This window comes from Oenanthe melanoleuca, chromosome 5 (assembly GCF_029582105.1).
Source record: "Oenanthe melanoleuca isolate GR-GAL-2019-014 chromosome 5, OMel1.0, whole genome shotgun sequence".
NCBI lineage: Eukaryota > Metazoa > Chordata > Aves > Passeriformes > Muscicapidae > Oenanthe > Oenanthe melanoleuca.
This window is the reverse complement of record NC_079339.1, coordinates 58,391,370-58,530,927: the sequence shown is the minus strand read 5'-3', so window position 1 is coordinate 58,530,927 and position 139,558 is coordinate 58,391,370. Positions and strand designations below refer to the sequence as shown.

The following is a 139,558-nucleotide window of genomic DNA, read 5'->3' as shown; positions in this document are numbered from 1 at the left end:
CACACTGGCTTTAGCCTTATCCACCAGCCTGGAGCCACTGCCATCCCCTGCAGTGCACTGGGTCCTGCAGCATCTCCTTTGGGATCAGCCTGTCCCAGCCCAGCCACAAATGGAGGCTCAGGATGAGCTGCTGGAGCCAAATCCCTGCTGGGCACTTCAATTCCTTCGGAGTTTCTTCCCAACATCCAGTTAAATCCACCTTCCTTTGGCTTAAGGATCCCCCTTGTGCTGTCACTCCAGGCCCTGCCCAAAGTCCCTCTCCAGGTGTCTTAAAGCTCCTCCAAGAGAGAAAATCCAACATTTTGGGGCTTGTTTCTTCAGCTTTACCCAATGTGCTGGTGGCCTTCTCCAAACCTCTGTATTCCTGCCATTTATCCTCTGCCTGGCTCAAACCATTCTGGAGAGCATCCTGCAGTCCCACAGAGTGACAGGATACAGGGAATGGGTTCCCATTACCAGAGGGCAGGGTTAGGTGGGATGTTGGGAAGGAATTCCTGGGAAGCTGTGGCTGCCCCTGGATCCCTGGAAGTGCTCCAGGATGGGTTGGATGGAGCTTGGGGCAGCCTGGGAGAGTGGAAGGTGTCCCTGTCCATGGCAGGGGTGGGATGGGATGGGATGGGATGGGATGGGATGGGATGGGATGGGATGGGATGGGATGGGATGGGATGGGATGGGATGGGATGGGATGGAATGGGATGGGATAATGGGAGGGATAATGGGATGGGATAATGGGATGGGATGGGATGGAATGGGATGGGATTTAAGGTCCTTTCCAACCCAAACCACTCTGGGATCCTGTGATTTGTGAGGCAGCACAGTGAAACGTGCAGGTAAAGAGAGAAATGGGAAGCATTTCTTCCGTGTGCCAATAAATCCCTGGGAGACAGATCCACCTGCTGGATCCAAGAGCACTGAGTGCTGTTGGCTTGGCTCCCTGACAGGATGCTCCAGAGCAAAGCCAGCCTGAAGATGAAAGGTTCAGTCAGTGACTGCACAGATGTCTCGGACATCCGAGAGGGATCATCCAGGCTGGGCCTTTGGAACTTCCCAGTGACAACTGGAGAGGGGAGATCATCTTTCCTCTCCCCCCCAGGGCCTGGTTTAGTCAGGGATGACACTTGTGCATCCTCAGAGCTGTAAATCTCCCTAATGTGGAGTTTTGAAGTGCATGGTGTGGGATAAGTGAATCCAAGGAAATTATTCTGGTTTAATCCCCAGCCCGGTTGTTATCCTGTGGGAGATAAATGGGAATGGCAACGAGCTTGTCCTAACAGGGGAGTCTTGATCAAGGCTTCAGCATGTGCTCTGCATTCACAGAGTTCCATGTCTGCTTTTCCTCCCTTAATCACCTCATTGTATTGGATTTTCCACATGAAGAGTCCCTTTTTTATCAGCTCCTCCTCCAAGATACGGAGTTAGTTATCTCCCATTTATTTATTTATTTATTTATTTATTTATTTATTTATTTCAGCACCACGGGCTCTCAGCCCTTCCGTGGAGCTGCTCCCCTCCACGGGAGGCTGGAAGGAGAAGATTCCAGAGGCTGTGACTCATCTGTGCTGCTCTGCTTTGCCGAGAGCAGCAGCAAAATCCCCGGAGCTGGGATTGCTCCCGTGCAGTCAGGAAGGAGCTGAGTGTGGCTGCATGGTGAATTATTGATAAGGGAATAATAGCAGCTGGAGATAATCTCTCCCACGGAATACAGGGAATAAATCTTCTCTGCTGTAGGGGGAGTTAAGTGTTTCAGTGAGCAGGATGGGAATAATGGTGGCAGGAGGTTTTGCTTGCAGCACTGCAGGGAGGGGGTTTGGCTCTGAGGGGAGGGGAGGGTTCACCCACTCGTGATTTGGGAACTTCTGCTTAGCTGAGAGCTGTGGGTCTTCCAGGAGCAACAGGTCCTGGAAACTGGGAATCAAACAGTATCAAACTGGCATCCCAGGGCCTGCCAGGGCAGGGGGAGAGCAGTGGATCACATCAGCTGCACGGGAACCTTGGTGCAGTGAATGGGGTAACTGCACCTCATTAGTGCCCTGTCTTCATTTTCTTCTGCCTTCACTCAGAGTCAGGATTAGAAACACAAAGGAGATGAATTTCTCGTGTTTGGACTCGGTTGTTTATTAAATCTTATCTAAAGTACAGAGAGTTCTGTAACACTTCCAGCCACCAGCTAAAAGTGAGAAAATGGAGCAGAATTGAGCTGGTTACAAGGTTCTTTTAAAGCTAAACAGTCCAATAGAGAGCTAACACCTTTATTATTTTTCCTTTTAACTCAATAACCAAACCTCTATGACCTGCAGTGCAGCACTAACTGTCCAACCAAAAATTACAACCTTAAATCATGAAGAGGAAGGAAGAAGGCAGAAAGAGACAACTCCCAAGAACTTCCATCTTGTCCCGTAACTTACTATATTCTAAAAACCCCAAATTCTCCAGGGGGTCAGTGTCAGAAAGCACAGAAAGCTCAAAACTCCCAGGCTTCTGGGTTCCTATATTCTAAAAACCCCAAATATATATACCATATATATACCATATATATATATATACTATTTATTTATTTATATACACATATATACTATATTCTAAAATGTATTATATACTTACATTAATATATAATATATAATTAATATATAATATATAATATATAATATATAATATTTAATATATAATATATAATATATAATATATTATATATAATATATAATATATAATAAATATGTAATATGTAATATATAATATGTAATATGTAATATTTATATTATATATTTATTTACATAATATTTATATATTTTATATATATATATACACTATATTCTAAAACATATTATATACTAGATACTATTATATACTACATTCTAAAACCCCAAATTCTTCTGGGGGTCAGTGTCAGAAAGTACAGAAAGCTCAAAACTCCCAGGCTTCTTATTTCATATATTCTAAAACCCTCAAAAAAAAAAAAAAAAAAAAAAATATATATATATACATTATATTCTAAAATATATAGCATACTTATATATTTTTAGATAATATATATAATATATATTATATAAAATATATATTTATTGATATAATATTTCTATATAGTATATATAAATTATATTTTATAAATTTATATATACTATATTCTAAAATATATTATATATTATATACTATTTTTTAAACCCCCAAATATATATATATATATATATAAAAATAAATTTATTATATTTTAAAATATAGTATATACTAATACTGTTTTGTCCTGACAGCACCTCCTGCTTATCCTTTTACACCAGGCTGAGCTCTCCATCCATTGCCTGTGCTGAGGGCACTGGGGGTGGCTCAGGATGCACAGCTGGGACACCTGGGCAGTGTTGGGTTATTTACAGTCAAATACTCCAAACTGAAGCCTTCAGTGGCAGCCCCCCAGAGTGTGTGACCCCCTTCAGGAGGGTTGCAGGGGAGTGGTGTCCTGGGTTACAATGGAAAGATGTGCCCAAAAGTCTGTATCCTATCACCATCTGTTAAACCAGGTGGGGCAGAGATTCCTTGTGGGAGATATCCTCTGTTAATGGGCAATCTGTTAAAAAACAGCTGGGCAATCATCTTTATCTTCCCACAGCCCATCCTCCCTCCAGGAGATATCTCCTGTTCATGGCCAGTGAGTCCCAGGGCATGACTGATAAAATTCCATCATCCCACTGGGAGATGCTCCAGCCAGGGGAGGAGCCAAGCCTTTCCTACCCAGATAAAAACTGAGATTTGGAACACCAGAGCAGCCTTTTCCCACTGGTTTTCAGAGTACCAGAGCTACCAGACCCTTCTACAGGATCACCAGTTCAACATCTGGACTGCTACCACCACTCTGACTAGTGGGGTGTCAGGTTGTGTTCTGACTGTCAGTGCTTTTCTTTTGTACTACTGCATGTATTTTATTTTTCTATTTTTTTCCTTATTAACTTGTATTTCTGACTTGGAGTCTCTCACTGGTTTTGCTTTCAAACCAGTGCACAAGGTGGGGCTGCAGTGATCCCTCAGAGGCTGGAAACCCAGCAGCCAGGCTGTGCTGTGCCCTGCAGCTCCCCGTGGAGATGGGGAGGTGGATGCAGCCTCCTCAGATCACAGCCTCTGCTTTCTTCATGCTGAACATGAGGAGCACAACCCTGAGGCTGGGGGGATGAACAGCCCTGAGTTTTGGGGGATGAACAACCCTGAGTTTGGGGGGATGAACAGCCCTGAGTTTGGGGGGATGAACAGCCCTGAGTTTGGGGGGATGAACAACCCTGAGGCTGGGGGGATGAACAGCCCTGAGGTTGGGGGGATGAACAGTCCTGAGTTTGGGGGATGAACAGCCCTGAGGCTGAGGGGATGAACAGTCCTGAGTTTGGGGGATGAACAGCCCTGAGGTTGGGGGGGATGAACAACCCTGAGGTTGGGGGGATGAACAACCCTGAGTTTGGGGGATGATCCCTGTGCTGCAGAGCACATGGCCGAGCAGCACAGCTCTGCAAACACCACCAGGTACAAGTCACATCCTGGGGACAGATGGTGCTGTCACCACCGGGCTCTGCCCAGCCTTGCCTGACCCCTGTGCTTTCACACTCCTCTGCACACCCATCATCCCCTCGAGGCATTTCTCGTTTCCTTTATGGGTGTGGTGGCATTTCCCCCTCTCCTCACCATGCTCAGTGAACCACTCCGGGTGAAAAACTTACCAACACCAGTGGATGCTCCTCCATTATTTAATTTGGAAGCAAAACCATCACCCTGCACTGCAGGGATGTCCCTCAGCAGCACAGCTCTGCTCTGGCTGCCCCAGCCCCACACACCTGGATTCCTAACACCTCCAAAAGCCACTCAGTGGAGTGGACACTCAGAGGGTCAGTGGACACTCAGAGGGTCAGTGGACACCTCTTCCACCTTCTGGGATGAGCAGAGTTCCCATTTCAGCTGAATCCTGGTGAGATGAGCCCTGGCAGACACAGACCAAAGGGCTGTCATGTCCCATGGGAGGGGACAGGGGACAATCCCCCCTGCCCATTTCTTGTGGGGCTGGGACATTGCCAAACATATCCCTCTGCCATGGAAGAGCAGTGCCAGGAATTCTGCCCTGGGAGGGTGGGGAAGCCCTGGAATAGAATTCCCAGAGGAGCTGTGGCTGCCCCAAATCCCTGGAATTGTTCCAGGCCAGTTGGATTTGGCTTGAAACAACCTGGGATAGTGGAAGGTGTCTCTGCCTGGCAGGAGGTGGAACAAGGTGATTTTTAAGATCCCTTCCAACCCAAAGCATTCCATGATTCCTGCTGCAGACCTTCAGCACTGGGGCCCTGTGCTTTCTGAGGAAGTTTCCCAGTCCTAGGGATGTCATTTCAGGGGCTGTGGTTTGGCTGAGCCACATCTGGACTGTATTTCTGGGAATCTATAGAGCTGAGCTCTGTGTTCTCACTCAATTACAGTGGGACACTTGTCAGCAATTTCTTGTTTTTATTTCCTGAGTCTTTCCAAACTTGGTTGCTTAAAAAAAAAAAAAATAGGCAGCAGGAAAAAAAAAAAAACCAACCCAACCAAACAACAAAAACCCCAAAGCACATGACATGGGTTGGAAGTGCACCAGGAATGGAATTTTTCTGGGCAGGAATGACTCCATCTCTGCTGTGTGCAGGGAGAAGAAGCTGCTCAGGGAGCTCCTTAATGAGCCTGGAATTCCATGGTGGTTTGGATTGGAAGGGACCTTAAAAATCATCTCATTCCATCTTCCAAGAGACCAGGTGCCTCCAATCCCCATCCAACATTTCCAGGGATGTTTAAGAGGCACAGTTCCCTCGATAATTAATTTTGGTCAGCCCTGAGGTGATCAAGCTGTTGGATTTGACGGCTGTGACAGGTCCCTTCCTGCTGTGGATCAGAGATGCTCAGTGCTCTGTTTTGGGCACCTTCAGACCCTCCTGAGCCAAAGTAACCCCAGAGTGATCAAAATCACCCTGATCCCTGCATCCCCCTTCTGCTGTGGGCCCTGCAGCTGGAACAATCCCAAAATGAAGGACTTCTTCCAGTAATTGCTGCCTGAAAACACATAATTAATTCTGATAGATTGAGATGGGAACTTTAAATTGATTTAATGGCAGGTGGAAAAGAAGAATGCCCAAGGGTTGCCAATTCCTGCAGTTTCACTTCCCTGATATATGTAGGAGCTTTGGAATAATCACATTTGTCATCAGCACTGTCAGTGCTAATACATTAAACCAGACTAGTGCTGAATTGCTTTATTTTAAAATTTATTTTATTTATTGGACCAAAGCGATCATATTTGCAAATTTCCTTGTTTTGGGAAGGAAGTGGAGAATCAGGGAATCACTGAGGCTGGAAAAGACCTCGAAGACCATTGAGTCCATGAGGAACCAGCAGGTTGTCAACCTCTGTCTCTTATCTCATCATCAGCTTTTCCCACAAGAGTTCTGCTCGTAGGAGTGGCATTAACAGATCCTGTGGATGTCAGAGCAGAGATGTTGGATCCCAGAAATCTGGGATTTTGAGCTTTTTGTGCTTTCTGGCACTGACCCCTAGGAGAACACAGATTTTGAGGCTTCCAAATTTGGGTGATGGAGTTAAAATCACAGGTGTGTAGTTCAATAAAAGTGTGTGATTTCACATGGTGAAGGGTTTTAAATTTGAGGTTTTTACAGCATAGTAATAAATATGGGACAAGATGGAGAACTTGGGGTGGTGTCTCAGTGTTCATGTTCCTTCTTCTTCATGGTTTCAGGCAGTTTCTGGTTGGGCAGTCATTGTCACACTGAGGGTCATGGGAATTTAGTAATTGATTAAAACTAAAGTAATACAGGTGTTAATTCTCTATTGGACTGTTTAGTTTGTAGCATTTTGCTCACTTTTAGCTGGTGGCTGGAAGTGTTGTAGAACTTTCTGTACTTTAGGTCAGATTTAATAAACAACCAAGCCCAAACACAAGAACATCCATTTCCTTTGTGTGTTTTTTAACTGTGGCTCTGAGTGAAGGCAGAAGAGACTGAGACAAACCACTGATGAAGTGGTGCAAAACTCCCACCAGTGTTACACAGGGATTGTCCATGCTGGGCCCTGATTCCCCCCAAATTCCACACCACTGGAACAAGCACTGCAGAGTCACAGAGCCTGGCTCTTCACAGCTCATTTCCCTGCTCCTGGATCCAGCCCCGTTTATCAATGGAAGATCAGCATCACTTGGCTCCAGCAAGGAGGAAATTCCTCCTGGCCCCGAATCCTTGGCAGCTTCCAGCCCCCCTCCCATGGCTTGGCTTCCCTGCAGCCCCTCCCTCACTGGGCAGATGGTGCTGGAGCCAAAACATTTCTGTTCCCTGACTCCCAGCGCTTTTCCCAGGCCCTGGCATAAACATTCCTCCTGCTGAACCCTCCTGGGTGTCCCTTCTGTGAGAGGGAATGTTCCCAGTGCAGACCTGGATCCATGATCCTGCTCCTCAGGAGAGCAGGGAACCTGTCCTGTGATGTGACAGAAATGTGAATTCTGTCCCATCTGTTAACCCAGCTGGGGCAGTGCCCCTGATCTCCTGGCACACATTATCTGCTCATGGGCCATCTTTAAACCAGCTGGGCAATCATCTTTATCTTCCCACAGCCCATCCTCCCTCCAGGAGATATCTCCTGTTAATGGTCAGTGAGTCCAGGGCATGACTGATAAAATTCCATCATCCCACTGGGAGATGCTCCAGCCAGGGGAGGAGCCAAGCCTTTCCTACCCAGATAAAAACTGACATTTGGGACACCAAGGCACCTTCTTTCCACTGGATTCCAGAGGAAAGCCAGACCTTTGCACATCATCCCTGGAGCTTCAGAGGAAACTGCACCTTCTCCAGGAGCACTGCTCCAGCTGAACCACATCTGCCCCTGCAGGAGGATGCAGCCACCATTGAATGGGACTGTGCCAACACCCTGACTGACTGACGGGTGTCAGCTTGGATTCTGACTCTGGCAGGGCTGGGATTGTTCTGTGTAATACTGCATTTCTATTTTAATGTTCCTAGTAAAGAACTGTTATTCCTAATTCCCATATCATAGCCTGAGAGCCCCTTAATTTCAAAATTATAATAATTTGGAGGGAGGGGGTTTACATTCTCCATTTCAAAGAGAATCTGCCTTTATTGACAGACACCTGTCCTTCACACCAGGATAGAACCCAAAATCTTTCCCAGCCCCTCTGAGCAGGTGCTGGGAGCATTTGGGAAGGCAGGTGAGAGCAGACCTTGCTGGGAAGGAAACTGCTGCTGGAACAACATCCAGGAATTTCCCTCCAGGTGATGCCACTTGGGCTGGTCAAAGCCAGTGGAATTGTTTAGTCTGGAGAAAAGGAGGCTCAGGGGGGTCCTGAGCTCCTGGACACGAGGGAGGAGCAAGGTCAGCTCTGCTCCCAGGGACAGGACAAGAGGAAAAATTCTTAAGCTACACCAGGGAAGGTTGAGATTGAATACTGGGAAAAATTTTATCCTGGAAAGGGTTGTCCAGCCCTGGCACAGTGGAGGGATTTCAAAGCCCTGTGGGTGTGGCACTTGGGGACAGGTTCAGAGGTGGCCTTGGCAGTGCTGGGGGATGGTTGGACTCAACCACCTTCAAGTGCTTTCCCGACCTAAACAATTCCATAATTCCATAAGAATCTGCTCTCCCTTTCTTCTTGGGACAGCTACAAATCAGCCCATCCCCACCTCATTCCCAATTTTTTTGTGTTCCTTGGAGCACCATCATCTTGTTTCTCCTTTCCTCTTCATGACCAGCTCATCACTGCTCCTTTTTGGGTGAAACCCCATCTCATCTCCCTTGGTTTGTCACATCCTCACCCTTGAGGGAGCTGGCACTTCCACCCTCCTCTCACCTCCTTAGAGCTCACCCCTTGTACTTCATCTCCCAAATTCATTGGTCCTGTCTCAGCTGCTCACTCGTTCTTGCAATAATTCTCTTCAGGGCTGAGGAAGCAGCACTTGGTGGGATCTTTTCTCACTGGACACCTTCATCAGTGAATCCAAAGAGTGCTGCCAGGTGGAGCTCCTGGAGCTTGCCTTTATCCAGAAGGTTTTCCTGCAAGACTCTGAGCCCCCAGCCAAACTCTCCAGCATCCCATGGGATCCTCAGGGGGGCTGGAGGTTGATCTAAGAAAAGCTTTCCCAGCCTTGCACATCCTCTGCAGCACCTGCATCCCCATGGAGGTGAATTCCTGGTGGGAATGTGTAGGATGAAGCTCTGATGGTGTCACTGCTTTGCACCCAACTGGCTGAACGCTCCAAGTTGTGTTTGTCCCTCTCACTGATGCTCAGTTTTGCCCATTTGAGACTCTCAGAGTCTTGGAGCTGCTCAGAATTGCAAATTTCCCTCTGAGTCCTGATCCTGGGATCTGAGTCACTGCATAATCCAGGGCCCCAGGGCTGAGGGGTTCAAATGCAGCCCAGGAGAGTCAGGGAGTGATGGAATGGGGAGAGGAATCCACATCTGGGAGTGTGACACCTGCTGGGAGCTGGCAGACCATGGCCATGAGCTGGGCTGATGCACCACAGGCTCCCTGGGCTCCTGCAAAGGGCAGGGAATTGTTGGGATGGGCCCAGGAGAGGCCACAGAGCTGTTCCAGGGCTGGAGCCAGGCTGGGAGAGCTGGGAATGTTCTCCCAGAGGAGAAGGATCCAGGGAGAGCTCAGAGGCCCTTGCAGAGCCTGAAGGGGCTCCAGGAGAGCTGGAGAGGGACTGGGGACAAGGGATGGAGGGACAGACACAGGGAATGGGACACTGCCAGAGGGCAGGGATGGATGGAAGGAATTCCCAGATTTGCTGTGGCTGCCCCTGGATCCCTGGCAGTGCCCAAGGCCAGGCTGGACACTGGGGTTGGACACCCTGGCACAGTGGGAGGTGTCCCTGGGGTGGCACTGGGTGGGGTTTAAGGTCCCTGCCAGCCCCGTGTCACCCCCAGGACAGCTCAGGTGTGGGAGGGAAGAACTCTGGCCCTGTAAATCTCCTCCCTTCACAGACAGAGTCACCTTGGAGCTGGCACAAGCAGCAGCCAGGCTGGAAATCACTGCTCACGGGGGGTTTGGGCTGGTCCCACGTTCTGGAGAGCCAGAGCAGCCCCAGATGGCAACATTCCAGCTGCTCCCTGTGTGCATTCCCAGGATTTACAGGGATCAGAGGCTGGGTAAGGAGCTGGAAGGAGTCACCAGATAATAAACTGGGGGGGCTGCAGCTCTGGGGGGTTTGGGGTGTCCTACATGGAAACCAGGCATGGCTTTGCTGGAGGAGCTTTGCTCCCAGGGAGCCAAGAGAGATGGAAATATGACTTGGAAAAAAATAGGGGGAGAAAAGAACAATCTGGGCAATGAAGAGATCATAAAAATAATGGATATTATTCTGCTGCCTCCTTATCCTCCCAAATGTGGGGTGGGAAGGAAAGAGGAGTCCATGGTAAGGGCAGGAGCACAGGGGGGCAGATCCTACTCCAGGCTCCTGAGGGATTCCTGCAGCTGCTCCCAAAATGAACCATGAAGGTGATTTGGGCTCATGCTGCAGTTTTCAGTGATTTCAGAGATATTGTCAGGATATTTCAGTGAGATTTGCCCAGGAGCTGCAGGGCTGGCAGTGCTCCCCCCACCAACCCCTGCAGGGAGGGCTGGGGGTCACTTCAAACCCTCCTTGATTTCCATCTGCTTTTCCTGTGAAGCCCAGCCAGGAGAGCAGACACAAGCTGCAAACAAGACACAGCAAGTCTCACAGCAGAGCCCTGAAAATTCCCTGATCCCTATCAGGACAGGAATTCTGGAGCAGAGCAGGGCTGCACTGGGTCAGGGTGACACAACTGTGCAATTATAGAATGTGGGATATCCTCACCTGGAAGGGACCCACAGGGATCACCCAGAGCAGCTCCTGGCCCTGCCCAGACCCCAACAATCCCACCCTGGGCATCCCTGGTGTCCTGGCAGCCTCGGGGATGTCACCATTCCCTGGAGGAAGAACCTTTCCCATTGGAGTGGTGAGAGCCTCTCCTGGGTGCTGAGATGCTCTGCTGGAGCAAAAGTTGTCCTGGCTTTGGGAGGAGAAGGAATGTGGGGGATTTCCATGGTGTTGAGAAAGCCCAGAGGAGGCAGAGCTGGAATCTCATCTGAGGCTTTGCTTTTTTCCCCCCTCTGATTTTGTTTTTTGTTTATCTGCAGCATCAAATTCTGCCCTTATCTCTTGTTTGTTCCCCTGTCTCCAAGGCTCTGAGAGCACCAGAGGAGGCAGAAGCAGCCTGGGGTGGGATCAGGGGGCCTTTGGCTCATCCTGGGATGGGGAGCCCTCAGAACCCAGCCAGGGGGATGTGTCTGTGTGCTGGGTGTCCTTTCTGAAGTGTTCAATAAAATTCACAAACCCACCAAGATCAATCCCTGTGCCAGCTTGGCTCATCAATACTTCAGTGCTCCTCTCCTCTGGTCTCTTTGAAGGGATTATTTTCATATGCAGCAGCTCCTCAGAGGTGGATAATGAGGGGTCAGGAGGATGCTTTGTGTGCTCAGAATGTGTCTGCAGCTCCTCACTCCCTCCTGCTGGGGCTGCCAGAACATTCCCCAGCTCCTGCATTCCTGGGGTGCATCCTGACCTCGGGCTGTGTCCTCTGTGGGACTGGGGCAAAGCCAAGCTCTGAGCACAACAAATCTGTCCCAGGGCTGTGGGGACAGAGGAGACCCCAAATTACCTCTGCTTAGGTGACAATCCCATAATTCAATGGGTGAACTTCCCCATTTCATCCCAAAATTCCATCTGTGGGATGATGTTTTGGCTGTGGGGACAGAGGAGACCCCAAATTGCTCTCCTTAGGGAACAATCCCATTATTCAATGAATGAACCTTCCCATTTTATCCCAAAATTTTGGCTGTGGATGTTTGTGTTGATGTTTTTAGAAACCTCCTCTGTTGAGAAGTCCCTCATCCTCCCTCCATGGAGGATTTGTCCATCCTGAGCAGCCCTGCAGGACACCACACAGAGCAAGCAGAGCCCTGATGGATTTTGGGATGGGCTCATGGCAGGGAGGGCTCTGGAGAGCTGGGGCTGCTGGAATGCTGGGTGTGGGCTCCAGGGGCTGGGATGGAGCCACAGACCTCACAGTTCTGTTTTCCTTCTTTCCCTGATGAGGAGGAGGGCTGGCCCTTGGGTTTGTTTGTCTTTCTCATCCTTGTTTGCAAACTCGTTTGCTGTGATGACAGCTCTGCTGGGCTCCAAAGGACAGGTTTGCACCACTGCAGAAGGAGATTCAATGGGGCAGGAGGGAGCCCTCTGCTATTTCCAATATTTTTCTCTCACAGATGTGCTCTCTCTAGCCTTACCTGCTCACCACAGAGGGGCTGGAGCAGAAAATCTCCGTGGAGATATTCCAGGAGCTGGGGCAGCATTTCCAGTGGAGCCAGGCTGGGAGAGCTGGGGGTGCTGGAGAGGAGAAGGATCCAGGGAGAGCTCAGAGCCCCTGAAGGGCTCCAGGAGGGCTGGGGAGGGACCCTCCATCAGGAACTGTCATTACAAGACAAGTGGGAATGGGTTTAAACTGGAAGATGGGAAATTGAGCTTGGATATATGGAAGAATTCCTGGTGAGCTCTGGCACAGGGTGCCCAGAGCAGCTGTGGCTGCCCCTGATCCCTGGCAGTGCCCAAGGCCAGGCTGGGCATGGAGCTGAGGTGTCCCTGCCATGGGATGGGATTTAAGGTCCCTTCCAACCCAAACCATTCCTGATTCTGTGATCTTGTGGAAGTGGTGATGTCACTGCTGGGCTGTAATTTGGGAAGAGCTCACTGGGAGCTGCTCCAGGTGTCCCAGTGCTGGGGTGTGGGAGGCACAGGAGCTGGGACCAGAGCCACAGCTGTGCCAAACCTTCCTGACCAGATGTGGGTTTTGATAAAGGAACTGGGAGATCCTTGCTCCACCTCCAGGGAGAGTGTGCAATTCATTAAGTGCTTATTAATCCCTCATTACATCCCAAGCCCGAGCCAGTGTGAGGGAGGATTCACTCCACGTGGCTCAGCCTCAGCTCCGAGGGTGTCACACCTTGATGTGCAGGAGGGTTTGGAAGGCTCTGCCTCCCAGAGGGGTGTTCCTGCTCCAGGGCATCCCTCACTGTCCTTGAGGAGATTCCTGCCCTTTCACTGTGCCAGACAGGATGGGAGGGATCCCAGAACACCATCCCACATCCTCAGCTGTTGTGCCATTATTCCCAGCTGACTCTGGACAGGGGCAGTGGGGACAGCTGCAGGTGACACCAAACCATGGCCACCACAGCCTCAGCAAACACAAACCCCTCAGTGCCACTGCTAACCCTGGTTGGGCTTTTCTTTCCCTCCAAAGAGGGCTCCAATACAATAGTAAAGCACATAAATACTTGCAATACAAGTAAAGTCAATAAATAACATCCTCAAGGGATGCTGGGCAGGATGCTCCAGTTTTTGAAGGGTCCACGAGCCAGGAGCAGAGAATTAATTGCACAAATCATGAAGCAGTTTGGTTCCTCAGAGCAAATTAGGCTCAGCCAGAGATTCCTTTCCCAAATCACTTGTGCAGGGCTGTGAGTGAGCACTGGGGGTACCCCAAGCACATTTTGGGGGGTGGTTTGGAGGTCACACCTCTGGGTGTGTTTATTCCAGCATGGACCAGGGGCTGGTGGCCCTGTGGGTGAGACCCTGTGGAGATGTTTTTGGGATGGTTCTGCAGGGCTGTGCAAGCCAGAGGAGAACCCGGGAGGGGCTGAGGGGTGGAGCAGGGACAGGCAGAGCCGGCTCGGCCGCTTCCCACGCCCAGACACAGATTCTGGGCTCCTCGCTGCTTTCCTGCTCCTCCTGCTGCCCTGGGGTTCAGCTGCTGTGTTTTTCAGAGTCTCTGCTGCCTGGTGTGTGACTCTCAAACTTCATTTTAGGTGTTGGTGAGTTCTGTTCACAGGGTGGTTGGACAAAACAATTCCTTTCTAGCTGGAGAATCAAGGACACCCAGAACCCAAAAATCAGAAATAGCAGCAAGAGAAAGGGGGCAAGGCAGGGGCTGAGACTTCATAGCCTGGGGCTGTGGTTGGGTAATTAACCCCAATATGTAGATGAACCAAAACTTATAAAACTATAAAAATTCATGACCAGGATCCATCTTGGATCCATCCTGGGTGTAGCCCCATCCAGGCTCTTGCACTGCCCAAGGTGCATCCTTTTAAAGCCCTTCAATAAACAACAAATCCCTTTTTTTTCCATTTAGCTCTGCCTAGTCTCTGCTCCAGATCAGCCTTTTGAGTCTGGCCACAGAATCTGCCTGGGTTTGGGTTTGGGATCAGCAGGATGCACCTGATGAGCTTTGCCTGCCCTGCTGGATCCCCCATCCCACAGCTGGGGTGCAGACGAGCCCCTCCTGCCCCACCCCAGCACCCCTGGGATCTCTGGGGTCATTCCCAGCTTGGTGGGGGTTTACAGCTCCCCTCTCTGCTCCCCTCTCCCTCCTCCTCACTCTGCCCAGTTTAAAGACAAAACATGGACAGCCCTGTCCCTCCTTCTGAGTCCTTTGTGCCTGCCCAAAGGGACAGAGAGAGGTGGCACTGCCACACCCAGGATGCTGGAGGCAGTGGCATCACAGCCCTGGACTGATCCACAGGCAGTGGAGGGTGTCTCTCCTGGCAGGGAATCATGGCCAACACAGCTTTTCCCAGCCTCAGCCTCTCTCCCTCCACGTGGACAGAATCAGTTCGTTTTCTTCCAAAAAGGACAAAAAAAAAAAAAAAAAAAAAAAGAAGGCAAAGCAAACACCTCAGTTTTTGTTCAGGGAGACAAGGGCTGCAGCCTGCTCAGATGGAATTTATTTTGTGCTCAGTAATTCAATCCATTCGGGCTCAGGATGTGGCCAGGAGAGTTGAGCCAAAAAATGCAAGTTTAAAGCAACTAAATTTTATGCTGTGTGTACAGTGGAGTTTGGGGTTGGCTGAGACAAGCAGTTTCTGTGGGTTTTTTTGGGTTTTTTTTTGCAATTCCTGTTGTAGCAACGAACTCCTTGTGGCTGGAGAGGGGCAGGAGGGGGACAGGGACAGCTGGGAGGGGGGACAGGGCTTGTCACAGGATGATTGATTCTGGCCCAGCTGAGTGACAGCTCAGAGAACATCCCTGTGGAAAGGCCTGGGTGTTCCCCAGTCCATTCCCCAGCACCCAAATGCCTCCAGTGCCCTGCAGATCCTCTGGAATGTGGCTGCTGAGCTGTGCTTTCCCCCACTGGGCTGTCCCTCTCCCTGCTATCAACATTTTTCAGCTGGAAAAGCTGAGCAATGCTGAGCTGTGGCCCAGCAGCTGTGCTGCAGATGTGGGAGAAGCCAGGCTGCAGCATCTGTGTGTGTGTCCCTGTCCCCTGCAGCCCTGTCTGCCCTCTGCACATCCCTGAGTGCAGCCCAGCCTTCACTCTGCACCTCTCAGTCCTCCACCAAGCTGCAGAGCCACTCTGCCATTCCAAATTGTGAAATAAATCCAGACAACACCCCGGGGCTCTCAGGAATAACTCCTTGCTTTCCCCTGGACCATGGGATTATTTTTTCAGCTGGCTCAGACCAGCCCTGCTCATCCCTCAGCCGTGATTTTGGCAGGAAAATCTTGGTGTGGGAGCTCCTGGTGGGAGCATCAGGGCTTGGGCAAAGCAAACCTCTGCAGGGAGGTTTTCCTGTAAAATGGCAGGGAAAAAAAAAAAAAAAAAAAAAAAAAAAAAAGTGGCACTTTTGTGTTCAGGGATCATTCCCACAAAAGTGATGTTTTTTTCAGGAAGCTCTTCCTTCCTTCCTTCTTCCTTCACCCGCTCTTCCTTCCTTCCTTCTTCCTTCACCCGCTCTTCCTTCCTTCCTTCTTCCTTCACCCGCTCTTCCTTCCTTCCTTCCTTCCTTCACCCGCTCTTCCTTCCTTCCTTCCTTCCTTCCTTCCTTCCTTCCTTCCTTTCCTTCCTTCCATTGATTAAATTAATCCTGGAATCATTTAGGTTGGAAAAACCCTTTAATTTTCCCAGCAGTTCCTCTTCATCCTCCTCCTCCTCTGTCTCTTCCAGCAGAGACTGGAGATGCTCTCCTGAGCTTCCTGGGATCTCCTGGACCTGCAGGAGAGCTGTGCCCTCCTGGGAGATTTCACCCACCCACATCACCCCGAGGGTGTCCACACCAGTGACAGGACACCAGGGAGGTGACACTGGGGACTTCTGGAGGCCACCAGCACTTTTGGGACACACCCACAGCAGGGCTGCAGTCACTTGTGGACCCCCAGAGGTGCTGATGAACAGATCTCCACAGGCTGGCCCATCAGCTGTTAACACATTAATTAAAAGAAGAAAAAGGAGTTGGTCCCATGAAGCTCCCCATCTGTTTTAATCACCACTGGAGCTCACAGAAAGCTTTGTACACACTGTAATTGCAGAATTAAAACGAGATGTTGGGAGGTGGCTGGGGAGGGAACAGCAGCCCTTGCTGCTGCTCTGCTGGTGCTGAAGAGCATTGTAATTAGAGAGGAACATTTAAAAACCCCTTTTTGGGCTGAGCTGAGCACTGCCCAGCCCCAGCTGAGTACTGAGATCCTCCCAGGGCTGTTTGTGCCACCTCCACCCCGAGCAGAAGCAGCAGCAGCATCAAACCCCACTTTGCTGATGGCTGGGATGAAAATTTGTGCTGCTCCACAAAAAAAAAAATCTGAATTTCCAGCCCGAATCAGCACCTGGGTGCTGCTACCACCCAACCTCTCCTGCCTTGTGCCCATCTCAGCAGAGCCAAGGGAGGTGGTTTGGAGCTCCCAAACCAGGCTCACCCAAAGGGATCACACCCAAAACCCAGCTGGCTGTTCCTGGGCATGGTGCTCGTGACAGAAGTTTTAAAAATCAAAATATTAGTCTGAAGAAGAGAAAACAACAAGCATAACAAACTTCCTGTGAAGCAGTGGGAATTCTTCACATTTTTTTTGAGGGGGAGGTTGTCTGTGGGTTGAGGTTTTTATTTTTTTTTTTTTTTAATTCTTGTGCTCTTGAACTGATATTCTCATGTCTTGTTTTTCCCAGCTTGCTGCTTTTCCATGTTTTCTGTATGAATCTTTGGATTCATACTTTGATTTTTCTCGATGTTAAACTTCAAATCAGTGTTGAGAAAACACGGTGAGGTCACTGAAAACTGGAAAAAAAAAAAAAAAATCCTTCTGGTTCAAAGCCCTCCTGGGACAAACTCTGACCAGGAGGAGATCCAAAACACAACTGTTCCCGGGGAAAACATGACTGGAAAACACTGGGATGGAATCAGAGCAGAGTTCTGCAGCCAGAACCTCCCAAATTTAAATGTCAGCTCAGAGACTCATGGATAACATGCAGGGGTCTTGTGGAGCCAAGGTAAACTCGGGATAACCTCCCTGGTACCACCTCCTCCTTGGCCTCCTGAGGGATGGTTTCTGTCACATCCCATCTCCCAGGGGCTGTGCTTTGCTGTAAAGCAATTTTCCTGGCAGGGAAGGATGATTCCATCAAAACTGAGGGGTTTTGTAGGAGAGTGGCTGACCCTCCTCACAAGGGCATGTTCTGAATTTCCTTTAGGGACAAACTTCCCTCCCCATGACAAGCCAGGCTCAGATTTTCATCCCAGTTGCTCTTTGGAGTTTTGTTCCCTGGCAGATTCCAGGGTGTTTTTGAAATGAGTTTGCAAACATGGAGTGCACTCCCAGCAATCCTGGCAGGCAGCAGCTCCAAACATCCCACAGCAACCCAAGGCATGGAGAAAAACTCTCCACCTGCAGCAGTTCATCTGTGGGCTCCTCACAGAGCAAATCTTCTTTTGCAAGGTGCTTTCCTCTGCTTTTTCCTCTCCCAGAGTTTTTTTTTTTTTCCCAGATAAAATGCTGAAGTTGGTTGTTCAGCTCTGCCAAAAAAAAAAAAAAAACAAAAAACAAAAAACCAAAAAACAAACAAAACAACAAAAAAAACAACAAACCCCCCCCCCCCTCAAAAAAAAACCAAACAAAAAAAAAACCCCAAAAAATGGAGAAGGGAATGGTTACAGATCCCTGTGCATGTGGCACTTGGGGTGGCTTTAAAAGCTTTTAAGGTCTGAAGACCATAGAGGACTTTTCCAGCCTTAACTCCTTCAAATTCCATCAAGGATCCCCAGCAGGAGATGCTGGGATTTCTATCCACACAAAATCGTGGAAAACATCACAAATTAAAGCAATGAAATGGGGCCATGGCAGCAATTGGGGAATTGGAGATGCCCAGTCCTGGATGCAGCAACCACTCCAGGCTGGCATTTTCTTGGAAAGCCACTCTTGAAAGTGGTTAATTTTTATTTTTATTTTTATTTTTATTTTTATTTTTATTTTTATTTTTATTTTTATTTTTATTTTTATTTTTATTTTTATTTTTATTTTTGTTTTTGTTTTTATTTTTATTTTTATTTTTTTTGTTTGGTGTGGTTTTTTTTGTTTGGGTTTGTTTTTTTTTTATTTAAAGTTAGGATTGAACATTTAAGAGATGGATTTTTTATTTGGACTTGGTTGTTTATTAAATTTTTTTTTAAAGTACACAGAGTTTTGTAATGCTTCTAGTTATTAAGCCAAAAGTGAGAAAATGGAGGTGTATTCTAGTTAGTTACAAGGTTTTTTAAAGATGAATTATCTAATTAATGTCTAACATCTATATTATTTATAATTTTGACCCAATAACCAAACACTTGCACTGTGGTGCTATCTAATCTAAAAAACTATTAATTGAAATTATGAAGAAGAAGGAAGAAGAAAGAGATAACACTCAAGAATGTCCATCTTGTCCCATACTTTTTACTATATTTTAAAAATCCCAAATTCAAAACCTTTTAGCATGTGAAATGATCTATTTCTATTAAACTACACACATAATTTTAACTTTATCACTCAAATTTGGAAGTTTCTCCAAGACCTCAAATCCAAAGCAGTGTTCTCCTGGGGGTCAGTGGCAGAAAGAACAGAAAATTCCAAACTCCCAGGTTTTGGGGTTCCAACAAGCCACTCTGAATCCCAGTGATATTCCCAGGCTGGAATTCCTTGCCCATGTGTCCTCTGGAAAATTCCCTGGGCTGGGATTTGGGAAGGAAATCTCATGGATGGTTTAGCTGAGATGTGTTTTGCCACAGGCCTAATGCTCTGGAAAATTAGAGAGCAGGTTTCATCTTCTCTCCTTTCTTCAAGTGTACTCTGGAATTAACTGAGCTCAGGGTTGGAGTGAAATAGTTGTAAAACATACAGGAAAAAAAGGGACTTTTTAGTCCAGAAGTTCTTTTTTTTTTTGCCAAACCATGGCTTGGTTTTGTTGGCAGTGGGAAATTTGTCTTGGGTGTCTCATACCAGGGATGTGATCCATGGTGGATTTCTCTGGAGAGCAAAATTCACCCAAATCAACTGCTCAGGGGTCAAAATAGTGAAGCATCTTTTGGGAAATCTCTTCCACCTGGAGAAGGTTTTCTTGGGAAAGGCCATCAGGAGTCACCACAATGCAGTTGCTCCCCTGAACATATGAATAGATGAATATATGAATATAAATTGCCCCAATTCCCACTGAAGTAAAGGAGTCAAAAATGCAGAAAGAGGAATAAAATCAGACTAATGCACTGAGGGTGGATCAACATCACACAACCCCAAAATGGTTTGGGTTGGAAGGGACCCTAAAAATTGTCCATTCCACCCCTGCCATGGGCAGGGACACCTTCCACTACCCCAGATTGCTCCAAATCCCATCCAGCCTGGCCTTGGACACTTCCAGGGATTTGGGGCAGCCACAGCTGCTCTGTGCCAGGGCCTCACCACCCTCACAGGGAAGAATTCTTGCAGGGTTTATTAACTGGGGTGTTGTTTTTCATTTAACATGAGTGAGAGATGAAGAAATGGGAAAGATCTGGATGCTTTTGCTGTAGTGGCCAAGAAGCTGGGAAGGTTCTGGTGTAGGGGGTCCAAACCAACTATGCTCTAGATTTCTCAAAAAAAAAAGAAAAAAAGAAAAGAAAAAGCCAGATTTTTGAGGGATTTTTATCCCACAGCTTTTACAAAAATCTCTGAAAAACGCTTTGTCTGGACCCACCCAGGGCTGCTCTGGGACCAGCACTGAGGTTTTGCTCCTGGCATCAGCTCCCAGTCCCTTTTGTGCAGCAATTTCTCTTCCCACTGAGGTCACTGCTGAACAGAAAGCTCAGTTGTTTGGAAGCAGAAAGTTTCCTGTAGAAAAACATCCAAATGAAACATTTCAGAGCTGGGAAACCTTCCCTCCCACCCGCTCTGCCTTTGCTTGGCTCTCCCCATGGGAGATCCCTGGTGCTGCAAACCCACAGCTCATCCCTGCCCTGTCTGGGATGCACAGACCCCAGAGCACCTTCCCACTGCTCCCCTCCTGCCAAGCACCAACCTGGAGCCTGATCAGCGTCCTGGGAAGCACTGAGGTGGTTTTTGGTGGAAGTGGAGGTGACACCTTGATTTCCATCCCAGGCTGGGAGCAGGTGCCTGCACTGCAGGTGTTACAGAGGGAATCAGGGACACGGGGCTGGGATTGCCCCAGCTCAGGCAGCACTGCTCTGAAGTGCTCCATCCCCATGGAAGGTTGCAGGGGAGGCAATTCCCAGCCCGTCTGGTTGCTGCTGATGAGCAGCACAGGCTGTTTGGGATGGTGGTGCTGGTGACACGGCTCTGCTCCAGCTCCAGAGGGGCTGGGGACATTCCAACAGGGAATTCCCAAAGGCACACAGAGCTGTGTGCTCCTCACCCTCAGGATGCTTCTTCCAGAGCCCCTCTCTGGACACTCCTGGCTCTGGAGCCTGTTGCAGGTGCACCAGGAGCTGATTTCCCACTCCATGGACCTTTGGGGCTGCTCTCCCTGCCCTGCACTCACAGGTCTGTGCTGAGCTGGTGTCTTAAACTGCAGCACAGGATGTGGCCAGAAATGTGAATTCTGTCCCATCTGTTACCCCAGCTGGGGCAGTGCCCCTGATCTCCTGGCACACATTATCTGCTCATGGGCCATCTTTAAACCAGCTGGGCAATCATCTTTATCTTCCCACAGCCCATCCTCCCTCCAGGAGATATCTCCTGTTCATGGCCAGTGAGTCCCAGGGCATGACTGATAAAATTCCATCATCCCATGGGAGATGCTCCAGCCAGGGGAGGAGCCAAGCCTTTCCTACCCAGATAAAAACTGACATTTTGGACACCAAGGAACCTTCTTTCCACTGGATTCCAGAGGAAAGCCAGACCTTTGCACATCATCCCTGGAGCTTCAGAGGAAACTGCACCTTCTCCAGGAGCACTGCTCCAGCTGAACCACATCTGCCCCTGCAGGAGGATGCAGCCACCATTGAATGGGACTGTGCCAACACCCTGACTGACTGACGGGTGTCAGCTTGGATTCTGACTCTGGCAGGGGTTGGGATTGTTCTGTGTAATACTGCATTTCTATTTGAATTTTCCTAGTAAAGAACTGTTATTCCTAATTCCCATATCTTTGCCTGAGAGCCCCTTAATTTCAAAATTATAATAATAATTTGAAAAAAAAAAAAGTTTACATTCTCCATTTCAAAGAGAAGCTTCTGTCTTTATTGGCAAACACTTGTCCTTCAAACCAAGAGAGCAGGTCTGGCTCCTTTCCCTGCTGGGACAGTCCCAGCTGAGGGCAGGATTTCTCCTGGCTGTAGATGTCAGGTTTCCATCAAGGACCTGCTGGTTTCCTTCTCTCCAAATGCCTGAGCTGTGGGCAGGACAAACCTCCAGTGCTCCAGATCAACCCCTTGTCCACCCCTGGTGTTCCCAAACCTGAGGAGACTTTCCTGCCCCACACTTGGGCACAGGAAAGCAAAGAGACAGAATCAGAATCGTGGAATGGTTTGGGTTGGAAGGGACCTTAAGGCTCATCTTGTTTCCCCCCTGCCATGAGTCTGGACACTTTCCACTATCCCAAACCCCATCCAGCCTGGCCTTGGACACTTCCAGGGATCCACAGCTTCTCTGGACACCTGTGCCATGGCCTCAGCAATGTCTCCTGGATGTTCCTCACCCAGGATGAGCAGTCCCAAGCAGTGCAGGTTGTTCCTGCTGAGCTCCTTGCACCACTGGGGCTCTCAGGCTTGGAAGCAACTCTAGGACAGCAAGGAAAACACAACACTGAGGATGCTTTCCATGAAAATGGCAGCTTCAATCCCAAAGGGCAGCTCCAGCCCCGTGGTGTGGCCCTGCCCAGCCATGGGATGGGTTTAGTGGTGGTTTTAGTTCTAGGTTGACATTGGACTCATTGATCTTACAGATCTTTTCTTAATGATTCCATGATTCTATGGAACAAAACTGGGGATCTCATCCTTCCTGAAAATGTTCACCTCCATCCCCTGGCACGTGTCACTTCTGTGAAATACATGCCAGGATCTCACAGGAAAACCTTGAAATCAGACAGAAAATATATGGAAAAACTGCCTTGGAATGATCTGCTTGATTGCATTTCCATCATCCTCCCGTACCAGCTGCAACACAAAGGACAGGAAAAGTAATAAACTGTTTAAAAAGTCATATTTCAAGTTAACTACCCTTTTCTGATGCTCCAGAACAGCCTGTGCTGGGCTGAGCCAGAGCCTTGGAAGAAAAATGAAGGGTTGTTCTTGCTTGGTCTGAACTGGTTCGTTGAGTCATGCTCTTAGTTAATCCCTGGCATCGGCACAGCACAAAATCCTGCTGGAGGGGAAAAACTCACTCAGGGAAAGTTCAGGGCTGCTCCAAACGGGGAGAGCAGACAAAGCCTTCTTGTTCCACGGGTGGGGGAGAGCAGAGAGGAAGAGGGAGGCGAGGAAGGGCGAGGGATGGCGGATGGAGCTGGAGACGAGGCGGATTTGGGATCCTGCCCACGGCTGCTGCTGGCCCAGCCCCAGCCCCAGCCAGCCAGGATGCATTCTTGTGATGCTTGAGCTGTGTCAAGAAGAGGCATTGCCTGTGCCAGAGGGGTGCCTGCCTCACAGGGGCAGGACAAGACAAAGCACAGGCTCAGCGGGGTGGGAAGAGCAGGGTTTGGGGAGGAATGTCAGATCCCTGGAGAAGGGAAGGTTGGTGGTGCAGGGAAAAGATGGGTGGGAAGAGCAGGATTTGGGAAGAAACATGGAGGCCCTGGAGAAGAGAATGCTGGTGGTGCAGGAAAAAAGTTGGGATGGGAAGAGCAGGATTTGGGAAAGAACATGGGGACCCTGGAGAAGATACCATTGGTGGTGCAGGATAAAAGTAGGATGGGAAGAGCAGAGTTTGGGGAGGAACATCAAGGCCCTGGAGAAGAGAATGTTGGTGGTGCAGGGAAAAGATGGGATGGGAAGAGCAGAGTTTGGGGAGGAATGTCAGATCCCTGGAGAAGATACCATTGGTGGTGCAGGGAAAGGTGGAATGGGAAGAGCAGGATTTGAGGAGGAATATCTTGTCCCTGGAGAAGAGAATGTTGGTGGTGCAGAGGAAAGGTGGATTGGGAAGAGCAGGATTTGAAGAGGAATGTCAGGTCCTTGTTAATGGTGCAGGGAAAAGGTGCAATGGGAAGAGCAGGGTTTGGGAAAGAACATCAAAACCCTGGAGAAGATACCATTGGTGGCATGGGGAGAAGAAAGAATGAGAAGAGCAGGATTTGGGGAGGAATGTCAGGGCCCTGGAGAAGAGCCTCTTGGTGGTACAGGGGAAAGGTGAAACGAGAGGAGCAGAATTTGGAGAGGAATATCAGGTGCTTGTTGGTGGTGCAGGGAAAAGGTGGGATGGGAAGAACAGGATTTGGGAAAGAACACTGGGGCCCTGGAGAAGAGAATGTTGGTGGCATGGGGAGAAGATGGAGTGAGAAGAGCAGGGTTTGGGGAGGAATGTCAGGTCCTTGGAGAAGATACCATTGGTGGCATGGGGAGAAGGTGGGATGGGAAGAGGAGGATTTGGGGAGGAATGTCAGGGCCCTGGAGAAGAGCCTGTTGGTGCCATGGGGAGAAGGTGGGATGGGAAGAAGTACCTGATACACCAGAGAGGAGGACAAACTTTTCCAGGCAGGGAAAGCTTTCCCAGGCACTTGATGGACGCTCCTTTTGTCCAGCAGCTCTGATGCAGGCAGAATTTGGAGCGCCCCACCAGAATAAACACAAAGTGTTATATTGCCCTTGGCAAACACTGGGGCGACACTTTGTGCAAACTCTGCTCACCTTGAGAGCCCCTTCCACCCCATCCCACGCCAGGAGAGGCGGTGGGGTAGCAATGAAGGACATTTTTCCACCACCCACATCCAGGCTGAGCTGAGCTCTGGCCCCACAGGAGGTGGCAGCAGGTCAGGGCTGTGACAGGACACATGGCACAGCTTCAGGCAGGCCAGCACCTCCTCCTCACCTCCACTGCTGTCATCCAAGGCTGGCAGCCAGGTGAACGCCCCTTGCTCCTGCTGGCTGACTTCCAGGGCTCAATTAGAAAGGCAAAACTGGTTAATTAGGGATGCCTTGGAGCTGGCCATCAAGCCAGACGCTGGTGGGTCTCCAGGGAAGATCTCTGAGCTCGTGCTCAGAGCAGCCAGCAGCCAAATGTGATCTAATAAGCAAATAAATAATCTGCAAATCAACTGCAGCTCTGGCAAGTTCCTGCATTTGCAGTGCCCTGGAACTGCTCAGGGCAGTCAGGTTGGGTAATTCCTCCTGCCTCCAAGTCAAGCTGGTGTTTTGCTCCTCTGTGAGGAGCAGATCTGCAAAAGCTGTGGGAGGAAGGGCAATGGCTCTGGCAGCACAGCATCGGGCCAGAGGTTCTCCTGCTCACCCTCTGGAGGGAAATAATTGAATACTTAGTGAATAATTGCTGCCCTTGGCCCCTTGTGCTCCTGGAAAAGGGAAACTGATGCCCAGCTCTCGTTTTTTGTCCAGCATCCCAAGGGATGCACACATGGGTGAACTCTTGTCTGGGCAGGGGATACATTCATATTCCATTTATTATTATATCCTGTAGAATATTATAAAATCAGGTTACTGCACCTTTTATCCTCTTTGCATCTGGAATGTCCCTCTCATCTCCATGTCACCCACCATCTACGTCTGCAGTGACTTCCAGATCAGGCTGGAGACAGAATGAATCATAAAAGTCACTTTGCATTGGCTCACTCCTGGAATATTCCTCACCTTAAATCCTTACCCAGCTTAAAATGAGTTTCCACATTTCAAAGGGGAGTTCTTTTTTAATCCCACCACGCTTCCCAGGTGAGCCTTCCCTGGCTGCCTCTGCTGGGAAATGAGGCTGCTGTGCAGCTGCAGGAGCCCAGATTGTGTTCACAGCTGGATTTGGATTTAACAGAGGGAGAACAGAGGGGAAAATCAGTTCCAAGGTGAGAGAAGATGCCCATGAATCCATCAGGACAGCTTTGGTTCTTCCCTGTGGGGGTGGTGATGCCCTGGCACAGGGTGCCCAGAGAAGCTGTGGCTGCCCCTGGATCTCTGGAAGTGCCCAAGGCCAGGCTGGATGAGACCTGGAGCAACCTGGGATGGTGGAAGGTGTCCCTGCCCATGGAAAGGGGGTGGAACTGGACAGTTTTTAAGGTCCCTTCAGCCCAAACCATTCAGGGATTCTGTGCCATGTCACTTAAGGCTCAGCTGGTTGAAGTTGTGTATGAGGGAGAACATCACCCTACAAAAGATCCCCCTTTTGTGGGGTAATCCATCTGCAGAGGCAGCTGGGTGGATGAAATCCACCTTTTAATACATTATTTTCTTTAATTTTGTAATTTAGAGTACAGCACCAATTTTCTGCCTCATGGAGTGGGTTGGTTTTTTCGTTTGTTTTTTTTTCCTATTTTTTGGTTTTTTTGGTTTTTTTTGAAGGACAGCTGCCTCCTGGGATCTTCCTGCCAGTCTTTAATCCTTTAATATGAGCTTCATGGATATTCTATGGAGCTTAGGTTTTAACAGCAAGCTGAGGAGCCCCTCCCTCCCTTTGTTAAAGCAACATTACACCTGGCCCTGCTGGTGCTGCAGGTAGAATCCATGCTGGGACCCTTTCTCCCTGCCCACCAGAGCTTAAATTCTTGTTTGTACCAATTTTCTCTTTTTTTGTGGTCAGCAGCTGGCTCTGTTCAAGAGTGAAAGGGGGAAACACCATCCTGCATCTCCCACCTGCAAGGCATTGGGTTTCTTGGGGCTTTTTGCACAGGTAAAAAAAAGGAGATTTTGATGTTTTTCACATCAAGGAGTGACACAGAGCTGGTTCCTTTGGTTATGTGTCTGCTTTCCTGGGCTCTTCTGAACTGAACATCCTGCTGCATTTCAGTGCTCAGCCAGCCATGGGGTGAGTGGCTGGCAGGCTGTGGTGGTGTTTGCAAGGATTCCCAGGGTTTCAGCTCCCTCCTGCTCTTCCCAGAGTCTGCCCAGGCTGTTCCTTGTCAGGAAAAGGGGTTTAAGGAGTTCCTGACACCTCTGTCTTTGCACAGGGCTCCTCTCCTTGCCAAGATGCTGGAGCAGAGCACGGCTGGCTCAGAAAATGTTTTGGGTTCTGACTCTCAGAGCAGGGTCAGCATGGAACAGCCACAAACTGTGGCACAGCAGAGACCCTGCTAGGGCCACCAGATCCCCCTGGGAGGGTGGCAGAGCCATGGAGGGAGATCAGGCAGCCCTGGGGTGGGTTAATGACACGCTGAGCCGAGCAGCTCAGGGCCCTTTGATGTGGGATGAGCACAGGTATCTCCCAGAGGTGTCTCTGCAGCCGTCTAGACTGTGCACGGCTGGGAGGGGCTGACTCAGCCCATCTGCATCACTCTGAGTGACAGTGGAATGGCAGCCCTGGACAGAGGCCACCAGGCTCCCAGGAGTGCCCCAGGCACAGGGTGAGCTGCTCCCTGCAGGCAGGGCGGGCAGGTTGCTCCATGGATGCTTCCACAGGCTCCCAGATCCACTGCATGAGATGTTTTCCCTGTGTTTCACGTTATCTGTTTGCATCAGGAGAGTTCAAGGTCACATTAAGTGTTCCAGGCCAGGTTGGACTGGTGTCCAGGTGTCCCAGCCCATGGCAGGAGGAAGAATGGGATGGTTTTGAGGTCCCTTCTGACCAAACCATCCAGGAGATTTCTGGTTTTGAGGTCCCTTCTGACCAAACCATCCTGGGATTCCTGGTTTTGAGGTCCCTTTTGACCCCAACCATCCTGGGATTCCTGGTTTTGAGGTCCCTTCTCTCTCAAACCATCCTGGGATTCCACAATCCTGTGCAATGACCAGCAATACCACCCCAGCACTGGTCATTTGCTGCCCAGTTCCCCAGGCTGGACATGGTCCCAGTCATGTCCAAGTTCTGCACAATTTGGGGTGAAAACATGACTTAATTGGAGCATGGGTGTCACCAAAATAGCTCCTAGCAGGGAGCTGAACTAATTAAAGTCCATTTAGGGGAAGCAGCTGCCTTTCCTGTGGCAGGAGACAGCAGCTTTGTGGGCTCTAATAAAGTCAGGGAGGAAAGCAAGGATGTGGCCATGGATGTGGGAATGCTGCTGGTTCCTTCAGGGAAGGAACCACTTTTGTCCAATTACCTGGAAATGTGGGAACATTCCCAGGCTCACAGCAGGGAGGTGTGAGCTGAGGGCACCTCTGCTCTGTAGGGACATCATCTTCCAGCTGAGAGCAGGGATGAAGCCTACCAGCACCAGGAAAACACAAAATAAATTAATATGTTTTGTTCTTTATCCTCCCTGTTAGGCCTTAAATGTCCTCTGTGAGAGTGGTCCTGCATCCTTGGGGATCTCTTTTTTTGGCTTTCCCAGCTCCCTAAACCGCCCTCACAGGGAAGAATTTCCTCCCAGGATCCCATCTGTGAGTGGGAAGCCATTCCCTGTGTCCTGTCCCTCCATCCCTTGTCCCAAATCCCTCTCCAGCTCTCCTGGAGCCCTTTGGGCCCTGTAAGGGGCTCTCTGGAGCCTCCTCTCCAGGTGAGCACCTCCTGGTCCCTCAGCCCTTCCTTCTGGAGAGGGAACATGCTTCCCAAACCCAGAACAGAGGCAGGCTGGATTCCCTCTAAGGCCAGCTCCTGTGCCAGCAGCACCTTCCCTACTTGTGTTTTTCCCACTTTTGATCTCAAGAGACACATGGAAACATCTGACAAGCAAATGACACCGTTCCCTCCCACCCTGCCCCACCATGGAACTGCTCCCTTCCAGGTCCTGCACCCGTGACCTTTGGGAAAGGGCTGAGCAGGGATTTCATCCCCCAATTTTCTGCCCTCTGCAATCCATCCTTGCAGGAATTCTGGCTTTCCATGCTGGGAAAAGGGCTCCCTTTTTTTCCCCATCCTGCCCTTGGAAGGTTGGCTTAACCCAACTCTGGATTTCTGTCTCCCCTGATAAAGATCCATGTGAAATTTATCTGGCTATCTTTCATTAAAATACAGCAATTAAGCAATGCTGAGGAGCCTCTGATCCAGGCCAGCTGGGTCAGTTGGTGAATCCCTGTTTCCAAAGCATCTTCTCTCTCTGCTTACCCTCACATCAAAGCAAGCCAGGGACCAGCCCTGTCCTTGGAGCAAAGCTTGTCAAGAGATTGGGGAAACAGCTGATTTAATGCTGAGGAAATTAGTAACCAAATCAGTTCTCAGCCAAACGGCTCCTCTTCTTGATCTTGGGAAAAGTGGTGTTTAAATTCTCCATCTCATGGGTTTAGACTCAGGAAATGTGATTACACATCTGTCATTATTTTACTCTTCTGTGTTGATGGCTCATATTAAACAAACCACATTCCTGCATTGCTTAGTAATCTCTGCTGTTCCCTTTCCTTGCTGAGGAGACAAGTCCTAGCTTGACATCCCCATCCCTGTTGCTCACAGCTCTGCTCTGAACCAACCAGCAGAGCTGTGCTGGCACCAGCTGCAGGGGTGTTTGCACCTCCAACCTCTTTTCTCCAGCTTCCCACAACTCCTCAGCCCCCTTTTCCCCCAAACAGCCTTTGGGTGAGGAGCAGGAGACCCACACCTGCTGAGATCCATGTGTTTCTGGGAAAGGTGGTCCAGCCTCCTGCCTTGCAGCCAGCAGGTAAGAACGTGCGCTTTGGGCTTGGACAGCAGTCAAAAAGGGCAGGTCCTTCCAAGCACAGCACAATTCCCAGGGATCCTGGTGCCCCAGCAGGACGTGGAGAGCCCCACGGGATGGGCTCCCAGCAGCCACACAGGAGGAGCCTGCCCTGAAAACGCCACCTCTGAGGGACACTGAGCTTTTCTCTTGGTGGCTTTATCTTCCAGCTGTGCTGAGACAGCCCCGAGCTCGCCATGGAGCTGCTGGAAGAACCTGGCTCATAGATGTTCCCAGCACCAGGTAGGAAAATGTTTTCATGGCATTGGGGATGGGAGGGAGTGCTGGTGGGGACATGGGAGATGTGGGGCTGTGGTGTTGACTCAGAGGTGCCTGTCCAGGTGTTGTGAAACCCTTCCTACCTGCTGGGAGCTCAGCAGAGGATCTCAGGGAAATCAGGGTGTAGGGAAGATTTGCCTTCTCCTTGGCTGGCCAAGCATTGGCAGCCATGCTCCTTGTGGCCATGTTTTTCCTTTATCACGATATTTTGGCACCAGAGCTGTGCCAGGAAGGGTGAAGGTGGCTGGGAATTCTTGTGGAGGATGGCATGGTCTCAGGAAAACCCCGAGCTCCCAGTGCAATGCACTTTGCTTGGATCTTGGATTTTCCCTTGGTTTTGCTGGTGTGATTTCCATCTTTTGCCTGCACCCAGCCCCAGATTTGTCCCATCCTGGCAGTGCCAGAGCTGGGAGGGTTGGAGTGGATGGGATGTGCTCCTTGTCAGCAAACCCACCATGTCTGTGCTGTTCTGATTCCTGTGAGAGAAGTGAGGCTGGTGTGGCATCGCCCTGTTCTTGTCAAAAATGAATCCTTTTGTTCTCTGCCATGTGACAGGGGGAGTTTTCCTCCACCAGCCCCTGCAGGATGAGAAGGGAAGGTCCTGCTCAAGTGGGATTGAAGCAAAACGTGGTGGGAGTGGGAGGGCAAGGCTGGGTGTGGGCAGGGGCCACTCCTTGCTGTGGGAGGCTGGGTGAGGTCCTGGGGGCACCTCTGCTCCCACCCTGCACCCAGAAGCTGGGAGGGATCCATTCCCTTGGACAGGGCACCCAGAGCTCCTCTCCCACAGCCACCCACCCCAGGGTGCTCTGGGTCTGCATTAGGATCCTGGTTCCTGCTGCTTCCAAGCTTCCACAACCTGGGGAATGAGCTGGGATTGCTGAATTCCAGGCTGCCTGTGGCCTTTGGGGGTTTATACTTGTGTATGGCAGGTGTTCCTTGGGTGTTTTTGGCAGGGATCCCTCTGGATTGCATTGGGTCACACAGTTTGGGGACAAGGGCTCAGGAGTGCTTCATGCTTTGTGGTGGATCTTTCCTTACTTGAGATCATCTGCAGGGTTGATGTTGGCACAGATACTGTCAAACTGCTGGAGTGAATCCAGAGGAGGCCATGAAGGTGCTCCAGGGCTCTGGAGCCAGGCTGGGAGAGCTGGAAGTGCTCATCTGGAAATAAAAGGCTCCAGGGGGACTGAGAGCCCCTGCCAGAGCCTAAAGGGGCTCCAGGAGAGCTGGAAAGGGACTGGGACAAGGGATGGAGGGACAGACACAGGGAATGGCTTCATCTGGGTTAGATGGGATATTGGGAAGGAATTCCTGGCTGGGAGGGTGGCAGGCCCTGGCACGGGGTGCCCAGAGCAGCTGTGGCTGCCCCTGGATCCCTGGCAGTGCCCAAGGCCAGGCTGGAGCAGCCTGGGACAGTGGAAGGTGTCCCTGCCATGGCAGGAGGTGGAACAAGATGTTTTTAAAGTCCCTTCCAACCCAAACCATTCCAGGATTCCATGAAACTCCTCTGGACCCAGAGGAACACAGGACCAGGCTCTCTTGGCAAGCAGAGCAGCTTGGGAGGAGCATTTGTAGGATGGCTTTTTTTAAACAATTAAGAACTTCTCCAGCTCATTTCCTTCAATGCCCTCACAGAGCAAATCAGCTTAATTAGCAGTCTTAGTGAATAATTAATTTTCTCACAGGTTTTTTTTGATAGCTTCTTTAAAGCAAGAGGGTTTGAGCAGCTCCTGGCATGACCACAGCTCAGTCCTTCAGCTGGTGCCTGCTGACCCTGAGGCCCATTTATTCCCTTATGGGCAGTGGAAATGGCCAAAAAATGGCACAGGAAGGCACCAGTGGCAAGGAGAAGTTTTCCACACAGTTTTCTACCCCCAGTATCCCATGGAGATGGATGCAGCTTATTGATGCTGCAGCAAAGCACTGATGTGTGACCTTAAAACCTGCTGCCCAGCCAGCTGACAGAGAGAGGTTTGAGGCTCCAAAGCCATAAAAACCAGGTTTATTTCCAGCTTTGCCTCTGCTTTTAATGACAGGAGGGTCTGCTGTTGTTTAGACCTGAGTGGAGAGACTTTAATTACTACTCTGGTGCCAAGGATGTAAATATGGACTCGGGGAAGCAGCGAGGGTTATTAAAGAGAAAAGTCTGTAATTGCTGGGCCCCTCCCTCTCCATCAGATTTTCCTCCCTGGGTTGGAGAGGACCGGCTGATCCAGTCAGGCTGTCTCTGGCCATGGGTTGCAGGCTCTCCCTGAGGAAGGGGAAAATCCAGCAGCACCCACCCAAGTCAGGATGGAATCTCCTTTACCCAGGCAGAAAAACTCTGTAGAATCCCTGGTTTTTAGCATGGCTGCACAGAGATGTTTGCAGTGTGAGGAGCAGGGCAGAATTTTGGGTGGGTTTTCCCTGGGGAAGATCTTTTTGCTGTGAAAGAAACTCCCAGCTCAGCTGTAAACAGCTTCTCTCTCAGATGCAAACACTCCCATGGCTTTTTTTTTTTTTTTTTTAAATGTGTATCTTTGATTTCATTTAATAATGGATGAATTATCAGAAATATGTGCTGGCAGGCAGCCCAGGTTTTGTCAGGAGGCAAACGACTTCAGCAACGCGTCGGTTGAAAATATTTTGAAAAAGAAAAAAGGGAGCGAGAACAAATAAAATTACAAAAAAAAAAAAGTCAGACTATGCAAGAGCCTCTGGGGGTGGGAAAAAACCAAAGCTGATTGCAGAACTTTTTTTTCTATTCCTTTTCCTTTGTGCCTGTGCTGAGGGCAGGACTTGTCTCTTATGTCTCTCCATGAGCACACTGTCACTGCTGTGGGGTGGAGGGAGAATATTGGGGTTGTGTCCCTTCTGGAGGAGCCTCATCTCCTCCAAAAAATTTTAGCAGAGCCTTTTGGAAGTGGGGGTGCAGAGATGTGATGCTTTTGAGCACATCTCAGATCATGGCCCCAAATTCCCCATCCCTCCATCCATGGCTGTGCCCGTTCCTGGGAGCAGGGAGGGGGTGCCAGGGGGATTTTTGCCCCAGGGCTGGTGTGGGGTGAATCAATCCCAGTCAGTCATTAGACAGGAAAAGGGCAAATCCAGGGTGAGCAGAGCATGGCCATGGATGGAGGGATGGGGGATTTGGATGATCTGAGATGTGGTCAAGAGCATCACATCACTGCACTGTCACTGCTGTGGGGTGTGGAGGGTGAATATCAGGGTTGTGTCCCTCTGGAGGAGCCTCATCTGCTCCAAAAATGTTATCAGAGCCTTTAGGAAGTGGGGGTGCAGAGATGTGATGCTGTTGAGCACATCTCAGGCTGCACACCCAAATCCCCTCATCCATGGCTGTGCCCCTTCCTGGGGTGGCACCACAGGGAGCAGGGAGGGGGTGCCAGGGGGGTTTTTCCCCAGGGCTGGAGTGTGTGTGGGGTGAAGCAATCCCAGGCAGTGTGGGCAGGAGCAGGGTGAATCCAGGGCGAGCAGGGCTGGGGGAAGGCAGCACCTCCCCAGCGCCTGCACCGACACGCCGGGCCCGGCATGGCCTCCACACGGGCCCTGCTCCCTCCACCCCTTCAGGGCCACCCCAGCACCACTGAGTGGAGAGAGAGCAGCACTCAGGAGAAGGATTTGGGGTTGTGAGCCCATGTGAGCTGGTGCTGGGCTGATCCCACAGCGTGGGCAGCAGGAGAGGGGGAGGATTCTGCTCCCCTGAGACCCCACTGCAGAGGGGCATCTCCAGCAGCAGGAAGATGTTCCAGAAAGAACTGCTGGAATGAGCCCAGAGAAAGTCATGGGGTTGTTTTGAGGGCTGGAGCCCCTCTGGAGCCAGGCTGGGAGAGCTGGGAATATTCACCTGGAGAGGAGAAGGATCCAGGGAGAGCTCAGAGCCCCTGCCAGAGCCTAAAGGGGCTCCAGGAGAGGGACTGGGGACAAGGGATGGAGGGACAGGACAAAAGGACAAGGGGGAATGACTTCATTCAGATCAGGGATGGATGGAATATTGGGAAGGAATTCCTGGCTGTGAGGATGGTGATGCCCTGGCACAGAATTCCCAGATTTGCTGTGGCTGCCCCTGGATCCCTGGCAGTGTCCCAGGCCAGGTTAGATGGGGCTTGGAGCAGCCTGGGACAGTGGAAGGCGTCCCTGCCCATGGCAGGAGGTGGAACAAGATGTTTTTAAAGTCCCTTCCAACCCAAACCATTCTGGCATTCCATGATCTCTTTGGCCATCCTGCTGGCTCTGGACATTTCTGATGGCTTTGGGATCCCAGCACTGGTGACAACATCACCTGCTCCCACAGCCACAGCTGCTTTGGCTGTGTGGAAGGGCATTTCCCACCTGTCCTGCATTGGCCTGGCTTTAAGGTGGAAATGGAGAGACAGGGAATTGCATCCTAAAAGCCTGACTCCATTCCAGCTGCTTGCTCCAGCTGGTGAATTCAGCTTGTTTCCCTCTAGAGAGTGATTTCTCCAAAGAAGCAAAGCCCACATGAAGAGGGTCCCCTGGGATGCTCTGCCCTGGCAGGTTTGGGATCAGTCCTGTGTCCTGGCAGCCTGGCTGGGGCAGGAGATGCTCTGAGCCAGACTCCATCCCACTCCTCTGTGCCTGAGTCACTGTGAGTCAGCCCTCTGGATTGCTCTCCTGCTGCCCCGAGCCAACCCAGCATATTTATTAGTTAATTAGTTCGCATTTCCTCCTCCTCTCTTCCCTTCACAGCAAGGCCTCTCCCCCATCTTTCCTGCCAAGCAAACTTTGGGGACCTCCATCCCATAAATATCCCCTTCACTCACTCCCAAAACCATCCTGCAGAGAGCTCAGCTCTTCTCCCCTGTCCATGCAGTGGGTGGCAGGGGGGACCCACGCTGCTCCCAGCAGGAAATCCAGGATCCATCCCAGCCTTTTCCCTACTAAGACTCAATTTTAGCCCTAAAATGCAAGGAGTGAAGTTATTTTTCCCCCTGGCAGAGCAGCTGGCGTGCCCCATGACACAGGAAGGGTGCAGGCTGTTATTGTGACATCCCAATGAGTTATTAGCAGAGGGGGAAGTGTGCTGAGGATTGCAGGGAGCAGGAGGAATTCTTGGTGGTTTGCAAACTGTCCCCAGGGCTGGCTTTGCTCCATATCCATGCTCTTCATCCCAGCATGGTTTGGGTGGGAAGGGCAGGGATGTCACCCACCAGATCAGGATCATCCATCTCTGCTTCCCAGAGTTTTAACCCTTAGGGAAGTCCCACAGCCTGGCTGAGCCCTGCACATGGACCAGCTTTGTCCTCACTAAGAAAAGCTGTAATTTAGCTAGAAATTTGAAATTTAACTGAAATCCTGATAAAAAACCGGGGCTGGCTAAAAAACTACAGGGGAGGGTCTGTCCTTCACTGGGAAAGGGATGGGAATGGTTACAGGAATGAAGGTGGAAATGGAGATGGGAAAAGGAATAGGGATTGGGGATAGGAACAGGTACAGGTATTTGGATAGAGATGGGAAAATAAATAAAAAGGAATAGGGATTGGGGATAGGAACAGGAACAGGGATTGGGATAGAGATGGGAAAATGAATAAAAAGGAATAGGGATTGGGGATAGGAACAGGTACAGGGATTGGGATAGAGATGGGAAAAGGAATAAAAAGGAATACGGATTGGGAGTGGGAACAGGAATAGGGGTTGGGATAAAGATGGAGAAATTAATAAAAAGGAATAGGGATTGGGGATAGGAAGAGGTACAGGGATTGGGATAGAGATGGGAAAAGGAATGGAGATTGGGGATAAGAACAGATATAAGGATTGGGATAGAGATGGGAAAATGAATAAAAAGGAATAGGGATTAGGAATAGGAACAGGAATAGGGACTGGGATAGAGATGGGGAAATGAATAAAGAGGAATAGGGATTGGGATAGAGATGGGAAAACAAATAAAAAGGAATAGGGATTGGGGATAGGAACAGGTGTAGGGATTGGGATAGAAAAGGAATAAAAAAGCATAGGGATTGGGGATGGGAACAGGAATAGGGATTGGGATAGAGATGGGGAAAGGAATAGGGATGGAAATGGGAATGAGGCTAGGGATGGGAATAGGGACAGAGACAAACCTAAGGACAGGGATGGGGACAGGAACAAGCATAGGGATGGGAATCTGATGGGAATGGGGAGAGGGAGGGGACAGAAAGGGAAAGGGAGCAGCCTCGTTCCCGCATTCCCCCCGGCTCAGGTTAATGAGCAGTTCCCTGCCCTGGCTGCCCCGCCCGGGCGGGGAGGGGTTTTCCAGCACCGAGGCACCAGAAAGCAGACAGGATGGAGCAGGTAATTTTTATCCCCGTGAACTCAGCACTGCCATTTCACTTGGAAAACCCATGGATAGTCCTGCTGTTTCCCCATAGCCTTTGTTCTTCCTCATCCTGTTTCCCACAGGAGATGGGGAGGGCTGGAGGAGCTGGGCAGTGTTCATGGGGCAAGTTGGGTCTGATAGCAATCAGGTCCAGCTCTATCTCATCTCTGCTGGAGAAAAAAAAAATCTCATTTTCTTTGGCTTTGCTGATTAAAGTTTAATTACCTTGAATGCAAATGATTCATCAAAGGAACACAGATTGGTTTTTTTTGTGAGAAGTTCATATGTAGCCTGGGAAGGAAAATGTTTATTGAGGTGTTCTCTGAGCAGGGTCTGCTCAGTGTCAGGCAAAGCTTTTGGGCAGAAACAGGGAAAAAATTACTTTTGCTTTGCTCCCAACTCACTTTCCTTTCCCTGACAGATCTCCCTGAGCACTTGACAGCATCACACAGCCCATTGCACAAGTGACTTATATTTTCCTGCTCTCCAGGTCGGCAAACCTATCTCTGGGAATTGCCCAGATGAGGGAAAAATGGGGCCTTTGCTGGTTTTCCATGTTCTTTGTGTGAATTCATACTCTGAGAGATCTGATTGCAAAACCAGTGCTGGAGGCAGGGAGACAGAATTCCAGGCAGGTGTTCCCACTGCACTTGGGGAGCCTCTTCATTTCTTTTGGGGTGTGGAATTCATTTATCTTGCTTATCTTTCCTAGAGATGCCTCTGTAAACCCAGAGCAAGACTTGCTGGGCAGCCAGCAGAGTTTGGGCTGACAGGAACTATCTGATCCCCAAAATTAAAGGGAGTGACAGTGTGGGAACACAGCTTGGTGTGTAAGTAGCTTGTGCTGTGAAAAATCACCTCAGCTTTGTATCCTGATGGATTTAAAGCAGGTAAATGACTGAGGAGGGGTTGCCACCACCATGGTTTGTTTTTTATTACTGTCCCAAGGGAGCTGATCCTGCTGGGATGGGGCTGTGGAGGGGAAATCTCTCTGCACAATCTCCCCCCTGCATGAAAATCCCTGGAATAGGAAAACAAAACGAAGGGCTGTGTTCCTTGCCCTTCCCAAAAATAACCCCAAATCCTCTGGAACACCGTGGGTGGACCCTGTGCTGCTTATCCAGCTTCTCCCCATCTCCAGATGTTTGCAGGAACGAGGTGCTCAGGGGCAGCCAAATTCCCCCCAAAACCCCAACCTGGGGAATGGGGCAATACAAGGATGCTGGAGAGCCTCGGGGTGAGGGGCAGCCATCCCCCCAGGAATCAGACATTCCCAAGAGCAGATAAAAGGACTGGGGCTGGCTGGCTGCCCATGGAAAATCCCAGCCCAATCTTCTCACCTGGAGCTGTTTGCAGTTTTCTCCCCCATTAACATAAGCAAAGCTGTCTCGGTGTGATGCTGCCTTCGATCCCGCTCAGCTGCTGCTCCAGTTGGGATTTGAGGCTGTTTTTAATGTCATTCCCTCCTCCCCTGTGGCAGCTGGAGCAGGACCAGCCTGGCCATGGGCAGACAGGCACATCCCAGTGGATTTTCATCAGCCCTGCCCCGCAGCCATCCCATGGGTCAGCCAGGGAAATTCCCCAGCCACCATTCCCTGGGCTGCCCACTCGTGCTGGGTGCTGTGGGAATGATCCTTTTGCACCCCTAAACACCCACTTTTCCAGAAAAAAAAAAAAAAAAAAAACCAAACACCCAACCATCCAACACCTCAAACACCGCTGTGCTTCCCAAAATAATCGATCTGCAGGTGTTTAGGACACATTTGCATAATGCAAAGATGTTATTAATTGCCAATTAGTAGTCAAACAGCACTAATGGCACCTGGCACAGGGAGGGAATATGCAGCTGGGCTTCTGCAACTGGAAAAACACCCAGCCCTGTGTAATTAAATGTCTTCTCCTGGCTCACCCCACCCGGCTGGGCTGGACACTTGTGTGGGAAGCTTTGGGAAGCTTCCCACGCTGCTGGGATGGGGCAGTGCTGGGATGGGGCAGTGCTGGGATGGGGCAGCTCCAGGATGGGGCAGTGCTGGGATGGGACAGTGCTGGGATGGGGCAGCTCCAGGATGGGGCAGTGCTGGGATGGGGCAGCTCCAGGATGGGGCAGTGCTGGGATGGGGCAGAGCTGGGATGGGGCAGAGCTGGGATGGAGCAGTGCTGGGATGGGGCAGCTCCAGGATGGGGCAGTGCTGGGATGGGGCAGTGCTGGGATGGGGCAGCTCCAGGATGGGGCAGTGCTGGGATGGGGCAGCTCCAGGATGGGGCAGTGCTGGGATGGGGCAGCTCCAGGATGGGGCAGTGCTGGGATGGGGCAGAGCTGGGATGGGGCAGAGCTGGGATGGGGCAGTGCTGGGATGGAGCAGTGCTGGGATGGGGCAGAGCTGGGATGGGGCAGTGCTGGGATGGAGCAGTGCTGGGATGGGGCAGCTCCAGGATGGGATTCTGCTGCTCCCACAGATGTGCTGTCCTTTCCTAGGATGGCTGGGGAGGAAAGGATCTCCCCAAGGAGCAGCACAATTCCAGGAGCTGGCAGGGGAACAATCCCTGCACAGGGTAGTTGGGGTGTGTGAGGGATGAGATGTGGTTTAGGCTTAGATTTAGGCTGGGTGTGAAGCCTAGCTGGAGGGAGGACAGGCCTGGTGCTCTTCCTGCAGCAGCTTGAGATCCAGCCCTGCCATAAACAGAGCCATGGGAATGTGATAAATCCGAGCTGGCTCTGCAGGTAGGGCTGTCTGCTGAGATGGAGGGATGGAAAAGGCTTTTTGTGCCTTGGAAACTGGCCTGATTATACCTGAAAAACAAGGATTTATACTCAGAAAAAGAAACTCTGAGTGTTTTTTTCTCTGCTTTGTCCATCCTCCTAGGAGCACTGGCTGGGCAGATCCAGGTCTGCAGCAGCATTCCATGTTCCTGAGGCCCTGGGAAAGCCTCAGGCACAGGGAATATTGGGGTGAAGAGGGGAAATCATGGTGAGGGTGGATGAGGAGGTGGCACCAGCCTTCCTCCAGGGGCAGTTTCCTGGCAGAGCCTGTGCCAGAGCCTGGCTGCTCCAGGGAGTGAAGCTCCTCCTTTCCTCACATAGAGCACAAAACTGGGGTCTTGGTGATTTTTTTCATTTTATTTGGGGGAGATTTTTGGTTTGGGGGTGATGAGCCAAGCAGTTGGTGTCAGGGTAAGCCCTGGGGACCTCCAGGCTCTCCTGAACACCAGGGCTGGGCAGAGCCCTGAATTCCTGCTCTGACTGCCCAAATCCTTCCTTTCCTCAAGGCAGCATCTCTCTAAGCACTGGTGGCATAAAACAAATTGCTCCAAGTGTGTGCTGAGGGTCTGTGGAAATCAGGGATGTGGGATGTGCTGCCACATCCAGTGGGAGGATTTGGGATGTAAATGGGAGAATTTTGGGGTGTAAATGGATTCAAACTGCCAGAGGGATGGATGGGATATTGGGAAGGAATTCCTGGCTGGGAGTGTGAGGCCCTGGCACGGGGTGCCCAGAGAAGCTGTGGCTGCCCCTGGATCCCTGGAAATGCCCAAGGCCAGGCTGGAGCAGCCTGGGACAGTGGAAAGTGTCCCTGCCCATGGCAGGGGCTGGGACTGGATGGGATTTAAGGTCCCTTCCAACCCAAACCATTCTGGGATTCCATAAATCAGGGGAGCTGCCTGAGAGGGGCTTGTTTAGCTGGGATGGCTGAGTTTGCTCTGCTAAGCACCAAAATTAGGGAATCCCTTCAGAGCAAGAGCTGAGTTTGCACCAGGAAAGGTGCAAAGGTGCCCTGTGCTGCTGCAGAAAGTGTGGCTGGAGATGGAGACAACTGTCCTTGGGCTTTGGAGCAGGATGGGATCTGGGGTGAGCCAGGATTGGGTTTATTGGATGGGATAAAACAGCAGGACCCTGGTTCCTCTGCAGAAACAACATTAATTTTAAATACAGCAAGTGCTGATGGAGCAGTAGGGAATGGTGCTCTAATGTTCAGTGGAGTGACAATTTCTCAGTGTTTTCCTGGGGTGCCCACAGCATCCTTCACCCCTTTTCTTCATTCAGGGAAATCCTTGAGAAAGAAATGTTGGCACAGGGCAGAGCTGTGCAAACAAGGCTGGACCAGGAACACCTGGGATTTCTTCCTCACTGCCCATCACCATCTTCCAGTGCTTTATTTTTAGTATTTTCTTAAAAAAAAATAAAAAAAATCATTGGAAATAATCTCCTGGGATGGATGAGAATCAGGGCACTGCATTTCATGCCCCTGCAGTAATGGGTGTCAGGGTTCTCCTTTAAACCTCTATTTCCCAGGACTTTATATCTGGATCATAAAAATTCAGAGGAAGGAGGAAAGAAAAAAAAAAAAGAATCACATAAAAGGAGGCTGTAGCCACAGCTGCTTTTGGTTTGTTGTGCTCACAGAGCTCATAAACAGCTTGGGTTTGGAAGTGGAGAGGGGCAGGTCCAGCTGTGGGATGTTTGGGGTAGGAACCCAAGGATTTTGGGGGTGCCATGGAAATGTGAGCTCATGGGAGAGTGGATTGAGGTTTTGGGGATTGGGGCTTGTTTGATAAAGCCCTGCCATGGACAAAGGTCCTGCCAGGGATGGAGAGGGCTGCTGCACCCACTGGGGGGTGGGACCCCAAAATGGGGTAAAATTCTAAAATCCCAGAATTATTTGGGTTGGAAGGGACCTTCAAGACCATCCAGTTCCAGCCCCCCTGCCATGGGCAGGGACTCATTCCACTGTCCCAGGTTGCTTCAAGCCCCATCCAGCCTGGCCTTGGACACTTCCAGGGCTGGGGCAGAGGTCTGGGAGTTTCCAGGGCAGCAAGGGACATTTTTGGGGTGACCCAGATCCATCCCCAAAGCTGAGGTTCCTCCCTCCTGCTTTGCACCAACTCCCAGACAGCCCTGGGGAAGGGTGAGCCAGCTCTTCCCCTCCCAGTTTGCTTTAATGGAACCAGTGCCTGGGCTCCTGCTGAGCATCCCAGCCTCCCAGAGCCTGGGAAGGGGAACATGGAGCAAATTCCCTCCTGGAAGTGCAGGACCAGGCTGGGATCAGCATTTCCCCATCCACAGGGTGCCAGGTCACCAGTGGGTGGCTTGGGCACTGAATTTACCCTGGGAGCTCCCCTGCTCCAGGATGGGAATCATCCCTCCCTGCCTGGGCAGGCTGGGCTGGGGCACATCCCTGAGCCTGGCCTGGCCCTGGTGTCCCCTCAGCCCTTTCAGGTATCCTGCACAGCCCAGACTTGAGGGAACAATGTCATTTCAGAGCCACGTTTCCCAGAAATCCCATTTGGTGATGGTCTGGCAGGAAACATCCCTGGAGGAGGGGCTTTACCAGCTTCCCAAGGGATAAATCCTTTTTGGAGCAGGATAACCCTGCTGGGTGAAAGCTGGGGGTGACATTTTCACCAGTCAAACACATGATTTTCCTCTGAGCATGGACTGGAGCTGCAGGGGGAAGCAGCCAGAGATGCCACAGCTGCTGTTTCCTGGGGAAGTGTCTGGGAAAAGTTTCCACTGCAAGCTGCCCTTCAAACCAAAACAAAATTCCTTTTCCTGCTGCAGAGAAGGGAGGGAATCATGGAATTCCAGAATGGTCTGGATTGGAAGGGATCTTAAAAACCATCTTGTTCCAAACCCCTGCCACGGGCAGGGAAACTTTCCACTAGGCCAGGCTGCTCAGGTTTTATATAAAAATGACCAAATGTTATATATACATATATAAAAATGTATATCCACATATCCACAGGCTTCTCTGCCCAAGGAGCACCCCAAAATCCTGCCTGAGGGTTTTGCAAGCCCTCCAATGCATTTGCTCACTTGCAGGTTTACAAGAACACTCCTGAGCTCTGATATTAATTTACAGCTAAATAAGCAAATAAACACATAAATAAAGTGTTTGCTGCAACAGCAGGGAGACATTCCCAATCCATGGCTAAAGCTGTGGGGTTTCAAGGCTTTTGGGACATGGTGCCAGCTCCAGAGTGTCCCAGAGCACTCATCTCAGTGAGATCCCCTGGGACAGAGCCCAGCCAAAGCCTGTGCTTGTTTCAGAGCTGGTCCTGTGTTCACTGTGCAGCCCCAAAAATGGGGTTTTAGCCTTGGGGGGTGATGGAGCAGAGGGGGATCTCCTTGGGGTGGGATGGAATGGAGGAGGGGGAAGGAGAGGCTCTGGGAGAAGTGGGGGGAGAAAAGGGGGTGACCACAGTGGAGGGGTGCAGGGATTTGGGGTCACAGCAGTGTGCCCTGGGAGCATGGAGACCCTGGGAGCTCAGGGATCTGGAGAGGCTGGAGACCCCAAAAACTTGGTGATCCTGGGATCTTGGAGACCCCAGAAACTTGGGGTCCCTGAGAGCTCAGGGATCTGGAGAGGCTGGAGACCCCAAAAACTTGGGAACCCTGGGAGCTCAGGGATCTGGAAAGCTTGGAGACCCCAAGAATTTGGGGACCTTGAGAGCTCAGGGATCTGGGGAGCTTAGTGACTGAAGAATTTGGGGTCCCTGAGAGCTCAGGGACACAGGGAGTATGGAGACCCCGAAAACTTGGGGACTTTGGGATCTCAGCAATCTGGGGAGCATGGAGACCCCAAAAACTTGGGAACCTTGGGATCTCAGGGATCTGGGGAGCTTGGAGACTGAAGGATTTGGGGTCCCTGGGAGCTCAGGGACATAGGGAGCCTGTCTGCAGCTGTCTGGCTCCTGTATGGCATTAATGAACACAAAAGGATTAACGAGCTGTTTGTGGGAGCCATTAGACAAATATTAGCCCAGCTATGGATCCTCCTGGAGGCCACCTCAGTCCATTTCACAAAAATCAATTTGCTTTTGGGCAGGCATGGGGGAGAGGCCACGGCAGCTTCAAAAAGCAGAGGAATTGCACAAATCCTGCCTTTGGAACCCCTGGTGTGAGGTTTTGATCCAGCCCCAACATCCTGGGGCTGGTTTTGGGCTGTGCTGGCCGTGGTGTCAGTGACCCTGGTGGGAAGTGATCCCTGCTGTCTCCACAGGGGATTTTCAGCCCTGCTGTGACTCAGACCTCAGGCAGGGGCTGCTGGTACCAGTGTGGGGTGGCAGAGTGGTGGATGTGGGAGCGGGTGAAGGAATGAGATGGGTTTAAGATCCAGCCCAAATCGTTCCACATTTCCATGATGTGTCTCCTGGCGGGAGCAGGGATGCTCAGGATGAGCCTGCTGGGCTCCAGGGGGGCTCTGCTGTTCCTGCCTTGCACTCCCATCCCTTCCTCTGCCAAATGCAGCTCTGACCTTGGCTGGGGCCGCCGGGGAGCCCCGGGGCACAAACAGCTCTTGACAGCAGCGGTAAATCATTGATGGACGCTGGGGCACAGCCAGGCTGCCCGGGCTGGCTTTTCCCTGTTTTCCCTGGGGGTGGAAACAGCACCAGCACTTCCCAAAGCACCCCAGAAAGCTGGGCTGGCACCAGGGCCATTATAAACCAAGGAAAGCACATCCTTCAGCCAGTGCCATGGAGGGAATGGGATGGGACAGGCTGGGAGCCTTTGTGTCCTTCTGTGATGGAGTTAGGGTTTAAATTCCGGGAAAATCCCAATTTAACTGGCTCAGGGTGGGAGTATTCAGTTTGCTTCAGGAAGTGCACTGGAGGATCTCCAGTTCTCCCAGTGGGACTGTGGTGCTGGTTCATGACCCCTCATGCCCAATTCATTCCTGATTTTCCTAGCAGGACATCCCAAAAATCCCTAGAAATGGATGCTGGGCACTGAAGCAGCAAGCCTGAGCTGGCACAACTGATCCATCAGCCTTTGGGAAGGGAATGGGATGAAGAGCACATGGGCACAGAGCAAACCCAGCCCTGCTCCCCTGACCTGCAGGGCACTGGCCCCTCACCCCACATTTATCCCAGATCCACACTTCCCTGGGTCAGGTTTGGAGCAAAACCTGTGGCTTCATGACCCCATTCCCAGATTTCACCACGGCTCCTGTTTGTAACCAAGCCCATGGAAAACACCTGGACACAGGTGAGCACAGAGCTGCATCTCCAGGCTGCCAGGGGGGATGTGCCCCCCACCCCTCCTCCTTTGGAGCATCCTGGTCTCTGATGGATGCCCTGCCTCTTTCACCACCCAAATTCCACTTTTTTCTTTTTTTTTTTTTTTTTTTTCCAGCAGAGAAATCCCCAGTTTTCCTCCCACCCCAGCGAGGGGGATTCTCTGATGTCCTGCAGTGTCAGAGCTGTTGGTGACCCCCCTGAGGGGGCCCTTGCTGGGGTTTCTCTCCTGTTTCAGCAGCCCTGAGGCATCTGCCCCTCTGTCAGATGGGATTGGGATCGTGGAGTGGTGTTGAAGCCCGAGAACAGACGGGCTAAAAATATTCCCCCGCTGTGATCTTTCCTCCCCGCCGCCCTTTCCTGCTTTACACCACAATTCCATGGGATTTCAGCAGCTCTGGCAGGCTGAGAGCGAACTCTAGGAATAACCCCCAGGCCCAGAGCCATGAAAAAAAAAACCCTTTGGAACCCACAAAACAGAAGGGATGCGGTGGGAGGGGGAAACAGGCTTTTAAAAGAGGGAAATGCTGGATTCGGGAATGAGCTGTGAGAAAACCAGATTTACCCCATAGAAAACCCTGCCCACCTCACCCCGGATTAATAATTCGGTGACAAAACCCATCTTGGTGCCCCGGGGGGTTTGATTTGGGGGCGATCCTGCCTTTCCCTGCAGCCATCCCGAGCTCCTGTCGCATCCCGGCTGTGCTGGGGAGGATGCGGGGCTGAGGAGCCGCAAATACCGCGGGATAAATGAGCAGAACGCACGGGGATGCTGCCCTGCGGGATGCACGCTTGGATTCTCCTGATGGTTCCAGCACTTGGGCATTCAGGCTGGATTTTTTCCCTTCCCAGCCTCGCTGGGTTTAAATCTCAAGCAGATCCTTTTTGTTTTTAAATCTCATACAGCTCCTTTTTGTTTTTAAATCTCAAGCAGCTCCTTTTTGTTTTCATCCTTGCTGATTCCCCAAGCAAAACCTGGGCACGGTAAATACAGAGGGAGATTTTTGGGGGCCAGTTAATGTGGTAACATCCTCCCCCAGGTAAAATCTGACGGGAACAGCCCCTCTGGGAGCATCCCCTGAGCTCCTGGGGTGGTTTGGCATTGCCAAAATTCCAGAATGCTCAAGGAACCATCCTGCTCTCCACCTGGCTCCTGAGCTGGGGTGTCCCCAGGTAACCCCCAGGGATGCTCCCCCTTCCCCAGCACCATCCAGGGCACCGTGCTGAATTCCCAAAATTCAGCTGGGATGGATGGAGTTGGAGCTGTCTCCAAGTGGGTACACCCAGGGGTCCCAGTGTGTGCTCAGGCTTTTAATTACAAATTGAAGCAGAGGCTTGATCAGATCTCTGTGAATTGGGCATTTATGGCCCAAAATCAGACGGAATTCTCCTGAACAGCCCAGGAAACGCTGGAGAGGGTCCCTCCACCCTGGTGCTGGGGGACAGGCTGGAGAGGGAGGGAGGAAGAGCTCCCTCGGAAATCCCCGTGAAATGCAGGAATGGGAGCGAGCTCAGCTCCTCCCCGGAGTTTATAGCAACGCTCCGGCTGTTGTGGCTCCACTCCTGGGTTTCTTTATTTAATTTCTTCCCCTTATGGGCTGAGAAACCTTCCCAGCCCCAGCACAGCCCCACTCACAGTAGCTGGGATTTGTTTTCCTCTCTTGTCCAGGGAGGAATTTCTAAATCCCAGCTGCAGCCAGAGCTGGAGCCCTGGGATATGCTGAGTTAGAAGGGGCCCATCAGGATCACCGAGTCTGATGCTGTGCCAGGTGTCACCCAGCAGTGACACACCCCTGTCCCCAAATGCACCCCACAAGGCTTGTGCTCAGTGCTGAGGTCCCTGTGCTGCTGCTCCAGGGTAAATTCTCCTAGCAGAACATCCCAAAAATCCCTGGAAATGGATGCTGGGCACTGACAGCAACAGGCCTGGATTGGCACAACTGATCCATCAGGGAAGGGAATGGGATGCAGAGAGGGATGTGTTTAGTTGTTATTTTGTTGCTTTTTGAATAATTTTTACGCCATTAACAGAATCCAAGGGAAACTGTGAGATAAGAGAGCTCCCACGTCTCCATGTCCATCCCTACCAGTGACAATGCCAGCATTGAAATTCTGGGATGGGAGACACTCAGCTGGTGATAATGCAGGATCACAGTGAGCCACTGCTATTTCCTGTCCTTTGCATATAAATACATCCAGTGCCAGAAAAATCCCTGTATTTTATGGGAATGGTATTTTCAGTCATAGCCACACCACCTTTTTTTTTATTATTATTATTATTTTGAAATAGGCCTAGCAATGCCATTAGCTAGGCAAAAAAAAAAAAAAAAAAAAAAAAAAAGAAAGAAACAAACCTCAAAGGAATTAAATTTATTTTTCCATTTTCCATCTGTGTTTCCCCTCTTGGGACTTTGAGAGAGATTAATTCCAGAACTGTGAGAGAAATGTCGCCGGAATTTTGGGCTTTTCCTCTCCCAGAGAGGAGAGGCAGAGCGGACACTGGCTGAGCTCCATCTTTCCGAGCTCTCCTCGTGTTGCAGCCTGGGATGGCTTTTCCCAGGGCATCTCCTCCAGCTTTGGGAGCATCTCCCAAGGAATGAGCTGGGATGTTTCCCTGGGCTCTGGAGCAGCCGCGCCATCCACGTCGGTGTTTATCCAGCGCCTCGCTGGCATCCCAGAGCTCTTCCTGCTGCTTTATTTAGCCTCTGCAGCAAGGCAGCCGCTGGGTTCCTGGATCCCTGGATTCCACAGGCCTTGGAATGGGGCTGGGATGTGCTCAGCAGGACCCACTCGTCCTCCTCAGCACTGTGGTAACGGGGTCACGTCCTGCTTGTGCCTCCCCACAGCCCTAAAATGTTCTGTGGGTTCGGATAAATGAGCCAGAGGGAGGCTTTGCTTGGTATCCCCCTGGGCTGGCTGCAGGGTGGGAGTTTTTGGGGTAAAAAGACATTTCTGGCTGGAATGACATCCTGCCTGGGCAGGATGCTCCCTGTGCCCTTGGCACCATCAGCTTTGTAAGGACTCGAGCAGGAGGTGTGGGGTAAAAACCCTCTCCCAATTCCACCTGGCATGGACAGGAGCATGAGGGTGAGCCCAAACCCGAGGGATTTCCAGCCCCAGCTCTGCAGAAAGCCAGGCTGGTTTTTTCCATGTTGGATTCCCAGCGCTGGTACCGTGCACTCCCATAATGGAATCACCCAGCACGATCTGTTGAGCTGCAAACAGATTTCAGCAAGGAGTGTCAGGGTGTTCACAGCAGAGCTGCTCTTTATTTAGGGCTGGGAACAAGCAGCTCCTCTCTCCAGGAGCCTCCTGGAGCCTGCGGGGGCCAAGGCAGCCTCACAGGTCAGCCCAAGAAACGCCTTGAGACGGTTAAAAGTGAGGAATAAATAACTACTCCAAAAACAATCTCGCCAGATGGCACTTCTGAAGGAGGAGCGGCTCAGAGATGCTTTGCTGCTAATTTATGGTGCTGCTGCTGTTGCTATTCCGGGCCTGGGTCACCTATGGAGAGGGATCCGTGTGTGCATCAGCTCCAAAGGGTGGCCAGGCCTCACAGGAGTGAGCCCCACTCGCCCTCGTCCAGCTGCTGGGGTATCAGTGCGGGATTTAACGGGAATGGGGTTTAATTCTGGTCCTGCCTCAACCTGAACCCTAAGAACTGGTTTAATGTGCCAGGGATGGGGATACAGGGATGGGTGTGGGGGGTCTCCTACCAAAGGGTGTTGGGACCACCCCAGAGGAAAAGGGAGTGCCTTCCCTGGGAGATCATAGAATCCCAGGGTTGTTTGGATTAGAAGAGACCTTAAAAAACATCTCATTCCACCCCCTGCCATGGCAGGGACACCTCCCACTGTCCCAGGCTGCTCCAAGCCCAATGTCCAGCCTGGCCTTGGGCACTTCCAGGGATCCAGGGGCAGCCACAGCTGCTCTGGGCACCCTGTGCCAGGGCCTGCCCACCCTCCCAGGGAAGAATTTCTCCCTCACACCTAATCTAACCCTGTCCTCCGGCACTGGGAACCCATTCCCCCTTATCCAAACTCCCTCTCCAAGTCTCCTGGAGCCGCGCTGGAAGGGGTCAATCCAAGCCGAACACCCCCAGCTCTCCCAGCCCTCCAGAGCAGAGGCTCCCCAGCCCTGGGAGCATCCCCAGCATCCCCGAGGATCGCAGAGGATGCTCCGCTCCGGCCGCGCTGGGAGGCTCGGTGCCCGTGTGCATCCCAAGGGATGCGCTGCTCCGGCTCTTCCCGAGCCTTTCCTGGGCACCGTGCGGCGGCCGCCCGGCTCCCCGCTGCTCCTCGGGGCCAGCACTCGGCTGTCCCGCCCGGGCCAGCCGGTTCCCGAGGTTTCCCCGCTGTCCCGGGCCCGGCGCCGGGGCGGGAGGCGGCGCCGGTGCCGCTCGGGGCGGTGCGGGAAGGGGCGGGGGCGGCGGGCTGGGCTGGGCTGGGCTGGGCTCGGCACGGCTCGGCTCGGCGGGGTTCGGCTCGGCTCGGCTCGGCTCGGCTCGGCTCGGCTCGGCTCGGCTCGGCTCGGCTCGGCTCGGCTCGGCTCGGCTCGGCTCGGCTGGCACGCAGCGCTCCCGCAGCCGCAGGTAGGTGCGTGCCCGGCGCCCCGCAGCGCGCTCCGCTCGGCTCAGCCCGGCTCGGCTCAGCCCGGTTCCGCTCCGTCCCGCTCCTCTCGGCTCGCTTCGGCTCAGCCCGGCCCGGCCCGGCTCGGCTCGGCTCGCCCCGCGAGTGGGCCCGGCGTGGCCGCTTGTTGCGCTCGGGGGCGAGTTGGAGCCGGAGCGGTGCGAGCGGCCCCGGCTGCAGGAATGCGAGTCATTTCCTCCGCCCGCCCGCGGGAGCTGCGGCTCTGCCGGAGCCCCCCCACGGCCCCCGACAGCCGCGACACCGCCGCGACACCGCCGCGACACGGCCACGGCCACCCGGACCCGCTCCCGCTCGCCCACGGGTGCCCACATCAGCGGGACCCCTCGCTCCTGGGGCTCACTCGCCCGCAGATCTCCTTGCCCCTGGGTCACACTCAGCGTGGGCCACCGTGTCGCCTCACCCACGGGTCTCACTCACCCCTGGGACCTTTTTCCCTGGGTGACACTCAGCCACAGCTCCCCTCACCCACGGGACCCTTTGCTCTTTGTCACACTCACCCACGGGTCCTTTCACCATCGTCCATGGGTCCCCTCATTCCTGCTTCACAGGTGCCCATAAATCCCCCTTGTCCCTGGGTCCCCTCTTGCCCCTGGGTCTCACCCACAGGGCCCCTTGTCCCTGGGCCACCCCTCTGTCCCCTTCCCCTGTGTGTCCCCTCTGATCTGGGTCACACAACCCCAGTGTCCCCTCACCCTGGGTCACGCATCCCAGAGTGTCCCCTCACCCTGGGTCACACATCCCCAGTGTCCCGTCACCCCTGGGTGACACATCCCCAGAGTGTCCCCTTTACCTTGGGTCACACATCCCCAGAGTGTCCCCTCACCTTGGGTCACACATCCTCTCTGCGCTGGGTGACACATCCCTGGTGTGTCCCCTCACCCTGGGTCACACATCCCAGTGTGTCCCCTCACCCTGGGTCACACATCCCCAGAGTGTCCCCTCACCCTGGGTCACACATCCCCAGAGTGTCCCCTCACCTTGAGTCACACATCCCCAGAGTGTCCCCTCACCTTGGGTCACACATCCTCTCTGCTCTGGGTGACACATCCCAGTGTGTCCCCTTACCCTGGGTCACACATCCCCAGTGTGTCCCCTCACCTTGGGTCACACATCCCCAGAGTGTCCCCTCACCCTGGGTGCTCTGTGCCTGTGACAGCTCTCTGTGGGTCCTGGTGACCCCACCATGGTTTCCATCATCTCTTGGTTCCCATACTGGTTCTGTCACCCATGGATCCTCCTGTTCCTGGGTCACAGCCACCTGTGGGACCCCATTGTCCCTTTGCAGGTTCTCGGGGTGCCAGCTGGCCCCTGCTGGTGTCACTGGTGTCACTCTCTGCGTTTCCCACTGGGAATGCCTGTCCCTGACACGTTCTGGAAGCAGAGAGGATAAACCCATGCAGCTCCTAAGCCAGGCTTTATCTGACCCAGTGCCCTCGTGGCACTGGGGAAACTGGGGCTGAGCTTTGCCAGGACCATCCTTGGTGTCCCTGTGTCCTTTGACTGGCCCATGGGAGTGACCCTGTCCCCTCTCCACCTTCCATTCCTGAATCATCCTCTTCCTGCTCATGCCTTTCTGGCCATCAGGATGTTTTTCCCTCTGAGCCAAACTCTGCTTTTCCAGAGGTGCTTCCTCGTGGCACTGATGGAGCTCTGCTTCTCTGCCTAATTCTGGGCTGGTCTGTGTTGGTGTTTTTCCACAGGGCTCGCTCTCCCTCTCCGAAATCTTGGATTAATTCGAGCTCTCTTGCCTGAAAGAGATGTTCCGTTTAAAATTCCCAATCCCGAAGGCTTATTGGAGTTTGGTTCTAGGTACTGGATTTTTACTATCAGTTTTTAAAGGGGTTTCTTTTTTTAAACTGGGTTTGTTCAGGCTCTTTAAACCCCGAGTCTGTAAGCAATTATTCCATTACATGAAAGTCAGGACGCTGAGAAAGATTAATTCAGACCAGATGTAAAAATAAATGGGAATTTGAAATTAAGATGATGTCAGTTCCCTCCTGCTAAAAAAAAACACCCGGCAGCCTTTGGACTCCAGATGGAGTATACAAACCATGGCGCTGGTTAAAATATCTGCCTGCTCCTTAATTGAGTTTTATGCTGCTTTTTTCCCCTCCTTGACTGAAAAGTGGGCTTAGGATATTTTTCCCAAAAAGCTTTTCCCGATCGTGGCCGGGGCAGGGAAGTTGATGGAGGCTGTGGCGTGGCTGAGGAGCTTTCCCAGCTGGAAAACTGGAGAGCAGCGCTGCTGAGGGAAGACAAATCTCCCTCTGCCCACCCCAGGATTAAAAAAACCAGGAACTTGGTCTGGCTTTGTTTTGTTGGATTTGGAGCTGGAGGCGAGGACGCCACAGAGGGCAGCAGGAGCTCCGGATAGTCCAGGCATGGATTTGAGTATTTTGGCATAAAATGGAGCTGGTTTTTGGGTTCTTGTGTGTCTGCAGAGCACTTGGCATCCTGTTTTTTTCCCCTCTGTGTGCAGCAAGCACTGCACATTCCCCAGAGTGGGAATGGGCTTGGGCACCAATCCCATATAGAGGAGTGTGCCTGTGAGCGGGATATTGGGAATGGGGCTCCCCAAAAGTGCCTCCTACTGGGAAGGAAGGGATTGCTCAGGGTCAGAGCATCTTGGGGGGGTGTGTTGTTATAGAAAATAATGTAAATATTCGTAATTGCATATTATTAATATTAATATTTAAGTGGCGTTATTAATTATATGATATTATATTGCTAATTAAATTTAAAATATTACTTTAATTTCTAAATGAGTTTGGAGACTCAGGGCTGTGCTTTCTGTGGTGCAGGGATTTGGGATGGTGACTCTGGCCCTTGGGGCTGCTCTGTGGGATCCTGCAGCCCAAATCCCAAGGGATTTCTGGCAGCTGCTGCTGGTGTGGGCTGCAGGCTGCCCACGGAGAGGGGAGCAAAGGCAGAGCTCCACAGCCATGTGCAGCCTTGGGAGTGATGCCTGTCATCCTGGGAGTGGGATCAGAGCTCTGCCAGGTTTGGTTCCTGCAATGCCTGGGAATGTCGTGGCACAGGCTCTGGAGCTGGGATGTGCACAACCCTCCCCAGCCCAGTCTTGATATTGTTCCATCCCAAAGGCTCCCAAAGTTTCCCAGAAGGAAATCTGATGGAAGGGCAATCTGAGGGAAGAGGAAGAGCAGGCGATGTCCCTCCCCTCCCTGGAGCCCTTGCCAGGAGAAATCCATCTCTGTGTCCATCCCTGGCAGAGGCTGGGACGCTTTATTTATATTTTAGCGCTCCAAAGTCAGGGAGTGAGGAAGCCTGGGGTGGATGGAAAATCAACACTTCCAGGCTGGATTCTGCTCTGTGCATGACAGGACAGGACAGGAGCAGTTTCCTGAGCTCAGCCTGTGTGATGTCCCATGGGGCTCATCCCTGGCAGGAGGGGACATCACCCCATTTTTAGGATGATCCACGTGGCCCAGCCATTCCTGCCCATGGCTGTTGTCCCACTACAAGGGGGAGGAGGATGAGGAAGAGGAGGAATGAAGAGGTGGAGACAGACAAGGCACTTCCCTTGGAGAGGCTTTTTGGATCCCCCCAGCACTCGGGGGCATCTGCTGGGGCTGGTGGGGGCTGGCCCCCGGCTGCCCAGGCTGAGTTTCCAGCATCCAAATAGCTTTTGTGGCAGATGAAGTAATGGAATATTTATAACTGAGTCCTTTTTCCCAGTGAAGGTCTCTTTCATCTGCCTCCCTTCATTAGGAGGAAACTGTTGAGTTCATGAAGAATTGGAGACGATTTTAATTACGGGGCAACCGCAGGCAGGAATTAATCTGGCTTTTGGGTTCGGAGGAGCTGCACTAAGGGACGGCCCTAAAACTTGTAATAACAGCTCTGTGCATACCTGTGCCTGTGATGTGGGGTGAGACCCACTCCAGACTCTCCAAAACAAGAAATTCCTGCCCTGTGAATTCATCTTCCCATCTCGCCCCGCGCTCTGGGCAGCCCCTGGCCCCTGCCTACGTGTGGGTCCTGGCCTGGATCCCTTCCCTCGCCCCTGGGCTGCTCCAGGAGGGCTGCAACAAAAGCCTGGTGGTGGGTTGGAATCATGAAATCATCTAGGTTGGAAAAAAACCTCTAGGATTGTAATCAACCATTCCCCCAGCGCTGCCAAAGCCACTAACCCGTGTCCCCAAGTGCCACAGCCACACAGCTGTTAAATCCCTCCAGGGATGGAGATTTCTGGTAGGGCTGAATTCTATTGAAAAGTGGATATTTTGGTAAGAAGGGGTGGATTTGGATGATGGAGAAATGGATCTGGCTGGGTTGAACAGGAGGCACTGGGATGTCTGGTGGGAACCACAGAGGGACAAACCTGACCCAAACCCACGAGCCTGGAGACTCATCCACTTCTTTTAAACCCATTTCAACCCACGGAGAGGGACAGACGCTGCACATCCAGCCAGCCTCGCTCCGCATGCACGGGATCTGGAGGAAAACCCCACCTCAGCCAGCAAGTTCAAGCCATGCTCCATCCCCACCCTGGATTTACATCCAAATTTCTATTTCTGACAAGAGCCTGCTTCAGCAGCTCCATCTGAAGCAGTCCCAGGCCCTGCCTGCCCTCGGATGCGTTTGCAGGATCCGGGATGAGCAAATCCCTCGCCGAGTCAGCAGCGCCAGCCCCGGCTGCTTTCCCAGGTTTTTTTGTGGGATGTTTTCTTTGCAGCGGAGCTTTGTGACAGGATTTATCCCATGGCATCAGCACCAGAGAGGGAGGTGATATTCCAGCAGCCTGGGCCTGGAAAACACGGTGGATCGAGGAATTTTCTGGGCACGGCTCTGGAGCTTGCGGTGCCTTCCTATGGAGTTTTAATTTTCCCCACTGCAGGGAAAACAGGGCTGGAAGGCCTGGATATCCTCACTCTGCTGATCCATGCTCAAGTCCTCATTCCCAGTGTCTTTTCCAGCTGACTTTGGGTGGAAAACCCTTGGGGTGGAGGTTCCTGCTTGGAGTGTGGAGTGATCTGTGCTGCAGGGCAATCCAGGGGGGCTCTCCCTCCAATCCAGAATATTTCCAGTTTGGAACTGGGAAGGTTGGGCTACATTTCTAAAGGTCCTTTCCAACCCAAACCATTCCATGCTTCCATGTTTGTGCCTCCTCTCAACACTTTCTCTGGAGCAGCAGTGGCTGGGCGAGGGCAGCAGGAATCAAAGCCCACATTGTCAGAACGAGCAGCAGATGCTTGGAAAGAATTTGGCGGCGTCTGGCTGGAGCTGCTGCAGGCACAGCACCCTGGAAAGGGCTTTGTGTGTCCCCTCAGTGAATCCCTGCAGCTCTCAGAGCCCCTGGGAAGCACCTGGAGCTGAGGGGATCTCCATCCCTGTGTGGTGGGCTGTTGGGATGTTTCCATTCAGCAGCAGGAACTGGGATGTTTTCTATACAAAAAACAAAATATATGGTTTGGGGTTGGGGTTGGGGTTTTCCCCTCTGATGTCCGTGCTCTGCTGGTGCCAGTTTAATCCCTGGTGCTCTGAGGCCAATCCAGGCTGCAGGAGGAGGAGGAAATGCAGTGACTGGTATGGGATGAACAGCTCTAGAATGCCAGAGAGTGACAGGGCACGAGGGAATGGTTTTAAACTGGCAGAGGGCAGGGTTAGATGGGATTTTGGCATGGAATTCTAGGCTGTGAGGGAGGAGAGGCCCTGGCACAGGCTGCCAGAGAAGCTGTGGCTGCCCCATCCTTGGAAGTTTTCCACGTTGGACGGGGTTTGGAGCAACGTGGGGTAGTGAAAAGTGTCCTGCCCATTGGGGAGAGAATCCTGGTGATGGATTTGGGTTCTCCAGTAGCTCAGCAGTGGGTGCTGGCTGTGGCTGGGATTTGGAGCTGGCTGGAGCAGCTCTGGGGCTGGAGGAGCCCTCTGGGTGGAGCAGGACAGGAGGGTGCAGGAGGAGCCCCAGGACACGGCTGGGAGCAGCCCCTCCCTGCCCAGCCCACACAAGTCACATCACGCCGAGCCGGGAGCTGCCGGGCCAGGACGTGCCAAATTCCTTCAGCCTGTTCTGGGATCGTCAGCGAGCCCTGAAACCAGCCCTGCTCCCGGCGGGATCTTCTGGGATCCTTAACGAGCCCTGAAACCAGCCCTGCTCCCGATGGGATCTTCTGGGATCCTTAACCAGCCCTGAAACCAGCCCTGCTCCCGGCGGGATCTTCTGGGATCGTCAATGAGCCCTGAAACCAGCCCTGCTCCCGATGGGATCTTCTGGGATCCTTAACCAGCCCTGAAACCAGCCCAGCTCCCGATGGGATCTTCTGGGATTGTTAGCGAGCCCTGAAACCAGCCCAGCTCCCGGCGGGATCTTCTGGGATCCTTAACGAGCCCTGAAACCAGCCCAGCTCCCGGCGGGATCTTCTGGGATCGTCAATGAGCCCTGAAACCAGCCCTGCTCCCGATGGGATCTTCTGGGATCCTTAACCAGCCCTGAAACCAGCCCTGCTCCCGGCGGGATCTTCTGGGATCCTTAACCAGCCCTGAAACCAGCCCAGCTCCCGGCGGGATCGGCCGCGGGGCAGAGCTGGGGTGCAGGGATGCACTGCAGGGGTGCCACGAGGTTCCAGCTCAATGCATGGGTGCCACAGTGCATGGTGGAGGTGCAATGCATGGACAGGATGCATGTCTGTGCTGCAGACATGCAATGCATGGATGCCATGAGGTTCCAACACAATTTATGGATGCCATGATGCACTGCTGCAAAGCACACATGCAATGCATGGGTGCCATGATGTTCCAACTCAATGCATGGATGCCACAATGCAGTGCTGCAATGCACAGATGCACTGCATCAATGCTGTGTTGATCCAGCTCAATGCATGGGTGCCACAATGCATGGGTGCAATGTGCAGGTGCAGTGCATGGCCAGGATGCATGTCTGTGCTGGATACATGCAATGCATGGATGCCATGATGTTCCAACTCAATGCATGGATGCCACAATGCAGTGCTGCAATGCACAGGTGCCATGATGGACTGCTGGAATGCACAGATGCACTGCATGGATGCCACGAGGTTCCAGCTCAATGCATGGATGCCACAGTGCATGGTGGAGGTGTAAAGCATGGCCAGGTTGCACATCTGTGCTGCATGCATGCAATGCATAGGTGCCATGAAGTTCCAACTCAATGCATGTATGCCACAATGCAGTGCTGCAATGCACTGGTGCCACAATGCTCCAGCTCAATGCACGGATGCAGCAGAGGGCTGTGATGCACACAGATGCAGCACAGAGAATCCATGATGTAGCACCATGCACGGGTGCAATGTGCAGGTGTAGGATGCAGGGCTTCAATGCACAGATGCAATACACAATGCAGCACCCCAAGGTGTGAATGCACAGCATGGATATGATGCATGTTTGAAATGCATGGGTGCCATGAGATTCCAACTCAATGCATGGGTGCCGCAATGTGCAGATGCAGTGCATGGCCAGGATGCAGGGCTTCAATGCACAGATGCAATACACAATGCAGCACCCCAAGGTGTGAATGCACAGCACGGATATGATGCATGTTTGAAATGCATGGGTGCCATGCACTGACACAACCTCTGTGGTGCAGCCCCAGCGTGCCCTGGCCATGGCAATTGGGATTTCCCAACTTCTGCAGAACCCCAGGAGCCACCACAAAAAGTCACCTGGGGCACTTTCCCTGTGCTGCTGCACGAATTCCAGGCGTTCGGAAGCCAAGGGCACTTCCATGAGACCAAAGCAAATATTTGGTGACAAGGGAGACACTCTGCTGTCGGGGTGCCAGCCTAAATCTGGGCTAGGAAAAGGCTGAACTAGGTCAGAGTTTAAAGTCCTTCCTCATGGTGTCACGTGGGAATTCGTGTCCATGTGAATGTGGGCAAAGAGTGCTTTGGGAATATTTACCCTTGGAAATGAGAGTTTCCTGGGGTCAGTGCTAGGATGGATTTGTTGGCTCTGAATGGCAGTTCCCATCTGCAAATCTTGGATTGTCTTTTATTTCACCCCAGTAAAGAGTCAGAACCGGAGGGAAGGATGTTGGAAGGGATTTGGGGATCCTTTTATGGGACCCCACAGCATTTCCACGGCTGGCAGGGAAACCTCCAGCTTCCAGCACTGCTCCTTGCTGGCCCAGCCGGGTTATTCCCAGCAGATAAACTTCTATTTATTGTAATTATGCCAGAAAAGCCTTTCCTGAGGTTTTTTTCTGAACCTGAGATGGGAGAACCAAACTGCTGGCTCAGATTTTTGGGGCTGTGCCCAAAACCACGGGGGTGGCTGTGATGGGGTGTGCTCAGGGGTTTTTGGGACCCTGAGCCCCCTCCATGTGGGGCCATGCTGGTGGGTGGGAAGGATGAGGATGCTGAGGATGCCATGCCCAGGGCTCATCCCCCTTTTTTCCTGCAGGGATGGCACCCACAGAGCCTGAGGCCACCCTGGCCCTCTGGTGAGGTGCCCCCACCTCCCACCCCGAGCCCCCTGCCCAGAGCACGATGAACAAGCTGCCCTTCCACAACAACAGAGTCATGCAGGACCGGCGCAGCGTCTGCATCTTCCTCCCCAACGACGACTCCCTCAACATCATCATTAATGTAAGGAACCCCCTGAGCACTGACATTCCCATCACCCACCAGGATGGTGGCTCCAAACCTTGGGTTTGCTCCTGGGGTTCATTTGGAGCTTGCCCTGCTGGGGAAATGCACATGAGTTATTCCCCTTGTCCTGGTGTGAAGGACAGGTGTCTGCCAATAAAGGCAGGAGCTTCTCTTTGAAATGGAGAATGTAAACCCCCTCCCTCCAAATTATTATAATTTTGAAATTAAGAGGCTCTCAGGCAGAGATATGGGGAATTAGGAATAATTACTAGGAAAATTAAAATAGCAATGCAGTATTACACAGAACAATCCCAGCCCTGCCAGAGTCAGAATCCAAGCTGACACCCGTCAGTCAGTCAGGGTGTTGGCACAGTCCCATTCAATGGTGGCTGCATCCTCCTGCAGGGGCAGATGTGGTTCAGCTGGAGCAGTGCTCCTGGAGAAGGTGCAGTTTCCTCTGAAGCTCCAGGGATGATGTGGAAAGGTCTGGCTTTCCTCTGGAATCCAGTGGAAAGAAGGTGCCTTGGTGTCCAAAATCTCAGTTTTATCTGGGTAGGAAAGGCTTGGCTCCTCCCCTGGCTGGAGCATCTCCCATGGGATGATGGAATTTTATCAGTCATGCCCTGGGACTCACTGGCCATGAACAGGAGATATCTCCTGGAGGGAGGATGGGCTGTGGGAAGATAAAGATGATTGCCCAGCTGGTTTAAAGATGGCCCATGAGCAGATAATGTGTGCCAGGAGATCAGGGGCACTGCCCCAGCTGGGTTAACAGATGGGACAGAATTCACATTTCTGGTCACATCCTGTATTGCAACCCAAGCCACCCCTGAAGGTTGCATCCCTCCACTAGCCCGGGGAATAAACAGGATTTGTTGTCCTTTGGCTCTCATTGGGATGGAGCATTGAATGTGAAATTCCCCCACTTTTTGTTGTTGTTTTTTTTTTTAATTCACCCCCACCCAATGCTGCTTTTGAGTCAGGAAAATGTTGAAATTCCTTTCAGAACTTAATGGGAGCTTATAAACAAGATGGTTTGGAAAGAGGCTGATAATGATAGGATAAGGGGAATGGTTTTAAATTTAGAGGAAAGATTTAGATTAGATAATAGGAATAAATCCTTGCCTGTGAGTGTGGGGAGGCCCTGGCACAGGGTGGCAGAGAAGCTGTGGCTGCCCCATCCCTGGAAGTGTCCAGGACCAGGCTGGAGCAACCTGGGATGGTGGAAGGTGTCCAGAGGTTGGAATGAGACTGGGAATGTTCTGATTTCTGCCTCCAAAATTTCTCCCCAGTGCTGGATTCCTCTACCACCTGCTGCTCTCGAGCTGCCCTGTGGCCCTCTGAGCATCCCAGCCCTGGCAAAGCTCTGCTCCTGCACCCCAGGCTTTTGGGGGCTCCCCATGGACAGCCCATCCTGTCACCCCCCATCCTGTCACCCCCCATCCTGCTCAGGGTTTGGTGCTCCCTGCCTGGCTCAGGTGGGCACAAATACATCCAGGTCTTATTTTAAGGTGTTTTTTTTTTTTTAAACAGGTGAAGATTTTGTGCCAAGAGTTACTGGTGCAGGTGTGTGACCTCCTGAGGCTGAAGGATTGTCACCTCTTCGGGCTCAGCGTCATCCAGAGTAAGTCAGGGGCTGAATGTGAAAATTCTCACTTTTGGTGACAAGGACACGGGGGATGCTGATGCCACCTGTGTCCCTCGCAGACAATGAGCACGTGTACATGGACCTGGCCCAGAAACTCTACAAGTACTGCCCCAAGGAGTGGAAGAAGGAGGCCAGCAAGGTCAGCAGTGAGGTCTTGCATGGAGAGCTGCCGGCAGTAAGGCCACCTCTGTCCCCATCACAGGTCACTTCCAGGACCCAGGAATCTGCCAGGGGCGTGGGGGGCGTTCAGTCAGTGTGGGGCTGGGGGTGGATGTGCAGAATCACACCCTGGGGTTGTCACTCCAGTGCCACCACGTGCCCCAGCTGGGGGTGCATCCTCCATGCTCCATCCCTGCAGCTCTGGGGGTTTTTCCTCTCTTCCTTTATCCTTCAGCAGAATTTTTGAGGTCCCCTTCTTTCAAATTCAAAAATCAATTTGGTTTTGTGCTTTTATTTTTTTCCCCCAAAGCACCTTTTCATTCTTTCAGTGCTGAGGGGGTGGTGTCCGGGCTCGAGTGCTGGCTCTGAGCTGGTGGATGATGGTCTGAGAGCAGCACTGAGGTGTTGCAGAGCTCCTGGTGTTGTCCCACCCAGCCACCTGCTTTTTAAAATCCAAATCCCCTTCATTTCCAGCATTTTGTGTGGGAAAATGGTGCTGAAGCCTTAACTGAGGAACCAAAATGCCACAGTGGGCGAGGGGTGGCTGTGGCTGACATGACCCCAGAGGGCTGAGGTGAGGGGCTGGGGTGTGATGCTGGGATCCCCACAGGATTCCTGAAAACCTCCTCCTTTCCAGGGGATCGACCAGTTTGGGCCCCCCATGATCATCCACTTCCGAGTGCAGTACTACGTGGAGAACGGGCGGCTCATCAGGTGAGCTGTGGCCACCTGGGCTGGGTGTGGCCACCTGGGCTGGGTGTGGCCACCTGAGCTGGGTGTGACCCACCTGGGCTGGGTGTGACCACCTGGGCTGGGTGTGACCCACCTGAGCTGGGTGTGACCCTTCAGGGTGGGTGTGGCCACCTGGGCTGGGTGTGGCCACCTGAGCTGGGTGTGACCACCTGGGCTGGGTGTGACCCACCTGGGCTGGGTGTGACCACCTGGGCTGGCTGTGACCCTCCAGGGCTGGGTGTGACCCTTCAGAGCTGGGTGTGACCCACCTGGGCTGGGTGTGACCACCTGGGCTGGGTGTGACCCTTCAGAGCTGGGTGTGGCCACCTGGGCTGGGTGTGACCCACCTGAGCTGGGTGTGACCCTTCAGGGTGGGTGTGGCCACCTGGGCTGGGTGTGGCCACCTGAGCTGGGTGTGACCACCTGGGCTGGGTGTGACCCACCTGGGCTGGGTGTGACCACCTGGGCTGGCTGTGACCCTCCAGGGCTGGGTGTGACCCTTCAGAGCTGGGTGTGACCCACCTGGGCTGGGTGTGACCACCTGGGCTGGGTGTGACCCTTCAGAGCTGGGTGTGGCCACCTGGGCTGGGTGTGACCCACCTGGGCTGGGTGTGGCCACCTGGGCTGGGTGTGACCCTTCAGAGCTGGGTGTGGCCACCTGTTCTGGGTGTGACCCACCTGGGCTGGGTGTGGCCACCTGGGCTGGGTGTGACCCTTCAGAGCTGGGTGTGGCCACCTGGGCTGGGTGTGACCCCATCCTGGGCTGGGTGTGACCCCTCCAGGGCTGGGTGTGGCCACCTGGGCTGGGTGTGACCACCTGAGCTGGGTGTGACCCCTCCAGGGTGGGTGTGACCCACCTGGGCTGGGTGTGACCCCATCCTGGGCTGGGTGTGACCCCATCCTGGGCTGGGTGTGACCCCTCCAGGGACATCCCCTGGGCTGGGTTATGACACACCTGGGCTGGGTGTGACCCTTCAGAGCTGGGTGTGACCACCTGGGCTGGGTGTGACCCACCTGGGCTGGGTGTGGCCACCTGTTCTGGATGTGACCCTCCAGGGACATCCCTGTTCTGGGTGTGTCCCCTCCAAGGGCACCCCCAGGGCTGGGTGTGCAGCCTCGGGGTGTTCTGGGGTGCTGGGCACATCCCAGAAGCTGGGGCTGCTTCTGGCTGAGTGCTCAGTGGCAGGTGGGGACACTGTCCCCAGCCAGCGATGACAAATCCTTCTGGGGAGCGGGGACAGTGTTCAGGGATTCAGCACAGCCCAATTTGAATTTACCTAAGGTGGGATCTGCAGCTCCTGCTTTGGGGATAAAACAATTTCCAGGGCTTTGGGGACACAGTGGCACCTGCACAGACGTTTTGAGGGGTTTATTCCACCTGGCTGGTGAAGTTGCTGTGCATTTGTGGGAATTTTAACAAATAGTGAAGAGGGAGCAAAACCCCTTTGTGCATCCCAGCTGCTCAGTGCCCTGTGCCCCCCCAGTGACAGGACAGCTCGTTACTACTACTACTGGCACCTGAGGAAGCAGGTGCTGCACTCCCAGTGTGTGCTGAGGGAAGAAGCTTATTTCCTGCTCACTGCCTTCGCCCTCCAAGCCGACCTGGGAGACTTCAAGAGGAACAAGCACTATGGGAAGTACTTCGAGCCTGAGGCTTATTTCCCTGCCTGGGTAAGACATCCTGCTGTGGTCCCTGCTCTGAGCTTGGTGCTGGGCTGCTCAGAGCCTCCTGGAGCATCCCAGTTAATCCTGGTTGTAAATAACCCAGGATGGGGGTAGCCACGGGTTGGGGTTGGTGTGGGGAGTTCCCTGGGAGTTTCTGGGGGATTCTCTGCAGGCATTGCCCCACCACCATCAGGTGCAGCCCTTCTGGAGCTGGTGGCACAGAATCCCAGAATGGTTTGGGTTGGAAGGATCTTAAAGGTCACCCCTGCCATGGCAGGGACACCTTTCTCTGTCCCAGGTTGCTCCAAGTTGTGTCCAGCCTGGCCTTGGGCACTGCCAGGGATCTGGAATTCTGGGAATTCCAGCTTCTCTGGGAATTCTATTCCAGGGTCTCACCACCCTCCCAGCCAGGAATTCCTTCCCAATAATCCACCCAATTCTCCCCTTTTCCAATTTGAAGCCATTCCCTGTGTCCTGTCCCTCCATCCCTTGTCCCCAATCCCTCTCCAGCTCTCCTGCAGCCCCTTCAGGTGCTCAAAGCTCTCCCTGGTGCCTTTTCTTCTCCTTCCCAGCCTCTTTCTGGGATTTGTCCCAAAATCTGCCTGCTTCTCCTCTCTTCTCACACATCACTGAGGGGTGGTGGCCCTGGGCCCATGTCCCCTGTGTGACCCTCCCTGCCCCAGCCCAGGTGTCACCATGGAATGGGCACACAGAACACACTTCCCAGCAGGAAATCTGCTGCCAAGAGCTCACTGGCTGCTGTAATTATTTCATTTGTGCCTGGAGGTCTCCAGAACAAAGCTCCAATCTGAAACCACCCCTCCTGGCAGCTGGACAAGCTTCTCTCCTCCTCCAAACAGGTGGTGGCCAAGAGGGGCAGGGATTACATCCTGAAGCACGTGCCCAACATGCACAAGGACCAGTTTGCCCTGACAGCCTCAGAAGCCCATCTCAAGTACATCAAGGAGGCTGTCAGGCTGGATGATGTGGCTGTGCACTACTACAGGTTGTACAAGGTGAGCCCTGGCCTTGTTGGGATCCTAATTTTGGGAATGCTGTCTCTGAGAAATACGTGCTGGGTTTTTCTCCTGGGAACAAAGCAGTTTGTTTGAGGTGTTTTATGGAATCTCAGAATGGTTTGGATTGGAAGGGACCCTTAAAATCATCTCATCCCACCCCTGCCATGGCAGGAACACCTTCCACTGTCCCAGGCTGCTCCAAGCTCCATCCAGCCTGGCCTTGGGCACTTTCAGCTTCTCTGGGCACCCTGTGCCAGGGCCTCACCACTTCACAGGGATAATTTCTTCCTCACATCTAATCTAAATCTCTTTTGGTTTAAAAGCATTCCCCCTTACCCTGTCACTCTCTGCCTGTGTCCAAAGTCGCTTTCCATTTTGAATTTCCATTTTTAATTTCCATTTTTAGTGAATCATAGAATGGTGAGCGGGGTGATTGTGGGAGGATCCCTGGGCAGATTTATCCATTTCATGCTGCAAATTGTGTATTTCAAACCATTTTTTCCCCCTTAGGACAAAAGGGAAGTGGAGGCCTCCCTGACTCTGGGGCTGACAACACGGGGCATCCAGATTTTCCAGGTGGGTGACTGAATGAAGGTGGTGGCTCAGCTCAGCTCAGCTCCACACCCCCACCACAACCCTCAGCCATGGCTCCCTCTCCTCTTTTGCAGAACCTGGATGAGGAGAAGCAGCTGCTCTACGACTTCCCATGGACAAATGTGGGGAAATTGGTTTTTGTGGTGAGTGCCACCATCTCCACCTGGGCACTGCTTCCAGCTCTGGGGAGCACAGGAGGGACATGGAGCTGTTGGAGCAGGTCTACAAAAGGCCATGGAGATGCTCCATGGAGCATCCATTTCCTCTGGAGCCAGGCTGGGAGAGCTGGGGGTGCTCACCTGGAGAGGAGAAGGATCCAGGGAGAGCTCAGAGCCCCTTGCAGAGCCTAAAGGGGCTCCAGGAGAGCTGGAGAGGGACTGGGGACAAGGGATGGAGGGACAGGACACAGGGAATGGGACACTGCCAGAGGGCAGGGATGGAATTGGGATTTGGGAACTGGGAATTGGGAACTGGGAATTCCTCCCTGTGAGGTTGGGCAGGCCCTGGAATAGAATTCCCAGAGAAGCTGTGGCTGCCCCAGATGCCTGGCAATGTCCCAGGCCAGGCTGGATGGGGTTTGGAGCACCCTGGGCTAGTGGAGGGTTGAAGGGGGTCGGCCTAGATGCTCTTTAACCCCTTGCACCCCAAACCCCTCTGTGATCCCACAATCCCCAGGCAGGCCTTCTCTGGGGCATGGGCTGCTTTTGCAGAGGATGATCCCACCCATGGGGTTAGTGAGGCCCTGCAGCAGGGCAGGGTGAGACCCTCAGCAGGGCAGGGTGGGACCCGCAGCAGGACAGGGAGAGACCCTCAGCAGGGCAGGGACAGAGCTGCAGCAGGGCAGGGAGAGACCTGCAGCAGGGCAGGGAGAGACCCGCAGCAGGGCAGGGACAGACCCTCAGCAGGGCAGGGACAGACCCTCAGCAGGGCAGGGACAGACCCTCAGCAGGGCAGGGTGAGACCCGCAGCAGGGCAGGGTGAGACCCGCAGCAGGGCAGGGACGGAGCTGCAGCAGGGACAGAGCTGCAGCAGGGCAGGGACAGAGCTGCAGCAGAGCAGGGTGAGACCTGCAGCAGGGCAGGGAGAGACCCTCAGCAGGGCAGGGTGGGACCTGCACACCCCCTCCTGGTGGCTGAGGCTGCCTGTCCCTGGCAGGGTAAGAAGTTCGAGATCCTGCCGGACGGGCTGCCCTCGGCGCGGAAGCTCATCTACTACACGGGCTGCCCGCTGCGCTCGCGGCACCTGCTGCAGCTGCTGAGCAGCAGCCACCGGCTCTACATGAACCTGCAGCCCGTGCTGCGCCAGGTGCGCCGGCTGGAGGAGAGCGAGGGTACGTGCTGGGACAGAGCTCCTGCTGCTCCTGCCAGCCCTGAGCCCCACCTCTGTCCCAGTCCCTCATCCTTGCTTTCTTCCTCTTCCTCCTTTTCTTGTTTTTCTTTTCCCACTCTTCTTCTTCCTCCTCATCTGCCTCACCCTCATTCTTCCTCTTTCTCATCCTGTCTATCTTTCTCTTCCATGTCCTCCTCATCTTCTTCCTCCTTCTCATCTTCATCCTACTCTTCCCTTGTTTTCGTCTTCCTTCTCTTGCTGTTTCTCTTGCTGTTTCCCTTCCTCTTCTTCTCCTTCCTCCTCCTCTTACTCCTCTTTCTCATTTCCCCTTCTCATCTTCCTTTCTCTTCCTTATTCTCCTCTTTCCTCTCCTCTTCTTCCTTCTCTTCATCTTCTTCCTCCTTCTTGTCTTTGTCCTACTTTTCTCTTGTTTTCTTCCTCCTCACCATCCTCCACATTTTCTCTTCCATGTCCTCATCTTCCTCCTTCTCATCTTCATCCTACTCTTCTCTTGTTTTCTTCTTCCTCTTCTTTTCCTGTCCTTCTTCCTCTCCCTCCTCCTCCTCTTTCTCCTCTTTCTTGTCTTTCCCCTTCCCATCTTTCTTTCTCTTCCTTATTCTCCTCTTTCCTCTCTCTTCTACCTCCTCCTTGTCTTCATCCAGCTCTTCTTTTGTTTTCTTCCTCCTCACCATCCTCCTCATTTTTTTCTTCCATGTCCTCCTCATCTTCTTTCTCCTTCTCATCTTCTTCCTCCTTCTCATCCTCATCCTAGTCTTCTCTTGTTTTCTTTCTGTTTCTCTTCCTCCTCCTCTTCCTCTCCCTCTTCTTCCTCCTTCTCGTCTTCCTTTCTCTTCCTTATTCTCCATTTTCCTCTCCTCATCTTCTTCCTCCTTGTTTCATCTTCCTTCTCATCCTCATCTTCTTCCTCCTCGTTTGTTTTCTTTTCCCGCTCCTTATTTTCTGTCTTCTTCTTTCTCTTCTTCCTCCTCCTCTCCCTCCTCCTCTGCTGGAGGACCAGTCCAGCACAGGAGGTTTGGAGCTCCTGCCCCACCTCCCTTAACACCACCCCCTTAGTGCCACCACGCTGGACAATTCCTCCGTGTGCCAGGGCACCCCTGCCCTTCCTGGGTGTCCAGTTTTCTGGGGGGTTGAGGAAATCAGGCTGGTTCCTCCCTGCAGAGAAGAAGCAGTACCGGGAATCCTACATCAGCGACACGCTGGAGCTGGACATGGAGCAGCTGGAGAAGCGCTCGCGCGCCAGCGGCAGCAGCGCCGGCAGCGCCCGGCACAAGCGGCTGTCCCGCCACTCCACGGCCTCCCACAGCAGCTCCCACACCTCTGGCATCGAGGCTGACCCCAAACCCCGCGAGGTGGGGCCCGAGGACGGGTTCTCTGGGGCCGGAGCCCACCGCAAGCTGAGGACCTGCAGCTCCATGACCAGCCACGGCAGCTCGCACACGTCCGGCGTGGAGAGCGGCGGCAAGGAGCGGCTGGAGGAGGATTCCCAGGATGATGGTGTGTTGGGAATTTGGGTTTTCTGTTCCCTGGGGCTGGAGGCTGCTCTGGAGGGGCACAGCTGACTTGTGGTGCCTGGCAGAAATCGAGATGCTGGTGGATGACCCCCGGGAGCTGGAGCAGGCGGGGGAGCTGGAGGTGAGCCCCGACATGTGCGTCTACATCACCGAGGACATGCTGCTGTCCCGCAAGTTCAACGGGCACTCGGGTAAGGGGCTGGCGGCTTCTCTTCCAAATCCCCCAGTGCAATGGTCTGGAAAGCAAAACCAGTGAGAGACTCCAAGTCAGAAATACAGTTGAATAGGAAAAAAGGGGAAAATAAAATAAATGCAATAGTATGAAAGGAAAAAACACTGCCAGAGTCAGAATCCAAGCTGACACCCGTCAGTCAGTCAGGGTGTTGGCACAGTCCCATTCAATGGTGGCTGCATCCTCCTGCAGGGGCAGATGTGGTTCAGCTGGAGCAGTGCTCCTGGAGAAGGTGCAGTTTCCTCTGAAGCTCCAGGGATGATGTGCAAAGGTCTGGTTTTCCTCTGGAATCCAGTGGAAAGAAGGTGCCTTGGTGTCCAAATCTCAGTTTTTATCTGGGTAGGAAAGGCTTGGCTCCTCCCCTGGCTGGAGCATCTCCCAGTGGGATGATGGAATTTTATCAGTCATGCCTTGGGACTCAATGGCCATTAACAGGAGATATCTCCTGGAGGGAGGATGGGCTGTGGGAAGATAAAGATGATTGCCCCAGCTGGTTTTAAAGATGGCCCATTAACAGAAGATATCTCCCACAAGGAATCTCTGCCCCACCCAGTTTCAGCAGATGGTGATAGAATAGATACTTTTGGGCACATCTTTACATTGTAACCTAGGATTGCAATCACAGCTTTGGGAGCTGGGATGAGATGATTTTTAAGATCCCTTCCAAGCCTGTCATTCCGTGGTTCTTTGGTGTTTGGCAGAGCAGAGTCAGCCCAAAGTGTCCATTTGGGATGCTGGGAAAAACCCCAGTGGGTTGAAGGAGAGATGGGGTAAAGAAAAAACTCTCAAATTGTGCCAGGGGAGGTTTGGTTTGGATATTGGGGAAAATTTCTTCATGCAAAGGTTTGTCCAGCCCTGGCACAGCTGCCCAGGGCAGTGGTGGAGTCCCCATCCCTGGAGGAATTTAAAGGCCATGTGGATGTGGCACTTGGGGACAGGGGTCAGTGCTGGTGAGCAGCTGGACTCCACAATCTTCTCTGGAGCTGTGCCTGCACCCAGAAAGTCACCTGCATTTCCAGCTCTGAGCTGGGAGCTACTGGGAGACCTTTGGGGATGCCAGGCTCCCTGGGGACAGCTCTGGATGCCATTTTGGGGCAAATTTGGGATTCTTTGTAGGTAATGCTGGTTGCCAGTGGAGCTGAAGGCACCGCTGAGGGAATTTTTCTCCTCGTGGACAAAGCAGGAGAGCTGAGCCACCCCAAAATAACCTTTGCACCCTCCTTTGTGCAGGACTGATCGTGAAGGAGATCAGCTCCTCCACCTCCAGCTCCTCAGAGACGGTGGTGAAGCTGCGTGGGCAGAGCACCGACTCCTTACCCCAGGTAGGTGGGGCTGGGGGAGCCTTGGGACCCCCAAACCCCCTGGGGCTCCCTGGCAGAGCCCAAACCTCCTCTTGCCTTCCCCCAGACATCATCCAGGAAAGGCAAGACGTCGACAGACCGGCACAGCCTGAGCCTGGATGACATCAGGCTGTACCAGAAGGACTTCCTGCAGCTGGCCAGGCTGTGCCAGGACTCGGCGCAGAGCTTCACCTTCGGCTGCGCGCACGGGCTGCAGCAGGACGGGCTCTACTGCCACGGCTGCCTGGCCCAGCAGTGCCTCACCATGCAGGACACCTTCCCTGCCAAGAGAACCAGCAAATACTTCTCCCTGGATCTGACCCACGACGAGGTCCCCGAGTTCGTGGTCTGAGCCGCGGCGCTGGAGGATGGGCCGGATGAAAACGGGGATTCCCCATTCCAGAGGGGTTCGTGCCAAACACAAGTTGTCTCGTTCCTGCAGGGAGGGGCACGGCTCAGCTGAGCCCACCTGTGTTTCCTCCTGGCCTCCTTGCCCCCAGTGACTCTGGGGTGGCTGGAAAATGCCAGACTGTCGTGTTCAAGCCAAGCCAAAGAAATGTAAATAACCCTAAAGGCCAGTACGGGAAGGGAGGATTGAGCAATAACCAGCCAGGGATCTGCAGGCACGGTGATGTTCCATGGAGGAAGGCATGGCCAGCAGCTCCTGGGGCAGAGCATCATCCCAGTTTTTCCAAAAAACACGTGCTGGAGGTCAGACCACAGCAGTCCCAGCCAGGTGGATGATGACTGGAAGCTCTCAGAGCCATTTGCAACTTGGTTTTATCTTTTTTTTTTTTTTTTTTTTTTGGAGAGCAAAACCCCAAAACCAAAAAGGGAACCCACCCCTCAAAATAAAAAAAAAAAAAAAAAGCAAAGGAGGATGGAAAAAATAAATCCCCTATAAGGATAATGCAATAATGCATCCTAAACATTGAATATCTAGAGAATACATATATAAATATATCAAGGTATGTATGTTTATATATGTCTGGATCTTATAGACCCATCTGCATTTTACTCCTGCTCTGAAACACCTTTTATACAAAGGATCTGCCTTTCTTTCACAAACTCTATCAACAATCCTGATTTTTTCTGAAGCACTAAGATGAAAAAAAAGACTTTCCTCTCCAGGAGAATGTGCATCCAACCACCTTGTCAATGTGGCTCTTCCTTCTGCATCTCTGCTCTCTTTTCCCAAGGCTTTTCATGCATCTTTAGGTGTCTTACAGCTGGAATAATTCTGCCAGAGGATGATGCTGACGTGCTAGGAAAATCCAGGAGTGGTTTCTGAGTGTGTCCCAGGGAAGCCAGACAGCCCAGGTGGAATATTTGCTGTCAGTACCAGAGGGTGAAGCACTGTGGAGTTAATTATCACAGCACAATGCCTTTGTAGTGGATATTTTTAATTAGAGTTTAGCCATTTACAGCCAAAGTTCTGCCATATTTTGATACACCACTGTTTGTTTGTTGGTTTTTTTTTGTTTTTTTTTTTTAAACTGGAAGCTTTTCTTAGAAAAACAAACCAAAAAAAAATTGTAATTCTTTTATAAATAAGCACAATCTTATTTTTATAAGAAATGTTGGGGGAGGGAGCTGAGAAAGGGGAGCTGGTACCAAAAGAAATGGAACATAGCTATAGGCACAGTGCACAAAAAAAAAAAAAAAATCTTTTGGGATGTTGGGATATGGGAGAGGTGCTGTGGGCACTGCAGACATTGATCTGGCCCTGCCTGAGGGGTTTTTTTGAAAATTAAGTCAATATCCAGTGTTGGCAGGGCAGGCTGCTGGTGCCTAAAGCCTCTCCCTGAATCCACACAGGGCTGCTGGAGGGATGCTGCTGGGGCTCAGGGGCCCCACCAAACACCCCCAAAACCCCTCTTTGGGCTCTGGGATAACATTTGTGACTCCAGCCCCCCATGCAGGGCTGGGTTTGCAGTGTGTGCACCAGCAGTGTGAGTGTCCATGCTGGCACAGGCAGGAAAATCCCCCAAATTCATCCCCAGCCTCTTTTTCCTCCTCTGCCAGATTCTGAGTGCTCCCCATGGGACCTGCAGAAACACAGAGCTGGAGGGAAAAAAGGGATAAATTGTGTAAAGAAATGCTTGATACTGCTCAGAAATGGGGAGGGAATTATCCCATTATCCTGCAGCCAGGGCTGGATGGAGTGATGGGGCTGGAACTGGGTGCTGGGGGCTGTGATGGAGTTTATCCCTACAAACAGCAGCATGGGGGACACAGAGGTGCCATTTATTCCCAGTTTTTCTGCCTGCCCTTGGGGCTGTTCCCCCTGCAATAAGGAGCTGTCTGTCTGCACAAAATAATCCTTTCTGTGAAAGGATCTCCCCATCAGGGCGATGGGAGAGAGCCCAGTGACTGTGTTGCAAAAGGAGCAAAAAAATAAAATAAAATAAAGGAAAAAAAAAAAAAAAAAAAAAAAAAGAAAACTCAAGGAAAATGGAATCAGGTGGAAAATCCCCAGAGAGAAATTCTTTTGTACCAAAATGAAGTTTGTTGAGTGCCTTTTGCAGCAGGGCTGGATGTGACAATAAAGTGACAGTTGTTTGCATCACTTGGACTCCTGCAGATCTGAAATGCTCCCAGGTTTAAGGGAGAGGTGGAACTCTGGTGAATTTAAGGATAATATTGCATTTGTTGTGTTCTCTGCTCCCATCCTCAGGTTAAGGGAAATCCTGCCTCAGGCAGGGCTGTGGATGGGCTGAGCCTTTCAATCCTGAGTTTTGGTGATTTTTCTGGAAGTGCCAGCCAGTCCCAATGTTCTGGAATTAGAGAGAGGCACAGGGGAGCTCCTGAAATACGTGGGATTTGGGACCCCAAATAGTGGGATGGGATTTGGGACCCCAGATAGTGAGATGGGATTTGGGACCCCAAATAGTGGGATGGGATTTGGGACGCCAAAGAATGGGATTGTGGGATGGGATTTGGGACCCCCAAATAGTGAGATGGGATTTGGGACCCCAAATAGTGGAATTGTGGGGTGGGATTTGGGACCCTAAATAGTGGGATAGTGGGATGGGATTTGGAAAACACGCAGGTGAGTTTTCCCCCAAGGCAGGGAGCTCCTCAGTGTTGGTTCAAGATGTGATCCCGAGCAGGATCCTGGGTTGATGGTTTTGGGTGGCACACGTGGGTTCTCTGATGGAAGGTTTGTGCTGACTTTCTCTTCCACAGCAGCCAGGCCCACCCTCCCATCTAATTAAACTCAGAACATAATTGGCCAGTTCTTCTCCGTGTGATTTTGCCAGGTTTGCTGGTCCTGGCACCTCCAGGAAAACTGTGGAAGGTACCAACACCCACAGCCTTTGCATGTCCCCATTTCCAGTTCCTGCAGCATCTCTTGATCCTCATAAAAATGAATTTATCCTCTCACAGGGAGAGGCTGTGGGGTGGCAGGACACAGGGAATGGCTTCACTGCCAGAGGGCAGGGGTGGATGGGAGACTGGGAACTGGGAATTCCTGGCTGGGATGGAATTCCCAGAGCACCTGTGGCTGCCCCTGGATCCCTGGCAGTGCCCAAGGCCAGGCTGGAGCTGCCTGGGACAGTGGGAGGTGTCCCTGCCATGGCAGGGGTGGAATGGGATGGGATTTAAGGTCCCTTCCAACCCAAACCACTCTGGGATTCCATGAAGATGATGATGATGATGATGATGATGATGATGATGATGATGATGATGATGATGATGATGATGATGATGATGATGATGAAGAAGAGCCTGTTTTCCCTGGATCCTGCCCTTTGCCATCCATCCCTCCCCCAAATCCTGGCATATAGGGACAGGGATGGAGACGTGGGGCTGTACCCCACTGCCCCCTCCCCTCCAGTGCCTTTTCCACAGGCTGCAGGAATAATTGCACGTTCCCAGCAAATTCCCTTTGTCCTCTAAAAATATCCCCGGGCCCGCGGGGCGGGCGCTGACCATCGCGGGCCGGGGCTCTAATTGCTGATTTCTGCGTCCACCCGACATTTTCGGGCAGGAGGGAGGAGCACGAGGGGAATCAGCCCTTCTGGGAGGGGGACTGCATTGTCTGCTGCTAAGTTTAGCCTCCAGATTTCATCCTTGCCCTTTAAAACCCCGGAATTTTCCTAAAACCAGATGGAGAAGGGTTTGCTGCGCCGGTCTGGCGGGGGGTGAGGAGGGGAGGGAGCTCTCCCCTCCCCGTGCTTAGAAAAGGCTAAATGGGAATGGATTTAATGAATCCCCCTCCCTTTGATGACTTCAGCTCCATTCCTGCTTCATCTCAGCACGGGGGAGGGAAAGGTCCTGGAGTTCCCATCCCAGCGTGTCCCCAGGCACCCACGCTGCCCTTTTCCCCGGGATGCTCCCTGCTGCTGGCAGCCCTCCTGCAGCTCTGCCTGACCATCCCAGGGATTTCATTCTGACAAAAAACCTGCCCTGGGGCCATCTCTTCACTCCCAAATTCTGCAGCTCCATCACTATTCCGGGGCAGCCAGAGATTTGGGATTTGTAGGGGGACCACGGGCAAATTCCAGTTTTATGGAGCCAACTGCAAAATGCAGGATGAAAAAGGGAAATGTTGCCGTGGTATCCTTAATTTACTAATGAATTTCCCTCTCCCTGCTTTCTCCTGCTGGCACTGCATCCTCTTTTTATCAGCGCTCCCAAAACGAGCACGGCTGGATGTGCCCATCAGCACCAGTGACTAACTGGAGATCGTCACAAAAATCGCCCCCGGGTGCTGGTGGCTTTTTAGGGAATTTCTGGCACCCTGAAACGATCACTTTGAATTAATGCAGCACCCCTGTGGAGGGGTGGGGAGCCCCTGGGTGCCAGGGGGGTTCAGGGACCGCTCTGGGTGCGTTTTTGGGGTGTCGGGCTGATGTCCCCGTGTGCAGGGCAGCGGAGGAAATCGGTCATGGAAGGAAATCAGTCATCGGGGGTTGCTGTGGAAACCGAGGGGAAACCCGGGCTGAGCAGCCAGCGAGGCTCTGGAGCCGAGCCTGGCCCGGGGGGTGGCACACAGCCACTGTCCCCTGCTGCGGCCCCGGCTGTCGCCTTTTGGGATGGTCCCACAGGGAGCTGCATCCCCCGCTGCTGCTGTGGGCGCTGGCACTGCTCTTTTGGGGTGTTTTGGGGTGTTTTGGGGTGTTTCGGGGTGTTTTGGGGGTTGTGACCCTCCCCAGCTCTGCTGTGCCCCCTGCCCCAGCCCTGCCTGGGGGGCACAGGAACCCCCTTTTATAAAATCATGGAATTCCAGATGGTTTGTGTTGGAAGGGACCTTAAATCCCATCCCATCCCATTATCCCATCCCATTATCCCATCCCATCCCATCATCCCATCCCATCCCATCCCTTACCATGGGTAGAGACATCTTCCACTGCTCTGGGACAATTCCAGGGATTTGGGGCATCCACAGCTTCTCTGGGCACCCCGTGCCAGCCCCTGCCCACCCTCACAGGGAAGGATTTCCATGAGGACACAGCTGGAGGAAAGGGAAAATCTCCTTATAAAAACCCCATCAGCTCCCTCATGCCTCCAAAATATTTCACTTGAAATCCCCCAAACTGGGCATGTGGGGTCATATTGACTGCAAAGAAAATATAAAATAGTGAGTGATTCCCCTGAGCTGTGCCCTAAATGGGAACTTTGGAGTTGGGAAAGGTTTGGGAGGGGGTTCAGGGGTGTGATGGGCACAGAGGGAGTTCAGGGGTGTGATAGGCACAGGGGGATTTAGGGGTGTGATGGGTACAGGGGGGTGATTTAGGGGGTGTGATGGGTACAGGGGTGATTTAGGGGGTGTGATGGGGTATGGGGGGATTTAGGGGTGTGATGGGTACAGAGGGAGTTCAGGGGTGTGATGGGCACAGGGGGTGTTTTAGGGGGTGTGATGGGTACAGGGGGAGTTCAGGGGTGTGATAGGCACGGGGGATTTAGGGGTGTGATGGGCACAGGGGGGTTCAGGGGCTATAATGGGGTACAGGCTGTTTTAGGGGGTGTGATGGGTACAGGGGGGTTCAGGGGCTATAATGGGGTACAGGGTGTTTTAGGGGGTGTGATGGGCTCAGGAGGGGTTCGGGTGCATGTCGGGGTGTGGGAACTGTGGGTGTGGGCGCAGGATGGGGGTTCAGGGGAGGCTCTGAGGGTGCGGGGCTGGCTCGGAGCGTGTGTGGGGCGGGAATGGGGCGGACGAGGGACCGGGGCCATGCAAGGGACGGGGACGGGAGATGCGCAGGAGGCGGCGGGGTCCGGGCAAAAGCGATCCGCAAAAACCGGGGATGGCAGAGCAGAGAGAGCAGGGGGAGGAGGAGAGGAGGAGGAGGAGGAGGAGGAAGTCGGGGCTGAGCCGCTTCCTGTAGGCAGCGGGATGAGCGCAGACAAAGCTGGGTGGGGACTCGCCGCTCGGGGCTGCTGCTGCTGCTGCTGCTGACCACCCTCCTCCTCCTCCTGCTGCTGCTGCTGCGGCCGCATCCCTCCTCCATCCCTCCTCCATCCCTCCTCCATCCCTCCTCCATCCCTTCCTCCATCCCTCTGTCCGTCTGTCCGTCCCGCCGCCGCCCGCCCCGCGGGGACCGGGGCATCGCATCCAGGTACGGGGGGCAGGGGGGAGAGCGGGGCGGGGGGGGCTGGGGGCACTGGGAGCACTGGGAGCACTGGGAGGGCTGGAACTGGCCGCACTGGGAGGGCTGGGAGAACTGGCACTGTCAACACTGGGAGCACTGGGAGGGCTGGCATTGCCCGCACTGGCCGCACTGGGAGCACTGGGGTACTTGGAGGGCTGGAACTGGCCATACTGGGAGCACTGGGAGCACTGGAAGTGCTGGCACTGGCCGCATTGGGAGCACTGGGAGCACTGGGATGGCTGGCACTGCCCGCACTGGGAGCACTGGGAGCACTGGGAGGGCTGGCACTGGGAGCACTGGCTGCACTGGGAGCACTGGGAGGGCTGGCACTGGCCATACTGGGAGCACTGGGATGGCTGGCACTGGCCGCACTGGGAGCATTGGGTGTGCTGGCACTGGCCATACTGGGAGCACTGGCTGCACTGGGAGCACTGGCCATACTGGGAGCACTGGGCAGGGCAGTCCCCAGCCCTGCCACCCCCTGTCACTTCCCCCCGTGGGCCCCCAGCCGCTCCTAAAGCGGCACAAACCCCAAATCCGCGATCCCCGGAGCCGGGGGGCGATGGGGACCGGGGGTCCCGCCCTGCTCCCCGGGAAGGTGCCTCGTACCGGGAGCTCAGCCTCCCAACAAAGGTCGGATTTAGGGGCTTTGATCCTCCGTAATCAGCTGATTTCCATCACAGGCAGGGCTTTCTCCGTGCGGATGAATGAGACGTAGTGTTCTTTCTTCTCCGGTTTTTCCTTTAATCACGGGAAGGAAGGAGCAGGGAGACTTTCCCAACCCCAAATCCCTGCGGTTGGGATCAGCCCCAGCTCGGCTTGGAGGGATTTGGGGTGATGTCCATCCCTACAGCACTGTCCCTCTCCCAGCATTTCCATCAAAATCCCCGTTTTTCCCAGCAGTGCTTTGGGTGGAGGATTCCCAGGAAAAGATGAGCTCGAGGAAAACTGGTCCAGGGCTCTCCTGCCCCGGTGGGAGGGGGGAATCCAGCAAAAAACTGGACACAGGGAAGATTTGGAATAGATATTAGGAGGAAATTCCTGGCTGTGAGGGTGGGGAGGGCCTGGCACAGGTTTCCCAAAAAAGCTGTGGCTTCCCCAAATCCCTGGAATTGTTCCAGGCCAGGTTGGACAGGGCTTGGAGCAGCCTGGGATGATGGAAGGTGTGGATGGCAGGAGGTGGAATGGGCTTTAAGGACCCTTCCTACCGTATCAGTGATTCCATAATGATCACCTCCTTGGTGGAAAATGATTTATATTTAAGGAGGATCCTGCCACACAGCGATACCCCCTCATTAATCAATTACTAATGAGCTCCTAATGAACTTAGAGCACGGTACCCAAAGGGCAGGAGCAGCAGTATCTGCCTCTGCTGTCCCTGCTGCTGGCTCTGGGTGATTTCTTCCCCCATTTCCCCCCCTGCCATCCCAACCTGCTCCTGATCCATCCTCAGCAGCCCCCCCGTGCCCCTCTCTGCTGGGAAAGGGGCTGGGGCTGTGTGGATGGGTGGCAGGAGCCCATCCCCTGGCAGCAGCCTGCAGCCACTGAGGACTTTTCCTTGTAACTGGATTTCCCTGAATGCAACTGGAGCATGCGATTTTAATCCTCTTTCCTACCATATGGCCGCTGGCTGGATTGAAATATGACTCAATTAATTATTGCCAGGAAAGCCCTGGGGCCAGGCCTTCCTCCAGGAGGAGGTTTGGGGGGTCCTGGCACCAATTTTGGGCCTTTTTGAGGCATTTCCAGCCTTGAAGGAGGAGGCAGGGATGCTGCTCACCTGGAACAGGAGCCTGGCAGTCTCAGCATCACCTGGAGGCAGCCTCTCCCCCAAAATGGGATATTCCCAGTTTGGGACTGCCCATCTTCTCTCCCAGATTCCCAGCTTGGCTCCCAATGGATCATGCACCAGCAGGAAGGTTCTCCTGGGGTTTCCTCCTTGCTGGATCATTTTGGATCTGGGGGGGGGAGATGATGACTGAGGCTGGCATGGGGGTTCTCAGGACCAGGAGCAGGCAATCCTAGAGGGATTCCCATGGATTGATGGCTGTGAGCTGCTGAAGAAGCTCTGTTGTTATTATTATTATTATTATTATTATTATTATTATTATTATTATTATTATTATTATTATTATTATTATTATTATTATTATTATTACTGCTATTAACCCCCAATCCCTCCTGCTGCTTTGCCACCTCCTGCCAAGGGGAAAAGGCGATAAAAAGGCGATAAAAAGGCGATTTTCCCGGGAGGGGTGGGGCCATCCCACCTGGCAGCCGCTGGAATTCCAGGGGCTCCTGGGTCCCGGTGAGTCACCGGGAGAGGACAGCCCGGCGCCGGCGCTGCCTGTTTCCATAGGAATTGGGGATGGAGAGACGGTGCTGGGGACCCTCCTGTCCCCAAAAAGTGCTCCCCAGGGCGGGATGCTCCAGGAGGACACCAGTGGTGCCACCACGGGGCTGGGATTGCCCCATTTGGGGCTGGGATTGCCCCATTTTGGGTTGGGATTGCCCCATTTTGGGGCTGGGATTGCCCCATTTTGGGTTGGGATTGCCCCATTTGGGGTTGGGATTGCCCCATTTGGGCTGGGATTGCCCCATTTTGGGGCTGGGATTGCCCCATTTGGGGCTGGGATTGCCCCATTTGGGGCTGGGATTGCCCCATTTTGGGTTGGGATTGCCCCATTTTGGGTTGGGATTGCCCCATTTGGGGCTGGGATTGCCCCATTTGGGGCTGGGATTGCTCCATTTGAGGCTGGGATTGCCCCATTTTGGGTGGGATTGCCCCATTTGGGGCTGGGATTGCTCAATTTGAGGCTGGGATTGCTCCATTTTGGGTGGGATTGCCCAATTTGGGGATGGGATTGCCCCATTTTGGGTGGGATTGCCCAATTTGGGGCTGGGATTGCTTCATTTTGGGGCTGGGCTTGCCCCATTTTGGGCTGGGATTGCCCCATTTGGGGCTGGGATTGCCCCATTTGGGTTGGGATTGCCCCATTTTGGGCTGGGATTGCCCCATTTTGGGTTGGGATTGCCCCATTTTGGGCTGGGATTGCCCCATTTTGGGGATGGGATTGCCCCATTTTGGGTTGGGATTGCCCATTTTGAGCTGGGATTGCCCCATTTGGGTTGGGATTGCCCCATTTTGGGGTTGGGATTGCCCCATTTGGGGTTGGGATTGCCCCATTTTGGGCTGGGATTGCCCCATTTGGGCTGGGATTGCCCCATTGGGGCTGGGATTGCCCCATTTTGGGGCTGGGATTGCCCCATTTTGGGTTGGGATTGCCCCATTTTGGGATGGGATTGCCCCATTTGGGGCTGGGATTGCCTCATTTTGGGTTGGGATTGCCCCATTTTGGGCTGGGATTGCCCCATTTTGGGCTGGGATTGCCCCATTTTGGGCTGGGATTGCCCCATTTTGAGGATGGGATTGCTCCATTTGAGGCTGGGATTGCTCCATTTTGGGTTGGGATTGCCCCATTTGGGGCTAGGATTGCCCCATTTTGGGGCTGGGATTGCCCCATTTTGGGTTGGGATTGCCCCATTTGGGGCTAGGATTGCCCCATTTTGGGCTGGGATTGCCCCATTTGGGGCTGGGATTGCCCCATTTTGGGTTGGGATTGCCCCATTTGGGGCTGGGATTGCCCCATTTGGGGCTGGGATTGCCCCATTTTGGGTTGGGATTGCCCCATTTGGGGCTGGGATTGCCCCATTTTGGGGCTGGGATTACCCCATTTTGGGTGGGATTGCCCCATTTTGGGTTGGGATTGCCCCATTTGGTTGGGATTGCCCCATTTTGGGTTGGAATTGCTCCATTTTGGGTTGGAATTGCTCCATTTTGGGGCTGGGATTGCCCCATTTGGGTTGGGATTGCCCCATTTTGGGCTGGAATTGCCCCATTTGGGCTGGGATTGCCCCATTTTGGGGCTGGGATTTTGGGAAAACACCATTTTAGGCACGAGTGGCATCAATTCTCAGCCTGACTCCCCCAAGGGTCTCCCTCCTGTGCCTGGATCAGGATGTGAAATCAGGATGTGATGTGATGTCTGTATTCACAGCCAGCTGAAGGATTAGGTTGGATTTTCAGTTTTTCTTGCTTTCCAGGCTCTTTTCTCACTCTTCTCCCTCTCTGGGCTCTTTGTGAGGAGGAGGGATGGGGGCAATAAATGGGAAATAAAACCCCATTCCATGGAAAAGGATGTGGGTGCATCCTGGTCCAGAATTTTTTCACCCAGGAATTTTTTCTTGCCCTTGCAGTTTTACCCCCTGCTCTCTTCCAGCCCAGCTCTCCATGTGCATTTTTCCTTCTGGGTGCCCCAAGCATGGTGCAAACCCCCCAAACCCAGTCCCTTTAGGGCACAGGAGTGACTCTGTCCCCCCAAAATCCCAAAGGGGGTCTCCTGGTGCTGCTGCTGGTGGGAGGCTCAGGATGGCTCCTGGGGCAGGACAGGATCCAGCTGCCAGCAGAACGTGGATTTGGCTCCTTGGAGAAGCCAGGCTTGCTCCAAACCCCATCCAGAGTGGCTGGGATGGTGTTGGATCAGGGCAGTGATTAATTGGTGATGCCTTTGATTAGAGATGTGCAAGGGAATGGTGGTGCCTGGTGGGTGGGGAGGCAGCTGGATGCAGGATCAGGGAATTTGGGATCTCAGAGGGGGGTGAGGACACAGCCATGCCAAAGCTGGAGTCTAAAACCACTCATCTGCATTTCACATGGGGAATATAGGAATAAAAATCCTTCTGAGCTGACACTGGACCTTTAAAAACCCCCTGGATAATTCCTGGGCAGCAGCTGCACCAGGACCTGCTGATCCTCCCAAACACAATCAGTTTCCACCTTATCTCGTCCTTCCCTGGCTTTTCACTCAGCAGTTTCCTTCCCCTGATGTCTGCCATCATCATCCTCGTTAGGACCCGGGTTAATTGGTTTGTGGTGGAGATCTGGGCTGTGGGTGATGCTCTCTGCAGGCTGTGGCTGTTCCAGGGGTGCTGCAGGATAAGCTCCTTTATGAGCTGATGGCTCATTTTAACAGGTTTATCTTCCTGCCCTCTCCTGCTCTCCCCAGGGCTTTGGGAAGGGAATTTGGCTCTGTCCATCCCATGAGGATCCCTAGGAACAGCTTTTTTGGCTGGAAATGTTCTGGATGGACCTGCAGGAGGGGTCTGTGTGGGGTGGGGCTGCCTTGCCTGAGCCCCTGCTCCTTCCTGGGTCCATGAGATCCCTACAAAGGAAAAAAAAAAATCCTTGGAATATGGGAATGCAAACTCCTTGCTGTTCCTGGTTTCACCAGGGTGCTCAGCATCCTTCCTCCTGCTGCATCCTGTGCCCAGGGGGACAAATCCCAGCCCAAAACCTGGCTGCTTCCTGCTTTTGCTGTGCTTTGAGCTGCCTGTGCCCATCTACAGGCAGGGACCACGGGGACATCGGTGCCCTGTGCCACCAAACCGAATCCTGGCACATTCCCAGGGTGAATCCATCTGAGGATCCCCCTCCTCCCTCTCCTCCTGCCCCTGCCTGGGTAGGAGGAGCTGGAGCCCCTGTTCCCAAGGCTGGCACCTCCAGGAGGATGGTGACACTGCTGGGGTGGCTCCATGTGCTAATTATTGTCATTAAGGTCATTAAAGTCAGGTCCTGTCGGTGCTGCTGTGCCTGGAAACTTCAGGCTTAAAAATCTTGGAATTGTTCAGGTTGGAAAATCCCTCTAAAAATCCTCAAGTCCATTCCCACCCATGTCCCCAAGTGCCACCTCCACAGGGCTTTTAAATCCCTCCAAGGGTGGGGACTCCACCTTGTGATGGCCAGTGCCTGAAATTCCCGTGCAATTTACACCAGTAATTTTAACAGTTTGTTTTCCTGGCTCCTTTTCCAAGGAGCAGCCCTGGTGCTGAGCCCCTGCAGCCAGGGACAAGCCAGAGTGGTGGTGGGGACAGGCAGTGTCCCTGTGCAGCCTGCAGGGATGTGGAGGAGCCTGTTTGCTCTCCTGTTCCCATCTGAGCTGTGTCCCAGGGCTGTCACCAGCAGCTGGGTGACATCCAGGAATATTTAACCTGTTGCAGCATCCCCCTGGGATGGCACTGCCAGGTGTCCAACAGCCCCAGCCTGGGGCATGATCCACTTAAGGGGAATCCTGAAGGGATGCTGGAAGGATTCTTCAGGCTTCAGTTGTCTTAAAATCCTCCCTGGAGCAGTGAATTCCTGTGGGCTGGGAGGTTTTGGGGTCATTTGGGGTAAGAAAGCACCAGCTGTCAGTGATGGGAGATGCTCAGGGTTGATTTGATTCCTCCTTGGTTTTGCTTTGGAGCAGGTGCAGGGAAGGGAGGGAAGGAGGATAAAGGAGGTGTGAGAGTTCAGCAAAATGTCTTCACAGTGCCACTGTCACCTGGGGAGAGCAGGACAGTGCCAGCCTGCCTCTGCATGGGACATTTGGCACGGTTTGGGGTTTGTTATGTCTGCAGCCAGAGGAGGCTTGGGAGGAACCTTGGGAGGAACCTTGGGAGAAATCTTAGGAGAAACAGGCAGGGCTTGGTCTGAGGACAGGAAAATTTCTCTGTGTGCAGAGGAGGCCACAGAGATGCTCCAAGGCTGGAGCCAGGCTGGGAGAGCTGGGAATGTTCACCTGGAGAGGAGAAGGATCCAGGCAGAGCTCAGAGCCTGAAGGGCTCCAGGAGAGCTGGAGAGGGACTGGGGACAAGGGATGGAGGGACAGACACAGGGAATGGGACACTGCCAGAGGGCAGGGATGGATGGGACAGTGGGAATTGGGGATTCCTGTTCTCCCCCAGCACTCAGGGCACACCAGAGCTGTCCCCATGGCTGTGCTGTGAGTCCAGGTGTCCCCAGGATGTCCCACAGGAACGTGGCCAGGTCTTCTCCTCATTCCTTCTCAGGGATTTCCTTTGCTGGCTCTGCAGCAATTTGGGCTCCTCAATTGGGGAGCAGCCATCAGCACCTCTCTGATCCTCTTCTGATTCACCTCCAGCCCTGTGCTGGTGCTGGAGCAGCTCTGACCCAGCTGGGAAGTGCCCAAGCAGAGGTTCCCCACCTTGGGAAATGCTGAACATTGGCCAGGCCATGGATTCCATGGCTTTGTGCAGAACCTGGTGGGGACAGAGCTGCAGTGGGACCCTGGGACAGCTGTAGGTGTTGGGAAAGGCTTTGGGTTCAGTTCCTGTGCTGCTTCCCTTGGATTTTTAATATCCTGGAGAGCTGGTGGTGTTTGTGTGGTGCTGGCCCCATCAGAATCCCTTGCATTATTTATCAGCTGATTTAATATAATTGCTCAGCCTCACATCCTTGCTCAGGGATTTGTATCCACCCCTGGTGCTTCCCTCACTCCCCACTTAATGCCAGTGGTGGGGGAAACTCCCTCCTCCTTCCTCCATCCACACTGTGAATAAAAATGAGGAATAAAGGGAATAAAAAGATTATTTTAATGCAGTGAGCCAGGCTTAAGGAGAGGTATGAGCAGCAAATAAGGGAGGTGCTGATTATTATTTTTTAAGCCTAAAATCTAAGCCCTGTGTGAGTGTTTCTGTGGAATGATGTAAAAGTTAGGCTGGTTTTGAATCCTACATCCTGCCTGGAACTGAGAGCCCCCAAAGAGCAGCTGCTTGCAGTGGCTTTACAGCTCAGGAAAAATATGAAAACCCACTGAAACTGAGATTTCCCAGCAGCAGGCAGGCAGGGGAAGGTGTTTAATCCTGGGGAAGGCTCGTGGAGCATCGTGGTGCACAGGCAGTGATTCCAGAGGGATTAAAGCTCTGGGGTGAGCAGAGGGGAATAAATGGAGCACATGAGGGGTCCCTGCATGGGAAGGGAGGGAAGCCAGTGCCTTGTGCTGCCTCACCCAGGCCTTGCTCAGGCTCCAGCATTTCCACCCTTGTTGTTTTTGCCGTGTCAGTGCAGAAGCAGCGCCCGGGCTGGCGGCTGCTCCAGAGCAGCATGGGGGCACAGGCAGGGCCCCTGGCTCAGCAGCAGGCCTGGCAGGGATGCTCCTGGGGAAAACTGGCTGCTTCAGGGGCTTGGGGCTCTGTGGGGAAGGTGAGGTGCTGGATGTGGAGCGATCAGGGTGGGTGAGGATGGAGACAGGGAGTGGTGTGGGAAGGGCTCAGAGGGAGCAGCTGGGGAGGAAAAGCCCATTCTGCTGTTCTGCAGGAGCACTGTGGTCAGGGGAGATGCAGCTGGGTCGGGCCTGCAGCAAGGGAAGCTGCTGAGCACAAACTGCTGCTGCTGCTGCCTCTCGGTCCCTGCCCCAGTTCTGCCACGCTGGCCGTGCCCTCCTCTCCTCATTCTTCATTCCTCTGCCTCCCTAACCAGGGCCTACTTTAGCCCTGAATGCTGCAGGGCACAGGGGAGAGAGGCAGCAGAGGGGCAGGGGAGTGAGATTTAATTGGGATAATGTGGGTCAGCCCGGCGGCCGAGCGGGAGCGGCAGCGCCAACAACCCAATTCTGCCAGCCCGCCCAGGTAACCTGGTTTGAGCTGTGCCAGGGCCCAGCCCTGCCCTGATCCACCCTCATCCCTGAGCCATCCCTGCCCCCATCCTGCTCATATCTGTGCCCAGATCTCATCCACATCCCTGCCTGCATCAGTTCCTGCATCCCTGCCCAGATACCCACACACATCCCTGAGCCATCCCTGCCCCCATCCTGCTCATGTCTGTGCCCAGATCTCATCCACATCCCTGCCTGCAGCCCTGCCCTGATCCACCCCTGATGCCTGAGCCATCCCTGCCCCCATCCTGCTCATATCTGTGCCCAGATCTCATCCATATCCCTGCCTGCATCCCTGCCCTGATCCACACCTGCATCAGTTCCTGCATCCCCACACACATCCCTGTGTGCATCTCTGCCCACATCCTGCTGGCATCCATCCCCAGATCTTGTGCACATCCCTGACTGCATCAGTTCCTCCATCCCTGCCTGCTTCAGTTCCTGCATCCCTGCCCACATCTCTGCCCTGATCTTGTCCACATCCCTGCCTGCATCAGTTCCTGCACCCCTCTCTGTATTTCTGCCCTGATTCACATCTGCATCCCTGCCTGCATTTCTGCTTGCATCCCTGCCCCCATCCTGCTCATATCTGTGCCCAGATCTCACCCATATCCCTGCCTGCAGCCCTGCCCTGATCCACACCTGCATCCCCACACACATCCCTGTGTGCATCTCTGCCCACATCCTGCTGACATCCATCCCCAGATCTTGTGCACATCCCTGCCTGCATCAATTCCTGTATTTCTGCCCTGATCCACTCCTTCATCCCTGCCCACATCCCTGTATCCCCATCCACATCCCTTCCTGCATCCCTGCCCTCATCCCCACTGGCTTGGAGACCCTCCCCTCACATCCTCAGCTTTGCCAGGCTGTGAAATGTCAGAGCCAGCACAAGCCACAGTAAATTCCTTTTCAAAGTTGTGGATTGTGGAAATACAGAATGCACTGGGAAACTTTTTCCTTTTTTCCCCCCCTTCTTTACCTTTTTCCCCCTCTCTTTATTTCTCTTTTTTTTTTTTTTCTTTTCCTCTTCCTTTTATACCTTTCTTCCTCTCCTTTTCCTGTTTCTTTCCCCCCTCAGGAACCTGCTAAGCCCTCCCCCGTTCCATGTGGATCCTCCACCTGCACATTGGGCTGTTGCCCTCAGCAGATGCTTCACTCCCTTTAGGGGATGTGAAACCCTCACAGCCCCAAGGCAACGGGGTTTTACCCCACAACCCACGCCCAGAACACACCAAATCCCCCAAAATTATCACACAACTCCCATCTCCACGTGGTGCAGCCACTATTGGAGTAGTTCTGAAGGCACCAGCTCTGGGTGCTGTGAAAAACCAGGAAAAGAAATGGAATCCCTGAATGGTTTGAGTTGGAGGAGACCTTGAAATCATCCAGGGACAATTCCCACTATCCCAGGTTGTTCCAAACCCTGTCCAGCTTGGCCAAGGATGGAAGGAAAATTAAGACAAAAAAAAAAAAAAAAAGGTAAAAAAAATTCCCAACCTTTTTCCTTCCATGACAAGGATGGGAAGAGAAATACCAGGCAGCAGCCCTGGGAATTCTGCCTGCACTCTCAGCTGGGCTGTGACCTGTTTGCTGTAGTTGAAGCTTGAAATAGAGCCTTATGAGTAATGTGGTTCAGGTGCTTATCACCAATTAATTAATTCTTTTGCACGGTGGATACCTAATTAAAGCAGTCTCAGGTAATTCCTGGGAGGGGGGGCTCAAATTAATGGGGCTGCTTAACGGGGTTGTTTCTCTGCTGGTGCAACTTGTTGGGTGATTCCCAGAGGCTGCAAAGGGTCATTGGGCTCCTTGTGAGTGTTACTTAAAATAAAATTCTAATAAAGGTTTGATCGGGGTGAAATCGTTGGAGGATGATTTCTCATCATGAGGATTTCTGCAGCCCAGAAATGCTTTGCCTGCTGCAGGAGGTTTTTTTTGGGGGAAATGGTGAGGCTCTAGTAAAAAAAAAAAAAAAAATTTGGGGTTTATTTGGGCTGAAAACTGATTTGTAGAGGGGTGGGTTCAGCAACCTGGCACCAGCCATGGCAAAATTCACATTTTCCCTTCCATTTGCTGTGCTCACATGGAGGGTGCCCCTAAAATGGGATCTTGTAACCAAATCAGGGCAATGTTTTGTCCCCATTCCTCTGGGGTGTGTGTCCCCACACCAATGAGCAGGAATTGGTAAATCATGGATCCCTGAGACTGTGGGGTCAAACCATTCCCCAGCCTTGAATTTGGGGTGATTTGCATGAGGCTCAGGGTGGGTTTGTCCCTTTTCAAATCCTCTTGGAAATGTGATGCTGGGAGAAACAATTCAATTTGCAGCTCTCCCTTCATCTTCCCCTTCAATCCTCATTCCCCATCTTCCCATCAAGATCTTTATCTTGACCCTGGCCAGTACTTAAGAGCAGGATGTTAAAAACTGGAAGCCATGAGTGGATATGTTAATTAGCATTAAATCATAGCTCCTGGCTGCTTCCCTTAATTGAGGGTCAGGAGTTCAGAGCTGGATGAGCAGATAAGAAATTCCTTGAGGGTGGTGGGGCTGTGGCTGCCCCTGGATCCCTGGAAATGCTCAGTGCCAGGCTGGATGAGCACCCTGGGACAGTGGAAAGGGTTGGAATGGGATGAGCTTAAGGTTTTTTCCAACCCAGACCAGTCTGGAATTCTGTGATCTGTGTGCTGGAGATACTCTGATCCATCCAGGGATTTTAGGGAATTTCTGATGCTGTGTGTTCCCCTGTGCTCCAGCCTCCCAGTGACCTCTGGGGGTTGTTTAACATTTTATTAAACCTTAAAAACCCAACCCAACCTGAAAAAACCCCATCAAACCTTAAGGCACTTTCATTTTGAGTGAAGTGCAGCAGGGCTGAGCCTGGTGGAGAGCAGGGGGTTGGAGCTGGGGATGGTGTGACAGGATGTGTGTCCTTATCTGGGGTGTCACAGCCTGGGACACCTTCCCTTCTGTGTCACAGCAGCCAGCCCTGCTCCCCAGGATTTGGGCATCCTCATTCCCCAAAATTTGGACATCTTTATTCCTCAGTATGTGGGCATCTTTATTTTCCAGTGTGTGGGCATCCTTATTCCCTGGTATTTAGGTATCCTTATTCCTCAGGATTTGTCCATCCTTATTCCCTGGTATTTAGGTATCCTTATTCCCCAAAACTTGGACATCTTTATTCTTCAGTGGTTGGGCATCTTTATTTTCCAGTGTGTGGGCATCCTTATTTCCTGGTATTTGGGCATCCCCATTCCCCAAAATTTGGATATTTTTATTCCTCAGTATGTGGACATCTTTGTTTTCCAGTATGTGGACATCTTTATTCCCTGGTATTTAGGTATCCTTATTCCTCAGGATTTGGACATTCTTTATTCCCTGGTATTTGGACATCCCCATTCCCCAAAATTCGGACATCCTTATTCCTCAGTGTTTGGGCATCTTTATTTTCCAGTATCTGAGCATCCTTATTCTATAATATTTGGACATCCCTAATCCCTGGTTTCTGGGCATCCTTATCCTTCAGTATTTGGGCATCTTTATTTTTTAATATCTGGGCATCCTTATTCCCTGGTATTTGGACATTCTATTCCCTGGTATTTGGGCATCCTTATCCTTCATTATTCCAACAATCTTATTCCTCAAAATTTGGACATCCTTGTTCCCAAGTATTTGGGCATCCTTGTTTCCCAAATATCTGAAATGTGTATTTCCCTCTGTGTGGGCTTTCTTATTCCTCAGTATATCTGGGTATCCTTTTTCCCTGATATTTGGGCAGTCCTGACTTCTCCAATATTTGGGCATCCCTACTCCCTGGTATTTGGGCAGTCTTGCTCTCCAGTATTTGGGCATTCTTATTCCCCAAGATTGTAGGAATTCTTTTTTCCCTCTTTATCTGGGCATTCTTATTCCCCAAGAATATGGGAATTATTTTTTTCCCTCTTCATGAGTATCCTTATTCCTCAGTCTTTGGGAATCATTATTCCCCAGGCACCTGGGAATTCCTTATTTGCCCTTTATGTGGGTATCCTTGAACTCCCCAGTAGCTGGGCATTCCTCAGTATTTGGGCATCCTTGTTCCCTGGTTTGTGGAAATGTTATTCCTTGGTATTTGGATGTGTTTTTCCTTGGTTTTTGGATATGTTATTCCCTGGTATTTGGTCATTCTTACTCCCCAGTATTTGGCCAAGGTGAGGGAGCACCCAGAGCCTGATCTGCTCCCACCACTGGGATCATCCCTTGTGCACCACCACTTTTTCCCAGGATTTTCCTGAAAGAAAGCCAAAAAACCTCACAGGAATGGTGGAAGAACCAGAGGAGGTGTCTCAGTCTGCTGGTCCTTCACCTGAACAATCTTTTTAAAAAACCCACAAAAACCCTAAAAAACAAGAAGAGGAAGTTGAGGTTGGTTCCTGTTTGTTTCAGTTTGAGCTCTGAGGGGCCTGAGAGAAAACAGAGAGCAGAGTTTCCACGGAGGCAGGGATGCTCCAGGGAAAGGGACAGAGCAGGAATGTGAGACCCTGACTCCACCTGGGCTCCTGTCCTGGTCAGCTCTGGCACAGGAGGTGGGTGAAGGGCACATCCCATCCCTGACAGAGCCAATCCCAGCACTGAGCTCTTCCTTCAGGGCAAAATTAGGGAAAAAAAAAAAAAAACAAAACAAAAAAAAACGACACTTTTCGTTGCCTTGATAATTCCCACCCTTGGAAATGTCCAGGTTGGACATTTGGGATGGAGGGAGCTGTCCCTGGATATGGCAGGGGGTGAGGTTGGATGGGATTTAAAGTCCCTTCCAAGCCAAAATATTCTGGGATGGATGACTGGGTGCCCACCCCACCTCTGGTGTTTGGCAGGAGGGATGGGATGCTGTGGGATAAGGAAGCTGTTTCCATGGAAACAGGCTCGGGTTTTTTCCCACTCTGTTGCCTTTTAATGTATTCATTTCTTTATCTAGCAGCACATCTCTGACCTGCAAGCTGCTTCCCAGGGATTTAAACACTGTTTTGGACATTCAGGATAAAAAAAAAAAAAAAATGGCTGGGAAAGGGAATAGGGAAGGGAAAGGAATTCTTCCCTGGGAGCTGTGGCTGGAACCACCACTCAGGATGAAGGTTTTTTTTTGCCTCACAGGCACAAATCGAGCTCAGAGCATTTTCTTTCCTTAAGGAAAGAGTGAAACACGTGGAATTTGGGTGTTTTAAGTCTCCTTTCCCAGCCAGATCTGGAACTCCTGTTGGAATCAGTGGGACTCTCCCATCTCCCACCCCCTGGAAAACGTGGCTCTGCTATTTTCTGTTTTGCCTGTAGTATTTTTATATTTTTCTGGATATATTTAGCAATTTTATTTTTTTTTTTTTCAGCTGAGCCACCTATTTTTAGCCATGGCTTTTAGCAAAAGCCACAAGATGCTTGGCAAATCCATCCAGCCCCTCACGAGGGATTCCCACACTCCAGCCCTGTTCCCAGTTATCCCTTCTGGATGCTGCACCTGGCTGGTTTTGGGGGGGAAAAGGCAGATTTTGGGAGACCCTGCTGGGCTCAGCTCTAGGGAAGCACAGGGACATGGAGAAATCCCAGTGTGAATGAGATTTGGGACAAATTTCTTTGTTGTAATACCCAGCCTGGAACCATTCCTGGACCAAAAAACCCCTTTTCTATAAAAAAAAAAAAACCTTTTCTATCCAAAAAAACCCTCATTTTCTGTCTAAAAAAAACCCTTTTCTGTCCAAAAACCCCTTTTCTGTCCAAAAACCCCTTTTCTGTCCAAAAACCCCCCTTTTTCTGGATCCACCCCCCTGGGTGATGCCTGCCTGGTAAGAACAGACTGATCCCTGCTCTCCCCAAAATCCTGCCTGTCCCACTGGGATTCACCCACTTTGCCACAACTGAGTGGAAAATGCTGGTGCATCAGGGCTGGAAAATATGATTTTCTTTTTTTTTTTTTAAATCAAGGAGCAGGGAAGCTGCTTTGCTGTTTTTGGGGTGGGTGATGCTGCTTTCAGTGGTGTGAGGGAACAGAGAGGTTTCACCCTGGCCACTGTCAGCACTTTCTGTTTCATTCCTGCTTTTCCTTTTGCTTCAGAGGGGAGAGATGGGTTTTGTGAAAAGCAGAGAAAAAAAAAAAAAAAGTCTGGAAAACTGAATGCTAGAATTTTGTGTGTCCATGTTCCCCAATATTTGGACACCCTAATTCCTCAGTATCTGGGTGTTCTTATTCCCCAAGATTGTGGGAATTATTTTTCCCTCTTTATCTGGGCATTCTTATTCCTCAATAATGTGGGAATTATTTTTTCCCTCTTCATGGGCATCCTTATTCCTCAGTTTTTGGGAATCATTATTCCCCAGGCACCTGGGAATTTCTTATTTGCCTTTTATGTGGGTATCCTTGAACTCCCCAGTAACTGGGCATTCCTCAGTATTTGGGCATCCTTGTTCCCTGGTTTTTGGATATGTTATTCCTTGGTAGAATCATTCAGGTTGGAAAAGCTCCCTGAGGTCATTCCATGTGTCCCCAAGTGCCACATCCACAGGGATTTGAAATCCCTCCAGTGGTTGGAATTCTGGAATTTGCCTCTTCCATCTCAGGAGAGGATGTTCCACTGGTTTAGAGCTGGGAAGGAGCAGAGCTGGGTGGGCAAAGAGCCTCTCAGAGCCTGAGGGGTGCAGGAGGGGTCCTGTGGTCACCTTGAAATCTCACTCAGGGGCTGTTTGCACTTCCAGGAATGTCAGGAAGTGTTTCCCAGGGATGGTTCCCTGAACCTGGACAGGGACAGAGGGCAAAATGTGCTCTGAGAGACCCCTCCTGTAATGGCAGTGCCTGTTTAGGGTGATTGCACTAATTAATCAGCCTTAAAATCATAAAGTTGTGATGTGGTTTGGGTTGGAAGGGATCTTAAAGCTCCTTTTTTTCCTCCCCTGTCATGCCAGGGACACTTTCCTCTATCCCAGATTGCTCCAAGCTCCATCCAACCAGACCTGGGACACTGCCAGGGATGGGAAAATGCCATTTTTTTAAACATTCAGGAGAATTCCACTCTCCACCCAGGCAGACCTCGAGCTAAAACCCATCAAAAAGAGGATGAAAACCTTTTTGGGGGTGGTTAGCTCTGACTCCACAGATTTGGAGCTGGGTGCAGGGTTCCAGGATGCTGCTCAGCCTGAGCTCTGTGCTGCAGCAGCTGCTGCTGGCAGGGGAACTCCAGTGACTCCTGCAGGTGCCAGAGCCCAGGCTGGCAGGGAGCATGGCATGGCAGCTCAGCAGGAGGGCTCTGAGATGTTCTTTTTGCAGTTTTGGGCTGTTTGTGCCATTGTGGGATGACTGGGATGGAGCAGGGATGGATCTCCCTGCCCTGAGCACTTCAAACCCCATCCCACCCCAGCAGCTGCTCCACACCCACATTTGCTGCTCCAAATAATGGATAAAAGATGATTTTGGGACAGCTGGCACAGCTGCACCAGGGATTCTCAGAATTCACAGAATCAGGGGTGTGCCTTGCTCTTTGCCTGCCTAAATCCCAATTTTTGGTGCCTGTTTGGGGTGGGTGACAGAAAAAAAAAATGTCATTCCAATGCATCCAAGGCTCTTCATTCAGCAGACAGAAACAAATGAGGTGGGTTTTTTTGGAACTTAGGGACCCAACTAGCAAAAATCAGCAGCAAAATTTTCCTGTTCAGACTTTTTTTTGCCAGGTTTTTCATGGAATCCCAGAATGGAAGGGATTTAAAGCCCATTTTATTCCAACTCCTGCCATGGCAGGGACACCTTCCCCTGTCCTAGGTTGCTCCAAGCTCCATCCAACCTGACCTGGGACACTCCCAGGGATCCAGGAGCAGCCACAGCTTTTTTGGGAAACCTGTGCCAGGCTCTCACCACCCTCACAGGGAAGAGATTTAAGCCAAGCCAAGCTGCTGGAGCATCCTCCACTCCTTCAAGCCCCAGTTCCTCTTTACTCATTGCAATCAACCTGGAAAACATCCTCAGATCCAAGGGAAAGAAGCCAAAATATTTGAGTGTGGCATGTAGAGGGAAGTTTATTGTATTTGCCAGCAGTGCAGCTCACTGGGATGGGAACTTCCAGAGGCAGAACTGGAGATGTGGTGGATGCAGAGAGCCCTGCCTGACCCCATTTGGGGAATTTGGGTGCTGGAGTGCTGGCATTATCCCAATTAACCTCCAAATCCTCTCCATCAGAGCTCAGCTCCTGGCTCTAGGCAGCAGAAATCCCAAGCATGAAGGTAAAAAACACCCAAATTTCGTGGTGTTGCCATGATCAGAGAGCCCATGCTGAGCTCTGCCTGCAGTGAGAGGAGTTTTGTGGCACTGCCAGGGGAATCCAGCAGTGCCTGATTTCCCTCATTAATGGCAGGTGGATAATGGGATTCCTGCCCTGGAGCCCACAGGTTAATGAGTGCTCCCTCATTATCCCCATGCTAATGATGTTTAACACCAGGACATGGCTGTTGTCTCTCCTGGGCTCTGCACTGTAATTACAGTTTGGGATCTGCTGGTTTTGGGGTTTGTTTGTTGTGCAGAGGGGCTGTGGGTTATTCACTGGGTGTGCCAAGGGATGGAAAGGATGGAGAGGGGCTTTGGACAAGGACAGGACTCAGGGAGTGGATGGGATGTTGGGAATTGGGAATTCTGCCCTGTGAGGGTGGAGAGGGGCTGGCACAGGTGCCCAGAGCAGCCCCAGATCCCTGGCAGTGCCCAAGGCCAGGCTGGACATTGGGGCTGGAGCAGCCTGGGACAGTGGAAATTGTCCCTGCTCATGGTGGAGAGTGGGATGGGATTGGATTTAAGGATTGAAATTAAATCAATTTAATTTAAATACAAATTAAATTGGATTTAAGGTCCCTTCCAACCCAAACCATTCCATCTCTCTATGATAAATCCAGTCCAAACTAAAAAAACCCATGGAATTTTGGGGTTACTCCTGGTGGGCACATCCTCTCTTTGGGATTTAAAAGCTGATTTTGTGGCTGCCCTGTGGGAATAACTCCACTGTTTTCTGAGGTGGGACATTCACCAGCTCACTTTGAAGTGTCACCTGCTGCTTTTCTGTTTTTTTTTTTAATTTTTATATTTTTTTATTATTATTATATTATGTTATTTTGTTATCTGCAGTTTTATTTTTGTTATGAGTTTGCTATTTATTTATTATTATTTTATTTTGTTACTTATCTTATCAACACCCCAGGTTCTCCCCGGGGGGGAAATTATTTAAAGGGATATACAGAATTATTTAGAGGGTGGCAGCAGGGTGGGATATACAGAATTATTTAAAAGGGGCAGCAGGGTGGGATATACAGAATTATTTAGAGGGTGGGATATACAGAATTATTTAGAGGTTGCAGCAGGGTGGGATATACAGAATTATTTAAAGGGGGCAGCAGGGTGGGATATACAGAATTATTTAAAGGGTGGGATATACAGAATTATTTAAAGGGTGGGATATACAGAATTATTTAGAGGGTGGGATATACAGAATTATTTAAAGGGTGGGATATACAGAATTATTTAGAGGGTGGGATATACAGAATTATTTAGAGGGTGGGATATACAGAATTATTTAAAGGGGGCAGCAGGGTGGGATATACAGAATTATTTAGAGGGTGGGATATACAGGATTATTTAGAGGGTGGGATATACAGAATTATTTAAAGGGTTGCAGCAGGGTGGGATATACAGAATTATTTAAAGGGTGGGATATACAGAATTATTTAAAGGTGGCAGCAGGATGGGATATACAGAATTATTTAGAGGGGGCAGCAGGGTGGAATATACAGAATAATTTAAAGGGTGGGATATACAGAATTATTTCGAGGGTGGGATATACAGAATTATTTAGAGGGTGCAGCAGTGTGGGATATACAGAATTATTTAGAGGGTGGGATATACAGAATTATTTAAAGGGGGCAGCAGGGTGGGATATACAGAATTATTTAGAGGGTGGCAGCAGGGTGAGATATACAGAATTATTTAGAGGGTGGGATATACAGAATTATTTAAAGGTGGCAGCAGGGTGGGATATACAGAATTATTTCGAGGGCCAGGGCTGTAGCAGCCATGCAGATGCTCTCTGCAGCCCTCCCTGCTCCCATGGATCCTAAACATGGAATGACATCCCTGAAGTGATTCCCTGCCACTGGAGCAGGTCCTGTGAATGAGAGGGAATTGTTTAGGTTGGGAAAGCCCTCTAAGATCTCAGCACGGTCAATCCCACCACTAACCCATGTCCCCAAGTGCCACCTCCACACTTTGACACCTCCAGGGGTGACTTTGCTGCCTGGGAAAGTCTCTGTCCACCCAAACCAGGCAGCAGCAGCTTGGCTGAACCTGCCCCAGCTTTCCCAGCTGCTGAGCCAGAACCAGGCTCTCCAAATTCCATGGCTTTGCAGGGAAAGGAAAAGCAGGAGGGATGCACCCTGCTGCTCCAGCCACAAAAAAAACAAAAAACAAACAAACAAACAAACAAACAAACAAAAAAAAACAAACAAAAAAAAAAAAAAAAAAGGAGGGAGAGATGGGATAAACCAGCAGGGAAACAATGCAAGGGCTGAGCTGAGCCTCCAGCCATGGCAGGGAGCTGGGTCTGTGTTGGATCTCACAAATCTGGGTTTTTGGAGCTTTCTCTGCTCATTCTGGGCAATACTTCTTTATATAAAGTATATATAAATATATATATAAAGTATATATAAAGCAGAGCAGATCCAGCCAGGAGCAGCATTCCCCAGGAGATGCTCCTTCTATCCCACCCTGAGCTCTGTGCAGCAGGCAGTGAAATCCCTGCTCTGAAATCCATACCCTGAAATCCCTGCCCCAAAATCCCTGTCCTGAAATGGATACCCTGAAATCCATGCCCCAAAATCCCTGCCCCAAAGTCCATGCCCTAAAAGGGATGCCCCAAAATCCATACCCTGAAATCCATGCCCCAAAATCCATGCCCCAAAATCCCTACCCTGAAATTCCTGCTCTGAAATGGATACCCTGAAATCCCTGCCCCAAAATTCCTGCCCTGAAATGGATACCCTGAAATCCATGCCCCAAAATCCCTGCCCCAAAAATTCCTGCCCTGAAATGGGTACCCTGAAATCCCTGCCCCAAAATCCATGCCCCAAAATTCCTGCTCTGAAATGGATACCCTGAAATCCCTGCCCCAAAATTCCTGCTCTGAAATGGATACCCTGAAATCCCTGCCCCAAAAATTCCTGCTCTGAAATGGGTACCCTGAAATCCCTGCCCCCATATCCATACCCTGAAATCCCTGCCCCAAAATCCCTGTCCTGAAATGAATACCCTGAAATCCCAGCCTCAAAATCCCTGTCCTGAAATGAATACCCTGAAATCCCTGCCCCAAAATCCATGCCCCAAAATTCCTGCCCTGAAATGAATACCCTGAAATCCCTGCCCCAAAATCCATGCCCCAAAATCCCTGCCCTGAAATGGATACCCTGAAATCCCTGCCCTAAAAGAGATACCCTGAAATCCCTGCCCCAAAATCCATGCCCCAAAGTCCATGCCCTGAAATGGATGTCCCAAAATCCATACCCTGAAATCCATGCCCCAAAATGGATACCCTGAAATCCATGCCCCAAAATCCATATCCTGAAATCCATGCCCTAAAAGGGATACCCTGAAATCCCTGCCCCAGAATCCCTTCCCTGCCCCTGTGCATCCTCCAGCAGGGTTGCCAGCAGCCCTGGGCCACTTGCCCACTGCCTGAAACCTCTTGCTGTGCTGGAAACCCTCCCTGAATGCAAACAGAAAGTGTCCCTGGGGGCTGGGCGTGCAGGGATGTGCCACCCTGCACCTCTGGGCTCTCTGGGCTGGCATGGAGCTCCCAGGGAGCTGAGGTTTGTTCTCTGTTCTCTTTGTTTGAAGGCAGTGAAGGGCCAAGAGGAGCAGAGCTTCCCTGAGAGGCACAAATCACTGGAGAGATCAGCTGCTGGTAAAAAAATAACCCCTCCTTGTGCTGCCCTCCTCATCCTCACACCCCAGCTGGCCCTGGCATGGCTCTTCTCCAGGCACAGCACCAGTGCCAGCTTCATTCCTCCTATAAATCCCTCTCTCCAAACACTCTAAAGCCCCTAAGCTGAGCTTGAGCTGGGCATGCCCTCACCTTTTCCTTAAAACACCACAGTTCCCTTATTTTAGGGCTTGTCCCATCACCCAGGGGTCTTGCTGTGCCCTGCTATTGCAAGATATCCCAAAAAAAAACCATTTTGGAGCTGTCAGGCAGCCCAAATCAGGCAGGAGGGGCTGGATGCTGGGGTGCTGCTGCCTCTGCCAGAGCTACTGCTGGTAGAAAGTGCCAGAAAAACATCCAGGAGCCAGCCTGGCCTTAATGAGCATCCCCCCCTGCCTGGGGGAGAAATCTCCAGAAACAGGAAACTCCAGCATCCTGTTCAGCATCTCAATGTGCAAATTGGCAGCAGGGACAAAGCCAGGGAGGCCAAGGGGTGCTGGACACACGCTGGGCTGGATGGTGGGCAGGGAATGAGCCTGGCACTGAATCCTGTTCCTGCTGCTGTCACAGGTTTTCATGGAACAGCAAACCCCAGAGCACAGCTCAGCTGGGCTCTGGACAGCCCCAGTGTCACCTAAGGGACATCCCTTGTCAGGAAAATTAATCCATGAAAACCAGAGGTTTATGTCCAAAAAGGAGACAGAGGAGTCCTTTAACTTTATTTGAATAAAGGGAGAGGCCATGGGGCATTCCCCTGGGGTCTGTAGAATTTTGGGAGGACAGAGCCTCCCTTTTTATCTCAATTTCCTGGCTGCATTTCCCTCTCCTTCTCCCTACTTGAGAGGCACAGACTTCCCAAAACACCTGACACTTGAGATTCCCCTCTAATGTACAACCTTCCCTTTAAATTTTTAATTCTTATGGAATTCATGATTTTCCCCATTGCTTCTTTCACCTTTCAATATCCAATTTCATTTCTCAGCAGACCTGCAGTTTGTTTGTAAAGGCAAATACCCTTTTCCATTCATCAATCAGTGGAATCCATCCCATTGTTTCTTTTCTCTTGTGTCCAGGGTTGGCCTCTCCCATCCTCACCCCCTCATTTGATGCTCCAACACTCCCCACGTGCAGCCCCAGCCCATCTTTGGGGCATTGCAGGGCTGGCAGCAGGGTACCAACCTGTCAAGGCTGTGTCTGTGGCCCAGAGTCACAGGATGATTTGTGGGATGAAGTCTGGGAATTAGAATGTGGAGTGATATCCATGAGCACCTCTTTAATTTGCTCTTCCCTCCCCATCTCTTTCCAATTAAAAATTAGTAGGTGGTTGCTTATAAACATTTGGAGTTTTGGAGCTCACCAATCAGGACAGGTGTGAATGTCTGTCAGAGTAGCCTCCATTCTTTTCCCTTCCCTTTGAATGTGCCATTCCCTTCCACACTGTCCTGGTGTGAAGGACAGTTGTCTGCCAATAAAGGCAGGAGCTTCTCTTTGAAATGGAGAATGTAAACCCCCTCCCTACAAATTATTATAATTTTGAAATTAAGGGGCTCTCAGGCAAAGAGATGGGAATTAGGAATAACAGTTATTTACCAGGGAAATTAAAATAGCAATGCAGTATTACACAGAACAATCCCAGCCCTGCCAGAGTCAGAATCCAAGCTGACACCCGTCAGTCAGTCAGGGTGTTGGCACAGTCCCATTCAATGGTGGCTGCATCCTCCTGCAGGGGCAGATGTGGTTCAGCTGGAGCAGTGCTCCTGGAGAAGGTGCAGTTTCCTCTGAAGCTCCAGGGATGATGTGCAAAGGTCTGGTTTTCCTCTGGAATCCAGTGGAAAGAAGGTGCCTTGGTGTCCAAAATGTCAGTTTTGATCTGGCTAGGAAAGGCTTGGCTGCTCCCCTGGCTGGAGCATCTCCCAGTGGGATGATGGAATTTTATCAGTCATGCCCTGGGACTCACTGGCCATGAACAGGAGATATCTCCTGGAGGGAGGATGGGCTGTGGGAAGATAAAGATGATTGCCCAGCTGGTTTAAAGATGGCCCATGAGCAGATAATGTGTGCCAGGAGATCAGGGGCACTGCCCCAGCTGGGTTAACAGATGGGACAGAATTCACATTTCTGGTCACATCCTGTATTGCAACCCAAGCCACTCCTGAATGTGCAATCCATCTTTATTCTCTTCAATCATTCCTCTATTTTCCCCTATTTTTTTTTTGCCAGGTTTTTGTTTAGTTCATTGTAATTCCCATCCTCTTTTTATTTTTTTAATTTTTTTTTTCCTCTGTAAGATTTTCAGTTCTGGGGGGCTTGCAGGGCTGGGAGCAGCCCAGCTGCTGATCCTGGTGTGTTGCTGCCTGCAGCCCATCCCGGGAGCTCCTGGCTTGCCCATGGCTAGCAACAACACTGCTAGCATAGCACAAGCCCGAAAGCTGGTGGAGCAGCTGAAGATGGAGGCCAACATCGACAGGATAAAGGTGGGGATCCTTGGGAGCTGCTCCTGGGGGGGCTGGGAGGTGGCTGGTGCTGCCCAAAGAGAGCTGGGATGTAGAGCCAGGTGGTGTTTGTGGGGCATGCTCTTGTTTTAATTGATCCTGGCTGAAGGCAGGGGGAAATGGGATCAGGGAATCCAGGAATGGTTTGGGTTGGGGGAGACCTTAAAGCTCTTTTTGTTCCATCCTCCTGCCAGGTTGCTCCAAGCCCCATCCCTGGGTGTTCCCAGGGGTGAGAAGCATCACCTGGAGCCCTGTGGGGTGGTGGGAAGGAGTCACTGTCCCCAAGGCATCCCAGCTCCTTGCTGAGAGCTTAAATCCAGGGAGAGGAATGCTCCAGGGATGGGATGAGCTCTGCTGGCTTGGGAGCTGCTGGAATAAAGAGCAGGGCAGGAAATGCTGCTGTGGATGTTCCTGCCAAGGGATGCGTGGGAGAGCCACAGGGATGCTCAAGTCAGGTGAAGGATGGGGATGGGGGAAGGCTGGGGATGGGAATGCAGGCTGACAGAGCAGCTCAGAGCCCAGAGGTGAAGAGCCAGCCCAGAGGTGAAGAACCAGCCCAGAACAGCCCAGAACCAGCCCAGAACAGCCCAGAACCAGCCCAGAACCAGCCCAGAACCAGCCCAGAACAGCCCAGAACCAGCCCCAGCAGGGATGTGCTGCTGCACCATCAGTCAGGTTCTCATCTCAGATCTGCCCAGAGATGCTGCCAGCCCTTCCCTGCTGGTGGCACCTCTCCAGGTGGCACGTCCCTAACACAGGGCTCCTCCCTCTTGGAGCCCAGAAATCTGGGATTTTTGAGATTTCTGGCACTGACCCCCTGGAGAACACTGCTTGAGACCTGAGGCCTTGGAGAAGCTTCCAAATTTGGGTGATGGAGTTAAAATTATGTGTGTAGTTAATTAGAAGTGTGTGATTTCACATGGTGAAGGGTTTGAAATATGGGCTTTTAGAATATAGTAATAGGTATGGGACAAGATGAGGATTTTGGGTGTTGTCTTTTTCTATTTTCTTTCTTCTTCACGATTTAAGGTTGTAATTTTTGTTTGGATAGTTATTGCTGCACTTCAGGTCACAGGAGTTTAGTATTGGGTCAAAAGTATAAATAATATAGGTGTTAATTCTCTATTGGACTGTTTAGCTTTAAAAGACCTTGCAACTAGCTGAGTTGATCTCCATTTTGCTCACTTTTAGCTGGTAACCAGAACTCTCTGTACTTTAGATAAGATTTAATAAACAACCAAGTCCAAACAGGAGAAAATTCATCTCCTGCCTTTTAATCCTGCCTCTGAGTGAAGACAGAAGAGAATGACACCAAGGCACTGAGGAGGTGGTGCAGTTAACCCCTGATTTCATGGCTCCTTTTTGCAGGTGTCCAAAGCAGCAGCAGACCTGATGGCTTACTGTGAAGCCCACGCCAAGGAGGACCCTCTATTGACCCCAGTCCCGGCCTCAGAAAACCCCTTTAGAGAGAAGAAGTTCTTCTGTGTGATCCTTTAAACCCTGGAAGAGCCTGACAGGCACTCAGGCCACCCTGAACACTGATGTAGAGTTTTTAGGAATGGGGACGACCTGCTGGTCCGCAGAATTTAAACAAAAATAAGATTAAAAAAAAAAAAAAAAAATACGGCCTGGAAGCTACAGAGATGTGCATGTTTAAAGAACCTGGCCACCTTTGGGGGAATCAGATGATCTGCATTGCAAGGCAAAAGATCTGAAGTCTGTAGAGTTGCCTAGGAAGAGAAAAACAAAACAAAACAAAACAAAACAAAACAAAAAAAAAAACAAAAAAACCAAACATGTAAAGAATAAATCCGTGTCACTTTTCTGCTCACAAAATTGTTTGATTGTTCCATATTTAAAGCACCAGAGCTGTGCTGAGCAAAGTTAACTGCTAGGGATGTGTATAACCCTCTTGGAATGATGTTGTTGGTTTCTTTCCAAGCTAATATTTTTGATTTGTCCAATATATAGCGACAGGTTAGGTGGCTGTGCTGTTACTCAGTGTTTGGTCTTGTGCTTTTTCCATTTCTGGCTGTAGCGTAGCAGGGGGGTCGAGGGGACGCCGGCACTCCGTGTCCCCCCTAGAACCCCACTTTATCCCATCCTCTCTATGGTTAGCTTTGGTTCTGCAAGTACAAGTGATTCCTGTGTCGTGCTTGGTGCCCCATAGCCCTGTGGTGACATTCAGTGGTAGTGCATGAGAGTTTCATTCCCTCCATCCGCTCCAGACTTTTCTTTCCTAGCGCTCGGCACCACGTGCTGGTGGAAGAAGCTGCAGGGAGGAACCAGAGGCGATTCTGAAAGCAGAGAGAGCTCCTGAGATGCCTTAGACGTGCCTGAAATACCTCCTGCCCCAGGGCAGGGGCCAGCCCAGCTGCAGGGCGAGCCAGAAATCCCAAAATCAAAGTTTGGCCGCTTCTTTCCGGGTCTTTCCTTTCCTCCTGCACCTCTGTGCCTCTGCCCTCCTCGCTCGGTCCTGCTCTTCTCCTGGCTCCTGGTAGCACTTCCTTCCCTTGGGGCTGCTCTGCAATGTTGCTGGGGTGGTGTTCAGTGCTGGGGTGGTGTTCAGTGCTGGGGTGGTGTTCAGTGCTGGGATGCTGCTTCAGGGTGGGACAGCTCCATGGTGGGATGCTACTCCAAAAGGGGATGCTGTTCCTCCATGAAGTGCTGCTCCAGGGTGGGATGCTGCTCCACCATGGGGTGCTATTCCAAAATGGAATGCTGTTCCTGCTTGGAATGCTGCTCCATGGTGGAATGTGTTCTTCTGTGGAATGCTTCTCCATGGTGGGATACAGCTCCATGGTGAGATTCTACTCCAAAATGGGATGATGTTCCTCCACAGGATGCTGTCCCACCATGGGATGCTGCTCCTTTATGGAATGCTGCTCCATGCTGGGATGCTGCTCCACCATGGAATGCTGCTCCTTGGTGGGATACAGCTCCATGGTGAGATGCTTCTCCTCCATGGAATACTGCTCCTTCATGGAATGCTGCTTCTCCATGGGATGCTGTCCCACCAAGGGATGCTGTCCCACCACGGGATGCTGTCCCACCAAGGGATGCTGTCCCACCAAGGGATGCTGTCCCACCATGGGATGCTGCTTTCTGTTGGGATGTTTCTGCCCCTTCCTGCCCCCGTTCCTCTCCCGTTCCTGCTCCCCCCTCCCCACGTTGGGAAGGGCCAGGGGAGCCGTGGGGCTGCCCCTTCCAGAGGTGCCTGATTCCCTGTTTACACACGGCCTGGGCTCCCTGCCAGCCTGGGGAGTTATTCCCAGCTCTGCTCCCAGCTCCCAGGGGACACATGCCACCTTTTTGGGCTCCTCCTTGGGTCCCTACTTTTGTGGACGTGGCTTGTCTCTTCTTCCTGCTGCTAAACACCTCCTGGCTTTCCCCTGCTCATCCATCCTCCTGGGAAACTTTGGGAATCATAACGTGGGGATTTGTGTACAAAGTCAGCTGGGTGTCACAAAGGGGTTTGGGGCTCTGTGGTGACCCCACTGGACCAGTTCTGAATCAGGAGTGAGCTTAAAAATCCCTGTGGATCCTGGAGGGCAAAAATCTTTAGGTACCTTTTGGTAACTCTTTCTAGCCCGTGAAAAAAGTGCTTTTTGGTTTTTCTACCTTTTCATACTCTTTTTCTAGTTCTTCTACAGGGAAGGCCAGTTCTCCTCACACTGGACTCCAAACTTTTGGCACCTGGGAATGTTTATAAGCCACGAGTAGCCTAGATGGTCCCAGCCCTCCCTAATTCCCCCAGTTTTGATCTTTTTACTACAGCTCCCCTAGCTTTGGGATGAAGGGTGGATGAAGTGGTTTGCTCTGCAGCTGGTTTCACTCTTGGAGTTGCCAGGCAGAGATGTCAAAACCCCATCCTGAGATTTGTCTTTTCTTTTTAATCTGATTTATTGTCACAGAGAGTGAAGTGCAGCCGGTCTGACCCGGGGCTCCCACCCCACCCCTTCTCAAGCACTGTCATAAAAGTGGTTTGTAATAATTTTTTTAAGGACTTGCCTATTTTACAACTCGAATTCTTAATAACTTAGAGGATGAAATAAACCTGCATGAATATGGGGGAGCGGGGAGGGGGAGATTTTGAATTAACCCAAACTACTCCTTGAAGGTGTTTTATGTTGCTGGGCTTGATTTTCTGTTGGTTGTGGTGTTGCCATTGGTGTTCTGCCAGGTATTTCACCCCAGTATTTCTATTTACACAGATCTGCCTTTGTTAGCCAAGCAGAGATCACCTGCCAAGGTTGTTTCCCCTCCTCACAACAAAAATCCCACCCATCCCTCCATCCCCATGCTGGATTTCCAGCCTGGTTTCAAACAACATTCCACTACCCCTGGGCTTTTAAAGAAAACAAAAAATCTGGAGTACTGGAAAAAAGGACTTTTATTGTCTGCAGAGGTTGCTGGTGGTGTCTGTCTGTGGATTGCCACCCTGGCAGCAGCAGGTTTTGGGGAGGGGGTGGCTGTAGGCAGAAGCCAGTCGTGGTGTAGCGCATCCCCATCCCACATGGTCTGTGTACTCGTTGGAAATAAACTTTTGGATTTGTTTCAAGCCTCTGGAGATGCTGCTCTGTGCTTGTCAACCCTTGGGGAGGTGGGATCCCGTGCTGGTTTGGTTGGATGCTGTTCCCAAGGGGGTTTTCCCTGTCAGGGAGGCTTTAGCAGGAGTTTTGCTGCCTGTAGGGAGGGAAGTGAAGCCTCTTGGGGTTTCAGGGGGAACAGGCTCGTTCAAGGTGGGACATTGCTCCTGGCTCACAAATTGAGAGACATCTAAAATTTCCAATTTCATTGTCCATCCCTTCTCCCAGCCCTGGCACTCAGCACAGGAGCAAATCCAGAGGAGGCCATGGAGCTGCTGCGAGGGCTGGAGCAGACTGGGAGAGCTGGGAATGTTCACCTGGAGAGGAGAAGGATCCAGGGAGCCCCTTCCAGAGCCTAAAGGAACCTTTTAAGGAAGGTTTTTATAGGGCCTGGAGAGACAGCCAAAAGGGTTTTAATATAAAAGAGGGTTGATTCAGACTCAGATATAAGGAAGAATGTTTTAATGGGAGGGTGGGGAGGCCCTGGCACAGGGTGCCCAGAGCAGCTCTGGCTGCCCCAAATCCCTGGAAGTGTCCAAGGCCAGGCTGGACAGAGCTTGGAGCAGCCTGGGACAGTGGAAGGTGTCCCTGCCATGGCATGGGGTGAAACTGGGTGATTTTTAACACCCCTTCAAACCCAAACCACTCCAGGGTTTTATGATTCCATGATTCTTACTCACTCTACTACCAAAACACTGACTACAGAATCAAACCTACTCTGCTGTGAGCAAATTCCCCACATCCTGAATTTTCCCTGCAGCTTCACAGGGGGAGTTTCACTCAGGGGTGAGTGTTTACCTGGGGTCAGGAACAAGGTGGCACCGTGGGTTCTGAGCCAAAAGCACCAGCACTGAGCCCAGCATGGGTCTGTGCTTCCCAAGCACCTTGATGAGCACCAGTACCAGCCCCCAGCCCCTCCATCCTTCTCCCTGTCCGTCAGAGCAGCTCCAAAGCAAAATGCTGTGGCTGGGGAGGAAGGAGCCAAGTCTCTCCTCGCCTGCCAGCAGCTCAGCTGTTCCCTGGCTCCCTGGCTCCCCTCCAGCTCCAACACCCTCCCTTCCATCCTCACCTCCCCGGGCTCAGCAGCACCTCGGAGCAGCAGCATCTGCTGAGCAGGAGGAGCTGTGGAGCTTCAGGCAGAGCGTGGGTGAGATGTGCTGCCAGAGTGGGGCCCTGCCCGGCTCCCTAATGACAATGAACCCATCTGCACTAATTGCAGTCATTAGCTGCAGGCCCCACAGCTCTGCAGCAGGGAGAGGAGAGGCACAGCTCGTCTCCCATGGGTGGGTTTGTCCCAGGGACAAACTGCTGCTGCAGGGAGGGTTCTCAAATGTGGGGAAATCCAAGGATGGGTTGGGAAGGTGAGGAAGGCAGGAGGTTTCACTGGCTCCATCCTTGTCACCCTTGGTGGCATGGGCAATGTGTGGCACACCTGGGGATGGTGCCAAGCTGAGTGTCACTGCTGGCCCAGGTGTGGCTCCAGCTGTGGGGTGGTGTCCTGGTGTGAAGGACAGGTGTCTGTTAATAAAGGCAGGAACTTCTCTCTGAGATGGAGAATGTAAACCCCCTCCCTCCAAATTATTATTGTAATTTTGAAATTAAGCGGCTCTCAGGCAAAGATATGGGAATTAGGAGTAACAGTTCTTTACTAGGAAAATTAAAATAGAAATGCAGTATTACACAGAACAATCCCAGCCCTGCCAGAGTCAGAATCCAAGCTGACACCCGTCAGTCAGTCAGGGTGTTGGCACAGTCCCATTCAATGGTGGCTGCATCCTCCTGCAGGGGCAGATGTGGTTCAGCTGGAGCAGTGCTCCTGGAGAAGGTGCAGTTTCCTCTGAAGCTCCAGGGATGATGTGCAAAGGTCTGGTTTTCCTCTGGGATCCAGTGGAAAGAAGGTGCCTTGGTGTCCCAAATGTCAGTTTTTATCTGGGTAGGAAAGGCTTGGCTCCTCCCCTGGCTGGAGCATCTCCCATGGGATGATGGAATTTTATCAGTCATGCCCTGGGACTCACTGGCCATGAACAGGAGATATCTCCTGGAGGGAGGATGGGCTGTGGGAAGATAAAGATGATTGCCCAGCTGGTTTAAAGATGGCCCATGAGCAGATAATGTGTGCCAGGAGATCAAGGGCACTGCCCCAGCTGGGTTAACAGATGGGACAGAATTCACATTTCTGGCCACATCAACCCAACACAGGTGGGAGAGGGACATGGGAGAGGGACACTTCCTCAGGAACAAGGAATAATGGGCTCAGACTGAAAGAGTGGAAGTTTAGGTTGGATATATGGAATTCTTGGCTGGAAGGGGGTGGCACAGGGTGCCCAGAGCAGCTGTGGCTGCCCCTGGATCCCTGGAAGAGTCCAAGGCCAGGCTGGACAGGGCTTGGAGCAGCCTGGGACAGTGGAACTGGATGGGATTTAATGTCCCTCCCGACCCAAACCATTCTGGAATTCTGGAATTCCAGAAAACCTGAAGGAGTCTGAGCTGACAGGGCGTCCCTGCCCTGCTGACACCACCCCAGGAAGAGCTGGAAGAGATCCAGGGGATGGGAGAGGAAAGATCCTAAAGGGAAGGGGAGGCAGAACCCCCCTGGATCCATCCCAGTGCCAGGTGGAGCGCTGGGAAGGGCTGGCAGGAGGAAATGCCAGGATGAATATTGATGAGTATTGATGAATATTGATGAATATTGCAGCAGCTCTGGGGCTGGGAGGGGACAGGGGTGGCCTCGTCTTCCCCAGGGAAAACCCCCCCGGGGGAAAAACCCTTCTGGAACCTTCACCCCAGTGCTGCCCAGTACAGATCACGGCTCTCAGTGTTCCCAGTACAGCTCAATGCTCCCAGCACAGCTCACCAGTGCTCCCAGTACAGCTCCCAGCACAGCCCAGCACTCCCAGTACAGCTCCCAATACAGCCCAGCACTTCCAGTACAGCTCCCAGTACAGCCCAGTACCCCCAGTACAGCTCCCAGTACAGCCCAGAACTCCCAGTACAGCCCAGCGCTCCCAGTGCAGCTCCCAGTATCCCCAGTACAGCTCCCAGCACAGCCCAGCACTCCCAGTACAGCTCCCAGTATCCCCAGTACAGCTCCCAGTACAGCCCAGCACTCCCAGTACAGCCCAGCACTCCCAGTATAGCTCCCAGTACAGCCCAGCACTCCCAGTACAGCCCAGCACTCCCAGTACAGCCCAGCACTCCCAGTACAGCTCCCAGTATCCCCAGTACAACTCCCAGCACATCCCAGCACTCCCCAGTTCCCCGCCGGGTCGCGCCCAAGCCCCGCCCCTCGAACTGACCCCGCCCATTTCTGACCCCGCCCCACCCCCGGCCCCGCCCCCCCCGGCGCCGCGTCCATACCCGAGGCACCGCGGCAACTTCCCCTCCCGGCGGCCCGTCCCGTTCTCTGATTGGTCGATGCGGCCGCCGCTCACCACACTGACCAATCAGCGAGCAGAACGCCGCGCGGGGGGGCGGGCGCTCCCTTCCTTCCGGCCCGGGCTGTGCCGTCGGCGCGGCCTGAACGGGGGAGGCGGCGGCGGCACCGGGACCGGCACCGGGATCGGGATCCGGGATCGGCACCGGGATCGGGGCCGGCTGCGGTACCGGGACCATGTTCCGCCGCAAGCTGTCGGCGCTGGACTACCACAACCCAGCCGGCTTCAACTGCAGGGGTGAGCGCAGTGGACGGGATGGGATGGGACGGGCTTGGCTTTATTTACAGTCCCTTCCACCAAACCATCCCATAATTCCATAAAAACCTCATCCAGAGCCAAATCCCCCCAGCTGGGCTTGGAGCTGTGGCCTCCCGTGTCACCCAGTGTGAGCATCCCGTGTGCGCCACAATTGTGCAATTCCAGCCCCAAAAACTGGATTTTGGGTCAGCGAGCGAAAAATGTGCATCCACAGTATTTATGCTGTAAATTAATTTGGGATCAGTGCTACACGTGTCGTGTTTGTGCTGAAAGCAGAGTTAGAAACTTAAATTCTCTGTTATTTTTTCACCTTTCTCTCCGTGCTTCATAAATTATAGTTATATTCCCAATAAAAAAGAATCTGTTGGCTGATGCCTTTAATGAGGTCAGTCAGTTACAGCAAGTTTGAAAAATGAAAAATACTCAGCGTCGAGTTTTGGTCAGAGAATGCACAATTTTAATGATTTTTTAATATGAAAAATAGAGTTGAGTTTTGGTCAGAGAATGCACAATTTTAATGGGTTTTTATATGAAAAATAGAGTTGAGTTTTGGTCAGAGAATGCACAATTTTAATGGTTTTTTTATATGAAAAATAGAGTTGAGTTTTGGTCAGAGAATGCACAATTTTAATGGGTTTTTTATATGAAAAATAGAGTTGAGTTTTGGTCAGAGAATGCACAATTTTAATGGGTTTTTATATGAAAAATAGAGTTGAGTTTTGGTCAGAGAGTGCACAATTTTAATGGGTTTTTATATGAAAAATAGAGTTGAGTTTTGGTCAGAGAATGCACAATTTTAATGGTTTTTTTATATGAAAAATAGAGTTGAGTTTTGGTCAGAGAATGCACATTTTTAGTGGGTATTTTTATATATAAGTATGGGGATTTAATGGTAAAAGTGCTCAGGTTTGTATGAATGGGATCAAAATTTAAGATATTTTAAAATTCCTGCCTTGTTTCCTCCTCCCCACAGATGAAACAGAGTTCAGGAATTTCATTGTCTGGCTGGAGGACCAGAAAATCAGACACTACAAGATCGAGGACAGAGGGAATCTGAGGAACATCCACAGTGAGGACTGGCCCAAATCCTTTGAGAAGGTATTTCCTTGCTGCTGTAAAGGATCTTTCACAGCTGCTGCAGCTGTGGAACAGAAATAACTCTGGAGATTTGTCCTGTCCCATTTCTAGGAATTTCAATGTATTATTGAAGCCAAACTGAGGGAGTTTATTACAATGGGACAATTTTCTGCATATTTTCCTTTCAGCTTTGTTTGTTTAATAGGTGGAGTATCATCTTATTTATTTTTTTGCCTGATTTGATTCAGCTCTTGAAGCAGAAGGAAAGCTGACTGCAAATAAACAAATTTTTTCTGCATTAATGCTGCTCCTGTACCAAAAGGAGGTGGGTGAGGCTCCTGCAGCTTTGCCAGCATTTGGGGGAAAGCTCATCCCTGCACCTCCTGTCATTCCAGATGGATTTTCTGCATCCATGGATTCTGGGTGATCTCTGTTCTCCTGAGCATTTCCAGCCACCACAAAGCTCTTGGGATTTTCCTCTTGGTTCCCATTTCCCTGCTTTTTAATTCCCAATTCATCCCAACTTTTATTTTCCCTCCTGGAAACTCTTGCTTTGCTCACTGCCCAGGACTTGCAGTGCTCAGGGAGAACCTGAATGGGAATATCTGGAATTCCTGGCTTGGTGAGAGTGTCCTCTCCATAATTTCCAGGGAATTCCTGCTTTTCCAACCCCTGGCATCCTTTTCCCAGCTGTGTGGCACTTCTGGCCCTGCAGCAAAGGGCCACAGCAGAATGTCACCACGTCCTGGTTTTGGGATCCTTGGCAGCAGCCAGGGTTGGATCTCATTTTCTGGGTTCAGAGCAGCACAGACAGAACCTCAGCCTGTTTTTATCCTCTCTTGTTGTACAAAACCCCTGAAAAAAGGGAAAATTAGTTCTGCTAATTTAAAATTTCTGCTAATTCCCTGCTGCAGGGAATCCTCAGGTTTGTGGAAGCTGCAGGTGGCTTCATTCCAGGTGGGAAGGCTTTGTCCAGTTTGTTCCCCTTTCCTTTGTTCCATTTGCTCTGTGACATGGGCAGAGAGTAAAGCAAGGGCATTTTGGCTTCTCTGGGTGCAGTCTGACAATTAAAAAACATTATTTAAAATGAAAATTCCATTAGCAGGTGTCAGACTTGAGCTTGAGAGGTGGACTGGGACACTCCAACACGGATCAGATGCCACAGCAGGAATTTCACAGTGGCACCTCTTGTTAATTAATATTTTCTGTGAGGCCTGTGGGAGAGTGATTGTTCACACAACAGTTCTGTGCTCCCAGCTGCTTGATCCAGGTCACTAAAATCCATTTGTTTTCTCTTCTTTTTGCTCCCCAGTACATGAAAGATGTGAACTGTCCCTTCAAAATACAGGAACGACAGGAGACAGTGGATTGGCTTCTTGGCTTGGCTGTGAGGCTGGAGTATGGAGATAATGGTATGAGGGAATCTGTTTAATTTCCCAAAATGGGAGGGGAATGGGGGTTTTTGATTAATTTCACAGAATCCCAGGGTGGTTTGGGTTGGAAAAGACCTTAAAGATCCATGGCAGGGACACCTTCCACTATCCCAGGCTGCTCCAGGCTGGCCTTGGACACTTCCAGGGATCCAGGGGCAGCCACAGCTTCTCTGGGACCCTGTGCTACCTCCCTCCCAGCCAGGAATTCCTCTCTTTTGCAGCAGTCCCAGTGCAGAGTCACTCCCTCTGTTCTTAGAGCATCCATTCCATGTTCCATTTACCTTGGAGACAGTTTCACCTAGAACCTTTATTGTCAAAGCTGTGCTTTGGGGCAGCTCCACCCCCTGCCCAGCCCTCCTGGGAGCCTTGCTAGAGCTGGGAGTTCATGGGCAAAGAGCAAAAGGGTGTTGTCTCCTCCTTGAAGCCTTCTTGTATTTTCTTCCTATTTTTTCTGGAGAATCACAAAGAGATTTGGATTGAAAGGAACCTGCAAAGACCTTCCAGTCCAACCCCAGGCCAGGTTATTCCCAGCCCCATCCAGCCTGACCTGCAGCACTTCCACTAAGGATGCCCTGCACTTCTGCAGGTGCTTCAGGTAGTGCTTCAGTGAGTCAGGATTTTCCTTCAGCCTGGAGAGCAGCTTGGAGGTCCTGCAGGAGCATCTATGCTCCCATCTCTGAAAGGCACAGGGTGACAGTGGTGACAGAGGGACCTCAGGGTGTGGGAATCATGGAATGGTTTGGGTTGGAAAAATCCTTTAAACCCCATCTTATGGAATGCTAAACCTGTCCTGGTTATCTCCACAGTGGGCTGTGCAGTTTCCATCACTGGGCCCAGTCTGGGAAGGCCCTTCCTTGTCCCCAGCTCCACCACCTCCCTGCTGCCCTTGTCCCTCACCTTTCTCCAGCAGTTCCTGCCTTTCCAGCTGAGCAAAGCCCCCAGGAGCAGCAGGCTCAGGGCTGAGATGCTCCAGAAGAGCAGCTCTGTCAGGGAGGTGCCCTTGTGGGCACTGCCCTTCTCCAGGGGGGGCACATCCCACACCAGGGTGGCCCAGGAGGGCGGGCAGGAGCGGCTGCTGCTGCCAGAGTAGAAGCAGCTGAGCCCAAGGGCCAGCAGCAGGAACTGGTCCAGGCTGGGCATCCTGCTGGGATCCTGCTCAGACCATCCCTGGCTGGCAGCTGCAGCTCTGCAGCCTGGGGACGTGAGGTGTCACCCCCACTCTGTCACCAAATGTGCTGTGATGTCACAATGCCCTTGCACACACCACCAGCTCCTTCCCCTTCCATACATTCTCACTGGTTTTAAGTTTTCATCAAAATCACTCAGTGTCAAAAGTATATTTCACTTCTTTAAAAAATAAACCACAATTTCTTGTGTTTTTTTCCACCCCATACTCTGTTTCTTTTCAGCTCCCACAGGACTGGAGCAGCATAATTGCATTGGCTATTAAATTTTATTTCTGGAGAGAGCCAATCCCATTGCAGATATTTATCCCCTTCTCCCTGTGGGATTGCCTTTATGAGAACTTCCTGTGAAGTGTATTAAATGCATTATATTTAGTACTGCATTTATTCAGAGAAGTTATTCTTAGACCCCCCCCTTAATTTTTTTATTTATTTTATTTTTCTTTAACAAGGAGTGGATGTGGAACCCTTGGGAACTAGGGCAAGATTATAAAAAAGTGGAGTTCAATGTCCCCAGTCACAGCAGAGAGAGTGGGAATACAAATGTAATTGCTGGTGGCAAAATAACAACAGCAAAGTGCTGTTTTTCCATTACCAGTAATTCCTGCAGGGCTGAGCTCTGCCCAGGACAGGAGTGGGATATAAATGTGAGTCTCAGTCCCTCATGATGGGCAGCTTTTGGTATCATTAGTGGGGAGCTCCAAAATCCCAGTTTTTAAAGCCAAAAATCAGTTTATAAACCCACAAAGCTCTTGTGCAACCACCACCCCCCAAAAATCCAGCTGCTAAACTTTGAGTTAGTTCTTCCTGCCATTAGTCCTGATGATTTTTGTGTTTGCCTCCTCATTCTGCAGCTGACAAATACAAGGATTCCACCCCTGATGGTGCTAAAAATGCTGATAATACAGCAAAAAATGCAGAGCCACTGATTAACCTGGATGGTGAGTGTGCCACAGACTCCTGGGTGGGAATGGGCTCCACACCTGTGTGTCCCTCACATTGGAATTTGGTTAATCCTCTGATGCTGATTTTTTAATAAATTTAAATTAAATAGTTTTGTTCTGTAAATCATAATTATTAGGTGAGGGAGGAGTAGCAAGATGCCTTAAAAAATAAAAATATCTAAGGCAGGATTTTCATGTTGGCTCAATCTTGCCCAGCTATTCTGTCATAATAATTTTAATTTTTTTTTTTTTTTTTCCTGCTAGGCACGGTCACAGTAAATCAAAAGTGCTAAAATCAACCCTAAATCTTCCAAATCTTTTTCCATTCCTCCATCCCCAAGAAAACAGGGATTGATCCTGCCCTCACCAGCAGCAGATTTCTGCTGTGCAGAGATAAAAAGATACAGAATAATAAAAATAATGCACAGAAGAGAATATCTGCCTGTAATTTGCTTTATTTTCAAACACTTCACTTGGTTATGTAGCTAAATTTTAAAAAATGATAGTTATAAAATTTTTCATGATAATCCTTATTTTTCCAGTGAATAATCCTGATTTCAAGGCTGGGGTGATGGCTTTGGCTAATCTGCTACAAATCCAGAGACATGATGATTACTTGGTGATGCTCAAGGTGAGTTTCACACTTTTCCCACCTCTTTTTTTCCTTTTTTTCCCCAGTGTCTGTCACAGCTTGAGGTGCAGGTGCTGATAAATATGAATTTTTAAGCAAAGATAGGAAAAAAAAAATCTCATTTCAAGCAGATAAGAGCACAGAAGATAAATCATGGAAATTCATGCAGGGAGAATTATCCTGGTAAACAATTTTAGCTGAGTTCCTTAAGGAACATCCTCAAAGGAGAAAGTTCTGTTGCAGTGCTAAAAATTCAGAGAAACTCCAAAATTTAAAAATTTAAATTTTTAATAAATTTTAAATTAATTTAATACATTCTTAATAATTTTTAAAAATTTTAATAATGAAATTTAATGATGCCAAGGATGTTTTAAAACAACATCCAAGGGAGGAGCTACAGTTAAAATTTTCCTTTTTCTTTTGATCCTATGAATTGTTTACTCCTTGTCATTACTGAAATCAGTTTAATTTAGTTTTGACAACTAATTACAAGTTTTAAGTGCCTTAAGTGGGCTAATTAATTTTCTAAACCATCTTTTTTATGCCTTTAAGAAAATTTTTGACTTTCTGGTGGAACTCTATAGATTTGGGGTCAAACCCCTACTGTGTTTTTTGAAATTAAAAATTTATTATTGATGAAAGTGTAAAATCCCAAGTTCCTACTTGATCATGTCATAATATGGGAATAAACTTAATTTTGTTTGGCATTAAAACACAAGCATTTCACTGATTAAAAAAAACCTTATAAAGTTCTGTTCATGACAATGGTTGTGATATTTGCTAAACTTATTTTGGAGAAACCAAAAGCTGTGGGTATTGAAGTTTATTTAATGTAAGCTGTAATTCTTGGAAGAATATTATGGTAACTTGGTTTCTTAAGGAATTTTCAGCCTGCAGTTATTCCATCCATTTTTTTTTCCTTCTCTCCAGTATGATTTCCTATTTTTCCTTCCCAAAATATCCTTTTTTAATTTTTAAGGAGTGTGGAGATCTCTACCAAAAACCACCTCAAAACCCCCAAAAAAATCAGTGAAAAGGGATATCAGGTAGGGAGAGGAGACCATGATGTGATATTTAGGATTAGCAGCATGAATGAGCTCAGGTCTTTCCAAAATTCCTTCAGATCTTCTCCCAGGGCTGGCAGACTTTACTGGGTGTAAAATTCTGCATAAATATATTTACAGTTCTGTCACTATTCCCACATCTCTTTTTGTCAGACAGATTTGGGCAAAACCAGCCTGAATTTTCTTTTAATTCCAGTAAGAGTGGATTCCTGCAGTGAAAATCCACATTCCAGGAACAATGCAAAGCTGGTTTTGGGGCTGAGATGATGATATTAGAAGGTGTCAATCAAACTCTGGAATTCTCCCCCACAATAAGCAGATTTGCAGGGAATTTCTGATCCCTGTTCAGGCTTGGACACTCAGGGGTGGATGATTTGGGAGAACCAGACATCTGGCCAGGGTGAACAGATATTTACATCCCATTTTATTTAAACCTGGCAAGTTGGTCAGAAAGCATCTGTGGGGCACAGTTGGATATTTCCTAATGCCAGAGGCACTTGGAATTCTCTTCCCCAAGGTCTGGTTTCACTGCTGGGATTAAACTCCCCATCAAGCCATTCCTTTGTCCAGGCCACTTCCTTCAGTGACAGATTTCTGGAAGTATTGAAGTGACAACTTTCTGGTTTTTGCTCAACTTTAATCATGACCAAAACTGGGAGCAATGCTGGGGGAGCAGCACAGAGCTGCTTCTGTCACTTCTGGCTGCTCATCAGGGAGAGTCTGAGCAATGTGTCTGACAGAGCCACTTCTTCTTTCCTGTGGAAATCTGCCTGCCTGCTATTGCTGCAGTTATTTTTGGAGGCATTTGGAGCTGTAGGTATCAGTAACTGATAGCTCTGATAGGATTTTACCCCATGTGCTGGAGCCAGAGAAAACAGATGAGCACCAGGATTGTCAAAGTCAAGGCTGCTCTTGTTCCCCAAAGCTAAAATTAATTATTTTCTGCTCTCAGTCTTTTCCAAGCCTGCCTGGGATGCCTTGCTCTGGGTTTTTCTGCATATGGGAGGTGGTTCAGCACCTCCTAAAAGTTGCTGCCAGCAGCATTTCCTTCCCAGGGCAGCATTTCCTTCCCAGGGCAGCATTTCCTTCCCAGAGGAGCTGCATTGCTGCAGAGTTAAAGGTGTGAGAATTCAAGGAAAGAAGATTGTGGCTGCTGCTTTGGGGTTGTGATCATTTTGGAATCATGGATTTGTTTAGGTTGAAAAAAACTTTTAAATCATGGAGCTCAGCACTGCCAATGCCACCAGTGCCACATGTCCCCAAGTGCCACATCCACACAGCTTTGAAATCCCTCCAGGGATGGGGATTCCACCATTGTGAAACCCTTTCCAATGCCTGTCAACCTTTCCCAGGAAGAAATTTTCCCTAAAATCCAGCTTGAGGCCGTTTCCTTTTTTCCTGTCTCTTGTTCCCTGTGAGGAAATCCTGACCCCCACCTGGTTCCTCCCTCCTGAGCCTCCTTTTTCACCCAAGCTTTCCAGGCTATTTTTTTGCATTTTTTGCAGCTTCTGTGCCAGGAGTGGCAGCAATTATTGGTGTGAAATCAATGTCCTTGTCACTTCTGGTTAAGCTGCCTTGAGATCCTACACACCAAGATTATTCCTAAATGGAAAAGTTTAAGGGCTGGAAGAGTTTCCAAAAAAAAACCTCACAAAACTGTGTTTGAGGTTATAATTTTGGCTCTTTTCCCTTGGAATGACTGATAAATTCCTTAAGATATTAATTAATTTCTGCTCCCTTCCCATGTTTTCCCAGGCAATTCGGATTCTGGTGCAGGAGCGCCTGACACAGGATGCCATAGCCAAAGCCAGCCAGTCCAAGGAGGTTTGTACCATGGCCAGGGTTAATTATTCCATGTTAATTAATACAGATAAACTTCTGGGATCTCAATCAAAACCAGTTCTGTTCCAACACTTCATTTAGGAGGATGGTGGAAGCTTCATTTATCCCATCCTGATTGCAGCAGGTCTGGGGGGTTATGGGGAGCAGAACACAAAGCTGCTTTTGTTCCATTTAAATATACCTGGGTGAGAAATTATGGGATAGTTCTTCCCTGAGTTCTTTTCCAGAGGATTACCCTGACTGGAGTGTGAGGAGAAATGCACAACCTGGATTTTCTTTGGAATTAGCATAAAGGTGTTGAAACATTCCTTGTGTGGAGTGTTTTGTTTCATGTGGAAACTTCCTGCAAATTCAAGGAATGGGATGTTGGAAATCCATCTCCTCCCTCCTCTCTTCCCCAAAAAAAAAGAGTGGGGAAGGAAATTTCTGCCCTCCAGCTCAGATTTTTGCAGAATTCTTCACTAACCACGAGCTGTCTGTTGGGAAGATGTTCCAGGGGATGACTGTGAGTTTTGAATTTGTGATTTCCTCATCATCCCAGATTTCTCCAGCATTTAACAGAGCTGAGAAAAGCTGGGAAAGGTTGGGAAAGGCAGCCTCACCTGCCCTGCAGGTGTATGAAATCCCTGCTACAGCAGCTGGATCTGCTCAAAGAGCCCAAATTCCTTCTTTCTTTCTTTTTTTTCTTTTTTTTTTCCCCAGGTGTTCACAAAAATTATTTATTTATTTATTTATTTATTTATTTATTTATTTATCTATCTATCTATCTATCTATCCTTTTCCTTTTCCTTTTCCTTTCCTTTTCCTTTCCTTTTTTATTTATTATCATCACTCTGCTGATGGTGTTTTCCAAGTGGGAATCACAGGTGCTCTGCAATTTCCAGAAGCATTGGAAGGATAAATCAAAGCTCTGGATTTGCAAATCCATCAAACTGCTCAAAAAGCAGGAAAATAAAAAAAGCAGCTGAGCCTGTTGTCTTCATTTTGGGTTCTGTAATTTTAATAAAAAGCAGCTTTTAGTTGTTGTTTTCATAGCTGCACAGCTGGCATCAAAATGGGATTTTCTTGGGGGAACAGGGAATTTTTTTTTTTTTCCTGCCAGGAAAAAATTTATCTCTGATAAATCTTCAGAGCATCAGCAGGGCTGAGATGTCTCTGTGAAATAATCTGAGATTGGATTTTCCTTAGGAATGCCACATGGGTGTGGAGAAAAGGAAAATCTGGGCCAGGATGGACCATCAGCATCTTCATGGGGAAAAAATGGAAATATCACCAGAGCAGAGAGGATGGCTGGGTTGAGAATTAAAAGATAAAAAAAAGGAAAATTAGATTTATTTTTCACATTTTGACTGATTTGTAAATGGCCAAATTTTGTGCAGTGTTCATAATTCAAATTATGAATTATGGGAATTATGGGAATGAAGTTTTGTGTAGTTCCTGATGTAAAAGTGCTCTTTGTTTGTTTTTTTTTTTTTACTTTATTCCCTGTTTGAAGGATCATGAGCTTGTTGTGGGGATTCCAAAGGCAGATTCCCAAAAAGGATCAAACTCTGGGAGAAGGGAGGAAAAGGAATTTATCCACAAAGAACTGGGAGGGGAAAAAAAAAAAGACAAAAAAAAAAGACAATTTTTCCTCAAGAGCACCCCAGGCTGGCAGGGAGCTCTTTAAAACCTTAAATTACAAACCTCAGTTCTTACAAAAAATCCATGTAGGAAGTCTGATATTTCTGGAATCTTTCTGAAGTGGCTTCAGTGGCATTTTTATCATCAATTTTAACAGTGGAGATGGATTTTTAAGATTGGATTTTCCTATAAATTCCATGGAAAAACCCCATTTTTTGCAAATGAGTTGCAGCCACCAGTTTGTGTTTAATGTTTGTTTTGATCAACTCAGATTCTTTTTTGTTTTTCCCATCTGTATAAAAGCCTTTAAAGGAAATTTTCACTGTCTAAAAGCTTTACAACCCCATCCCTGCAGAAATTAATGGTATTGAACTCTGATGTTTTTCTTGTGCAAAATGCAAGGCTTTTGACAAATGTTGAAAAAACTTACTGAGGGTAGTAAAAACGAATTCTGGGAATTTAAATCTAATTTTAAATCTAATTTAAGTGCTTGTTGAAGCTCCCTGAGTCATGATTTAGTGTAACCACTCCTCTGCAGCTGTCATGGCAAAGGAAACACAGCAATACTTAGAAATAACCACTAATAAATTCTGCCCTGGAGCATTTTAATAGAGATATTGTTTAGAAAATGGAATATTTTCCTTTATTCCCAAGCTTAACACTTGAGCAGATGCTTCTGGGGATGTTGTGAGCTCAGCAAAACTTGATTTCAGAGAATTTCTTGCAGCTCTTTGCAATCAGCCCCTGCTCCAGGGCTGGCAGCTGTTGAAAGGCAGAAGTTTCTAAGAAAGCCCAGTTTTGTTTTCCTGGGAAGCTGCTGGGTTGGGTGATGGCTCCCAGTCCTGCTCTTGGCCTTTTAAGGATTGAATGCAGGCTCTGTGTATCCAGTGAGGGATCCTGAAGCAGGAAGATTTTTCTTTAATAACTCTCTGGCTTTGGTGTTTTGGGACACAAAGGGAGTTGTTTCAAACTTTTCACACTTCTTTGGCTAAGCAAAACCCATATTTTCTCCTCCAGTTACCTGCTGCAGTACTTGATTTTATTTACCAAACATCTAAAAATGACAATTTAAACATTTTTTTTTTTTCCTTTTCCAGGGTCTGCCTGTTGCTCTGGAAAAGCACATTCTTGGATTTGACACGGGAGGTGAGCACTGCTCCTAATGTGACTTTTAAATGGGAATGTTTGCCTTTGACAGAGTTATTACTGTCAAATCCAGAGCTGATGTGGACAGTAAAAAACCCTGGAGTGGAAAGAATTCCTCCCTCCCAGCTGGTTATTTATGAGCACTCCTGAGCATTTTGGGTTTGGAACAGCAAAGCCTCCATCCAAGCTGTTTGGAATCTGTTTAAATAACAGCTTTTAATGGCAGCCCAAGGAATGCATGCTGCTGTTTGTAAATCCTGCTGCTACCAGCAGAGGACAGCTGTGCTGCTTCCATGGATTCCAGCTGCCTCTTTTTTCCTAAAACCCCATCGAGGCAGCTCAGCTTGGATTATTGATAAGGAGCAGACCTGAGGTTGGCTTAAATCACTGCTTGGAGTGTTTCACAGCAGCATTGAGGTTGGAATGAATGATCCTTAAGGTCCTTGCAGCCTGTGATTCCCTCATTCCCTGCAGGGCTGCAGGAGGGTGGGGAAGGTTTGGCCACCACCCTCATCCCTCTCCAGCAGCAGGAAAAATCGTTCTTCGTTGGTTTTTTGAAACCACCACCAGGAACAACATGCAGAGCATTAAAACTTCCTTAACAGAGCTTAAGATGTTGGATGAAATGATGGATTAATAATTGCAGCTCCTCTCTTGCCCCTCCCCAGATGCTGTTATCAACGAGGCCGCCCAAATCCTGCGGCTGCTGCACATCGAGGAGCTCCGGGAGCTGCAGACCAAAATCAACGAAGCCATTGTGGCTGTCCAGGCCATCATTGCTGACCCCAAAACTGACCACAGACTGGGCAAAGTGGGGAGATGAAGGGAGAAAAGCTTTGAGCCCCGTGTGTGCTTAGTGCAATTAGGAATCCCAGCTCCCACTGCAGCATGCACTTGGATTAATGTGCCTGTTTGGAGAGAAAACAGGAAATTGAATCCTGACTTCTGATGAATTACCAGGTTTTTTCTTTAAATAAATGAAATTGAGGGAAACAGGTAAATGGTTCTGGTGAGCTCTGAGTTGCTAAATAGGATTTTTTGTGTGTATGTGTCTCTTTTTTACTGTGAGGGGAATGTTACATCAAATCTTCTTTTCCTGAGGAACAGCTTGCTTCTGGCTTGCTTGCTGCTTCCCTGTGCTGAAATATTCCCCTACAACTGAAACAGTGAAAAACTGAATCCAAAGGGAAACTTAAACCAACCTCTTTTATTCAATTATTGAAATAACCTAGAAAAAGTGAAGCATTACAAGGTAACTGGTATTTCTGAACATGTATTGCTCTGCACTGGGTAGGTCTAGGAAGGCACTTGGAAGACCCAACAAGCATGAACAGATCAATTCTAGCATATTCTTCTAATATAAATACTAAAAGACATGCATGGAGGCAGTGGTGAAAACACAGAATTATCCTCTGGAAAATCTTCAATGCCTTTGGCACATCCCATCCCTGTTCTGCAGGATTTTGGAGTACACACAGTCTCTGTCTTCAGGGCTGTTTGTTATTTAGACCCAGTAATTTTCTGCATCCACAGCTTCCCACAGGCACTTAATTTTTTTTGGATAAAAGGACCTCTTGGTCAGATTGTCAAAACTATGAAAAATGAATCCATTCTTCCAATAAAATACAACACTGAAGTAAAAAAAAAAAAAAAAGCTACATTTTAAATCTTGCATGAGCAAGAGTTCGAGTCATGGCTTGAGCTCCCCAGGACCTTTTTTTTTTTTTTTTTGGTGATATCTCAACATTTTCCACTTGGTAAAAAAATACAGTAGTAAAGTCTTGAGGTATAACTATAAAAAATACTTGAAAATCTTTTGCAGGAAAGCAGGGCACTTCATTGGCCTTGGTGAGGGATTTTCCTCGTATGCAGCGACAGTTCTCTGGGTCTGAAATTCCTCTGGGTGCAAAGATGGTTGTTACCTTGAAAATGGAGTTCCTATTTCCTGGCTGTGGGGAGAAATGGAGATTTTTAGTGTGCCAGGCACCCATTAGCCATCAGCATTCCCAAGGGCTGGGGTTTGGGTGGGTTTTACCTCCTGGGCAGTAGGGATACACTGCTGTGATCCCATAGAGGTGGGATCGCTGCTCTGGAAGGTACTCATCAGTGAAGGAGCCTGTTTCTTTATTTACAGCTATCACCCCATCCCTGGTGAAAAAAGGAAGAAGTGTTTTATTCACCTAAAAACTGAGTTTTCCCCATATTTATGTTTAAGCTGATAAACTTGGTCTGAACACCTGCAGGACAAGTGGAATGAAATCTGCCCTGTAAATCCTCCTCCAGCTCAGTCAGTGCATTTCTCTCTGCTGATGCAGCCACAGAAAAAGCCTTCCAAGGAGAGATTATCTCCCTGAGAGTCTCCTCCAAGCGTGGCAAGCTCTTAAGTGTTTGTTGTAACCCAAGCCTGGCTGGGAGCAGTGAGAGCTTCCAGCTGGAGAGGGAAGAGAGGCCAGTTCCTGCTGCCGAGGCAAAGGGAACAGCTGAGGACAGGATCTTTCCTTGGACCTAATCTAGATCCAGAGACTGAGCCAAGTTTAGTTAAAAAAAAAACAAACCCAAACTTTTTCTGTCCCTCCCAGGGAGCTGAGCTTGTGTCTAAACAACAACTCGGTGCTGAGATTTCCGCGCAGGTGCTGCTGCAGCCCCGCTCAGGAGAGCTCTGGGCTCTGCAGGATCTGGGGCTGCTCCCAGGGAGGGCAGCTGAGCATTCCCAGCTGTGCAGGGGATGGTTTCTGCCCTGCTCACCGTCTCCAGTCCGTGTGGTAGAAGTGGTTGGCGTAGCTGGTGATGCTGAAGGGGTAGTTGAGGTTGCTCTGGACGACGCGCCGGCCGCTGCCGTCCGGGAACGTGCACTCCAGGTGTTTGGTGCCTGCTCAGACACAAAACATTCCCCAGCCCGCTGGAAGTGCCACACCAAATGTGTTCCTTGTGTTTCACACACTCACAGGATCACAGACCCCCCAACAATCCCACCCTGAGCATCCCTGGCAGGGCTGTGCAAACACTCCTGGAGCTCTGGCAGCCTCGGGATGTCACCATTCCCTGGGCACCCTCTGGGGGAAGAGCCCCTTTTCCTGATTTATTACATTTTGAAACAGCTTTTCAGCCTAAAGATGTAGGATCATAAAATTCAGGTTGGAAAAACTCCCTAAGACCAAGTCCAACCATTCCCCAGCAGTGCCAAGGTCACCACTGCTCTGTGTCCCCAGGTGCCACATCCACACAGGTTTTTAATCCCTCCAGGGACAAGGACTCCACCACTGCCCTGAGCAACACCATTTTCCATGAAGAAATATTTCCTAAAATCCAATCTAAACCTCAGCTGGCACAACACTGCAGCCCACAGGTAGCACTGGGCTGAAGACATCCAGGATTTTCCCTCGAGGCTCAGTGTGACATTCATTCCCTGATCCATCCTTGGGGACATTACCTGCATCTGCCCAGCACAGCAGCTTGGAGAAGGGGTCAAAAGTCAGGCCATTGGGCAAACCAATGTCTGTGTGCACCAGAACCCTCCTGTTGGCTCCATTGACAGTGGAAGTTTCAATTTTGGGAGCTTCACGATTCCAGTCCGTCCAGTAAAGGTTGCTGGGGAAATAATGCACAAACAGGACACACAGTAAGGAGTGGTGGGACATTATCCTGCTTCTTGCCAGGAGCAAGGCCTGGTTTTCCCCTTATCAGTGCCTGAACCATCTTTATTTGATTAAGAAAAAACCTCTCCAAGCAAAGCAGAAAATACCAAACATGTTTATGACCCAAACTGCGGCTCCTCGAGGAGGGTGAGTCTGAGGAGGAGCAGATTTTGTATCCCAACAGCACCCTGGAGGCACAGCTTTCCAAAATAACCTTCATCCTGACACTAAACCAGCCCTTTTAGCCAAATCTTGAATTATTAAATAAAAAGAAGAGCTGGGGAGCAGAGCCAATCCCTCCTACAGGATGGGCAGTGTAAGAGTTGAAACGAGGGATGTGGGGCTCTAAATTCTCCAAAAATTCTGTTTGTTGCATTCAGATGATTCAGTAATTTTGTGGTTTGTTGTATTCAGATGATTCAGTAATTTACAGGTCATGGGTAACAAGAGTTAAGCCCAGGTCAGCATCAGCTGTAAAAAGCTGGGCTTTGTTTAAAGCCCATTCTAGTGCTAGTTACAATATTTTATATAATTTTCTTTACAAAATATCATATTAGATAACAACTACCCAATACTTTTACTATTACTTATAGCTTATTATAACTACTATCATTACCATATTCATGTTGCTGTTTTTTAATTACAAAAAGGTAGCAAGTTCTAGTTTAAGCTAAAAGTTGTTTTTCAGTTTTCTTGCAGTAGAAAATGTTGAGATTTTTTTTTCTACTTGCAACATTGGCTTTCTTGTTTACTCATAAAAAATCTTTTGCTTAATAAAAACATCTTTTGTTTAAAATAAATTTATCCTTTACTCTAAATCATAAAAACTCCTTTCAACTCATTTTTCCCTTTAGCTTCTTAATTATCTAATAAAACTAGCTCAACAATTCTTCTATATCAAAACTTAATGTAATTTCTATTCTTTCTTCAAATTCTTCCTGAACCTGTTAGGGGAGAGACTGCTTGAATCTGTTTCCTAGAGGGGACCCCATTCAGAGCTTTTCTCCCAAATTTTCCCTAAACCAGGACACTATTATACATCTATAAAAGCTTCTTATTAAACTTTCATTTCCCAACAGCACAGGGTTCAAGTTGTGCACCTTGCAAAGCCCCATGACAAAAACCCCTGTGGGATTTCTGCACCTTGCAAAGCCCCATGAAAAATTACTGTAGGAATTCTGCACCTTGCAAAGACCCATGGCAAAACCCCTGTGGGATTTTGTTGGAGTCAGTGAGTTAGGGGTCTCTCTGAATTCTTCAGAGAGAAATCAGAGTGCAGGGATTGAATAAGTTTTAGGGTAAGTTCTAATGCTTTTAGTAAGTGAAAGATTTCAAATGCCAGAGGAGCAGTGAGTGTTCTAATGAAGGTTGAAACACACTGATATCTGCACTAGAGGCTCTAGAACCACAGTTGTAGACAGGATTTTGACATAACAGACCTGTAGTAAGAATATTGCTGACATTTCTTAGAACAAGACAGTTTGTATGCATAGTTTTATACATAACCTGGTGTGCTAAGAAACTGGAATTCTAACAGGTTAAGAGTGGTGGTCTGAGCTTGCATCTTAGCTTGTTAGAAAAATCCTATATAACACTATGTATAGGGAGAGCTGTTGCTTTTAGCCATTGCTGCTTTGAGCCATTGCTGCTTTTAGCACCAGCCTTTTGCCTTTTGCCTTTCTGCTTTGTTGCCATTGCTTTTGCCATTGCTTTTTGCTATTGCTTGTCTGTGTACTGTTGAGACTGATGTGCTCTGTAATAAATAACTTTTCTAACCATTAGTGCTTTGGTTATTGAGGGATCACCCCACCATGTACTGCTGAGACTGCTGTGCTCTGTAATAAAGAACCTCTCTAAGGATCAGCTGCTTTGGTTATTCAGGGATCACCCCACCGTGTGCTGCTGAGACTGATGTGCTCTGTAATAAATAACCTCTTCTAACTATCAGTGCTTTGGTTATTCAGGGATCACCCCACCGTGTGCTGCTGAGACTGATGTGCTCTGTAATAAATAACCCTTCTAACTATCAGTGCTTTGGTTATTCAGGGATCACCCCACCATGTACTGCTGAGACTGATGTGCTCTGTAATAAAGAACCTCTCTAACTATCAGTGCTTTGGTTATTCAGGGATCACCCCACCATGTACTGCTGAGACTGATGTGCTCTGTAATAAAGAACCTCTCTAACATTAGTGCTTTGGTTATTCAGGGATCACCCCACCATGTACTGCTGAAACCAATGTGCTCTGTAATAAATAACCCCTCTAACTATCAGTGCTTTGGTTACTGAGGGATCACCCCACCGTGTGCTGCTGAGACTGCTGTGCTCTGTCATAAATAACCTCTCTAACCATCAGCTGCTTTGGTTACTGAGGGATCACCCCACCATGTACTGCTGAAACCAATGTGCTCTGTAATAAATAACCTCTCTAACTATCAGTGCTTTGGTTACTGAGGGATCACCCCACCATGTACTGCTGAAACCAATGTGCTCTGTAATAAATAACCCCTCTAACTATCAGTGCTTTGGTTACTGAGGGATCACCCTGCACAGGAGCCTGCAGAGCTCTGGACCCCGTGCCCCGGGCAGAGCAGGGCGCCCAGCTCACCCCCGGACGGGATCCACGGCGATGGCGCGGGGGTTGACCAGCTGGCCGTGCACCAGCACGCGCCGCTCGGAGCCGTCCAGCCGCGCCCGCTCGATCCTGTCCAGCCCGCTGTCCGTCCAGAACAGCGCCCGCCCCACCGCGTCCACCGCCAGCCCCTCGGGGCTCAGCAGCCCTGCCACACCGGAGGGAACAGGAAAGGAAAGGGAACAGTAAAAATCAAAGTAAAAAAAAAAAACAAAAAAATTATATACATATATATATATATACATAAATATAAATATAAATATAAATATAAATATAAATATAAATATAAATATAAATATAAATATAAATAATATAAATATAAATATAAATACAAATATAAAAATAAATATAGATAAATATATTAAAAATAAAAATAGAAATAAAAATAGAAATAAAAATAAAAATAAAAATAAAAATAAAAACATAAAAATAAACATAAACATAAATATAGATATAGATATATAGATATAGATATAGATTAAATATAGATATAGATTAGATATAGATATAGATAGATATAGATATAGATATAGATATGGATAAATATATAAAAATAAAAATAAATATAAAAGTAAAAATATAACTAGAACTATAAATATAAATGTATAAATATATTAAAATAAAAATAATATAAATATATAAATAAGAATATAAATAAAAATAAATATATATATATAAATATATAGATATAGATATGGATATGGATATAGATATAGATAACTAAACTATAACTAACTATAACTATAACTGTAACTATAAAAAATAAAAATAAAAATAAAAATAAAAATAAAAATAAAAATAAAAATATATATAAATATATAGATATAGATATGGATATGGATATAGATATAGATAATTAAACTATAACTAACTACAACTATAACTGTAACTATAAAAATTAAAAATAAAATTAAAAATAAAAATAAAAATAAAAATAAAAATAAAATAAAAATAAAAATAAAAACAAAAATAAAAATGTAAATAAAAATAAAAGTAAAAATATAACTATAACTAAACTAAACTATATAAATATAAATATAAATATAAATATAAATATAAATATAAATATAAATATAAATATAAATATAAATATAAATATAAATATATATGTGTAGCCTCTAATCCTTTCTAGCCTGGCTATCAGGGTTGGAAGTTTCACTGAACTTGGTGATTTTATGCAGAAAGAAAATCTGACCCCATTGTTCAGGAACTAAAAAATTTCAATACTAGATATATTATATTATATTATATTATATTATATTATATTATATTATATTATATTATATTATATTATATTATATTATATTATATTATATTATATTATATTATATTATATTATATTATAATAATATATTATAATAACTGCTTTTTATTCCCTTAATTCAGTCTGGCCTCTGTTTAGGTACCCATCGGTGGGAGGCCCCTGAGCTGCAATGGCAGCAGCTGTGGCTGTGGGAGGTGACACGGGGCAGGACCCACCTGAGCTGATGATGGTCTCTGGCTCGGAGCCCGGCTCCAGGCCAGCCCTGCTGATGGTCCTGCCGGCCACGTCCGTCCAGTAAACCATCCTGTCCCTGCAGTCGTAGTCGATGCCCACCACGATGGAGCCCTGCAGGGCCAGCACAGGGACACGGGTGACATCCTGCAGGAGGCTCAGGGAGCAGCCCCAGCCCACCAGCAGCGCTGGGGCTGCCTGGGGAGTGACACCCAAATCCCATTCCCACAGCACAACTCTGCTCCAGGGGGTTCCCACTGCACCCTCCCAGCTGAGTCCTGCAGAGAGGGTTTTAACCCAGCTGAGTCCTGCAGGGAGGGTTTTAACCCAGCTGAATCCTGCAGCAGAGGGTTTTAACCCAGCTGAGTCCTGCAGAGAGGGTTTTAACCCAGCTGAATCCTGCAGCAGAGGGTTTTAACCCAGCTGAGTCCTGCAGGGAGGGTTTTAAACCAGCTGAGTCCTGCAGCAGAGGGTTTTAACCCAGGTGAGTCCTGCAGAGAGGGTTTTAACCCAGCTGAGTCCTGCAGCAGAGGGTTTTAAACCAGCTGAGTCCTGCAGAGAGGGTTTTAAACCAGCTGAGTCCTGCACAGAGGGTTTTAACCCAGCTGAGTCCTGCAGAGAGGGTTTTAAACCAGGTGAGTCCTGCAGAGAGGGTTTTAAACCAGCTGAGTCCTGCAGAGAGGGTTTTAGCCCAGCTGAGTCCTGTAGCAGAGGGTTTTAACCCAGCTGAGTCCTGCAGCTGAGTCCTGCAGAGAGGGTTTTAGCCCAGCTGAGTCCTGTAGCAGAGGGTTTTAACCCAGCTGAGTCCTGCAGCAGAGGGTTTTAGCCCAGCTGAGTCCTGTAGCAGAGGGTTTTAGCCCAGCTGGTCAGGCTCACACCACATCCAGATGGATTTGAACTCTTTGCCTGAAGGAGAGGGTGCTCCAAGAGCGAAGCCAGCCCAGGGAATAACCTTCAGGATGGGGAGAGGGAATACTTGGCAAGGTCCTTCACTTCCCCAGGGGGCAGGGAGGGTCCTGGCTCAGATTTCCCCGTTCCTCTGCCTTGGTCTGAGCTGGCTGGAGATGAACATGGCCATGCTCCAAGGGAGTCCGAGGAAAGAAGAAAGGCCAGCCCTGCACCTGGAAGTCTGGGCTGTGACCAACCCTGGAGAGCTCTGGGAGCACCTGAACTCCTTCCCTTGTGAGCAACCCCAGGTCTGGGACCTGTCTGAGCCCTGTCTCTCTGCTGGGAATAGATGGAGGGAGGTGGAAAGAGAATCCATAGAATCCCGGAATGGTTTGGCTTGGAAGGGACATTAAACATCACTCAGTTCCATCCCTGCCACGGGATGTGGCATCCCTGCCACACCTTCCACTGTCCCAGGCTGCTCCAACCTGGCCTTGGGCACTGCCAGGGATGGGACAGCCACAATTTCTCTGGGCACCCTGTGCCCCCCCAGTCAATAATTTCATCCCAATATCCCATCCAACCCTGCTCTCTGTCATCGGGAATCCATTCCCCCTGCCACTTGTCCAAAGTCCCACCAAATCAGCCAGCATCACCAACACCCCAAATACCAACACCAACCCTCAAGAGGTGACCCCTCAAACCCTGCCAGCTCAGACAAGGGGTTCAGACACCCCAAACCCGCTGTGGCAGCCCATCCCCAGCCCGAGGGTACCGTACATGCAGGGACAGCAGGGTCCTGGCCGCCTCCTTGTGCAGCCGGGTGCCGTTCAGCGGCAGGTAGCCGATCTGCTGGCCCTGGGCGTAGAGCAGGAACGTCCCGGTGGCCGGGGGGGACACGTCGGGCCGGGGCTGGGGCCGGACGCTGGGCGGGGCCACACTGGGCAGACCTGGCGTGTTGGAGGGGACAGAGCTGGCTCGGGTGGCACTGTCCCGGGGCAGGGCAGTGCCAGCGCGGCAGGGTGGCTCCGGGGCTCTTACAGGGCGGGGTGGTGCCGGGCTCGGAGCGCGTCCCCGGGATCTCCCTGCCGCTCTGCTCCACGCACCAGCAGTAGCCGCTGTCGCCGTGGCACTGCAGCGGGGCGAAGTCGCCGCCGGGCTCGCACTGCGGCACGTACTGGTCCCCGCGGGGGCTGCCCCCGTAGTGCTCCAGCAAACTCTGCCGCCAGCGCTCGCACATGCTGGGGGGCCGCTCCGTGGGCTCTGCCACGGCAAGGGGACGGTCACCAACCTGCGTCTCCTCTCGCTGCTGGGTGTGCCCCCCACCCTGAGGATGTTTTTTGGGGCGCTCACCTGGGCTCCCGCAGCGGGGTGGGGTGGTGCCCGGCGCTGTCCGGGTGCCGGCGATCTCCTGCCCCGCAGCATCCACGCACCAGCAGTGCCCGGAGCTGCTGTGGCACTGCAGGGGTCGGTACCGGCCCTGCTCGTCGCACTGGGGCACGTGCCCGTCCCCCAGGGGTGGCACCTCCCGCGGGTACATCCGTGCGTGCTCGCAGGGCGTCAGCTGCTGGATGGACTCTGCCGGCAGCAAACGCCCCCAGCCCGGGCTCAGGGGGTGCCACGCGGCTCGCCTGGAGCTGCTCGGCACCCCTTGCTCTGGGGCAGCTCCCACAGCTGTTCCTCCATCGCAAGTTGACACAGGAGGTGGCCCAATGGTCACAGCCGCTGTAACCCGAGGGGCCAGGGCACCCTAAACACCCCAAACCCCTCGATGCACCCACTCAGCAGCCCTCAGTGGAGCCCCAGAAGGGTGGTTGGGCAGAGGGTCACAGAGCCACAGAGTTTTTAGGGTTGGAAGGAGAACCTCCAGTCCAACCTCCCTGCCAAGGCAGTGTCACCTAGAGGAGGTGACACAGGGATGTGTCCAGGTGGGTTTGGAATATCTCCAGAGAGGGAGACTCCAAACACTCCCTGGGCAGCTTTTTCAGGGCTCCAGAATTTACAAAATTCTTCCTCATGCTGAGCTGAAACATATCAAGTTTTAATTTATGGCCGTTTAGTTTATGGGGCCCCTCCACTCACTATGGCTGGGCTGGCAGCTAGCTGGGCCACAGTGGGATGACACTGTGTGTTGGGTTGATGTGGCCAAAAATGTGTATTCTCTCACCATATGTTGAACGGGGGTGGGGGGGTGGGGCAGTGACCCTGATCTCCTGGCACACATTATCTGCTCATGGGCCATCTTTAAACCAGCTGGGCAATCATCTTTATCTTTCCCACAGCCCATCCTCCCTCCAGGAGATATCTCCTGTTCATGGCCACTGAGTCCCAGGGCATGACTGATAAAATTCCATCATCCCACTGGGAGATGCTCCAGCCAGGGCAGGAGCCAAGCCTTTCCTACCCAGATAAAAACTGACATTTTGGACACCAAGGCACCTTCTTTCCACTGGATTCCAGAGGAAAGCCAGACCTTTCCACATCATCCCTGGAGCTTCAGAGGAAACTGCACCTTCTCCAGGAGCACTGCTCCAGCTGAACCACATCTGCCCCTGCAGGAGGATGCAGCCACCATTGAATGGGACTGTGCCAACACCCTGACTGACTGACGGGTGTCAGCTTGGATTCTGACTCTGGCAGGGTTTGGGATTGTTCTGTGTAATACTGCATTTCTATTTGAATTTTCCTAGTAAAGAACTGTTATTTTTAATTCCCATCTCTTTGCCTGAGAGCCCCTTAATTTCAAAATTGTAATACTTTGTAGGGAGGGGGTTTACATTCTCCATTTCAAAGAGAAGCTCCTGCCTTTATTGGCAGACACCTGTCCTTCACACCAGGACACCCTGGGACACCAGCCAGACGCCCAAGGAGCCAGCCCTGCTCCCCTCACCCTGGAGGGTGTCACTGACCTGGGCTCCCGCAGCGCGGTGGGGTGGTGCCCGGCGCTGTCCGGGTGCCGGCGATCTCCTGCCCCGCAGCATCCACGCACCAGCAGTGCCCGGAGCTGCTGTGGCACTGCAGGGGTCGGTACCGGCCCTGCTCGTCGCACTGGGGCACGTGCCCGTCCCCCAGGGGCGGCACCTCCCGCGGGTACATCTGCGCGTGCTGGCAGGGCGTGAGGCGCTGCGGGTTCCCTTCCACCGCTGGGGAAAGAAGAGGAGAGTGAGGGCAGGGAAGCAGTGCCAGGCAGAGGGGGCACGGGGGCAGCGGGCACCTCACCGTACGTGCACTGGAAGCCGTCCCCCGCGTAGCCGGGCCGGCAGCGGCAGGAGAAGGAGCCCGGGGTGTTGTAGCAGGTGGCAGCCGGGTGACACGGGCTTTCGGCGCACTCATCCACGTCTGTGCAGGGTGAAGGTGGGGTCAGCAGGGGACAGGGACACCCCTGCAGGGCCCTGCTGTGCTGGGGGGTCCCACCTTACCCGAGCAGTGGATGCCATCGCCGCTGTAGCCGGGCAGGCACTGGCAGGTGGCGCGGCCGTCACCGCGGGACAGGCAGCGCGCCCGCTCCGGAGCGCAGGGGTGACGCCCGGCCTCGCACGGGTCACTCAGCGCTGTGGGGACAGGGCAGGGGTGCTCAGGGCACGTCCATGGGCACAGGAGCGGGGGACACCCCGGCTGGGGGCAGCACTTACGCACACACGCCTGCCCGTCCCCCGCCGGCCGGGAGCCACCGCGGCACTCGCAGCGGAAACTGCCCGGCACGTTCAGGCACACCGAGAAGGGGCCGCACTGGCTCAGGCCCTCGGCGCACTCGTCCACATCTGGGGAAAGGAGGGGACACCCTGATGGTGGGGGGACATCCCCTTGTTCATGGTCTGGCAGGGAATATCCTGCCCCACGCTGCCCATCCCTTGTCTGTCACTGAACTGAATCGACTACAGAATTAACTTTCTAATCAGCTCAAAATAGAAGGGAAAAAAGAACGAGATCGCTTTTGGTAAACCAATAAAGTGATCATTTTGATAAAGAAGCATTTGTTCAAAACACACCAATATTCCCGACTATTTGTGGTTTAGAACTTGGTTTCCTTCTCCTGTAATTAAGTGATCAGATTGGTCACTTAACCTGGGATTTTAGAAGGAAACCTGCTCCTTATCGAAAGGCAGGATCCTTGAATTCTGCACCAGCATCACTGGCACCGGGCAGCTTCATGTGGAAAGGGACTCCAAATTTGAAAGCTAAATTTGCAATGTGAAGTTTGGTGTGAAACTGAAAAGCAAAAACTGATTTGGCTATTTTCCTGACTCTCCTTTTTTTTTCCCCCTCCTCTTTGTTGTTCGCTCCTGGAGCGCTTCCCCAGGCACCTCCAGCACCCTGCCTCAGTTTCCCCCCTTGATGCACCCCTATGCTCGGTGAAGCTCTGTGACATCCCAGCACCCCAAATACCAGTGAGCACCGTGGTGCCTGATGGGGCAGAGACCCCCCAGCTCCCCCCAGCTCCCCCCAGCCCCGCTGACCTCGGCAGCCCCGTCCATCTGGGCGGTAGCCGGCCGGGCACTCGCACGTGTACTCGGTGCCCACGCCGGGCTGGCAGCGCGCCGGCGCCTCGCACGCGTGGCTGCCAGCGTGGCACGGGCTCACCACGGGGTTCTGGGCGTCATCTGCGGGCACAGGGGGGTGTTGGGGGGAATAAAAGATCTGTGAGACACTGGGAGTGATGATCCCCACTTACACCCCATGCAGGCATCCCTGCTGATGGCTGGCACCCTGGGTTGGCAAATGATGGGCACCCAGGGGTGGGTGCCTGTTGGAACCCTGGAAAATGGGAATTTTAGGCTTTCTGTGTTGGCAGGCACTGATGCCCAAGAAAACACTGCTTTTGACCTGAGGCCATGGAGAAGGCTCCAAAACTGAGTAACGGAGGGGTAATATGAATAGAAGTGTGTCATATCACATGGTGGAAAACTTAGGATTTAAGGTTTTAGAATTTAGCAATATATTCTAAATATTCTAATATATATTCTAATATATTCTAGCAATAGCAAGATGGAGGTTTTAGGGTGGAGGTGTCTTTCTTTTTCACCTTCTGCTTCATGGGTCTAGGCAGTACTTTTAATGGTTGGATAGAAAAACCCGCATTGCGGGTCACTGGTTATTGGGTTAAAAGTAAAAATAATTTATGTGTTCATTCTTAATTGGATGTGTTGGGTTGATGTGGCCAGAAATGTCTATTCTAGCACCATCTGTTGAACTGGGTGGGGCAGTGCCCCTGATCTCCTGGCACACATTATCTGCTCATGGGCCATCTTTATACCAGCTGGGCAATCATCTTTATCTTTCCACAGCTCATCCTCCCTCCAGGAGATATCTCCTGTTAATGGCCAGTGAGTCCCAGGCCATGACTGATAAAATTCCATCATCCCACTGGGAGATGCTCCAGCCAGGGGAGGAGCCAAGCCTTTCCTACCCAGATAAAAACTGACATTTTGGACACCAAGGCACCTTCTTTCCACTGGATTCCAGAGGAAAGCCAGACCTTTGCACGTCATCCCTGGAGCTTCAGAGGAAACTGCACCTTCTCCAGGAGCACTGCTCCAGCTGAACCACATCTGCCACTGCAGGAGGATGCAGCCACCATTGAATGGGACTGTGCCAACACCCTGACTGACTGACGGGTGTCAGCTTGGATTCTGACTCTGGCAGGGTTGGGATTGTTCTGTGTAATGCTGCATTTCTATTTGAATTTTCCTAGTAAAGAACTGTTATTCCTAATTCCCATCCCTTTGCCTGAGAGCCCCTTAATTTCAAAATTATAATAATTTGTAGGGAGGGGGTTTACATTCTCCATTTCAAAGAGAAGCTTCTGCCTCTATTGGCAGACACCTGTCCTTCAAACCAGGACATTGCACCATTAGGCCTTAAAAGACCTTGTAGAGAGAGAGAGACAGGTCTCCATTTTTATCTTGTTAGCTACAAGCGCTGTAGAACCCATCATAACATAGACAAGAATTAATAAACCTCTAGTTCCGAGCACGAAATTCCGTCTCTCTTGTGCATTCAATCCCGAAGAAGACGAAGAAGACAAAGAAGAAGAAGAAGACGAAGAAGACAAAGAAGGCGAAGAAGAAGAAGACGAAGAAGAAGACGAAGAAGAAGAAGAAGAAGAAGAAGATGACGAAGAAGAAGAAGATGACGAAGAAGATTACAAAGAAGACGAAGAAGAAGACGAAGACGACAAAGACAATGAAGAAGACGAAGAAGAAGACAAAGAAGAAGAAGATGACGAAGAAGACGACAAAGAAGAAGAAGAAGAAGATGAAGAAGAAGAAGAAGATGAAGATGACAAAGACGACAAAGAAGACCAAGAAGACGAAGAAGACGAAGAAGATGAAGAAGACGAAGAAGAAAAGAAGATGACGAAGAAGATTACAAAGAAGACAAAGAAGAAGATGAAGACGACAAAGACAATGAAGAAGACGAAGAAGAAGACAAAGAAGAAGAAGAAGATGACGAAGAAGACGACAAAGAAGAAGAAGAAGAAGATGAAGAAGAAGAAGAAGATGAAGATGACAAAGACGACAAAGAAGACCAAGAAGACGAAGAAGACGAAGAAGATGAAGAAGACGAAGAAGAAGACAAAGAAGAAGACGAAGAAGAAGATGATGAAGAAAGTGGATGGTGCTGGTGCTCACCTGGTGCCGGGCCGACGCGGGCAGCCAGGGCGTAGCGCAGGACGTGCTCGTGGCCGTCGAACAGGGCGAAGGCGCGCGCCACCGAGAGCTGCTGCCGCGCCGGCGGCCGCGCGTGCGGGCACCCCGACACGGTGACGTTCTGGCGCAGGCGGTAGGACAAGGTCTGGTTGGCAGTGCCCGCCAGCACCACGTACTCCCGCTGGCCTGAGGATGTCACGGCTGCCAAGCGCCGTGGGATGGGGGAAACGGTGTTAGGAACGTGCCTCGGGTGTTTGTTCAGGGTGGTGTGGGAGGAACCACTCTTACCTGAGCTGGAGTAGGAGTAGAGCTCCTTGTAGGGAGTGATGTGGACGGTGGCGTTCTCCGGCAGGAATGGCACCTCACCCTGGATGTGTGTCCTGAGGTTTAAGTAATTGTCCGGCCCCAGGCCCTCGGCTGTCTGAGTGACCTGGACTGTCTCCCCACCGGGGTAAAACATCACCTCCAGGCTCTGGGTGAACTCAGCACCTGGGCAGGAAAAGGGAACGGGCACCATTTGGAGGGATGTGGATGATACAACTGTCCCTGAGAAGAGCCCCTGGGATCTCACACCCTGAGGCAATGAAACTTTTCACGAGAAATGTTATCCCCTACTGACACCTCTGTTATCATTTTAGATTTCTATTGGTCTTTAACTTCACTAGATGATTGGTCTTTTCTCACCTAGAATCTCAAAGTAATGGGATAGTTCTCAACTTACAATTTTACTGGTTAGAATCCCAATCCCCCTAAACCCTATATGCTGTGCTATGTATCTGGATTTTGCTGGTAGAACCCTTTGAAGAAATAAAGCTATCTTCAGAACCTCTACAGCAACTCCCAAAATCTCATTCCTAGCTAGCTGAGAAGCTGACCTCTGCCTCAGGGGCTCCTGGAGCTATCCAGATGTGGACACCACTGAAGGCCCCAGCAGAGTTTGCCAGGCCCTTTTCAGGTTCTGAGTTCTTTTTCTCTTTTCTCAGGCTGGGAAGCTTTTTCCCAGGCTGAGACAACTTCTCAGCTCTGGCCTAAACCTTTCCCAGGATGATAACTTTCTGGTAGACAGAAAGGAATTAATAAACAGAGATTAACACCTGGTGTTGACTGCGAAACAGTTTTGTGTTGTAGGTGACAGGAGGTGTTTTCTCCTATTGTCCAATGAACTACTGTCCTGTTTGAGACTTGTGAACCACTCTATAAATATAGTTCAGTTTTTTAACAAAGTGCTTCTTTAGCTTCTCACGCTTAAGAAGTCACTGTGGTTAATACACACGACTCTCCGCGTACAGCCACATCCAGACTCCTGCAGCAGCCTGAAGCTAGAACCATCCTAGCCCAGGCAGCTACACAGGGACAACCCCAAAATGTCCTTCCCTGCTACTCCAGCACACCAATGACGACTCACAGCAAGAGCTGAGAGAGGGATTGGCGAAACCCCAGAGCTCCCCCAAACCCCCTGACCACTCCCATCCCAAATCCCCTCTCACCGGTGATGCTGAAGCCGTTCTCAGCGCCGGGCTCCTCCAGGGCGAAGAGCCAGGCAAAGAGCCCCCCGAGGGGCAGCAGGGGCAGCAGGGCATGGGCGGCGGGCTGGGGCACCCCGCTGAGGGCCGTGTAGGCCCTGCCGTCGCTGCCCACGATGTAGGCGTGCAGATCCACGTCCTGGAAGCGCACGGACGCCCGGCCCACCCTCAGGCTCCCGCTCACCTTGCCGTTGAGGCGATGCACGGCCCCTGGGGGGGGAGAGGGGCACCCCTGGCAGCGGCCGGCCCGGCAGAGGGGCAGGCCGCGCCCGCCGCCCGCCCCGCGTACCTTCGGGCAGGCACTGCCGCCCGTTGCCGTAGAAGGTGGCGCGGCAGTGGCAGCAGAAGCCGGCGGCGTAGTCGGTGCAGAAGGCGTGAGGGGAGCAGCGCCCGTGGTGCTGGGCGCACGTCTCCCTGCTGGCTGCGCTGTAGGTGAACGCTGGGGACAGAGGGGAAGGGTGGGGACACGATGACAAGGCCACCCTTCGCGGGGGGTGGGGGGTTTTGCCTTCTTGGCCCTGAAAACACCGCCTGGAGAGGAGCCAGCTGGCAGTGGAGGCTCCAAGAGGGTCACCCGGGATGCAGAGGGGTGGTGGAGGGTTTGGAACCTGTTGCCTGATTTCAGGCAGATCTGACAGAGAGGGCACTGAGATCAAATTCCTGAGGGTATTTTTGGGAGGCAGTTGGCTGTGGATGGGGCTCTGCTCCCCTGGGCACGTGCCGCGGCGGCTCCACAGCTGGCTCGGTGGCAGGGAGGGTGGCCAGGCCAATTGTGACTGTCCCCTGAGTATCCCACCCCATCCCATAATCCTGTCTTTTCCCTTGGCAGGGTTGCATCACTCCTCAGCAGTGAGACTGGGCTGAGCAGCTTTGCAGGAGAGGCTCCTCCAGCACCAGCCACTTGGGACAGGGTGAACTTCCAGCCAGGGACTTTTTTCAGTGAGTCACTGTCCCCACTGGGCCATCACCCTGGGGTCATTGTCCCCTCTGGGTCATGGCAGGGGCTGTGGTCACTCACCATCAGGGTTGAAATGCACGTCCTCCTCCACGCCCACGCCGTGGTGGCCGGAGCTGTAGGAGGAGGGGTTGGCAGAGTGGCTCTGCAGGGTGCCACTGTCCCTCCTCCCTCCTGGGACAAAGCCCAGGAGCACGGGGCTGTGGGACGCGTGGCTGGGACGCTGGGCCATGGGTGTGTGGGGGTAGCTGGCAGTGCCAGGGTTGGGGTGAGGCACAGCAGGAGCAGCTCCCTCGCCACCCCCCGGCTCCACCTGCTCGGCGCTGCCCACGTGGAAAACCCACACGCCAGGAATTCCCGTGTTGCTCTCCCTGTGGACACAGCACACACAAAAATCATCACAGCCATGCCACCCAAAGGTGGCACCACCCCTCCAGGACCCAAAACAGCTCCTGTGCATGTGGAGCTGAGCTCCTGATGCAGCCCAGCACCTCCAGCTCACTCCCCAAATTTTTCAGGCTCTAAAAGGTTGCAGGGATGGCAGAAGGTGACCCTGCTGCCCCTGCCCACACCCACAGCCCCCAGGTGCCACTCACCTCTCCAGGCTCCTCAGAGCCTGCTCGCTGCTGGCCAGGCTGTGGAACAGCCCGTCCCTCTTGGGGTCATCACCGTCCCCCCAGCTGAAGCCCACCCTGGCTGGCAGCTCCAGCTGGACGTTGTAGGACTCCTTGGGTCGTGTCCCCAGGAACTGGAGACCACCACTGGGGTAGAGGAAGATGGCGTAGGTGTCCTCGTCGTTGTAGGCTATGACTGCCTGGAAGGTGTTGAGCTGCCAAAGGGAGAGTGGCACACGTGGATGGGATGGAGGGGCAGGAGCACAGCAGAGTGAAGGAAGGGGACAGGGATGTGAGAGGCAGCCCCACACACACCACAGGGCATGCAAACACCCCAAAAGGGCCCTGCAACAGAGAGCTCCTCCATGGAGCCAGGCTGGGAGAGCTGGGGGTGCTCACCTGGAGAGGAGAAGGATCCAGGGAGAGCTCAGAGCCCCTTCCAGAGCCTGAAGGGGCCCCAGGAGAGCTGGAGAGGGACTGGGGACAAGGGATGGAGGGACAGACACAGGGAATGGCTTCACTGCCAGAGGGCAGGGATGGATGGGATATTGGGAAAGAATTCCTGGCTGGGAGGGTGGGGAGGGGCTGGGATGGAATTCCTAGAGAAGCTGTGGCTGTCCCTGGATCCCTGGAATTGTCCAGGTTGGACAATTGGAGCAGTGTGGAACAGTGGAAGGTGTCCCTGCCCATGGCAAGGGGTGGGACTGGATGTTCTTTAAGGTCTCTTCCAACCCAAACCATTCCAGGATCAGCCTGGGGAAGAGCAGGAGCCTCTCATCCCCAAGTGCCACACCCTGGGAAGATGCTCAGCATCCTCCTCGGGCCCCATGGCACAGCCAGGCCACTCCCTCATGCCAGGCTGTCCCCAGAGCATCCCTGGCCGTGCAACCCCCGCACTGGGAGCCCCTCACTCCTGTCCCCCACTGACACCCCCCTGCTCCAGAGGAAAACCCGCACCCCCCGCTCGTCCCTGAGAACAATTTTAGCTCGGTTTCCTCCGGAAAAAACACTCCCAGCTTCCCATACATCCCGCTATAGGCAGGCTGGCTGCCTGCCCTGCCAGCCCTGCGAGCCTTGGGGCTGTGCCAGGCAGCAGCACCACGGCCACAACCCGCGGACAGGGAGAGCCCAGCCCCACACAGCCCCTGCTCCCCCGGGACACAGCTCCGAGTGCTGCCCACCGAGCTGGAAAAATGATCAAACTCTCAATTTCACCCCCACAGCAGCGGGAGGGAGGCTGGGGGCTGCCCCCCCTCCACCCCCATTCCCCGATTTTGGGGCGCAGGGCCCCCGGAGCACGGCTGGATTTCCTGGCAGCCCCGCGGGATATAAAGAGCCTTGTTGTGCTTGTCGCACACACTCGGGGCATTCAGAGACCCCGAAAAGGCGGCCAAAAAAGCCGGAGGGGGGGTGGAGTCACCCCCTGCCCCCGGGGCTGGATTCCTCCCCCACGCAGCAGCTGCAGGGCTCGTTCTGCCGGGGGGGACACGCCGGGTGACACCGATGCGCTGGCACGGGGGGATGGAGGGAAGGAGGGGGGCAGCCCCCAGCAAAGCGCTGCAAAGGGCAAATTCCAGCCCAAAAGGGCAAGTTCGGCTCCTGCATGAGCAGGCTCAGCCTGGTCCCGTTCTGCAGCCCGGGAAAATGTCACTGCAGGGACCAGGAGCGTGTCCCAAGGAGCTGGGGGGACACTGCCACACCTCCCGCCCCAGCAGGACCCGAAGAGGGGGTCTGGGGATCCTCTGATCCCCATCTTAACCCTGTTTACTACTTTTGGGGCTCCAAAGGGATTAGCTGTGACTTTCCAGGGCAGGGGGAAAGGCTTTGGAGTCAATCCTGGTTCTGAGCAGCAGGAGGGCAGCGTTTCCATAAACACATTTGGTCAGGGGAAAAAAAAAGAAAAAGAAAAAAAAAATAAAAGTGATGTTTGGGGAGTTTTTTAGCAGTTTTGGTGAAGGGGGAGCTCAGCTAAGCACAGGCACAAGCTGCATTTCAGGAGCTTTCCCTGGAGCTCCCCATTTCCAAACGATACCAGTTTCATTTTAAAGCCTGATCCAAACTTCTCAGAGGGGAAAAAAAAAAAAACACAACAGGGGAAGAGAATAGAAGAGGAGGCTGCTCTTTCGAGGTCACTGTGAGGCCCCTGATGGCATCTCTTCAGCTGTTTTCCCAACTTTTAAATGAGAGGAAAAAATGTGCCTTGTCTCCTTCCAAACCTCAGCTTCTTGCCTTGCTTGGCTTCCCTCCTGAAGGGCCCTGGAGTGGGGGGATGGCTCCTGGTGGCCCTTGGGGACCTGGTGGCTGCTGCTGGGCTTTGGGTGACAGCCCCTCAGCCATCCCCCAGCTCTGGGTAGCTGTCACCAGAGATTTCCTGGTGCAGCTCATCCTATTCAGTGAGTCCATGCACTGTCAGTGTCACTGTCAGCCTGATGTGACAGCTCATGGCTCGGTGTTTTTGGGGACAGGAACCTTATCAGCCCCGTGGGTGGAGAGCACAGCTCACCCCCCTGACCTGGCAAACCACCTACGAGCTTGTTTTCCAAAAAATCAGCCCACAGTGGAAATTCCAGAGCTGGTTCCTCACCAGTGTGGTCAGGACAGGGCCAAAAGGAAGGGCCAGCCCTGAGCCACCAGTAAAGGTCAGGAGGACAATGGGTGACCTAAACCAGGGCCTCCCCCAGCTGCCCCCTGCCCTGCAAAGCCAGAGCTACCAGCACTGGAAAGCTTTGTCTGAAAAGAGTCAGAATCGTGGGATGGTTTGGGTTGAGGGGATCTTAAAACTCATCTCATTCCACTCCCATGGGACACATTCCACTGTCCCAGGCTGCTCCAAGCCCTGTCCAACCTTGGACACTTCCAGGGATCCAGGGGCAGCCACAGCTTCTCTGGGCACCCTGTGCCAGGGCCTGCCCACCCTCACATCCTAACATCTGATCCAAGCAATGTGAAGCCATCCTGACACTCCATGTCCTTGTTCAAGCACCTCCAGCCATGAAGGCAACCTCTAAACCTCCTCTGGCCAACAGCTCTGAGCAGAGGGGGACAGCTCCATGTTCCTCCTGGTGCTCACCCAAGGATGGATGGATGGAGCCACCCTCCAGCTGCTCAGGAAGAAAAAAACTCAACATTTTGGGTACCACAGCAGAAAAACTCATCCTCCCATGACACTCAGGACAGGTATCCAAGCTCAGCCCCTCAGCCTCACCTTTGTGGAGGGCTGGGTGTCCTGGGAGAGCTCCTGGTAGGCACCCACGTCCTCCCAGGTGGCAATGAAGGCATTGGTGGGCACGAAGGCGCCGGCAGAGCGGGGAAAGCCAGCCTGGATGTATCCCACAGCCTGCTCCAGCACGTCCTGAGAGCCATCCTGCCGGTAGTAGATGTTCCCTCTGTCCCCCGAGGTGTCCAGGTCGGCCAGGAAGGGGGCAATGACGGGGAAGTCTGTGGGGAAATCGTCATCCACGTACTGGGTCTCCCTGGGGAAATCCTGGGTGGAGATGACCCCGTTGGTCCCCACCTGCAGGGAGAGCGGTGCAGGGCGCTCAGGAGCTGCGGAGGTGCCACCACTGCTGTCCCCTTGCCCTGTCCCCCCCTCCTCGGGGCACTGAGAGCCCCGGGGCCGCGTGGCCCCATCCGGCCGGGCAGAAAACAAAGACCTCGGGCTCCTCCATCCCCCAGGGAGCTGCGGCTCAGGGGCCATCCCAGCTGCAGCCGCTGCGGGCGGGGAACAGCTGCGGAGCAGAAAGCACTCTTGTTCCTCCGCAGCCGGGGACAGCGGGCAGGACACCGCGGGACGGACGGACGGATGGATGGATGGATGGATGGATGGATGGATGGATGGATGGATGGAGAAAAACACGTGCGGTGGGTGCGCATGGACGGGCAGTGGCGGCAGGACGAGGAGGAGGAGGAGGAGGGGGTGTAAAGGCAGGGGAGGAAGGGGGTGAGGGGGAGGAACGATGGAAAGACGGAAGGGTGAAAAGCCAGAAGGAGAAGGGATGGTGGGGCAGAGGGATGGAGGGAAGCAGAGTGGGGAGATAGAGAGAGACAGGGCTGGAAGGGAGGGACGGAGGGTGGAGAGATGGTCGGAGCGAAGATGGAGGGAGAGAGGGAGATGATGGAGAGGAGGAAGCGGGGCCGGGGGGAGGAGGGCAGGGAAGGAGAGGGCAGCGGGGATGGGGCCGGGACTCACGTAGAGGCGGCGGGCGGAGCGGCCGTAGAGGCGCAGGGCGCTGCGGAGCAGCAGCCCCGGAGAGCTCTCGTCATCCCCGGGCCGGAGCCGGGCATCGCCGCGGGCCGGGCCGTGCGGGAGCAGCCCCGGGCGGGACAGGGCTGTCCCCACCGCCAGCAGCGCCGCCAGCACCGCCAGCACCGCCCGCATCCCCACACCGGCCACGGGAACCCGGCGGGACCGGGAGCAGCCGAGCGGAGCAGCGGAGCCCAGCGGAGCCCAGCGGAGCCGCACGGACCGGACGGGGCGACCCCGGCCCCGCGGGGCGGGACAGGGAGTAGCCCGAGGGGCGGGGCCAAGCAGCGGCCGTCCCCGTCCTGGGCCAATCAGCTTTTACCCAAAATCCATCCAGGGTAGAAGCTTCCCCCCCCATTCCGTATCCCCGCGCATCCCCCGGGCCGGTACCGGCATCTCGGGGGGAGCGGGTACCATAGCGGGAAGAAGAGTGGGATTCCCTCTCCGTGCACCGCATTTTCCCTGGAGCCCCGCATTTTCCCCCCCGCATTCTCCCGGAGCCCCGCATTTTCCCCGGAGCCCCGCATCCCCCCGGAGCCCCGCATTTTCCCCGAAGTTCAGCATCCCCCCGGAGCTCCGTATCCCCCCGCGCCCCGCATCCCCCCGGAGCCCCGCATTTTCCCCGAAGTTCAGCATCCTCCCGGAGCCCCGCATCCCCTCTGTGCCCCGCATTTCCCCCCCGCATCCCCCCGGAGCTCCGCATCCCCCCGGAGCCCCGCATCCCCCCCCGGAGCCTGTCATCACCCCCCAGAGCCCCGCATCCTCCCTGGAGCCCCGCATCCCCTCTCTGTGCCCCGCATTTTCCCCGCGCATTCCCTCCTGGAGCCCCGCATTTTCCCTGGAACCCCGCATTTCCCCCCCCGCATTCCCGCCCATAGCCCCGCACCCCCCCATCTCCGCGCCGCCCCCGGGGCCGGGCCCGTGTCCAGCCGGGGTCGGGGCCGGGGTCGCGGCGTGGGCGGGAGGCTCTGGCCGCTCCCCGCTCGCTCCCTCGGATCCCGCTCCCTTGAGCCGGGAAGAAACGTGA

General features: G+C 51.4%; 4 protein-coding genes across 11 annotated transcripts; 3 read left to right on the top strand and 1 right to left on the bottom strand.

Annotated features, from left to right (window-relative positions):
- Positions 1-28,750: 28,750 nt before the first annotated feature.
- Positions 28,751-69,683, top strand: FRMD6 (FERM domain containing 6). 7 transcript variants are annotated; one of them, XM_056493889.1, is made up of 15 exons: positions 28,751-28,992; positions 29,199-29,271; positions 56,680-56,864; positions 58,401-58,491; positions 58,575-58,717; positions 59,312-59,388; positions 60,891-61,077; positions 61,932-62,087; positions 62,601-62,666; positions 62,759-62,827; positions 63,840-64,014; positions 65,193-65,528; positions 65,611-65,736; positions 67,008-67,099; positions 67,185-69,683. In XM_056493889.1, exons 3-15 carry the CDS (start codon positions 56,766-56,768, stop codon positions 67,467-67,469), a joined length of 1,902 nt encoding a protein of 633 aa, XP_056349864.1. In that variant the 5' UTR covers positions 28,751-28,992; positions 29,199-29,271; positions 56,680-56,765; the 3' UTR covers positions 67,470-69,683. The 7 variants fall into 7 exon arrangements, with proteins under 7 accessions (XP_056349864.1, XP_056349868.1, XP_056349867.1 ...); XM_056493892.1 differs by lacking the exons at positions 28,751-28,992; positions 29,199-29,271 and adding exons at positions 48,075-48,224; positions 49,983-50,091 and having other exon boundaries at positions 58,575-58,654; XM_056493887.1 differs by lacking the exons at positions 28,751-28,992; positions 29,199-29,271 and adding exons at positions 48,075-48,224; positions 49,983-50,091.
- Positions 69,684-73,463: 3,780 nt separating this feature from the next.
- On the top strand, positions 73,464-101,010 carry GNG2 (G protein subunit gamma 2). Of its 2 annotated transcripts, none has more exons than XM_056493898.1 (4): positions 73,464-73,683; positions 94,094-94,160; positions 96,539-96,652; positions 98,039-101,010. In XM_056493898.1, exons 3-4 carry the CDS (start codon positions 96,566-96,568, stop codon positions 98,165-98,167), a joined length of 216 nt encoding a protein of 71 aa, XP_056349873.1. In that variant the 5' UTR covers positions 73,464-73,683; positions 94,094-94,160; positions 96,539-96,565; the 3' UTR covers positions 98,168-101,010. The 2 variants fall into 2 exon arrangements, with proteins under 2 accessions (XP_056349873.1, XP_056349872.1); XM_056493897.1 differs by having other exon boundaries at positions 96,467-96,652.
- Positions 101,011-104,693: 3,683 nt separating this feature from the next.
- Positions 104,694-116,929, top strand: RTRAF (RNA transcription, translation and transport factor). Its single transcript, XM_056493896.1, has 8 exons — positions 104,694-104,930; positions 105,925-106,049; positions 107,341-107,440; positions 109,500-109,586; positions 110,132-110,220; positions 113,040-113,108; positions 115,847-115,895; positions 116,564-116,929. The coding sequence occupies exons 1-8, from the start codon at positions 104,870-104,872 to the stop codon at positions 116,716-116,718; spliced, it is 735 nt and encodes a 244-aa protein (XP_056349871.1). The 5' UTR covers positions 104,694-104,869; the 3' UTR covers positions 116,719-116,929.
- Positions 116,930-117,082: 153 nt separating this feature from the next.
- Positions 117,083-138,780, bottom strand: NID2 (nidogen 2). Its single transcript, XM_056493886.1, has 22 exons — positions 138,478-138,780; positions 137,494-137,802; positions 134,271-134,503; positions 133,738-134,045; positions 133,009-133,158; positions 132,684-132,929; positions 131,485-131,685; positions 131,179-131,397; positions 129,004-129,147; positions 128,179-128,307; positions 127,966-128,097; positions 127,766-127,885; positions 127,456-127,689; positions 125,900-126,124; positions 125,588-125,809; positions 125,327-125,496; positions 123,643-123,772; positions 122,140-122,311; positions 119,326-119,483; positions 118,641-118,764; positions 117,931-118,043; positions 117,083-117,844 (listed from the first exon to the last, which is right to left on the bottom strand). Exons 1-22 carry the CDS (start codon positions 138,664-138,666, stop codon positions 117,834-117,836), a joined length of 3,939 nt encoding a protein of 1,312 aa, XP_056349861.1. The 5' UTR covers positions 138,667-138,780; the 3' UTR covers positions 117,083-117,833.
- Positions 138,781-139,558: the final 778 nt, after the last annotated feature.

Excerpts from the sequence above, each read along its gene's own strand:
- RTRAF (XM_056493896.1), top strand. The coding sequence starts at position 104,870 with ATGTTCCGCCGCAAGCTGTCGGCGCTGGACTACCACAACCCAGCCGGC. Across the intron at positions 106,050-107,340 it reads GGCCCAAATCCTTTGAGAAG|TACATGAAAGATGTGAACTG; the intron begins GTATTTCCTTGC and ends TTTGCTCCCCAG. Across the intron at positions 113,109-115,846 it reads AAGCCAGCCAGTCCAAGGAG|GGTCTGCCTGTTGCTCTGGA; the intron begins GTTTGTACCATG and ends TTCCTTTTCCAG.
- FRMD6 (XM_056493889.1), top strand. The coding sequence starts at position 56,766 with ATGAACAAGCTGCCCTTCCACAACAACAGAGTCATGCAGGACCGGCGC. Across the intron at positions 62,088-62,600 it reads ACTACTACAGGTTGTACAAG|GACAAAAGGGAAGTGGAGGC; the intron begins GTGAGCCCTGGC and ends TTTCCCCCTTAG. Across the intron at positions 64,015-65,192 it reads CCGGCTGGAGGAGAGCGAGG|AGAAGAAGCAGTACCGGGAA; the intron begins GTACGTGCTGGG and ends TCCTCCCTGCAG.
- NID2 (XM_056493886.1), bottom strand. The coding sequence starts at position 138,666 with ATGCGGGCGGTGCTGGCGGTGCTGGCGGCGCTGCTGGCGGTGGGGACA. Across the intron at positions 125,810-125,899 it reads ACCCCGCTGCGGGAGCCCAG|AGCCCACGGAGCGGCCCCCC; the intron begins GTGAGCGCCCCA and ends TTGCCGTGGCAG. Across the intron at positions 123,773-125,326 it reads GGACCCTGCTGTCCCTGCAT|GGCTCCATCGTGGTGGGCAT; the intron begins GTACGGTACCCT and ends CTGGCCCTGCAG.
- GNG2 (XM_056493898.1), top strand. The coding sequence starts at position 96,566 with ATGGCTAGCAACAACACTGCTAGCATAGCACAAGCCCGAAAGCTGGTG. Across the intron at positions 96,653-98,038 it reads CCAACATCGACAGGATAAAG|GTGTCCAAAGCAGCAGCAGA; the intron begins GTGGGGATCCTT and ends TCCTTTTTGCAG.